The sequence below is a fragment of the Perca fluviatilis genome, chromosome 17, assembly GCF_010015445.1.
Source record: "Perca fluviatilis chromosome 17, GENO_Pfluv_1.0, whole genome shotgun sequence".
Lineage (NCBI taxonomy): Eukaryota > Metazoa > Chordata > Actinopteri > Perciformes > Percidae > Perca > Perca fluviatilis.
Window position 1 is genome coordinate 21,585,711 of NC_053128.1, and position 144,179 is coordinate 21,729,889.

The 144,179-nt window shown below is 40.4% G+C and overlaps 6 protein-coding genes across 12 annotated transcripts in view; 4 read left to right on the top strand and 2 right to left on the bottom strand.

Moving 5' to 3' along the window:
- Positions 1-2,397: 2,397 nt before the first annotated feature.
- fam78ab (family with sequence similarity 78 member Ab) lies at positions 2,398-15,094 on the bottom strand. Of its 3 annotated transcripts, none has more exons than XM_039780606.1 (3): positions 14,584-15,094; positions 13,523-13,826; positions 2,398-7,451 (listed from the first exon to the last, which is right to left on the bottom strand). In XM_039780606.1, the coding sequence occupies exons 2-3, from the start codon at positions 13,783-13,785 to the stop codon at positions 6,926-6,928; spliced, it is 789 nt and encodes a 262-aa protein (XP_039636540.1). In that variant the 5' UTR covers positions 13,786-13,826; positions 14,584-15,094; the 3' UTR covers positions 2,398-6,925. The 3 variants fall into 3 exon arrangements, with proteins under 3 accessions (XP_039636540.1, XP_039636539.1, XP_039636538.1); XM_039780605.1 differs by having other exon boundaries at positions 13,909-15,094; XM_039780604.1 differs by having other exon boundaries at positions 13,523-15,094.
- Positions 15,095-15,631: 537 nt separating this feature from the next.
- LOC120545922 (inactive phospholipid phosphatase 7) lies at positions 15,632-25,128 on the top strand. Of its 2 annotated transcripts, none has more exons than XM_039780603.1 (3): positions 15,632-15,939; positions 16,390-16,898; positions 23,492-25,128. In XM_039780603.1, the coding sequence occupies exons 2-3, from the start codon at positions 16,415-16,417 to the stop codon at positions 23,878-23,880; spliced, it is 873 nt and encodes a 290-aa protein (XP_039636537.1). In that variant the 5' UTR covers positions 15,632-15,939; positions 16,390-16,414; the 3' UTR covers positions 23,881-25,128. The 2 variants fall into 2 exon arrangements, with proteins under 2 accessions (XP_039636537.1, XP_039636536.1); XM_039780602.1 differs by having other exon boundaries at positions 15,634-15,939; positions 16,106-16,898.
- Positions 25,129-28,186: 3,058 nt separating this feature from the next.
- On the top strand, positions 28,187-61,531 carry prrc2b (proline-rich coiled-coil 2B). 4 transcript variants are annotated; one of them, XM_039778941.1, is made up of 31 exons: positions 28,187-28,352; positions 34,494-34,671; positions 34,779-34,956; positions 35,401-35,503; positions 40,879-40,942; positions 41,111-41,254; positions 41,797-42,110; positions 42,294-42,418; positions 42,526-42,689; positions 43,305-43,392; positions 43,863-44,025; positions 45,645-45,984; positions 46,099-46,349; positions 47,918-48,101; positions 48,204-48,411; positions 48,615-50,651; positions 51,565-51,728; positions 52,647-52,762; positions 52,849-52,990; positions 53,386-53,462; positions 54,520-54,807; positions 55,007-55,108; positions 55,282-55,474; positions 55,558-55,652; positions 55,742-55,869; positions 56,015-56,255; positions 56,423-56,590; positions 56,792-56,868; positions 57,030-57,102; positions 57,429-57,638; positions 58,861-61,531. In XM_039778941.1, exons 2-31 carry the CDS (start codon positions 34,557-34,559, stop codon positions 59,026-59,028), a joined length of 6,720 nt encoding a protein of 2,239 aa, XP_039634875.1. In that variant the 5' UTR covers positions 28,187-28,352; positions 34,494-34,556; the 3' UTR covers positions 59,029-61,531. The 4 variants fall into 4 exon arrangements, with proteins under 4 accessions (XP_039634875.1, XP_039634879.1, XP_039634877.1 ...); XM_039778945.1 differs by having other exon boundaries at positions 51,568-51,728; XM_039778943.1 differs by having other exon boundaries at positions 48,207-48,411.
- A 4,613-nt stretch (positions 61,532-66,144) lies between these two features.
- Positions 66,145-69,441, top strand: edf1 (endothelial differentiation-related factor 1). The gene is made up of 5 exons (XM_039778946.1): positions 66,145-66,394; positions 67,371-67,422; positions 67,557-67,717; positions 68,690-68,783; positions 68,870-69,441. Exons 1-5 carry the CDS (start codon positions 66,317-66,319, stop codon positions 68,929-68,931), a joined length of 447 nt encoding a protein of 148 aa, XP_039634880.1. The 5' UTR covers positions 66,145-66,316; the 3' UTR covers positions 68,932-69,441.
- A 4,800-nt stretch (positions 69,442-74,241) lies between these two features.
- Positions 74,242-97,143, bottom strand: LOC120545611 (inactive tyrosine-protein kinase PRAG1). The gene is made up of 6 exons (XM_039780124.1): positions 96,875-97,143; positions 93,004-93,345; positions 91,148-92,901; positions 82,270-82,415; positions 79,716-80,479; positions 74,242-76,902 (listed from the first exon to the last, which is right to left on the bottom strand). Exons 2-6 carry the CDS (start codon positions 93,268-93,270, stop codon positions 75,742-75,744), a joined length of 4,092 nt encoding a protein of 1,363 aa, XP_039636058.1. The 5' UTR covers positions 93,271-93,345; positions 96,875-97,143; the 3' UTR covers positions 74,242-75,741.
- A 46,817-nt stretch (positions 97,144-143,960) lies between these two features.
- The window catches only part of tmem38b (transmembrane protein 38B), a 12,361-nt gene continuing 12,142 nt past the window's right edge, over positions 143,961-144,179 (top strand). Inside the window, exon 1 of the mRNA XM_039780492.1 lies at positions 143,961-144,179. This exon is cut by the window's right edge and continues 237 nt beyond it. The gene's annotated coding sequence lies outside the window, so the exon portion shown is untranslated.

Below are 144,179 nucleotides of genomic sequence, written 5' to 3' on the forward strand. Positions count from 1 at the left end.
CCTATGTGTGTTGACTGAGAATCCAACAGGCTGAACGGGATATTACATCATTGAAAGCGCAGTGATCCGAACATGGTGCAGTTTGTGTTCTCTTTAATCTCTGATCATTTCATAACAGACCTAAACATCACAGTCAGTGCCTTCAGAAAGTATTGATTCTTTGTCAACACTGCATCAACACTTTCAATAGAAGTTGTACATAGTTCTGTACCATTAAATCCAAATCTAACCTGCTTACGCTTTCGACTAAAAGATTCATTTTAAGCCCTTACCTACGTGCTTCGTGTAATATATAACAAGTGATAAACTGAAAATTAGGCAACCCAATAGAGCACTTTGCAATCCTTTGAGAACTCCTTAAAGAGTTATAATGACAGTGCAGTGCAAAAATACTCATGCTATTATTGCTGTTCTGCGTACAGTCTTGCATTTCAATGACTTAATTCAGATTCATACATTTTGATTCATTTGACCCAATGATTGTGTGTTGGTGGGATACAAAGAGTTTCCAAAGCCACTGAGAGTTAGTCATTGCTCCATTGTGCCTCATCTTATATAATGTAGCTCAGAATTTAAGTCAGTTATACTTTTTGATATCCTTTATATCTCCTTTGAAGATAAGAGTAGAAATAGAAATATGACACATAAATATATGATAAATATATGAACGGATAAGGTCAGAGATATTATATATTTTACTTATTGCCATCAAATCCCATTAAAAAATACTTACAATTATTGCCTGCTTTGTTAAAGCCTAATATAGATTATTCTTCTGTGCCATAGACCTCCATTGTTCTCTGAACTCTATTAAAACCACATCAATGAGCCACACAGGGCGCCTGGGTAGCTCACCTGGTAGAGCACAAAAAGGAGGTTTATTCCTTGATGCAGCGATGGCCTAAAAAAATTCAACAACAACCACAACAAAAAAATCAATGAGCCACACTTTTGCACTAGGTGACATGTTCCTTCACTACGACTACGACTATTTTAGGTCAATCCCACATACTGTAATAATCACTAGGACACCAAATGTATTTTAATTTGTGGTTGAAAATAGTCCCAATGCCCAGCTGTTTTTGGAAATTACTGAACCTTTTTTGAAAATGAAATGAAATATTAGTGAGCAGTTTTTAAAGATTGAATGCCACAGGCAGGGTAAGGAAGTCAGAAAGTATTGGTCTTTTAATAGGATTTATTGACAATGAAAAAACATAATATATTGCCAGTCTTATCTTTTAAATAGCAGTATATCTAAAAGTGTAAATGAAAACAAAGTATAAATGAAAATCCAGAAAATAATAGGCTGCTTTAAATTAAATGAAAAGAATTGAAAGAACTTGTGAAGGAGTCAATAATAATAGAGTCACTTCATGAGTAACCATTATCCACACTTCAACAGAGACTGGAGTATTTTTACCAGTACTAGTATTGTTATAATAGTATTATTTAACTTTTTTTTTTACCAGCTTTCACACCGGCTGTAAAGGCAATAGTGTGTATGTTGTTCATCCTCTCCTGATTTTATCCCATCCATTCACTCTACTATATGTCCTTTCTTTACTCTATCTTTTTTTCATTGCTTTGAATCACTGTCGTCAACAAAAAGAGACACATATAGAGCAGTAACATCCTTTCTCATGCTGTAGAAATCTCTTGACTGTCCGAGGCATACAGTGCATCATGTGCTCAGCCATGTATGTGTAGCCTTTGGGTCTTTTGTTCATACGCGTGCAGGCTTGCAAGATTTTTCAATTCAGCACTCAAGACTACGTTTCTGTCGTGACTCAGAGGGTTATCTGGTTTGATTTGTGCAGTAAAGGAAAACACAGCCCAACATGTTTGGTAAGGAATCACGCTGAAGTGACACGTACGGATGTAACTAGTAGAATCATGCAGTATAATTAGTCATTAAGGAAGGCAATGTAGACAGGAAAAAAAAAAAAATTTTTTTTTTTTTTTTTTTATAAAAAAAAAAAAAAAATATTTTTTCCAAAATTAAACAAAACAGGAGAAGCGAGAGAAAGGAAAGGACAACAGATAATAATTGTATGTTTTATTCATTCATGAAAAAAACCTTTTTATGTATTTTTTCAGGGGTTGCATTTTCAGTTTTAAATATTTGCCAGAACTGACCCATTTTCAAGTATCGGTTTAAAAGTCAAAGCTATACAAAAAGAAAAAACACAAACTGCTTTAACTATTCCAGTGATGTATTTCCAGAAAACAAGCCAAACTAAATGAGAAACATACATGGTTGCTCATATTATCGTATGTGCTACATTTGTATTTAAACCATGTTGACTTCATTTTTGAAGTAAGGAGGACAGCAAGATGAACTGAACTTTTCTTTTTCATGGGATAGAACCAAAAGTCAAAGATGAAGGCAGGAGGTCCTGAGTGTGAACTTGGGATGTTTTATTGGTTTAAATAAAAGGATGATGATTCACTGATGTGTCATGGGAGTTAAATAACTGCATAAAGTTCTGAAGCAAAGGTAGCAGCCCTCAAAAGAACTGTAATGGTGTAGATTTAGGTGAGGAGGCTTTCATCCACATGGTACAGTCCTACAAGCAGAAGACACTACAACAAAGAATCTTCCACATGGCTACATTTTGCCTTTGTGATGTTTCTCTGGAAATACAAATATGCTAATGGTTTAATGATCAAAAACAACTGAAAGCAGGCCTGTTATTAAGTGCCAAGAGGTTTTAGAGTTCACGAGTTACTAACAATGTCCTTCTGCATAGTTTTGGCTTTGTCCAATTTTGGCACCGTTTTCCCTCCATAGAGCAAACTAAAATTGTGCGATTTTGTTTTTCTGTGGCTTAGTTAAGGAAGCACATAAAGCATTTATGAAGTTCTTCTGTTGTGTGAACATAAAATACACATCATTAACACATCTTAAACATCTTACTCAGACACACACCGAGAAGACAATTAGTGCCCTTATCCTACAATATAACATGACATGTTGTTGATGTTGACAGGCACCCACTCAGTGCCCTCAATACTTCCATTTCTTTTTCATAACCTACTCGCTCTTATTTAACTAAACAAAAGATACACGTGTCACTTCCTGTTTGTAAGTTAACAGGTGTGTTTGTGAATATGGCTTTGTAGCATGTGTTCAGCCGGTCCACGTGCAGGGCTGATAAATAAGTTCTTACTGCCAATGTGACACTGCTGTGACAATCGGATACCACGCCAGGCCTGCTCCTTTCCCCTCAGGGAGAGAGAGAGAGAGAGAGAGAGAGAGTGTGTGTGTGTGTGTGTGTGTGTGTGTGTGTGTGTGTGTGTGTGTGTGTGTGTGTGTGTGTGTGTGTGTGTGTCAGACAGAGGCAGACAGACACAGAGAGGGGGCAAGCTATTTTCCTGTTTTATGACAAGGACGTAACCTTCCCTGCACTGTTTGTCTGTCTGTGTGTGAGAGAGATTCATGACTCAACAACAGAAACACATCAGTGAAACTCCTCATCCTGCCTAAATCCCTTAAATGGGATTTAACACACACACACACACATACATGATGTGAGTGTGGGACACTTTGCGTGTCAAGGTTTAATTACACAGTGCAGCTTGAGTACTATCCACAGTGTCAATAGGTAATTGCAAGACATTACGAGGCTGATACAAATGCTACGTTAAGTGAAAGGTCATGAGCCGCAGCTTTCTCTGCTCCCCTCAAAACAAACCCCAAATTGAAATAACTTGTGGTTGACATGCAAGTTGCGCTTGGTAAACGTCACTGTTATTTTAAGCTGGTTTTAATGTCTAAATGGGTTCAATTTGTTGTCATCTTCATATTCATTCCCTCACCTACACTCGACTGTCTGCAGTACATTTAAGGACTTACGGCTCCCTCTCACGCAAACACTTTGACCCTGACCTTTGCTATCTGATCTCACTTAAACCTCACCCATGACTCTAGCTGGCCCTTGCATAGTATGGCACGACTTGGCACAGTTCCGTCCATCTAGGGCATGTAAGTGTGTCACAGCAGATCTAATTATGACAGCAGTCCCTCAATAGCCTTTTATTTCTCTTCTCCCTTCATCACAGTGCCATGCGACCCAGCCTACCCAGAGCAGAGGCTATCGTGGTTATACATGAACCAAGCCGAGCAGGGGTTCTATATGTAGCCATGTGTGGGCTTAAAATGTAGTTACTGTATAATGTGAACAAAGGAGTTTATGTGGTGGCATCAAATGGACATTATGAATTGATTGATTGTGCTCTGGTTCAGCTAAATATTACATCATGAATCCATATGGTGCTCTGCAGAGCAGGTTCTCGTTCTACCATTGGATTTACACAGAAAATTATACAATTTATGGTTAAGGAAATATTTAGACATTTTACTTTAGATGAGTTAGATGAGAAGATTGATATCACTCTCGTATCTGTATACTAAACATGAAGCTACTTCTGTTTGGACGCAAACTGCATTTCGCTGTCTTTGTACTTGTACACTGCACAATGACAATAAAGTTGAATCTAATCTAATCTACAAGGAGAAGGTTATCTAGAACCACACCCTGTGAAGCCACAACTTGTAATTTTTACACTTTGGTTTTTGTACGGATAAAACAAGTGGTATATAATGTGTTAATTAGTGAGTTTTAGAGGTGCTGGTAGGTGTATTTTGTTACCTTTGGACAGAGCCAGGCTGTTTCTAGTCTTGCTAAGCTAAGCTACTTGCCGGATGTAGCTTCATATTTAGCGCACAGACATGAGAATATCTATCTATAATCTTATTCTCTGCAACAAAAGTGAATAAGCATATTTCCCAAAATGTTGAACTATTCCTTTACAGTCTTGGTATAAATATTAGCCAAATCAAAGTACTATTGAGTTGAATCATAAAATAGTTATGTTTTGTAATGGTTAAATGGACAGAATATCTTTTTAAAAAAACACAAAGAAATGTGGCTTGAACCATGTTTGATGGATGAATGCTTTGTACAGCCGGAAGTAGGGAGACACTAATACACTGAAATAGCAGCAGCTTACTGATTTTTGTGAAATACATGAGCAGGTCAGACTTGCATGCAAATTATTTCTTTGGTTGGAGGCAATACACAGGAACTTGGTGAGCACAGTGAGAATATGTTTGTAGCATCTGAAAGTGAAAAACTGGCCATTAACAGAATAAACTTACAGAGCTCATTAACACATTTAAAATAGTATGTACATAAATAACTTTTTACCCATATTTTGGCTCCTCATGATGCCAAATGATGTAATTTTTCTCTGCTTTTAAGAGTTTTCAGTTTGCAGCTGAAGCCCTTTTGAAAGCTCAACAGCTAAACTGACATCATCTCATGTTGGTATTTAGCTGACCAGAGCTTTTTGTGTATGCATCTGCTTGTGTCTTACATTTGCTGGCGGTGAAATTAAGGGAGACAAACCCTACATTTCTGCAGCGAGAGCTACCACTGGCAGGGCACAGAAGTGGGTCATCTATATGCCAACCGAGCAGTCAGGATCAAACTTGCATGCCTCCTACTCTGCTTCTCAGCCTCGAAGACGGATCAAAATGGGAGAAAGAATAGTGGAAGGCAAAAACCACTGTTAACATGAGAGACATGTTTTGATCTTTATAACTGGAGAATAAAAAACAGCAGGCTATCTGCTGTGCTGTCAATCTTGACAATCGTATAGACATTTTATTCATTTTTTTTGCCTTCCAATCAATAACGCCCCTTTTCTTTCTATAATATTAAGTCTCCAGTTATTTCCCCTGTCTGTGGCTGCTTATTAATCAAAGCATTGATTGTTCAATGTGAGCAATGCAAACACTTAGTTACTCACTGTGGCAAGAAAGAGTAGGCCAGACAGGATGGATGAAAGAAGGGAAGGAAGTGAAAAGGGGCCCTGAGATGGAGTTATACAGACAAAGGTAAACTTGTGTTCTGATGTTGAATGCTACGGCTGCCTATAAACAGAATAAAGTGAATGAAATAAGGTTAGCTGAGGAGTGCTTTCCTACTTTTTGCTCAAGTTGTTATTGCACATTATTATTGTGTTGAGTGCTATTGACAAGGGTTGGCTTTACTGGTGTTCTCTGTATCAGTACAAAGCGTCTCTTCTGTTGCATAATGCACTTGAAACACAACTAGTTAGCTTGGTTGTATAACTGTGTCTACGCATAATGCTGGTTTTACTCGTGAGACAAAATACATTTGTCAGGTAAATGCAACTGAACATAAAAGCCTTCAGTCCCGGGTCTTCTTCTGTGGTATTGTTCCTGTCCTGAACCTACACATGCCAGCACCAACAGTCTGGAAGAGATGGGACAGTTGAGCAAAATACTGCATTGCACTTTGTTTAAGGCGAAAAAGTTTGCAGTGGAAAGCGATGTAAACTTAAGGCAGCATGGATTGAATGTCTTGCATGTTTTTAAAAAAGTACTAATATCTAGTAATATCACCCAATGCAACAAAAAACTAAATTCAATGCACTCTTTCCCAGCCCATAAATAAAAATTGGTAGCATGTGCACAGACATGTTCATGTAAATACTTAAATACACTCACAAACCCTACAACACTTGGCCCAAACAGCCAAAATATAAAACTGAAATAAAAAACAAAGAAATGCTCTTGTTTTTCATTTTTGCAATGATTTCATTTAGCACAGTGCGACCCGACCCAGTTTGAAGGTAGAATGGTTGCAGTTTGTTCGCTCCAGTTTCAAAAGTGTGTTCAAGCCCCGACCTCTGAGCAGCACCTGGTCTTTTTCTCAGAGCTGGTTTTGTTTGCCTGTTTTTCTTTAAAACGTAAGAGAGAAGTATATAGAGGCATAAAGGAGGGAAAAGGTTAAAGCAGTGGAAGCTGGTGATGAGCAGGAACAAAAGAAAGAAAACAAATAAGAGATGATACTGTTAAGGTATCCAAGGCCAGTCTGGTCAGTGAAACAGGTCAGTATTTGGGTGGGATGACCACCACGGGGTCACCATTCTTTGGCCGCCACATCAGCACCTGGGCGTCATTGGCGTTGGGCTTGACCATGGCGTTAGAGGGGATGGGCTCATTCTTACCCAGGATCTGAGGCTGTTCCTGGGCCACGGGCTCGTTCAGAACCGCCCTATGAGCCAGAGGCTTCTCTGGGTCCACTTGAATGTGAAGCCGCATCCTCCAGCGGATTGTCTGCAGGACAAGTGTCTCTGAGGTGGCCTGGTTAATGGCCACCAGCCAGGTCGTAAAGCTCTGGTCGCGGCGGATGCTGCTAAGCTGAGGCACGTTGCTGTCGCTGACGGGCACTCCCCAGGTCACGCTGGGGTAGAAATTGTCATTCATACTAACAGTGAACTTGCTGTCCTTCTTGGTGGGGCCTACCACAGTGCAGGTCTCCGTGGTGTTGCCGTACCACGGGTAGTTCACCCCATCCGAGTCGCTGATGGCCTGGATTTTGCCATCACGCAGGTCAGGGAGCTCCCAACTCGACCTGGAAGTTGACAGGAGTTACAGATGAGAATTCAACCAGAAATGGACATTAAGTCGCTGTTGAGATTAAAGGATAATCATATTTTATTGCCACTTTGGTTTTTTGATAGTTTTGGTCATCATTTCTATTGGTTATAATAACATTGTATTCGTCATCATCATCGCTACAACTAAGTCTGATGGGGCCGGAAACATAAGCAAACAACAACAATCAAGCCAGTTCTTATTTAAAACTCTTTTGGAAGTTAAACTGGAAGTTAGCTTGGGTGAACTGTAATAATGCCTAATTACACAGGAAAACGGTATGCTTGCACAAGTAAGCCAAAGTTGAACCAGGAAGTTGTCTCTAAACTGAGATGGATGACAGTTTGGGTCATAATTCTACCGTTTGCCTTGCCTCTACCTATGTTTCATGATCCGTCTGACTTCTTCTTTTGTTATATCATAATTTCTATTACTGATATAAATCATGGCCAAAAATAAGACCCAAGTTGTAATAAACTAGAATGATCCATTAGGTTTATCTCTGGTGCACTAAACCAAAGGATTCTTCATGTTAAAAGCTTTCCTGTCTAATCCTTTCTGTATAAATAGGTGAGAACAAGTCTCCCTCTTGATATCACTGTTTATCCAACAACACATGACAGACACAAGGAGTCAAAGCCTGACATTTGGATATTTCTGCCAATTTTTAAACTGCAGAGGAGAAATAAAATACAACAATAAAATATTGTGACATGCACAGCAGGCAACACTGAATGGCTTAAGTGACCTGGCACCTAGGGTCTGTCTCACCTATAGATTTTCTGCCCGCAACAGGAAAAAGATTACCTTTCATTCCCTGAAGCCGTGGATCAGCAGGACAGAGGAGACAACACTGTGATCACCAGCCACATGACTTACTGCCTGCTTATCCTGGCCTCGCATTCAGATTTATGTATTTGCCCAGGGGGTGAGATTAGCATGTCAGGCATGATAACAGCCTGACGTGATTGTGTGTGTGTGTGTGTGTGTGTGTGTGTGTGTGTGTGTGTGTGTGTGTGTGTGTGTGTGTGTGTGTGTGTGTGTGTGTGTGTGTGTGTGTGTGTGTGTGTGTGTGTGTGTGTGTGTGTGTGTGTGTGTGTGTGTGTGTGTGTGTGTGTGTGTGTGTGTGTGTGTGTGTGTGTGTGTGTGTGTGTGTGTGTGTGTGTGTGTGTGTGTGTGTGTGTGCGTGCGTGTGCGTTCGGCGCGTGCGTGCGTGCGTGCGTGCGTGCGTGTGCGTTCTGAAAATGACTTAATCCTCTCAACTGATGCCACCAAAACATTTTGCAGCAATTCTCCATTTTGCCATGAACTTAGATGACATTTTAACAGTGAATATCTGCATCTGATTTTCAGCAGAAAACTTCTCTTATTTATTATTTATGAGCACATGGCTTGATATACATCTCTGGATGTTTAACCGCACAGACAGTATGGCCTCACAAGCACATGAACTTTATCACATGTGCTTGTGAGGCCATATATAACATGTAATGTCCAGCATTTTACTTCATCAGGTGGTACTTTCCTCGAAAGCAATACACTACACTGCCTAAATGCTGGTTTGTTTGACAGGCAAACTGAGACAGTCCAGTAAATGAATTGCTGTGTATTTTTGATGTACATCAAACATACTGTTGCAGCAAGCAGCAATGGCACATTTGGGGCAAGCAAATACACATCAAGCAGAGTAGACCGCACACTGGTACCATGTGGAGTCGTCTACCCGCTGAGGAACTTTGATCATGAGTGGGGAGAACATTGCAGAGATACGCCTCACTTCCTGTTTGTGTCTTTGCTGCCTGCTTTGTCACAGCCAAATGGTCTGCAATAAGTGGTGTAAGTGTTTGTGTTAGAGCCGCAGGGATGTTAAAAAGCATTCACTCAACAAAAAAAGTACTAAACACATTGTAACTCCAGAGCATGATGGTTATGGCCAATGTTGCCAATGCATTATAGCACAGACATTTTCTACTTCTGCTGCTGCCAGGGGGTACTTGGAAAGGATTTGAGTTATGATTTGACGAAAAAATATATATATTATCCACATATGGAGTGAGCTGTAACACCTGAACACCACAGTTTGTGACTGAGAGTGGGTGCAAACAAGTTAGCAAGTGAGCAGAGAAGTCTAAACAGATAGCTAAAAGTAATGGATAAATGGCTGGAGCAAATAGCTAACATTAAAAGGAATAGAAACAGTTTTGACAGTTAGCTACCCTTATTAGATACATATCTGAAACGTCTAACTTCTGCTACTGGTGGTACAAATGTAAACTTGACCAACCAAACTAAACACTGGCAGTTCAATTGTATGAAAATATATTGTAACAAGAGTGTTAAATTACATCCAATTTAAAATCTGTTCAAATGACCACATTTGGAACATGACTGGTGGCGTTGATGAAGCTACTTGAGTTCATGTGATAGGGCTGGGGGGGGGGGGGAAACGAAGTTTGGAAAACACTGCTGTAGTACACTGTTGCAATTTCCTGTTCACCTATGGCATTAAACCTTCAGTGATTATAGGCCCTGTGCTCTACACATCAAAATGGACTGAACCAATATCTTAAACCAATTTCACTGCCACATGTTAGAGAGTATAAGAATTATATTTTATTGATATTATTATAGAATTATTAAATAGCTGCACCAAATGCATCCAAAAGATATCTGCTGTCTTCTGTGAAGATTGCATGTGTTTTACTCTAAATGGAAGTTGATTTCACAGAGCTGTAATTAAGCAGACTAGATTGGTGATATGTAAAAGGTTTATAAGCTTTAGGTCTGATGACAACACGAGGAACGAGGAACGGCTTCATTGAGAAATCGTGTATCTACTGAGTAACGTGGAAACACAGCTCATTTCCTGTTTCTGCAACGTTGTTGAAGAAATAGTGTGCCAATGCAATTCATTAAGTACAACTACAGCATGCTCAAGCCTCATCACCTGTATGTGGCGTGTGTAGACACTTACACACTGCTCCACCAAGAATACTGCCGGCAAGTTCTGGGTGCAATATTAATGTTCATCACAAGGGTTAACCTTCTTTCTTTTTTTTTTAGACACTATAGCCAATGCACATTTTTTACAAAAGATGAATATTCATTTCCGTTTTTTTTAGTTTCACTTCTGCCATAGTTCCTATTTTTTATGGCAGTGCAAGACGCCTTGTGTAATCACCCATCCATATGTGCCTGCCTGTTGATGAATACACACATAAATTACATTTTAAATTACATGTAAAACAAACAGGGAGGTGAGACGATGAATGTGTCTAGAATCCAGAGCACATCATCCAAAGCCAACAGAGAAATCATCCATATTACCGTCCTCAGCTGTTCTCTCCAATTACAGCACGCTGAAGCTTTATTGCCATCAAAGAAACTACTTAGTATTGGAGTCTCAGCAGTGAGAGCAGGCTCATCTCTTGCATCCTAAGAGCAGATTCAAAAATGAACATGAAAAATAAGTGGCCTTAATGTGGTCATGAAGTTTAATGACTTTAATACTGGGGTATAGCATGACATGTAAAGTAGGCTACATTTGTTTAAGTGTGTGAGCTACATGGGGTTGAATAAATAATGTAGACACTGCACAAAGAGGGGATCTGTGGGTGGGTGCATTTAAAAACCCTTATATATAGTGCTATATGCTGTGTCTGTTACATCCATGTTGGTCAGTTGCAGTTTGTGATCACTGATCTTTTTTGTCGATGTGGGTTGTTCATATATAGTCTATATCCACGACGTTCCACTTCCGGAATTGCTCTGATGCTGCAGGAAATTCCGCCGGATGCATGTCTTTTCGCCAATGTCCGTTTCTTTCCGCTTTCTTTGTGTTGGAATTTAAAATTTATGAGGACTATGGTTAACTGCTCCTCAGATCTCTGCATGGTAAATTGAGACAGCTAGGTAGACTATCTGTCCATTCTGAGTTTTCTCTCGCTTGACTAAAACAACTTTTGAGCGTAAACGTTCCACTAAAACAAGTTCCTTCCCAAGGCTTTTTTGCAGTGGCTCCGTGTGGAGCCTAGCTCCGCCCATGGCGATTGTGATTGGTTCAAAGAAATGCCAATAAACCACACCACGTTTTTCTCCCATCCCGGAATGCTGTGTAATCCCTTAATTTGGTGTGGGCACAGATACTTTCCTGCCTTAGGAGTTATGTTCTTAAGCACATATTATATGTTAAAGTGCTGATTAACCATTACTCTTTAATAAGTGAAGTGACATTTGACCCACTTCTGTGACATTGTTTGTAATTTCAGAATTTCAGTCCTTTTCAATGACAAGTTCATGCTATTATGCATCCCGTTTGTTAGACGTTAAGCTATTTTACTTTTTGTCTATGTTGTGTTTCAAAATTGGACATTTTTGAATCTGTCTATGTTCCTTCTATATGAACAGTAAAAAAATAACTTGACAAAAGAGCGTAACAATTTAATTTCATCTAGATAAAAGAGTAAATATTCACAATACAATAGTGTTGCTTGAATGAAAGCACAAATGCAGTTTACAAAAGGCATTAATCACACTGGACTTTTAGAAAGGAGGACTTTCTCACTGTCTCTTTCTTTCTCACACACATATATTCAGGGCCAACCTGGGTTTGGGGTGTTGGGGAGGAGACTGTCTCTAATCTTAGACATGCAGCACTCAAACATCCTTAGCTGCAATATCTACAGATAAAGCATTTTCTGCGTACATGTTTGCTTGTGGTTGCCCAATACAGGATATAAGAATGCTAGTTGTCTAACATTTGTCCCCATATCCTACACACACACACACACACACACACACACACACACACACACACACACAACATTGAGAAAGAAAGGGACAGATAATAAGAAAGAGACCTGTTAACAATCACTCTGTGTCATGAGCATATTTCCTGAAAGCTAAATTTGTAATCGCTAGCTGGTTCTAAATAACTGTGTATTGACAAGTGGAGGGATCTGAAAGGTCATAGCAATTATTTTCCATCCCAATGTCCTGCACTCATATCTGTCAGGTTTTTAAGTACTTTGTAGTCTGCAGGCATGCAGCCCCAAGCCCACATACTGTAGATAGCTGAGCTACTGATTGAACATTAAAGTTCACTTACAGACAAGTCAATTTATTTCCATAAATCGTTTATCTTCCTCAATACAGATGTTATTGTGTAATATTTTGATTGCACAGCACAGACTAATTCTGGTGTTCAACTAGGAAACCCAGATGCAGACTTGACAAGTTTCACTACCCAACAATATTTCCACTAAAGAATAATTTTAGAATTATGTCTAACACAAACACAGGAACGCCAACACTCTCACAATGACATTACACTGAAATTAAAGGTTTTCTTTTGGTGGTTGGTTGACTCTTTTCGTTTCTCTCCTCTGTCTGTCCAGTTTGGCAATGAGTGCCTAATGTAGGCCTACTTGAAATGGCATTATTCTACTGAAGAAAACTTGAAATTCTCTCCATGTAGTTCTCTACTTTGGGTAAAAACACTTATCCAAAGTGTCTCGTGTTTTAATCAGATTTGGATGGTACAAACACAATATATATATAAAAGTGTTGATTAACATAAAATGAATCTGAAACTATTTTCATAATTGATTCGCTTCAGTCATTTTTCAAGCAAAAACTGTGGATATGATAGTAAACTGAATATGGGTTTTGGACAAAACAAAACATTTTTCATGTCATAGATCAATAATATCAATAATAATCAATAATTGGCAAATTAATCGATACTAAAAATTTGTTGTTAACTTGTTTCTGTAACCCATGATCAAAGTTCTGAAGCGGTAAAGAGTAATTGTGATAAAAACAACATTTTCAAAGTAAGCCTGTCAACGTTGATTTAAATTACATAATCTGATTTGTGGCAGTGTCAGTCTGAATAGTGTTGGGATTCAATATTCCAAACATAAAGCATTATACTTTATATTTCCCATTAATCCCTGGTACAACCAAATGCTCAACACATATTCATCACCTAACAATGATGCCCGTCAAAGCCTGACAACACAGTAAAAAAGAGCCCATGATACTCACATCCCTTTGTTTCCATACGTATTGTAGAACTCCATGTGATTACAGGCTTGAATCCAGCCGATGGTCCATGTCTCTTTACCGGCTACTGGCGGCACCAGGACCCGGGCTTGAGCTCTGAAGTGCGGTGTCCGGTAGCGCAGGACCACGCTGGATGACTCGTCGATGCTGGTAGGATTTGGGTCGATGGAAGTGTTCACCTCCTGGACGATGATACTGTCTCGGAAACTCTTAGGCTTACACCTGATACTCTGGATACAGCCCATTGCATTAAATAGCAACACAATCCACAATAACGTCCAGAGGTCTGGAGAAGAAGAAAGACGCATGGAAACAGCAAGAAAATCACCACAGGCGGATCCAAATCATGGTAAAAAAAAATAGCTTACCAGATTAAAAGTGTTTGTTTATAGCAGAAAGGCTCATGAAAAAAGTCATGCATCTTTGATGCAAAACTACTTTCAGAAAAGAAGAAAACATGCCTAAAAAAATCTTCATTGCCTAGTTGTAGAGCGCATGCTTTCCGGTGCGTAAACGCAACTTCATCAAACGTGCAGGTAGAATAACTTTCCATTATCCGTGCACTGATGTTTTCATGCTGTCAAGTTACAAGTCATTGCCTCCTCAATGTGCTTTATCACAAAAGGACTTTTGGCAACATGCATCCATTGCAAAGGTGCGCGTAAAAGGTTCTGGTTAATTCTAAGTTAAATAATTAACGAAAACTATAATGTTACATCTTGGCGTCAAATTATCTTTTGTGTGATTTTTGATGTCATTACCAGCTAATCTCTGGACTATCCACGGGCTAATGCTCTATGTCCAGCTGGTGACAAGAGTCATAATCAAAAATGTGCTGGACAGTGCACGCGGACAGTTAGAAACGACAAATGGCAGCTCAAAGCTGACGCTCACATTATGTGGAGCAGCCTTATGTCCATTTAATCCGCAAGAGCTTCAATTCCTCCAAAAAAGTGCAATTTTTGGAGGAACGGCTCATGCAGTGAAATTGCATGAATTTGATATGTTCAGCCGTCAAAAACAACATGCAAAAAGAAGTCTACCTATAAAACAATTCCCTGGAAAGGCTCCAGTGTCCTCAGCAGGGTGAAATCCTGGAGAAATTCAGAGCGAACGGTGGCTCACACAGTTCTTCGGTCAGAGAGGTAATTCCGTTATCTTCTTCACACCCGCTCCCGTTACTATCCCCCTTACTGCTGCAAATTATTTCACCGTCCCACAGAGAGAGGTAGCATTTCCACAAGCATTGAAACCTAGTCGAGTTGGAGACGGAGCACCGCAACATCCAAAGGACACCGCCGGGTTAACTTTAGCACCCATTTCACCGGATCCATTCTTAGATTTAAAAAATAATAATAAAAAAATATAACGCCTCGAAAGGGAGAAATGCCCGCTGTTACATAGTTCGACCGAGCCGACAGTTGCAGTCCTGTCAGTGATGGGATGCAGTTTAGCCTAAATTCCTGCACAAGCTGTCATTTCTCCGTGCTCGTCCCATCGCCGCCACGGCAGGTTCACCCCCGCTACGCATTGGTCTATGCAGCTGCCTGGGAAGCAGCTTTATAAGTATCTTTGAGACGACACTTCCGCTCTGAGCTGCAAGCATGCTGGGAAATGTAGGCGTAGCGGATTTCAGCCTACAGAAAGATGAAATTCTACATGTTTTAACAGTTCACCTTACATCACCTTCTACGCTGAGCCTTTGTGTATTTTGCCCATAGACCTGTGTCTATAGACTTATACGCATGCGTGTCAAATAGGCCAAGGATAGGCTAATATTACTAATCAACAGCCTATAGCAGCACTATCATGTTTTACTGACTAGATCATATTCCTAACAGTTTTTAACCTTGAGATAAATTAATAGTAACTTAATAATAATAATAATAATAATAGCCTAATAATAACAACGTGTGATAATTTCTCTATTTTGTTTTGTTTAGACTTTTTCGTGATTCATTGTTTATTAGGCTTTTATCCACAAATTATTTATCGTTATATTTATTTAGGCTACTCAATTACTTTTATTTGTATTAGCTTTTTGTTTAGCAGCATGGTACCACTGACAATCCTCCCTCTGTCTCTGTAAAGCTGACATCATGATATGGTGCTCCTCTGTCCTGCCGCTGTCTGTTTAAGCACCTTGGAGAACTCCGCTCCACAGCACAGCGCACTGCAGAGGTTGAATCGGGTTTGTGCGTAAACTACGTCAAATCCCGGGAGTACTGAATGCTGCACTAGCTGGGCTGCCTCGTCTTCACCCTTTGTTGGCGATATTGGCTGACGGTTAACTGTTTCAGGTTTTGCCTGCGTCGCCTTATGCTAAATCCCCCTCTCTTCGCTGCCAGGATACCAGAGGTGTTATCGAGACTGCAGGGCAGAAGGGAAGCCTTCGCTTGGTAAGATGACAACACCGTGTCTTGCGTAGCCTATTCCTTGCACATTTCCTACACTGAGCCTGTTTTTCTCAGCAGCACACGCAGTGAAGCACCTGTTAACTGTGTAGTTGTGCCATGCTGTGGCGTAACAAGATGCTCATGTTGTTATTTTATCTCCATGCTTTAGATCGGGTTTCACTGGATTGGCAGAGGCAAATGCCATTCAATACACTCTCCCAGCGTGCATGGGTATAAACAGCATGGCCATCGCGCATTCCAGTTGGTCTAAATATATCTATTAAGGCCACAGGAGGGGGAGGACTGTTGTAGGGGCTTTATCCTGGGACGTTTCACTGTCGCTGTTGTGTATAATAGGGACGCTGGAGGGGAGGTTTTAAACCGCAGCTCACATAACAGTCGCACCACTTGAATTATCTTCTGGAGACTGACAATTGGTTATTACACCCACAGAGGAGAACTTGGTCCTATCCAAAACATGCCCTCGAGTAACAGTGTGAGATCCAGGGCGAGGGAGAGAAACAGCGTCCTGAGCAGACCTGAGTTCATATCCCTGAACCAGCCCCTTCGCGGCGGCGGCGCTGGCTGCCCCTCTGAGAACCGAGGCAGCGCCAGGCGACCGGGTCAAATCAAGCACCAAACAAGCCAGCCGAGTGAAGAACCTACCGACAGTGGCAGCAAGGATAGGAGAGAGCCCATCAAAATGCCAGAGGAAGACTGTATGCTGCTGAACCCTTCATTTAAGGGAATAGCGAAAAACTCCCTCCTCGCCATTGACATCTGTCTGTCCAAGCGCATGGGGGTGTGCGCCTATACGTCGTCCTCCTGGGGAGGCTGCCGCTCCATGGTCGCCCTTTTAGCGCTCACAGGGCACGGCATCACTTGGATCATTGGCACTATCGTGTGTCTCACAAGGAGTAACACTCTGGCTGGGCAAGAGGTCCTGGTCAACCTGCTGCTTGGTAAATGGCACACCACACTCACCAACCTCTCCAAAACTTCAACAGTAGCTCAGGCAGGGGCGGAGCCAGATGTTGTAAACATCGGGGGTATATGATCCCCTGTGGAGATTTTCCCCACCATGAATGGCAGCGATAGTCCTATATTTTCAAACATCATTTACTCTGTACATCATTTGGGGAAAAACATGATAGTCGTCAAAAAAAATCATCCTGTAGAGCCTACATCCTATTTTGTATATAACTGTTCTGCAACTGTCTTCATCATTCTGAAATATAATAATAATGACTCATTTCACTCCTGCCATCTAAAGAGAGGCAACAATTGATGTTACTATTTTTAAGTTGCATAACATATATAGAGTAGGAATTCGGCATTAACAGCATTACTAATATTGAAACCTAGTTTTGTTATAGAGTGTACAATAGGGCTGCACAATATATTGTTTTTTTTATCGTCATCATGATATCAACTGGCGCAATAAACACATCGCAAAAGGCTGCGAAAAATTGCAAAAGACATATTTTTGTGTTAGTTTAAAGAAAATATCAGCAGAAAAATGCACTAAGTGGTGCCTGTTAGTTTCAATTCAATGTTCATGTTTTGAAAATGATTTTCTTTCGTTACAGCGATATTCGACAACATTATCGCATATTGCATATTTTCCCCAGCTCTAGTTTTCAGAATACATATTTTAGCTGAAAAATCTAATACCTTTGAATCAATCCCATAATAACCTGGGCTGCTCTGACTGCAATACACCTAGGAAAGCGATAAATCATCTGAATGCCTTAGGTCTCTAGTTTGTGGATCTAAAGTTTCATGAGAGTGTGATTATTCTCGAGGTCACAATAGGTCATTGTATACAGTGAAGTCAAGTTTAAAAAAAAAGGTCTCACTACTATGAAATGGTTACTTTGGGGACTAACATAATCACATGAGTCTCAGGTTTCCAATCATATTCAATTTATGCAATTCTAAGACTGTTTATGACCTCATTATTCAGGAATATTGAAATATAACATTTTAGAATAGGCGAACAATTTAAAATAAAAGATGTTTGTTGTTGATTCAGTATTAAATTGTCCATCCGTCTAATGGTAAAAATAGTGTAAAGCACATTTTATGTCAACATATATATATATATATGGCAAGTGCACATGTACTGTACACACACACACACACACACAGTCTGGACCCAAACAAAGATGATTGACCTAAGGGCAGTACAAATCTCCTGGCTGGGCTACCTTGAGCTCTGATTGGAAGAGCCGTAAATCTGTGGATTGAGGACAGTGTTGTACTGTGTTTGGGACATTGTTGGGCCCCAAATGCTGGTTCATTATTTGTCGGCCCAGGATCATTTCTATTGAGGTCTGTCAGGAGAAAATCTCCAAACATGCTGAACAGTGGGTGGGGAATTAATATTTAATGCTGACTAAAATTCTGTTTTGTTTTCACCTAGCAGGAAAGTAATCAACCAAGACTGGCCTGTCAGGTTCAGTTTAATTCATTCCACTGCCATGAGCATATGAACTGTGCAGTGCAGAAATATTTGCCATATAGTGTTTTGAAATGACTGGGACTGTCAACAACACTACTGAGCAAGCCAGAGACTCCCAAAGCAGACCTTGACTGTGCAGAGGATGTTCCCATTCTTATCAACTGAGGTGTAGCTCTGCTTTGGTGTTTTCTTCTTCTTTCTTTACTTAGTTACTCCATTTCTCAAAGAAGCCATGTTTACCTCATATCACCCACACTTCTTTTAAAACATTCATTCAAAGAGGAAATATATAGACAACTGGTAGATGCTTCAGGTATGCAGTTGTGATCACAACAATATCGATAACATCACTATCACCGCTTCTCTTGATAAGATCATTGAGTCTGGTGTAATTGAAATGCCCAGCTCCATGTACAGTATTTAAGGACTGCATGGATGATGACAGTAACAAACACATGACATCACACAGCTGTTGTCTTTAACTGCATTTTCATAATGCTATTTAGCATTATATTTCACCTACCTGTGTGCAGCTCTTGATTTTTTGTTTGCAGAATAATTCATCAATACCACAACGATTGAAGCAGCTATAATTATAGAAAGTAGTAGAGTATTTAGTGTTGAAGAGATAGATATTTTGCTCATTAGTTGGTGGAGACCAAAACAAAGCTAAAAGGAGAGTGAATACTCTACTTAAATTCATTAGCTGAACACACACACACACACACACACACACACACACGACTCCAAATAAATCCTAATGTTATTCCGTATTTGCTGGATGTGTAACTGTTTGCAAACCATTTCGCTGCATCAACATAAAAAGTGGTAATATGTCAGTGTTGTTAACAGATCTGTGGCAGCATGACCAATTATATGCCCACACCTGTTCTGCACTTCTTGGAGATGGAGTTTTCTAGGGTTGCAACTAACTGTTGAATAATCTGTCAATTATTTTCTCGATTAATCGATTAGTTGATTTTTTTTAAAGATAATTTTTGGGGCTTTTCCCTTTATTAGAAAGTGGATAGATATGAAAGGGAAAGAGAGATGGGGGATGACACGCAGCAAAGGGCAGAAGGTCGAATTCGAACTCTGCGCTGCTGCAGGACTCAGCCAACATGGGGCGAACGCTCTTACTGGGTGAGCTAGAGGTCGCCCCAATTAATCGATTAGTTTGGTCTATAAAATGTCAGAAAATGTCGATCAGTATTTTCTAAAGCCCAATATGACGTCTTCAAATTACTTGTTTTTATCCAAGACTTAAAGATATTCAGCTTACTTTCATAGAGGAGTGAAGAAACTAGAAAATATTCACATTTAGGTAGCTGGAATCAGAGAAATTTAACTTTTTATTCATAAACAATTACTGAAATCGATTATCAAAATGGTTGCCGATTAATTTAAAACAACTACTAAGAACTTGACAACTAATTGATTAATCTTCGAAGCTCTAGAGTTTCCATTCTCGATATAGCAGTTTCCTCTTCAAACATGTTACTATACTGTGCTGACTGCAGTTGTGCTGTCTGTTCTGACGATGTTTCATAGTCAAAAACGCTGAAACCGTCTTCACAGTCACAGAACACACTGCAGAAAAGAAATCATGGCAGAAACGAAGAAGTCACAAAATCTGCCAGCAAGTTTTTTTTAGAGAACACAACTGGGATTTTCCAGGGGGAAAGCAAAAACCAGAATTTTGCACAATTATACCCACATTCCTACTAAGACTGAGTCATCACTGTTGCTTTAGTCAGCTGAAGGGCACCACAAACTGGCTTGTCCTTACAGCTGATAATATGATGCCTCATTGCTTGGCTCACCTTCTGCCTCCCCTCAGTGCCTTTGGGATGTGGACTGCCAGAGGGCACCATAGGGCCCTGCACCAAAGTCCTCACTCACATCTTACCAATTTCATTGTCTGCTTAGCTCATGTCCTGAACAGTTTTTACTTTATCCACTAGTCTGCCCACCTCTCTTGGTCCCTTCATCTCTTCCTTTTGGCATTTAGATTTATCTTCCACCTTACTAGCCTGCCTTTAAGGAGCTGGAATAGAATTAAATAATAGCCCTGTTAGTACAGCGAGTGGGCGACTGGAATGAGAAGTAGGGTAGCAAAACCAATATGTCAGACAACTGACAGTTATTTAGCTTGTGGCTGGTTGAGTGTGTGTGAAGATAGCAGACTTGAGCAATGTTGGGGATATTTTTGGGAGTGCTATGAAGCTATAAAGGGCATCTGCAAGTGTCCGGTATGTGAACTCAAAGCAAATGCTTCTCAGTACTGTATGGCTTATCGGTTATTCTTGGTCACCAAGATATCTGTTTACATATGTGCTATAGCTGTTTTCTGCTTTATTTGAAGAATCACTACATTATATAAAAAGTCACGATAGAACCACACTGTCCAGTTTGTCACTCTTAAATGTTAATTGTTCTGTCCAGTATTGTTTTCAGTTTAACAAGACTATGAGTCTGCCATGCTAGCAGCACTGTGAGGCTATACTTGGGGACAAAGTTGCTTTGAGCTAAATGCAAACTTCAACATACTAACATGCTGATGTTTAAAAGGCATAATGTTTACCATGTTCTCCAACTTAGTTTAGCACAGAGATGTTCACAAGTAATTTTTTGGAAGTCCAAGTCAATTCTCAAGTCTTTGAGGGGCAAGTTCAAGTCAAGTCTCAAGTCTTTTGCCATGAGTCCAAGTCAAGTCTCTAGTCTCTGGCTATCTGATCTGTCTCTCTTTTAATTTTTTTATTTTAGTAGTGTTCAGAATCTCACATACACCTATTTCAACCTTTTTGATTCTATGACAAACCATATACTTATTCATTTACTTATTCAAGTATAGAGGTTAAGAGATGAGATAAACAAACATATATACAAATGAACCAACAAAAATAACACCATAATAACAAAACTATAAATAAAACAGGGAGACATCACTTTCAATATAATGAAGAAATACAGTCAGGCCATTTATCTGAGACATAGTTGTACCACTTCTGCCAGTGTTCAAGAAATGTTTCAGTTTTTCAGTTCACATGAGCTGTAATCTGCTCCATTCTGAAGATTTCTGTTACAATATCTCTCCATGAAGTAATTGTTGGACACTCTGTTAGTAGCCATTTTCTCGTAATAGTCTATTTACTGGCCACCAGCATTGCATTTATCAAGTGTTTGTCCCCTTTCAGCCAACTTTGAGGTATATTTCCAAGACACAGAGTCTTAAAATCCAAAGAAATGTCCTCGAGGAATATGACCTGTAAAGCATTGTGTATCGCCTTCCAAAAGTTTTTAATGCTGGGACAGTCCCAGAAGATATGGCAGTGATTTGCGCTTTGATATCCACACTTTCTCCAGCAAACAGGGATGTTATTGCTCTGATCTGTCTCTAACACAGTATTGTTAAATCTTATGAATTCAAAGCATGTCCTGTAGCTACCATCCATACAGTACAGTATCAAAATCAGTTGTAGGATAACTTTATGGGGTCTGCTGCAATGCAATCTGAAGAAACGCAAATTAAGAACTCTGTTTCAATTTCATAACTGTATTTTTCATCATTTTGGTATCTGTACCAAATAATACATGTTTGTCTGTGTTACTAACTGGCTGTAAAGCCCAACCTCATCATGCATTACATTTTTCAGTGTTCAAAGTTTGAGGGAAACATCTGTATTGAAAGTTAATACACCAACCATGGTGCAAACATGTGAGAACTGATATTTTCCTTATTGCTATTTAACAACACCCTGGTGAAATATTAACTTAAGTCTATCACATGATACAACTATAAAGATAAAATGTGCCTGTTCCCAGCATTAGCACAACACTTTGCGATGGTTTGCTTGTTACCTTATGCTAACTGTAAAGTCTCTTTCACTCAAAAAAGTGGAAATCAAGAGAATAGTGGCACCGCCACCACACCAGTTAGAGAACAACATGCATCTCAGTGTCAGTCCAAATTACGCACAATAAGCAGTTTGAACGCTCAGTGAAACTAAGTCCAGCGCGAGGGAGATCCGACTCAGAGGAGGAGAGGTTAGTGAGGCCAGCGTCTCCACGGCAGGTGACAGTGCTCACGCTTCCACTGCGCCACGCATGGATGAAATACTGAAATAGCAAATAGGACTACAGTAACAGAAATATGTACAGAATAAACAGTCAAGACGGCCCAGGTTTTGGTCGACCGGGTACACCTTGTTCACTTAATAGCCTACAAATCATCCACGGGATCAATTACGCATCACATGAGTTTGCCCACCCAGCACAGCGTTTGTTCCTGGGGAGATGGATGCGTCCCGCCTCCTGCGCGCCATGGATGTCTGAGCCTCAGCAACTACTAACGATACAATTTGCCTGTTCCCACAACACTTTGCGATGGTTAGCTTGTTACCTGTGACGATATATGCTAAATGTAACGTCTCTTTCACATTAGCGTGTGAGTGACTGACCTATCTGGGTGCGTTTTGAGATGCCTGATGAAGTTCGACGTTGTTGATCCGGCATATTGGTGCCACACATCTTGCATGTAGCTGTTCGCTTACTGCCACTGTTTACCAGGTTGTTGAAAGCAAATCTAATGACAAAAGGCACAACTCTGAGAGGACTTGGTGTCGCCATCGCCAATGCATTTTTTTATATGTGAGCTAATAAGTGACTCGAATCCCCATCTCTGGTTTTGCATGTTGGCATTGCAACATTTGTTAATTAGCGCTAAACACAAATTACAGCAAAGGCTGATGGGAAACTTTTGTAAGTATTTAGTCCGAAATTAAAGTACTGGACACTTTAAAATCTTGACCTGATGATGAGGATCACAAAGTTATTACAATTCCTCCTGAGGGCAACATGAATGTCTGAATGTCATGACAATCCATCCAATAGTTCTTGAGACATTTCACTCAAAAGCACAAATGTGAACCTTATGGTGTCACTCAGAAAAAGTCTAAGTCTAAAACTATTGGTACAACTCATAGACTGTAAAAAAAATGTAAAGGATCTTAATTACTGGAATAGTCTAGGTTATAGCATGTCAACCAAATTGTTTTGCCTTTATAATCTAACTCCCTTTTTTCGCAACAGCCCTCATTCTTGACGTCATGACTGTGGCTGGAGTACAGAGACTGGTGAAGCGCAGAGGACCCTGGGAGATGATGCCAGGCTTCATGGACTGCGTCGCCATGGACATCTACTCCTTCCCTGCTGCTCATGCCAGCCGGGCCGCTATGGTATCCAAGTTCCTGCTGTCCCACCTGGTCCTGGCTGTGCCGCTCCGCATCCTGTTGGTGCTTTGGGCCCTCCTGGTGGGCATGTCCCGGGTGCTGCTGGGGAAACACCACCTAACTGATATGGTGTGTGGCTTTGCGCTAGGCATGCTCCACTTTAGCTTGATGGAATCAGTGTGGCTCTCATCAAGCACTTGTCAGACTCTTATTTCCATAAGCACGCTCAGCTGGAGCCCCTTTTTCTGAGCTTTTGATATAAGGCTATGCTAGCACACAAAGCATATTTGATACACTAACCTCGCAATGTCAAGGAATTAGGTCTGATGAAGTTATTTTTGAAATGGTCTGAAGTTCTATGTGAATAGAGAAGCATTCATATTTGGAATCAGATGCTGGCTTGCAATTAACAACCACGACAGGCAGGTCACAAGACATTACAAGACCTTCATAATGCATAATGCTCAATTGCATACTAATAATATAAGGAAAATTAAGACAATTGAAAACTGACAATGATTTGGTGAAAATGTACATGATTTTTTTTGTTTTTATATTTTTAATTCTCATGCTGTATTGAAAGCTGGTACCATTTATCCAAACTGAACCACTTTCTATTCAACAAAATCTCTCCTGAGTCTGTGTGCTCCTTTCTCTTTGCCATCTTCTGCTACCTCTTCCTCTTTTCTCCTTTTGTTTTTTTTATATTTGTGCTTTTATTTTGAAATATTGATATACTTAACGTTGGACACTGAATAGTGTGGTGTGAGGCTGTAATATTGGATGTAACACTAAAATATATAAAGTGATTGTTGTATGGATATTCCACACTGTTCCTGATTGGCATGATGTTTGTATATTTCTGATGGAATTCTGTTCTTACTGAATGTTGATCAAATATGAACTTATTTTAATGCCACTCAATTTAGCTGCTTGTGTAAAAGAAATGTCACACAGAATTTAATATTTTTTTTACAGGGTCAAATATAATTTCCTTTCAACATGCCATTTAATTTCTCTTTTTATAGCAGATATTTCTCATTTCAGACTGCTGCAGTCTGCACATCAGCCTAACAGATGCTTATGGTTTGTCAGTGAGGCTGATTATATGCCCCACAAAACAACTGAAGCGTGTGTGTGTGTGTGTGTGTGTGTGTGTGTGTTTCTGACTTAGGCTATACCCTCGGGTACACATTTCAGACTAAAGACCAGTTAATTGGGGTCGGCTTGTCCAAATGGGGACGTGTGGGGTGTTTGTGAATGTTGGTATACAAAGTAAAAAATATCTGTTTGCAATATCAGTTTTGAACAAAGTATAACTTTCTTTTGTGTTTTAATAGACCTTTGAATGAAACCTACTGCTTTTTTGTGGTTTGGTGTGTAAATACAGTTGTGTGTATATTAGTTTGCTTTGTTCTGTACAGGGATCTGTATGTCATGTTTTTACTTTGTTTTTTTTCCATCTCTTTAATAAAGCGTGGTGGGCTGTCAGTAGAACGTGGTTGCCTTTGCGTTTTATTTTTTTACGTGTGAATAAATGCGGTTTTACTGAGGTTTGTCCATACAATATGGCCAACGTCCCCCTCATCACATACTATGTATATGCCAACAACAGTGCAACTACACGTTCACAAGTGTGCTCTGTGCAGTATGCAAAGTAGATGTATACTTGACATGAAGCTTGAGTGGTTTTAACATAGTGTTTCAGTCTTGTGATTGTTTTTTATCTTCAATCATCTCATTTTTGACCAAATAGTCAGAGCCCTTGACCCTAGTTTCCTGTCACATGGCTCTTACCACAGAAAAATCTGACAGGAAACAACACCAGTGCAATGGTGTGTGCTCTGAAACAGTTCAAATAGCAGGAACCGAAACTGTTTTAAAAATACTCTCTGACAGAGAGAGTCAGAAAGGAAAGAGTTTCAGCAGCCTGAGATTCTTATGTGTTACCTGGTTGTGTGTGCATTGTTAGACATCAGAAATAAACGTCAAACATTTAGAGCAAATGGTTGTTGTTGTTGTGACAATTTTGATCGAGCAGTGTAAAGTAGCAAAGAAAGAATTAACGAAGAGACAGACGCATGGGCTTAAAGTTTGAAAAGATATGGAGAAGAAGGGTTTATGTTCTCAGCAGGATCAAACTATACATTTGTGAAGCTTTGACATTAAGTATTGCTGATTGTAATTTAAAAATTGGGTTCAATCAAAGTCAGTCGGCTGGTTGGTACAACACAAGATGCAATGTCATACAACAAAATGAGGATGACTGTTCATGTTAATCAATGCCATCACTGGAACAAAGTTTTCACATAAACACAATTAATATCAATATGTATGCACACAAAGAGATAGGTGGAGATTTACAAAAATAGACAGTGTCATTAAGCTACAGTAACCTATCTTGACACCATGGTATATGACGACTCTTTCTCTACAGTTTCTCAAAGTAAAGGAGTCTTTGCTGTCATGTCATGACCATGCATTAAGTTATAGCTTCATATAGGAGGATTTGCTAGCAAAACATGTGCAACATCACAAAATTAGAGCTTGTTCCAATACAGGTTTGTTTTTTTTTGCGCCAGAATTAAGGCCTCTACAACCCTGCATAGCATGTACCCAAAATATCCCTGTGAGTAAGTGCTGATAGTGCTTACAGGTCTGTTTTTGCAGCGTTCACATGCACTGACTCAACAGACACTACACTTTCTACTGTTGTGTCTTTGTACTCTGTTTGTGTCATGTTCTGGGGAAACATTAGACACCACAACTTTCCAGGTGCCACTGACCTTTGTGTATCATGTAGGTATGTAACTCTGAGCATGTTATAATGCCAAACAGGTATTCTGGTGATTGTCAGTGACATTTGCATTTTCTCATCTTCCTAAGTATTCAGAAATGTTCCTTCATTAGGATAAACAGTATGGTCTAATAATATATCACCATTTAAAGCATTCAGGCTAATAAAAAAATTTGTCACTGCATAAAAATGTAATCAACTCAAAATAAATTGAAATTGGCCAAATTGATGGAGTGAATTATGTGTTTACACTAGAAACATAAATCCTATAGGCTCAGTGTTAACTGCTTTAATAAACATTTGTGTAATTTCATCATTATTTTTGTTTATAGTCCAAATCTGTACAATGTGACTTTTGTGACTTTATTACTGAGAAAACAAAAAACATACAGTAGCTGGTGGATCAGCAGAAGATATTTGCAGCCATTTAAAACGAATGGTTGCAGAAGAGTGAGACAAGTGCTCCCTCTAGAGGGTTCTGCTTGTCTTGGCTATCATGAGCTCTGGCAATATTTTATTTATTCAAAGCAGCAAAACCCTATTTATTTAAAATTATTCAGACTGTGACCTGTGAAAAACAACAAATCAATAAAAAAAATGCATGATACAGAGAGAAAAATTCTTGAATCCATTGGAATTAAATTTCATGATTATCCGTTGTTCCAGATTTGAATGTTTCAGAATGTTTCATTCTCATTGCCTAATTTCATCCCTTTATTTTATTGTATATATTTTAAATAAATCACATCACATTGAAGAGCAAACATGTTCCTATATGTTCCTTTTACAGACAACTTTCTTGTGATCCAGATAAAGCATTAATAAAATAGCACCTACAATTTAGAGTGGATAATAAGTAAATGTGTAAATAAGTAGTGTAAATAAGTAGATAAATGAAAAGCTAGAAGAAAGAACGGATTGTTTTTACTTTTCCATTTTTTGGTGGAAATATTTTAATTGAATAAAAAAATAATTTTCAGTAAGAAATCAGTCATACCAGTAAAGTTAGTAGAGTCAGTCATACCTGGAATAAGATCAAAGCCAGGATATGACTCAAAACATGGACACTGATGTAATTTAACCATACTCACTGACATAGCCGGATACACTGTTTAGATTAATTATGAGAGGGGAAAGTCTTACATTTCAGAGTTCACTTCTCTATACATTTAAAATGTATTCCTCACATATCTTTAAATTTACATGGTATGTTTTGCTGTAGGCTACATATGGCCAGAGAGATTTAGTTGTGAATGGATGAATGAGATGCAAAATATAGAGCTCTTTGGTTAAAAGAAATCGCCATCCAGATGTTAAAAGAACAGTGAATGCATTTCAACATAAGAGGATTTTTTTTTTTTTTGATTACAGTTACTTTGTGGCTGCAACAGACACATTATCTCTGAAGTTGCCTACTTTTATATATTTATAGATAGATAGACGTTAACATTAGAGAAGTTTACTATAATACCCTACCCTGCAGTTGTCTACATCATCAGCTAATCACTGGGTGCAGATCTCATCTTTTCTTGTTATTATGTTTTCATTTAAATGTTAATATGCCTGCCATTTCAGAGTATATTTTTAGTTTTACTTTAGTGACATTTACTGCAGTTTGTAATCTAATGTTCATAAAAGACTAATGAACATTGCTAAAAAAGAAAAGGGTGTTTCTGGAGGTGCTAAAATAAACCAGCAGAGGCGCTTGTTGTGTTTCTCTGCCAACGACGTTCGGTTACGTATGACGCTCTGAACCGAGCCGATCAAGCCTACACAGGCCGGGTAGGACCCCAGCAACAACGCTGCGATCGGTTCAACCTATGAAGATTGGGCTTTTCAATCGCCATCCATCCTTTGAATAGACAACATTTTGTGGAAATATATCACTGTCACTGATCAGAAGATACACTAAGTCGTTCAACCGGTGAGTTATGGATGTAGGTGGTTATTTCAAATCTTCAGTTTTGCTCGTCTTCTCCGCTGGCCAGTTTTATTGTTGCTTTGTTCTGGGCAGCAGCCATTTTTAATCGCCTTGTCCTACATTCCCATCGCAGTCGTGAGACCGTTCTGAAAAAAACACCAAAGATTCAAAATATAAGCATGGGTCTGAGTGTTTTATAGAGATCTCCTAAAAAAACAGTGTGTTTAATAATGTCAAGCATAAATGCAAATGCGGTGAAATCACCGGCCTGCCAGGGTTGTTTTTGAATACTAGCTAGCTAGACTGGAAGTTGAACGGGATTGTTTTCGAACAAGCTTTGACTATCGAAGCTAACTTAGCTAACGTTAATGCTAAGTAAGAACAATATGCGGTGTGTTTATTTCTGCATGCTTGCTTGAAAAAACTAAAACAGTAATTTATCCATATCTACATAGTTTAATATCCCTACAGTACCGTGGCCACTGTTTGCCATGTTTACATAGCCATTTTTCTTGAGCCACCAGCTAGCTAGCTAGCATATTTTACTAGTGATGGCTAGCAACTGCACTTATGGTCCGTTTTGCCGTTCGTGTTATTACGTTACAATTTAAGTAAGGTTAGGTAACTGTTAGTCTATCTGTTTATTTAACCATTACCGGTTTTGTTGTATTGTACTAGTTGAAATGGATTGTTTTTGTTTTCGTGCAGCGAACTGGCTAGCTAGTGTCCGTTTCATGTGCTGGAATTAGCTTTATAAATGAGGTAACGTTAAGGACACCTAGCTACAACTAACATTATTCTGCGGTGGTCAAAAATGATGTCATACTTGTAGCTAGTATAGTATTTTTTAGTATTTATTAATTTCTATTGGTTGTCTGATTGAAATCTCCTTTAAAATTCAAATATCGTTAAGGAATTTGTTAGCTGTCATAACGCTAGCTTCCATTTCTAAACGTCAACTAACGTTACATTTATAATTCTGTGGTCCTTATAGTAATATATTCCGAAATCAAAGTAGAAGGTAATTGCATGGTCTGTTTTGATACTCTGCTAAATCGACATTGATGGATAGATTTTTCCCAGTAGTCCCGGTAAAACGCCTATGCGGAGCTTTAACAGAGCGGCCTTCGATAACCTAGCTACGTTATGGGTTTTCTTGTATTCGACTGAAACGACCATATTTATTCGCAAAGCTACGTTTGTGTATAAAATATTCAAAACATCAGCTGTGGGCTTTTTGGCCGCAGCTAACGTTATATAAAACTCAACACGAAAATGTAGCCCACATTATTAAAGCTTTGTCTCTCCATCTATTCACATTGTTTTGGTAACGTTGTTGGTGTGAAGCAGTCACTTTGAAATGTGAGCGCAAGTAACGTTAGCCATCATACAAATGTTATTTCGCAACATGTTTGGCTATGTATCGCAACATTTAACTCGAGAAAACACAATTTGGAGTGTGCACTATATCTGATTTGTCTTCATCCTCGTCTAAACCACTTCATTTTAAGATAAAATAATTCTGATTTTTGTTATGGAAATGCAGTTGGTAGATCTGGTGTAACTGCTATTCCTAGTAAATGTTTGTTGCCATTTGACTATTGTGGCAGATTCAAGTGTATATAATTTAATATTATATAGAAAATCCCTAGGAGCTATATTTCATTTTTCATAATTTTGTTTATCCACATGTTTTTGTGTACTTCTGCAGTTAGTATTGTTGCGTTACATCTGGTGTATACAAGGAGCCTTGTAGTTAACCATTTCATGTTGTCAAATTATGTAACTTAAGGATTTTGTCAGATGTGAACTACATTACAGGGCTCCAGAAAATTTTTACATTAACTTTTTCATTGGCGCACCAGCACATAATTTTTGTGCATCCAAAAAATTTACCGCGCCTATTCCTGCCGCACTTGTACGTTTAAGCGTTATTAGATAATAGCGTCTCACATGTTATTACCATATGTTTGCTTTTTATACATAATGCTACTTAGTTTAGATAATTAGTTCACAGGCTAATAGACTCTTTCAGAACCACATCTCAACTTCAACTGATCGCATGTATAGCTCTGTTGGGCGGCGTCTGCCTCCTCTCTGAACCCAACAACACACACAGAAACAGAACTGCAGGCGCATTGGTGCGACCAATGAAAATGGTCAGTCGTCGCACTAGACAGATTTTTGGTGCAAACCATATGGATGTTTGCAGTGACTTCAAAGTGGAGTGGAGACTCGATCAAAGCATAGAACAAATATATATGAAAAACTCAAAAGCAATATACCAGAAAACAATGTTCCCGTTTAATCCACTAATCTGAACTGTTCTATCAAACATATAGAGAAGTGAAAAAAGGGTGGTGCTCTGATTGATTGGTGTCTGGCATTAGAGTAAACAGTCAATTTATCTTGTTTAAACTTATTCACGTAACTTTATGGACATGAAGGGCAGCATGTCTTTAGCATTGGTTTTGATCACAGCAACGCAGTGCTGTTTGTAAGTTATGTATTTGTACAAAATGCCAGTAATCCTACACAAGGAACTGTGACACGGCCATAGACAATTTGGACATGTTGGCGTCTCTGCCCTCAGGTCAGGATGTGGAATAAACAAAAGCTGAAGTTGAAGTTTCACAGCAGATGTAGACGAGGAGAAAATCACACTTTTTCATATAAAGTCATGTGCATTTAAGGACAGGACTAGGGATGTCACGTTACCAAAAATCTAGCAGTTGGTACGGATACCACCAAAAGTACATGATACTTGATAACAAAGTCACCACCACGGCGTGTAAAAAACAAAATAAAACAATTCCTTTATTTAAACATTTGAGCATTACGAAAAACACAACAATAGTGGCAACATTCACATAATAAAAAAACAATTAGAAAATAGATGTATAATAATTATATATGCTTCCCCCATCTGTTCTGGAAGAATTGCAACCTCATCTTCATCACCAACGGTACCTATACTGCTGCAGAAAAAAAAGAACTGTCACGTTTTAAGAATGTTGGTACCGAAGTACCAGTTCTCGTGACATCTAGAGATGCAATGATAGACCGGCCGGTGACCGGTTTTCATGTGCTCGGCCATCAGTCTGATATATGCCGATTTCATGCCGGCACAGTCTCTTTTTCCTTTCCCTCAACCTTTCTGCCATGTGTCGCGCGTACCCGCTCGCGGTGTGAAGCGCGTGTCCGCGCTACTCTTGTGACTGACCTAGGACGTCTGATGCGTCACCTCACATTGGCTCACATCTTTATTAAAGTTGCGCATGAACACATTGCGTAAACTATACACATCACCCATCTGACTGCAAATGTGTGAGAAAATAGTCTTTCTCTAATTTTAAAAACTGATCGGAGAGAAACCCCGAACAAACTATCCTTCCAAATTTACATCACTGAATCTGATTCATATGCTCACAATACTAACAAAGTATGTCTGATTTAAAAGTTGGGACTGGCATTATAAAGTTTTGCTTTGCTGTTTCTTTATTTGCACTGACATTTATGGGTAAAATATTGATTCATTGGGTTGGGCTGGAAAGATCAGAAAGCTCTCTCTAATTCACTGCAGATGGATGCTTGACTGTCACTACCAACTATAGTGCCCATCAGTGCTACCCATCGAGCTAAATCTATGGACAGTGGTCGGCCACATAAACTGTGGCACAGTGGTGGCAAACAGCCCACTGTCTACTGGGAATGTCAACGAATATTCTAAATCCAAATATATATTTGATTAGTAAAAAGACATTCAAATATAAAAATGTATATTAGAATAGAGTGGAAAAAACAGCTCTACCGCAGCTATCTGCCTCGCTCAATCGTTTGTGGGCCTGGGTCTAAACGTTCAGCTTCCTGTCTGATTGAGCCCAGCTGCCGGTCGGGAAGACAATTCACAGTGGGCGAGTGGCCGTGTTGATGACGTTTCTATCATGAGACTGCTGCTGCTGGAAGTAAACAAATAACAAGGGCGAAGAAGAAGGCACAAAGATGCTTATGTAAATCTTTAAAGGGGCGCTATGCAGTTTTGGCAGTTTTCTCGCTTTTTGCTCGCAGGTCTCTCTATAGAGCTCCCCCTACAGCTTCGGAATAGATATTTTGGCAACACTCCCATCTTCTCCCTCTGGGGTCCGTTCCAGGTAGGAGGTTTAACAAACTCTGAGTCTAACCCTGATGTCTGAGTTGATTTACCCTGAGATGGGAAACTCTGAGTTTTCGGTTCCAGAATAGCTGATATGAGTTGGTTCAATCAACTCAGAGTATGTTCACTCAGGGTTACGCGCGTGCACAAAAGGCAGTATGAATGGAGCCATGGATTCACCATGGTAACAACCACAAACAAACGGGTCGGCGGAAATACTCATGTGCACAAACAGCGAGTTTGAACATGTGTTTCGTTAAAAAAGCAAGACAGCGGCTGCTGCTGCAAAAGAGAGAGAATTGGTGTGGGAGAAAATTGCTGCTCGAGTCAATGCGTAGCTACACATTCACAGTGTATTAATTTCATATTTAATCACAGTTAACTTATAATATTACTGGTGAAAACTGGAATTGTATTAGGCCTACACCTATAATTTCATTTAGGTGCAATCCCGCGGGCGGAAAAAGTAAACTATACTAATCCCATTCTGAGGCTGCAGCACCATGATCATTAACAGAACTATAATGTATAATGATGTATTTCTTTTTAATGGCTCTACTGTCCAGGGAACACTACAAAAAGTTTAAAAAACGTTTCAGAGCAGAGTCACACTTTTCTGATTGCTCTGCATACAGTGGCTTAGCCTGCTATTAGCCTACAGTATGATCCGCTACACTGTTGTTAAGAAAACTGCGCTTTGAAAAAGAATGTCCGATACAAAGAATCTGCTGGGATGTTAAAGCCTGTCACGATGGTTGATGTTAGTGATATGAGGATGGATAAGGTATCTACATATCTAATGGACTGTGATAAAAATACCTCTCAAATCGGTTATGTGGAAATGAAAATACATCTATGTACGTAGGCAATTCCCAACGTAAACTCTCTGTGAATTAATACAGCTTTTTGTCAATGGGATGCGTCGACAAAAGGGCGTGACATGTTTGAGAAAAAAACGTTTTATAATCTGCCAAATATAAACAAATACGTTTTTTATTCATGCAGATAAAACTGCATTAAAATGCGCCTGATACAGACTGAATGAATGAATAAGAGAATGAGTTTCTCCTCCCTCTCAGTGGGAGGAGACTGAGAGAAACTCGAGGTTTCTTGAAGAAAACCTGCTCCCGACCAGGTTAGGTTCACAGACTCAGTTACCATAGTAACTGACTCCGAGGTTAAGTTACCTCTCTTTCTGGAACGGAAAACCCAGAGTTTCCCTCATCTCAGGGTTAACCAACTCAGAGTTTTCACTAAACCTGCTTTCTGGAACGGGCCTCTGGTCACGTGCATTTGTTTTCAAATAAGCCGACAAACGCACGGAGGCATGTCCACTGAGGTAGACCGCTAATAGTTTGTGGCCAATTTTGACAGCCCTGCTGTCTACTTTTTGTAGCCATAAGCTGGAGAAACATTTCATGCAAAGTTGATTTATTTTATTAAACTTGGAAAACATTAATCCTATATTTACATTTCTCTTGTCTTTTTATGTAACCAAAAGACAAGACAAAACATACAAGTCCTTAATTACAATTTACAGTTTTTTGGAGCAAAGAGCTTCACCTTGCGTCCCTCCTCACCAGCTCAGGACCACCAGAGACCTTAGCGGCTGGAGCAACTCAAATTCAGCCAGCTGAGCACAAACCCCAGCACCAGTTCTGGGATAAGACCCCCGCCGCTGTGGTTTGGGCTGGCTGAACTTGAGTTGCTAGAGCGGCAACCCCCCGGTCTAATTCTGTGGGAAACACTGCATGTTTCATGTACGTCATTATTTATTCACTAAATCGGTTTCCATTGTACTTTGTTGCGTTTTGCTTTTACTGATGCACCAACTTTTCCACCTCGGGCAAGTATTTAAACTTGTTTGCGATGCTAATGCTTTTCCACTTAGGTTTTTATGTGCAAATTAAAAAATGCGCATTAAAAACAGGTGGATGAAAACAGGCTTAGTTAGGTCTGCTTAAGGTTGACATTTCTTCTTCTCTTTGTAGAATCAGAAGGCACTGGGAAGAGGCGCAAAGAAAAATTTCCATACTCGATGACATTACATCGCAATGTCCGATCGTTTGGGGCAAATAACCAAGTCCAAGGATGGGAAAAGCAAGTATTCCTCACTCAGCCTATTTGACAAGTACAAGGGAAAATCAATAGAAACTCAGAAAAACGCAGGTAAGGTTGATTTATTTGATTACAATATTTACATCTCCATTACTATGTGTCAGTCCCGTTGGTGATGTCACTCCTCTTGCTTTATCTTTCTGTGTTTTCTCTCCCAGTAGTTCCGCGACATGGCTTGCAGAGTCTTGGCAAAGTGGCCGCAGCACGGCGCATGCCCCCACCTGCTCACCTGCCGAGCTTGAAGTCTGAAAACAAAGGAAACGATCCCAACGTGATTATTGTGCCGAAAGACGGTACAGGATGGGCGAACAAGCAGGAACAACCCGATCAAAAGAGGTAAGGAGAGAAAGGTTAACACACTGTTGAAACTACTCCCTCATCTGATCATTATAACAAAGTTCAGGTAAATCCACTGTGCTAAAAGTAATTATTTTATATTTTTATGCACTACAGTGTTTGTTGAAAGCCAGGCTGTCGAACATTAAAAGAAAAGTTAGTAAGTTAACTACACTGGCTGCAATAGGAAGGTACATTCTGAAAAACCAGCATCACACTTTTATCCTTCTCAGAAGGCAGCATCATGAAAAAGTACAATAGTTTTGTAAAAGTCAAGCTGTTGTTGCAAAGTTTTTACTATATGATTAGAAATAGTTGTTGTCCAGTCTGTCAGTCTAGATTATTGTGTTTCTGTGCCTTTTTTATCAAGTCATTGTACCTTTTGGCCCGCTTTGACTACATTTTACTAAACTTTTTTTATCTTCTTTTTTTGCTTGTTTGTAGTTCTATTGCATCAATACCACAGCTGCCGGAGTTGCAGCCGCAGCTGGCTTTACAGAAATCTGTCTCCAATCTTCAGAAGCCCTCACCGGTAGCCAACCAGGAGGTGTGTATGTGTAGCTATGGTTATGTTTATCCTGGGATATTTTTTGCAGATTTTAATCTTGATCATAAAGATAGTCTTTAAACTGCTGTCTCTTATTTAATCTTCACAAGCACTCTTAACACAAAACTGCAAGACTAGGGCAGTTTTCACTAGGGATGCACTGATCCGACTTTTTCAGTCCCGATGCCAGGGCTTTGTGTATCTGTCGATACCAGATACCGTTGCTGAATTAATAATAAACTGTATACCTTCCACATCATACCTTCCTTCCACCATGTGGAAGACACTAAAGGCACCAGACCTTCCTAACTAAACGGAGTCAAACCTCTATATTTACCAACTGAGCTATCCGGGCGTCCTCTTTGTCTTTTAATCAGTCTGTTATTGTTGTTGAAGGAGCTTTCTCAGATATATATTTTTTTAATATATCTCCTAGGCTATTTATTTTAGATAACTTTCATTTACATGTGTTGCAGCTGTATATTTTCAAACTGGTAAAGGAAACCCTGTCTTTGATTTTTATTTTAATCACAATCTGTTTTAATAAAAGAGCTTGTGAAAAGTGGCTTTGACTTAAAACTGAACATTTAGCCCACTTTGTAAAAAAATACAGAGCTATATATCGCCGTATCGCCATTCAGCGTTACGGTGATGCGAGGAAAAATTTGGGTGCACCTAAATTTTGTGCTGGTGCACCTAAATAAAAACAGTTAGGCGCACCAGTGCAACCAAGGCAAAAAGTTAGTGTGGAGCCCTGATTGTGCATTCAAATCGAAAATATAATGTAATCAAACTTCTTAAAATAAATTTAAATACATAATAATGGGCCATCAATAATGGGCCACCTTTTATATAGGTTTATAATGGCTTATTCTACTGTCAGGAGTACATAGAATATCACAAAAACATGTTAATGTCATCATGTTTACTTAAAGCTTTGATTAAGGGTTTGCTTGGCTCCACGACATAATACAATAACTTTGTATGAAGGGGAATCCATGAAACAGTTACAGAAGCTAAACTATTTGTATTGTGCAACTGCAAAGTAGTAAAATAAACTCAAATCGAAATGAATAGCCTACACATACAAACAACTTTAACACAGTTTCCCTTTCAAAACTAAATAGTTGTAAGCTAGTACTGTATAACCACTACCTTGGCCACAGGTAGGTTAGGTTGTAGTGGGGGACTGAACGTAGCTCCGCTGTCAGCCTCCTTCGCTGTTTGAATAACGTTAATAGGTTGGCGGACGTATTTCAGCGAGGCAAGACATCTTAAATCCAGAGTTTTAGTCATTGCTCTGAACCCGTCTTTCTCAACGGTCTGTAGCGGGACCGGAGGTGGATTGCGTTCATAACGTTGCTCTGCTGCATGTTTGAAGTGACAGGTCTTTAACGTTAAGCGCAATACGCGTTCACGGCCGAGAACGTTAGCGCGAGGGCGGCAACAACAGTGGCTAAATTCTGTCCGATTTGTTAGAAAGAAAAAACTTGGGAACAACAGACGGCTCCTCTCTTGGGCACACGTTGTTCTGGTGTTTCTCCGGTCTTTCTTCATCTTCTAGCTAACTTTCTTCTCGGTTCTTGTGCAGTAGCGAACGTAGCCTCTCCCAGCTTAAAGGAGTGATAGAATGCAAAACCGATTTTACCCTGTCATAGTTGAATAACGACAGTTCGGTGGGTAAATAGGACATACATAGAAGCTCAAAATCCCATTGACACCCCTTTACTATGAAAATCTCATATTTTGAAACTGCCGCAAAACGGAGGCGAATCCCAACAAAGCTGGAAGTTGACGGTCAACCTCCCAAAAACCGGAACCTTTGTCAGCCCATGGGTGTATTAAGAGAATGGTACGCCCAACATTTACATAGGCTACCAACTGACCTGAGATCAGGTAGTTTTCTGAATCTAGCTAGGTCCGCGCGATCTCTGTTATTCCATTACAAAATTCACTTCTGAAACTTTTTTATGCGAGAAATCAACCATATAAAGCTCAAATATGGGCCGCTTTACGAAAATGGATGGCTATTTGCAAATTTTCTCCGACTGTGTGTCGAATTTAGTGCCGGTGTTGGTGCGCCCTGGGTTGCTATACCGCCCGCCCTGACCGCCAGTGTCAGCGAGCTTTATACGCAACAAATCTTTTACCGCAGCCCGCAGGTTCCAGTTAATCTTATAATGGGTATGTGTGTTGAGTTATTTAAACAATCGGGGAAATAAACGCCTCTTGTCCGCGAGTCTCATTGATAGAGCCACGGTGAGATGGAGTCCATCAATGAGAGCTAGCTAGCCTCCTCCTAACTCTGACATTCACAAAAATACATTCAATTGAAGTGTTAGCTAAGCTTTGTAAGACCTTGAGGAACCTATAATATTCATGCCGTGACAAAATTCAAACTGTAAATATACTTTAGTTATGCGAAAGTGAGCAAGCTGCGATATTTCCCCATTGTAATGAATGGGACATATAGCAAGCAGCTGCTCCACCTACAAAGACGCCTTGCGTTCATAAAAATGCCTTAAAGCGCCCATATTATGCTCATTTTCAGGTTCATAACTGTATTTTAAGATTGTACCAGAATAGGTTTACATGGTTTAATTTTCAAAAAACACCATATTTTTGTTGTACTGCACAGCTCTCTCTCACTGCTGCAGATGCTATTTTCACCTGGTTTCTGTTTTAGCTACAGAGTGAGACCTCTTTTCTTCTTCTTCTTCTTCTGTACTATCTTTGATTGCACTTGCACATGCTCAGTAGCTCAGATGTAGAGCATGTCAGCTAGCTAACTCTAGAGACAGTAAAAGAAAGCTGTTTCTCCAACTTTGGTCAGTTACAAGGCAGGATTAGCTGGGAGACTTCTAAATCAGGGCGCACATGTAAGTAGTTCTTTTGTAGATTATGGTGAACTTGTGTGTGTTGTAGCAGTGCTTTGCTATTGAGGAACGACGTAGCATGCTACCGTTAGCATGCGCTTAGCGCTACGAGCTAACGGTTGTGGTTAGCCAGCTCATTTCGGACTGTGACGTCACAGTCCGAGCCGATTTTGAACAGCTCACTAGGAGACTGAAAGCAGGACACATTCAGAAACCGTATCTCACTCAAAACGGCATGGATGGATTTTTTTCAAAGTTTGTATGTGTGTGGAAGCACCAGAGACACAAAAGAACACCCATAATCCCAGAAAAAGTGATTTTTTCATAATATGGGCACTTTAAAATCAAATCGGACACAACGATTAGCTTTATAAGACATTGGGGAATGATGTTATATAAGTGGCGTGACGAAATTCAAACTGTAAATATAATTTAGTTATGACGAAAGTGTAGCTAGCTAGCTGCGGTATTTCCCCATTGTAATGAATGGGACATATAGCAAGCAGCTGCTGGTCCTACAAAGGGCACGCGTTCATAAAAATGCCTTAAAATCAAATCGGACACGGTTAGCTTTATAATACATTGGGGAATGATGTTATATAGTTGGTGTCGAAATTCAAACTGTAAATATAATTTAGTTATGACGAAAGTGTAGCTAGCTAGCTGCGGTATTTCCCCATTGTAATGAATGGGACATATAGCAAGCGGCGCCGGCTCTACAAAGAGCGCTTGCGTTCATAAAAATGCCTTAAAATCAAATCGCGACACAACGGTTAGCTTTATAAGACATTGGGGAATGATGTTGTATAAGTGCGGGGACAACAAAATTCAAACTGTAAATATAATTTAGTTATGGCAAAAGTGTAGCTAGCTAGCTGCGGTATTTCCCCATTGTAATGAATGGGACATATAGCAAGCAGCTGCTCGTCCTACAAAGACTCCTGCGTTCATAAAAATGCCTTAAAATCAAATCGGACACAACGGTTAGCTTTATAAGACATTGGGGAATGATGTTGTATAAGTGGCGTGACGAAATTCAAACTGTAAATATAATTTAGTTATGACGAAAGTGTAGCTAGCTAGCTGCGGTATTTTCCCATTGTAATGAATGGGACATATAGCAAGCAGCGGCTCGTCCTACAAATACGCCTCGCGTCCGTAAAAATGCCTTAAAATCAAATCGGACACAACGGTTGGCTTTATAAGGCATTGGGGAATGATGTTATATAAGTGGCGTGACGAAATTCAAACCGTAAATATATTAGTTATGCCGGCAGCTGGCCGCGGAGCCCCGTAGTGCAGTATCCACAAAGGGTGACTTTGCGCTGGGTATGGAGCCCAGCAGGCTGCCGCTTTCCGTCAGACTGTGTGGAGCTCCTAAAGTCCGACACGTCTTACCAAATTTGCAATTAGCCATCAATTTTTGTAAAACGGCCCATATTTCAGCTTTATATAGTTGATTTCTCGCTTAAAAAAGTCTCAGAAGTGAATTTGGTAATGAAACATTGCAGTGTCTGGAATATGAGATTCTGTCGCTTCTCTAATGTATGTGTATTGGGGATTCGCTCAACCAATCAGCGCGCGTCTCTAATGTCTGCGTATGGCAAGTCGCTCAAACAATCAGCGCGCAGCTCATCTAAATATTCATGACCATACCATATTTGGAAGAAAAGCTCTTGTTACAAATAGGGCCAAAACACAGGGATGCATAAGGGCCAGTAAAATATCAACCAGGCCATTTTCAGCCCAACCAATGTTACATACCCCATTAGGAGACCATAAGGAACAGTGTGAAATACCCTATATAATCATTCTATCACCCCTTTAACAGACTGTTACGTGGCTAGCTAGGCTAGCAGCTGTAATGTTACCCAGCATGCCATTCGGCGGTGTAGCTACATTTGTAAATGTAAAATTATTAGTGTTAGAAACTGTTTAAGTCTCAAACTGTTATATGCTTTGGTGTTTTATCCTTTTTAAGAGAGTTAGTTGTGGGTTATTAATTGTTGTGTTATAAAGTTACTACCATGAGTGAGAAGGGTACGCAGTTAACAGGGGCCCGGTGCTGCGACGGAGTGTAAAAATAAATAAATAAATAAAATACTGCTATTATTGCAATATCGGGGCCGATATCCGATCCTAATATCGGATCGGTGCACCCCTAGTTTTCACGGTACTTTTCAAAACTCACTGCAGTCTTAAAGGTAAATGTGACTGAACAATTGCAGTACAATTTTACCTTTTTAATAATCAATGTTGGTACTTGGCAAATAAACATTCTCAGTTTGTCCCAGTGTGTATTAAATACTGTGGGCTGGATTAAGGGTCTCAGTTTGACTCAGTGTGTCTGTTCTGTTCCCATGTAGCTAACACAGAGAGAAGATCAAGATGGCCTTGGCTGTTTTTAACCATGTTTTGTCAGGAAAAAAACCCTCAAAGGTCAAAGAGACCTAATCAAAAAATATTTGACTGTGACCTTGGTTTTCTTCATTTCCACAGAACACAAACACAGGTGGACCAAAGCAATGGGCCCAGCTAAATGGAAAGGCAGTAGAGCAAGATGGTGAGTCATTATCTTTTTATGAGAGGAATGGTTGAAATCAAATGGCATTCTAATGGTGAATCATGTTGTCCAGGTTGTGTGTATGTCTATGGCAATTGGCACAGCATTCTTCTGTTTGCATAAGTCAGCCAACAGTTTTCTTTATGCCACTTCTTTTAATGACATCAGGTTCAAGGGCCTCAAACCGACTTCAGCCCTTCTCTCACGAGGAATTTCCCACACTGAAGGCAGCTGGAGAACAGGACAGGGCTGGCAGGGAAAGAAGCGGCTTCGATCCGTCGTATGGGCCCGGACCAAGCCTCCGCCCCCAGAGTAAGTCTTAACGTTTAGGAATTGGCTGACAGTCTCATAGATAACATAATGCCTGCTGAAAAGCAAATTATTAAATTGGTGGCAAGATTTTTGACATTAATGGCATTAACTAAAGGAAAAGACTTCCAACAATGGGAGGAAGAGAGCAGTTTACTGTTTCTACAACCCAATGCTGTGTGTCTGTTGATGTCATCTTGTACTTGAATATTTTTCAAGCAAGTAGAACTCCTCAACAGACATGTTGACATATTCTCACTGATTCACACCTGGGTCGGGCAATTGTCCCTAGTGGCAAATGGGTGAATAGATGTCGTTTTTGAAGTTTCACCGGACAATTTTGGATGTTCTGTATTGGCTGTTTCGGTGATACAGAGAGCACTGATCGACTTAGCACTACGCAATTAACTTCTGTCATTAAAGTCATGGCAATAAGGTTAAAAACAGTGTGGTATTACTTTTAATTTCATATTTTGCCAGGGCAAATCATTCCATGTAGAATTAGTTCATCGATGTTTCTAAAATCTCCCTCTCCCCACTTCAAGATGTGACGAGCTGGAGGGAAGGTGGTGGCAGGAACCTTCAACCCTCAGCCCTGACCCTTGGCCTGCCGGCAGATCCTGAGGGTAAGCTCACTGCCCTGGGTGAGACTGGCTCCCCTCCAGCCTTATCCCACCCCCCTTCTGCCACCGGCACAACCTCTTCTAGTGTAGTGACTGCTCAGTCACCAGTCCTTGACCCCAAGGAGCCTTCCCTGCGACCTGCCCAGCCAGTCCGCAGAACAACCGTCCCCACTGCCCTGCAGTACCAGCTTCACCACACTTCAACTGCTGTCTACCATGACATGTTGCCTGCATTTGTAAGTACTATATGACTCCTTTAGGCCATTTAAAAACAAACAACAATAAAAATGCCTCAAAGACAGTCTACTGGTTTTACTTTACAAAATTAGCTGTTGAATATAGACAGACACAGCTCAAATCCTTTTGGTGGCTCCATGTATTTCTACTACGAACACATTGCTTCATCCTGCTGTTTTCAGATGTGCTCTAAAGAGACACGTGAAGCCCCAGGTACAGACCATGTTCCGACCACCGTAGCTGCCCCAGCCCGATTTGACAGCAAACCCACTTTTAGACAGAACTACGCCAAACCTGAACTTGTTAAGTAAGTACATTCACAATGTGAGCACATTTATCCATTAAGTAGTTTTACCAAGAGGTTTGTGATGTTTGGCAATTGTTAATTTGTCTTTCTGCCATCTCTGATTGCAGTGGTGATGTGAGAAGAGAGAACCGCTTTGTCCGTGCTACACCTCGACCCTCGTCTCAGCCCATCCGCAGGCCTGGTGACAGACCGCAACGCCCAGCCATCATTAATCCAGAGGACTTGAAGGATCTGGATGAGCTTGACAATGACTGCGAGGATGGATGGGCTGGTCAGTATTACTTGTTTAACTGCCGAAAATGGCCAAAATACTTTTATCACCGAAACAATACGGCCGAAATGTTGTGATGACGCAAACAGAAACCGCGAACTGCACGTGTGTCAGTACCCGATCCGTTCCACCTGCAAAGCGTCTCCTAAGCAAAGAGGTTGAGACGGACCACGGAGTGAAAACGATGAAAAGTACGCTCTTAGAGTCTGTCAGCACACGTTTCGGTGAGATCTATTTCGGAACCTCTGAACTTCATCGCGACTGTACTTTATCCGCGTCATAAAGACCATTACTTGGATGCGGAAATAAAGCAGGGTGCACGAGAAATGATCCAGGCCGCGATGGATGCGGGGAACCCGCGTGTAGACGGAGTGCGCATGGAGCAGTGCCCAGCGCAGGAGGAGATCAGAGTGCAGAAAAAAAAGACTTGTCTCTCTCTAGTCATCATAAACCAGCATTTATTACCATTCACTGCTCTGACTTCATTTATGAGATCAGCTTCTGTAATGTGTAAGTTAACCAGCAAAGAGCATGCAGATAGGATATGAAAGCCTGTTCACAATGCTCTATATCCCATCCTACATTACTGCCGCTGACTGTTTGTTGTTTTTTCAGGACTCCATGAGGAAGTTGATTATAGTGAGAAGCTTAAGTTCAGTGATGACGAAGAAGACCACCACCACGGTGAAAAAAACAGGATGTGGTGAGATCTCTTTCCTGGTAGCTTATTATTGCTCTAAATAGGCTCACACTCTTGTTTTGTCATTATTCAAAGTTGGGGTGTGCAAAAAAATCGATTCACATTCGTATCGCGATTCAAGCTCTACAGACTCAAAATGAATTCATAGAATTCTAAAAATCAATTCATATATATATATATATATAAGTATTTGAAAGCTGGCCAAAAGCTTGGCACTTTGCAGTTTTTAGTTGCAAAAGTTTTTATTTTTGTATGAAGACATATAAAGTAATATCAAACTACATTTCATTAGTTTCTTTTCTGTCTACTGCAGTCACATGGGAAAAGTAACTACTGGGAAAAGTTGTTTTTTTTAATCAAGATTTTGAATCGAATCGTGAGCTTAAAAATCGATATTGAATCGTGACATTTTCTGAATCATGCATCCCTAATTTAAAGGGTTCCTGGTTTAATTTTGATCTGTTACTTTTTAGGGCTGAATGGGAGAGGGAGAACCAGCGTGACTGCCAATCCTCCCTAAATTCAGGTGAGGTGTCTTACACCCAGGAGGGCCCTGAGGAGAGCTATTCCTACCAACATCACCACCACGAGCCTCCCCGGAAGACCAACGGCAGATATCTCTCTACAGACACCCCGGTAACAACACACCATGCTGTTTTTTTCCACTTTCATCTTCCTCCTCTGGGATGTCTTGTCTAATGGTGTAGACACATATAGCCGACGGCGACCGCTGACAGAAAACCCCGTCGATATGATCAGTCGCGTCCCCGAGGTCCAAAAAACTGCCACAGAACAGACCAAAAAGACGAGAGGAGACGAGATGTAATACATCTCCATAACGGCAGGCGGCGCTAATCTGTAATGTTGCCCAAGAAATGAAACCCGCCAGCTGATTGGACGAACGCGTCACATGGGTTTATTTTCTCCGGAAAATCAGAGCCAGACTGTCATGGCGGCCGTTCAGAATATGATCTCATATTGTACTAAAATAGTTCACTGAAACGTGTTTCTGAAAACATTTTAAGCGAGTAATAGGCCGTGCAGTTGCTGAATCTGTCTTCATTTCAACTCAACAAAGGTCAGTTTAAAAGATTTTCATCAGATTTTGTAGTAGATAACTTTATTGTCCCCGTGGGGCAATTGGGTTTGCGGCACAATCGCAAGGCACTTTATGACAAGACATCAGACATATGATACAAACAAATACTCCTTGCATCAGACACCGACAGACAAGACATGACAAATATACATCACAAACTACAATACACTATACACCCTTGTGTATGATCAGGCCAGCTGGACGACTAGCTTATTCTGACTGATTTAAAGCTTTTATGGCTTGTGGTACGAAAGAGAATTTGGATCTGTTCTTGGTCAGAAGGGGTAGGCAGAAACGACGCATAGATGGCAGTAGTTTAAAATGTGATGCCAGGGGGTGTGTGTGGTCACATACAATGTTATTGGCCTTTCTCACCAGTCTGTCTTTGTAAATGTGTTCAATGCTTGGTAGCGTTTTTGCGATTTTGAGAGACTGTAGTCACCTCATTCCGCTCGTCATTTCTGGGTGAGTCCCGACTTCCCTGCCGCCGACCGAACATGTCAGGTCGGCCAAAATGAACGCCGACAGCCCCCCAGACGGGACACACCGAACAGATTTGAGTCACTGACCTCGCCAGACTGTCACACGGCCGAATATCGGCCTGATGTGTCCCGGCCTTAAGATTAACTCATTATGATATATACAGTTAAAACACATCTTGTTCTTTAATCCCTCTGTAACTGGGGAGGGTAAGGCAACGCTTCAGAGCATATGAATAGCAGCGTGCCTTCAAACACCCTTGAGTGAGACTCGAGATGACCTTGCAGTCACCATAGAGATGTGTGTCTGACTACTTATTACTTGCCATTCCTTTTGCTAGGCAACTGAAAATGATGTGACATACATAATGGAAATAAGGACTCTTTTTTTTTTTTTGCCAGTTTCAATGTGAAAAATCTGTCTGAATTTTGAAAGTTAAACTATCAGGAATATGTTTTGAAGAAATGGACATGTTTGTTTTGTTACCCGAAATATCAATTCTGGGGAAAAGGCATAACAACCTCTAGCATGCATACTTTAAAAATCAGCAAATCCTTTTGGTCACTAAGAGTAATTTCCCAGTTAAGCCATTTCTCAAAGGACGCATTATAGATTTATGTGCTTTATATACTATACTATTTACCTCCCCCTTGAATTGCCTCTATTCCATCTCTAGACCCAGCAGAAAAACCAAGGTGAGCCACTGGCTGACCAGGAAGATCACCAGCGCCAGTCTCAGGCTCCAGCTAGGGCGAAGTATGTGTCCCCTGAGTTGTCAGAGGCTGTTGAGAGGGCCCGCAGACGCCGGGAGGAGGAAGAGAGGCGTGCCCGTGAGGAACGGCTGGCTGCCTGTGCTGAAAAACTCAAAAAGCTGGATGAAAAGTTTGGGAAGACTGAAAGGCAGACATCAAGGACAGAGGAGGGCCAGAAAGAGGGAGAGGGCAAAGAAGTTCCACTTTCCCCAGACGGGGAACAGAGTAAAGGCCTCCATGAGAACTGGCAGTACAGCACGAAAGGTAAATTACATGTAGACTAGTACATTAAGGCCTATGTATTATATATAAAATGTAAAGATTATTGCAGATTAAACTGCAAATTCTAAGCATGTGTTACGATTAAATAATTTCCAGATGTAACGGAGTGTCCCCCAGACAACTCTCCTGGCCATAGTTACCGTGAGGAACCTGCTTTCTCTAACTACCGTGCCAGTGATGACGATGTCCAGGAGCCCTCCTCCCCCTCAGGAGACTACAGTGGACGTCATCCCTCCAAACCCATCCCACCCCGCTTTCAAAAGCAGCCCCAGCACCATCAGCAGCAGCAGCAACAACAACAACAACAACAACAACAACAACAACAACAACAACAGCAACAGCAGCAGGTGGGCGCCAGGAGCCATAACCCATAAAGTCTTGATCCCAGACTAATGTGTCAATGTATTAGTGGCTGGTTTGTGAGAAGAGGGGTTTAAAAGAGATTGTGGAAGCAAGGATTGTTAAGGTTGCGGTCATCAACATGCAAACAGTCTTGTGAAGGTTAACCCATTTGTCTTTGATTGGATTTTCCGTTAATTCTTGTCAGGGATTTTTTTTTTTTTTGGAGCTGATGTTTGGTTATCTCATGTAAGAAGAACAGAAAATTAAATCTGTAGAGGGTGGATTTATTCATTTAGTGAAATTGCAAAGTTTCACTTCACCTGTCACTGTAGGAAAACACAGTTGTAAATTATAGAATGAATGATGGCTGAATTCCAGTGCCGTGGCTAACTGGGACACATGAATAGAACGGAAACTTTCCTACTATGACAAGTCAAAAAAGGCTGATTGCTAGACTATATGGTAATTTTCTCGTTTCCAGAGAACAGCTGATGAGAGCAGCTTTAACATCTTCTGTGTTGAATCTTAAATGTAGACTTAAAGAATGGGTTCAAATTTTTTTCAGTTCTCTTAAAATACAATGAAACTATCACAAAATCACAAACTGTTACAAAAAACATCAACTTTAACCACTGTACTCTCCTGGAGGACATCCTCCTGTTTGATACTGGCAAAAAAAAGACAAAGAGGGGGTGAGAGAGATATTTTAGTTATCAAACATACTGTCTGACAATGACTAATAAAACTAGTGCTAAGGTGCACTCATAAACACGCACACACACCTTATACTCTGAATGCAAGTATTAGTTTAAATTCACTGACATGGTGGCGGGTCAAAAAGATTTATTAAAACATTAACATTTCAATAGCTGCCTCAAACAAACATATAGGGCCTGTTTCAGGGTAAGGATTAGAAGTTTTACAGTTTGCAATGTACAGTAATGTTAATGACTTGAACCTCACTCATCTTCGTTACCAACGGTACCTACACTACTGCAGAAAACAAGTACTGTCCCATTTTAAGAATGTTGGTAATAGCTGCTTTCCGACTGAAAGGGATTTTTGCAGTTCTTAGAACATGACGTTCCTAGAACCCTTTTTTTCTCCTGTTTCGACTGGACCAATTTGGGGATAATTAAGTTCCTCTGGCCACAGTTCCTGTAACTCTTTCAGCTCCTTCTTCAGGGCAGGGTCTTTTCCCTTTTCTGCATAGTGGTGGTTAGATGGCTGTGATTATAGTAACAAAAGGTCAGTTCCTATGGCCACTTGGCCAGTGTGAATGCAAATGGAAGAAACGGTTTTGGGGGAAGAGTAGTTAGTAGAACTGTTTTAGAAGTGGACTGTTCCTATAACTACGTTCCTGTAACTACTTGGTCGGAAAGAGGCTAATGACTTGGTACTGAAGTACCGGTTCTCAAGACATCCCTACTAAGAAGACGAACACTGGAAGATATCCTCTTGACTTTGCCAACTCTGAATTCTTATATTGGCTTTAGCTGAATGTTAGAATTCATTTTTACACAGAGCAAGGAATCTTAATTTTCTCTTACAAGTTGTTGTATACATTCTACAGGAACAAGTATACAAGATGCAGCACTGGCAGCAGTCAGGTCACCCTGCCCCATCTGGGTCCAGCCATGGCCAGCGAGGCTACTACCCCCCACACGTCCTCGGGTTTGATCCCCGCTGGATGATGATGCCACCTTTCATGGATCCCCGCATGACCCAAGGACGATCTCCTGTGGACTACTACCCTGGTACTGTCCACTCTAACTCAATAAAATGAGTACATACCTTCACATCTGAAATCATTTTTTTTATAGGAAAAACTCCTATTTGAACTCTGTAAATGTTTTCAGCAGGAATGATGAAACCCATGATCCACCAAGACCACCTGAACAGCCCTGGTTCCGATGAGGGATGCCATCCTAACCTGCACCAAGAGAGAAGAGCCCCTTCCACTGAGCCTTACCCTATGTGGAACCAAGATGGTTACCCCTTACGCAGCTTCACTCCACCTTACCAGAGGCAGCATGAAAGCTCAGATAGTGGCCAGCCAGATGACAGGTCAGTATATTGGATCCTGTGAATTTTGCAGTTTTTTTTAATTACGGCCTTTTTTTGTATTTTGATAAAAGAAATCCCTGGAACTGACCTCACAAAGCAATATTGGCGCCTAAAACCCTACTTCGTGACATAGGCTCCCCTTAGTGGGCCTCTGTCTGTTTTGTGATTCTTCATCTTTTTTTTGTATCTTTTTTTTCCCACAGAAGTGATATGGCCTGCCCCCAACAGGACTCCTATGAAGAGAGGGCCAGTGAGTGCTTGACCCACCCCCAAGATGATATCCCCCATCATGCTTACCAGAGCCGAGGCCCAGACAGAGAACACCAACACCATGACCAAGGCTTGCTGACCACTGCTCAGAACCACTCCATGAATCATGCGGATAGTGATTACCCAAAACAAGACTCTAGAGACAAGCATCTGAAAGATGGCTCTGAATCACACGATGAGACCTTAGATGGCTCCAAGGACAATTGGAAGAGAGATGGAGGCCAGAAACAAGACGGAGGCCTCAACAATGCTCAAAGCCAGTGGTCCGAACCCAGTTCCAGTAGTAGTGTTAGCCAGCCATCTGAGACCAGTGGGCGCACCTTGACTCGCAGAACTGGGCCCATCAAGAAACCAGTACTCAAGGCTCTCAAAGTGGAAGACAAGGAGAATGAGAAGCCTAAACCTGAGCCTGAGGAGAAGCCTGTCCCTTATCGCCTGGAGAAAGAAGTCCTTACTAATGTTTACGACTTGAAGAAAGATAACCAGCCTGCCAGCAACAGGCATGCAGCCTCACCTGTTATTGAGAAACACCCCGAAGAGAGGCAGCGTCAGTCACCAGCTCCCACCAAAACAGAGAGGCCTCTGAGCACCCACAGCGACGACTCTCCCAAGGAGAGCACCTGGGACAGTGGCAAGAGCCAGTCACCTAGAGATAGCCAGGAAAATCGGGAGCCCCAGGCACCTCGGCGTAATAACTGGATCTTCATCGATGAAGAACAGGCCTTTGGTGCTGTCAGGGGAACGGGTAGAGGCCGCAGTCGAGGCTTTAGGGAATTTAGCTCAAGAGGTGGAACCCGTGGTGGCCGAGGTGGAGACAATCTCAGAGGGGCTTATAACAACAATAACAACAGCGGCGCTCAGCGGACAGGCAGGGGCAGAGCACCACCAAGGGACCTTGTCAAGGTGGAGGAGTTCCAGAGAGGCAAGCCCCGCAGGCGAAATGTCAGTGAGACCTTGAGTGAAGCCTCGGAGTATGAGGAACTGCCCAAGAGGCGCCGTCAGAAGGGATCTGAAAATGGAGAAGGTTACACAGAGTCTGGAGAAGTCCGTAAGGCTGATAAAGACTCTTGGAGATCCAACAAGGTTTACACAGATGACCAGACGGCCCCAGATTCCAGAGAAAAGGCCAAGGCCAGCAGGGGCTTTGGAGGTCGCATGCTGCCTCCCAGACTGAACACCACTGGAAGTTACAGTCGAGGCTTTGGAGGATCCAGGGACATTTCTACATGGAGGGGCCGTGGGCCCCAACTTAGTAGCACTGGTGGCTCCATGCAAGAAAATGGTTATGGTCCTGGAGCTGAGAGTACTTACTCCCGCAGACCACCTGTTGAACGGGAGACTCTCAAGTACCCCCCTAAATTCACTGGCTCCTTCATGGAAAATGGCACAGAGGACCGTGAAGGAGAATTCTACTTTGACAATGACAACCCTGATAGGCAGATGTTAAGGAGACGGCGTCCACCCCGTCAAGACAAGCCTCCCCGCTTTCGTCGTCTACAACAAGAACGTGAACCTGGCACAAACCAGTGGACAAGTGATGAGTACATAAATGGAGAGTTTGCAAACCCATGGCCTGGTCGCCCCAAAGGCAGTGGGGAAGACAACTGGCCCAGTGGCCACTACTCTGGTGCACGCTCTAACCAGCATGGTCAGGCAGAGGAATGGGAGACGGGATCAGAGAACAGCGACTTTGGTGACTGGAGAGAGAAGCGAGGTGGAAGTGGAGGGGCAGCTCCACAAGGACATGGTGATATTCCTTCAGAGTCTTGCCATAGTGAACCAGGCTCAGGCGAGAAGAGGGAACTTTGCAAGAGAAGCTTCTCCAGCCAGAGACCATTGGTGGAACGGCAGAATAGAAAAGGGGAGCCATCACTGCTGGAAGCGAACAAGATGAGACGTTCACCTGATAACCCCCCTACCTCCTCCAACAGGAGTGACAGTTGGCAGAATGGAGTGACTTCTTGTAAGAGGTGAGGTGAATAATAGAACAAACTTCAAGTTAAAGTAATTGTCCTTATCCTGTACCATCTGAGTGAAGCATCCTCAAAATGTGCTGGTGAATTATTTTAATGCTTTAGTGTCTGCTTGTTATAGTTGCTTGGAAACCAAAAACACAGGGTGTCTCCTTATTGTTTACAGTAAATATACTCTGGCACTCAGCAACAGGACTGAAAACAATTTCTTTGCTCACCTTTATTTGAGCAAACAAACTAATTTGTTGTACAAACAAAGAAACGTTTAAATGTAATATATAAATGTTCAATAAGATACCTAGCTTTCATTTTACCAGGACTGATTATACTGCTGGACATTCTGATTTAGTTAAGTTCTGGATTGCTTAGTGAACAGGTATCTGTTGTTGCGTCTGTTAACTTGTACCAACGCTTAGCTTTTGAGGAGTAATTTTTTCTTGTCTCTTGGCCAAAACTGATTTGTCACTACTCACTAGCCTTAAGATTCAATTCTGCTCCTTTGTTTAAGGAAGTAAAAATTTTTTCCCTTTTATTGAACAAAGGCTAAGATACTGAGAAGTACTCAGCATGCAGTCGGTCCCAGATGAGGGTGTAGCTCAGTTTCATTGGCTAGATGAATGTGGGAAAGGCACCTGTGCCTGACAGGAGGATTGGTTACTAACACTGTAGACAACATCGCTCCTGAGCCTGAATTTTTGTGGTCATTCTGTTTTTGTTTTTTTCTTGTTGTTCCACCTGTCATCTGTAGCCTTTGCTGAACTTAAGTGGCTAACTGAAAGATTTGTTGTAGATATTTGTTTTTAACTGCCAAAATGATACTCAAATTGACCACAAGATTCTCGAGATGTTATTTGGTTGTGTTGCCATATCCAATTAAAACCCATTTGTCTCACTCTTTCCTGTTTTTCAGCAGGAGCCCAGATGAGTCGGGCCCAGTCTACAGCATAGAGCAGCCGGAGGAGAGGGAGCCCAGTGAGCCCTCAGGGAAGAAATTAGACAAGGACATCAAGCAAGGACCTGTCAAGACAGACATAGCCGAACCTCTGTCCCAGTATGAGCTCAGCAGCTACCCAAGTGAGTCCAATCTTTTTGAATTTAACTTTTTGTGTTGTCCGTGTTGATAGAAAATGAAATGAAAAATTCTAAAGGTGAACTGTTGCCATCTACATTGAAAAAAATCCCGGACAATTGGAGCTGCAACATTTCTAGGGTAAATACTGATCTCGTTTAAATGTTCAATATGTAATATTTACTGTATTTAATTACAAAATTACAATTACAGTCATTGTATGACAACAATGCTAAAGTCAGTATTTTCTCCTTTTTAAAATTTCCATTCTGTGGCAGAATGTCTGTCTGTTTTTGTTTTGGCCTGTGTGTCAACTGCCCATTTTGACACCTGGGTTGCCAGACATGAGATGCAAAAACAACGGGCTGCAGTGAGGGTAGCAGCAACCAAACAAACTGGATTAACAGAGATATTTCAATCTTCCCAACCTAAAAAAAAAACTTGCCTTCTAAACAGTTGCATAACCAGAGACATGGTAAAACAGAGGTAAATATTGGAGATGCATTTAAAAGATGGAGACCAGACCAGATTAGATTAGAGCCCAAAAGGACGCAGAGTTGGCTAATTTCCTCCTGCGCTGTGGAGTAATGTCTGGCAATGCGAGACTAGCATCTAGATAACATTGACATTGTGGGACGTTGGGTTTAGCATTTGCAACCTGGCAACCCCCGTGAACTTCGACGCTGGGAAGGAGGGGCCGGGGGAGACGACTCTCCAGTATTTTTAATTTGTACTGCAGTAACCATTTTAAACGCTAGCTGTCAGTATTAAATATTGGACCTTTTTACCTAAAAAAAAGGGAGAAAAAAAAAGACACAAAACAAACCAACCTGATGATGAAACCGAAAAACAGGTAATGTTCAGTACTGCAGTTCCTACCTATCTGCAGATAATTTTGCATTGACCATATACCTGTTTTGTAGTTGAGGGGGACACAGGGGGACCAGTTTCTAATCCAGATGGATACCAGGATGCCCTGTCAAAAAAGCAAAGACGCCCACAGGAAGATGATAGAAGGAGGAAGGAACAGGGAGCTCCAGTAAGTTAACATATGCTCAGTAATTATGCCAAGGATGAACAAAAAAATGTGTAGTTTGTTGAGCTTCTCATTGTTGCCTGTATTAGGTGCCAGTGAAAAACAGGACTATCACATCCAAGATACCGCCACGCTTTGCCAAAAAGCAGGGAAGCTTGGGCATTGAACAACCTGAGGAAGCACTTTCTTCCAACAACTTGGGAACTGAAATCTGGGAGACAAACAGCTCAGGTAGGAGACAGACATACCATTGTGTCAATGCTTTGTTCTTGATGCTTTTGTCTGGGCTATTAAGCAGTAGCCTTAGACAGATTATAGTAACTTGAAATTGTTAAAGCATCTTTGCTTTATTACTACAAATAGCAGAAGTTGGCTTTCTGCAGGTTTTCTAAAATATTAAAATGAGTTTATGATGACATTTCTTAACCTTAAATTTGTTTTTCAAACCGTCAGAAAGAAGAGATGTTTAGATGAAATTATTTAAAACATGCATCCCTAGTTAAAATTACTTTTAGTTTTTCAACATTTATCATTGATGTTTTAGGCTTTTTTTGCGAATGGAAATTGTGTGAAAATAGATAAAATTATTTTATTCTTCACTAATGACATTTATTTATCATTTTTAGCTCTTTCAGTACAGTCTTCAGGGGGAGACTCATGGACTAAACAGGTGTCTTACACTGGGAGCGAGCCCAACTCTGAGGTAGTACAATGCAGTTGCTCATTGGAAGTTATATATTTGACTGTATATATTTTGTGTCTGTGTTGTTTGTCTGCAGTTAAAACTAGTGGTGTAACGGACCATAATTGAGCCGTGGTCTGTACGGTCCTCACGGTTTGGAATGCATGTGAACCACGGATCAATTGCAAAGTTTAACTGTGTGTGTGTGTGTGTGTGTGTGTGTGTGTGTGTGTGTGTGTGTGTGTGTGTGTGTGTGTGTGTGTGTGTGTGTGTGTGTGTGTGTGTGTGTGTGTGTGTGTGTGTGTGTGTGTCTGTGTGTGTGTGTGTGTGTGTGTGTTGCATTTTTACTGTCGCTGTTACTTAAAGTAAGCTGATAAATCTCTATGAAGGGTTGTCGTGAAAAGATGCGGTATATTAACGCGGATTTCGGTGACTTATTTCGGTGCCACTTAAATGTTTGCGCTGCTCTCTGATGCTCCAAAACCGACGTTACAGGCAACCGAAGCATCGCTGAATGTCGCACTAGTAAACACTAGCGTTTAACTTGGCATTGGATAACGTTAGCCTACAGTTAGCAAGTAGCTGGATTAAACACGGTTAAAATGCTGACTGCTAAACGGTGTAAAGTAAATTGTGTCTGTATTTCACTGTAGAGGATTCCAACACCGGGACTTACAACCATAGATATAAAACAGTCTGCCGCTAAAGCTAAGAGCTAAAAGACACAAACTAGCACTTGGTCACTGCTGTGACCCTTTTCTCATCTGTTTTTGTCGTTTAACCGCAGTTTACTCGGGAAAGAAGTAATTATTGTTCAAAGTTAATGTTATTACATTTTTAATAAATCATTTAAATTCACCCTTTTTTGTGCTGATCTGAAAATTGATCCGATCCGTGACTCAAAACCGGGATCTGAACTGTGAGTTTTGTGATCAGTTACACCCCTAGTAAGCTATTTCTGAATCCCTTATTAGTTTTTTTTCAGCCTCATTATTGACATATAACAAATTGGCTACAACGGTATCTGATTCAATTGAGAAACTTAAACAACTTTTTTGCCAATTCTTCTTTTGGCCAGGACTCTGATGCTGGCCCAGAGCAGAATAAAGAACAGCACAAGCCAGGGCCCATCGGAAATGAACGCTCCCTAAAGCACCGTAAGGGATCGGAAGCTGTTGATCGGCTGGAAGGTGGCCCAATTACGCCAGTCAATGGTGTGGACCTCCATGTGGACACTGTGCTGCCTGTGCCTCCTATTGAGTTTGGTGTCAGTGCCAAAGACTCTGATTTCAGCCTACCACCGGGCTCTACCCCAGTGCCCGTGTCCAATTCTGTCAACAAGCTTCAGGAGGCTCTTACCACCAATGTGAGTGATTATATCTGTACTTTTGTGGTGTCTTGTAAATAAAATGACGAGGTCATCCAAATGCATCAAAAGATTGATGTCACATTCCCCACGGTTATGCTTCAAGTTTGTTTTTTATAATAGTCTCTTTTGTTGCTTAAAAATAAGAGCTATTGACATGCAACTGATTGATCCTGATCTTTTGTTTGTTTTTAAACAGACGGCTCTCAATCAGAGTATCCCCATGCTGCGTTCCAACCACCTACAGCCTGGTATTAACCTCAACCCCATCTCCTTTCCCAGTGCTGACCTCACTCTCAAGGTATTTTAACAATCCAATGTATACATAGCTGTATCTTTACATACATACAACAAAGGAATGTCCATTTATGCAACCCATTCTTGAATGGTAAAGAATATAGTGGGAACATACAGGCAAAACAGAGTGTTTTATTTAAACATGCATATCTACCTTAAATGTTTATTTTTCTTCAGATGGAATCAGCACGCAAGGCGTGGGAGAACTCCCAGTCCCTCCCTGAGCAGGGCTCTCCTGGTGGAGGTGCTTCAGGTGCTCAGCCTCCCTGCAGTGTTGGCTCATCCAGTGGTGTTAGCTACAGTTCCTTTGGAGGGGTTTCAATGCCTCCGATGCCTGTGGCATCAGTAGCACCTTCCATGTCCATGCAAGGTAAAACTTATTTTTTCTATTTAATGGGGGCTTAATCTTTGAGGGGAACTAAACTAACAGCATGTTTAATGTCCCTTCTCTAGGTAATCATATTCCCCCATTGTATCTGGATGGTCATGTTTTTCCTAGCCAGCCCCGCCTTGTACCTCCCATGACCCAGCAGCAGACCTACCAACAGGTAGAGAGATAAACACGCACGCACGCACGCACGCACGCACGCGTTTGTCAGCAGAATTGTCATTATCTTACATTTGTTCATCCATTCAGGCGGCCGCAGCACAGCAGATTCCGATCTCTTTGCACACGTCTCTTCAGGCTCAGGCTCAGTTGGGGCTTCGGGGAGGTCTACCTGTCTCTCAGTCCCAAGAGATGTTCAACTCTATTCCTCCCTTCAGGTACTGCCCCCTCAATTTATCATGGGATTTCTACTGTTCCCATTCATTTTCTTCATTAAGTTATCCGTTTCATGTATGTGACACCTCCATGTAGTTTATATTTTCCTTTCACTCATGCTTTTCACTGCTCTCTTGCTCCTTTCAGGTCCCAGGTTTACATGCACCCCAACCTGTCACAGCCCAACCCCATGGTGCTGTCAGGCGGAGCCCCTCTCAAAGGGCCTTACTCTGCTTTCCCTGGTATGCAGCCCTCAGACATGGTCAAGACACAGTCAGGCTCACACTATCAGCCTATGAATGGCAGCCAGCAGCTAGTCTATGACAGCCAGATGAACCAAGGGCCTGGTATGGGTTCCTCCCAGCTAATGGACTCTCAGCTCATCCAGGTTAGTGGATTGCTGAAGCTTAGTTTCATATCAGCTATTTCAAATGGATTTATTAAATGGTACATTGCATTCATGTTAACACAGCAAGTTTAAGCCTTCGTAGCATAAACCAACCATAATTGGACTGTTGGTTTAAATGATAACAGTAAAATCCTTTATTTCACTAGGTGACCATGCCCCTACCTGGCTCTCAGCTCCGCTATGGTTCAGCTCAGCAACATCTCATCCTCCCACAGTCCATCCAGCTGCAGCAGGGACAAAACCTGTCAGTCGGGGGCCCACGCCGAATGCTGCCACCTGGCTCCCAGGCTTCGGTCATGACTGGCAGCCGAGAGGTGTGACTTACTCATGTTTTGTTGCTCAACCAAAAACGGATCTGTTCAGTCATTAGTGCAATAATGGAAGTCAACTCCCATTTTGTCCCACAAAAATATGTAGACAAATCTGTATAATGTTGCATATCTTATCTATAACTAGGCCATCCACAATTGTTTATGTGAATTGACAGTGCGTCTTTGTTATTGCCCTATTCTCAGGGCTCACAGATGGAAATGAAAGGCTTTCAGTTCTCTGAGAAGAATCATTCCCCAGGTATATCTGGGGGGTCCTACAGGTGAGTGGGAATTACTTGTGCAAATAATATAAATTAACTGTCTACAACACACATTCAGCTTTGCTCTGTCAACAAGTGTGACATGGTGTATCACAAATACACATTTTAAGAAATGGATCGTAAAGCTATCTTTTATTTTCTTTCTCCCATCACCTCATCAGGCCTGGGTCTGCCAGCCCCAGTGGGAAACCCTCTGGTCCTGGGGGTCCTCTGCCTACACATTTTGCTCAACAGGTATTTATTTTTCAATTATATACATACTGAGATACATCTTTCAAAATACATTGCCCAGAGTTCACATTGTTAATAACATTATTGGTTTAATGCATTCACATTTGCACCACCTGTCATTATGCAAAGTTGGAATGCCGTATACAAACTATATTTACTATACTACTATTACTATAACACACCGATGGAATGTAATTGAAGAAACAAACCTGCGACTGAATTCAAGTATTTGGACGAAGTCTGAAAATTCCCCTAAGAAATTCAATACTGACATGCTAATTATTTGTGTTTTCATTTATCCCCCTCCCCTTCTTTCCCTGGACCAATAGGTCCCAACTTGCCAGGGCAGCATGGTGATGCACATGCGGCCCCCCACCACTGGCCCTTTCCCCAACCCCATCCAGAGACCAGTCATGCAGGTCAACAAGCCTGTCATCATTCGCCCCCCCCCTTACCCCAATCCTGGCCGCGACCTTTCCCACTCCACCCCTCCCTCGGCCCCTGAGCCCCATGTTAAAGGGCCAGAGGATGGCATGAAGGTGAGCCACCCACTGTAAATATAGGTAATTTAATTTTATCCATTTTCTTTTTCTCTATTTGCATTGCTTGTGTTGTATGTTCCTTTGACTTTAAGTGTTGAGATGTATTTAACATATCTGAGAGGTCTTGACAGGATACATTTGTAGTGCTGTAAGACTTATCTTGGATAGTATAATTCCATACTGGTATAATAGTAATTTTGATGTGTTTGTACAGGGTTTCCGCGGGGTCTTAAAAAGTCTAAAATTTAAAAATCTAACTTTTAGGCCTTAAAGTCTTAAATTCGCTGAAGTATTGTGTTCTAGGTCTTAAATAATTTTAAACTGGTCTTATTTTTCCTACGTCTTTGCAACGCTACTTATAATGCTCTTTTTTTTTTTTATTGATTTTTTTTATTCCGTGGTGTTGTAGTTTTTTCTTTCACTAGTGCAAATACAGAATCAATCGAGAATCAATTACGACTACAAATGAGACCATCATGCAACTTATATTGAAGCCAATCTGCTTTTATGTGATTGGCGCGAGTCTCTTTCGGATTGTACCACTGACATAAATATTTTATTATTCAGCTTTGGGGAAGTGCAAGCTTAGCGTTACTTGCCTTGAAAAAACTGAGTTTAGGGCTCAGTTGATGTTGTGATAAAGGTCTTTAATTTCATTCATAATGGCCTTAAAAAGGTCTGAAAAGTCTTAAATTTGACTTGTTGAAACCTGCAGAAACTCTGTTACAGACTGTACTGTACTAACTCTACTAATGTTTTACAAATGGTTATCTAAAATAGAAAAATAGTCAGCATGGATTCAGCATGATAGTTATGGTAAGAAATGGTCAAGTTAGAATAGCATTTAAAAAGCCTTAAAAATAGGGTCAGAGATGAGACTAAATCATTATATCTGTAGCATCATAAGCATGTTATGGTAAATGAGGTAGAAATATGGTGTTCTGGATAGCTGAGAATCTTTCCTGCCTGACACTGTAAAACTTATTCGTTATAATCAACAATAAGTAATTGCCAATATTGCTTTTCCAGACAAAGCATAAATTGTCCAAGTAACTGCTAAAATTGACAAACTGTGCAGATGTTGAAAATCATCAAAAGATTGTTGGAATCTAGTTTTTTTTTTTTTTTTACCTGACAGCTGAGCATCAGTATGTGCATAAATCTATGATTTTCCAGGCTCTTCTGTAGGTCTTAGTAACTCTGCCTTTTCTTTGTGTAGAATAAAACCATGCGAGAAGTGCGACAGGCAGTGGGTGAGGGCAAGACACCATCTGGGGGCATGACCAGCAAACTCCAGGAGCCCCTACCCTCCACAGGGCAAGCCAAACCAGCACGCACTGGAGCCATCAAACCCCAGGCTGTCAAAGTAGAGGAGGGCAAGGCATAACAATGGACCTTAAATCCTCATCATCACTTAGCCTGCCAACACAAGCCCCTTGACCAATGTCTGAGCCTTCCAAGACCCATGTTATCCAAAGGCACCATGGCAAGGGGCAGACATCATAATGAATTACCCCTCTTGAACTGTCAGAACTGGACACCATTTCACACCACGTATAGAGATATATAAATATATATAAATATATACATAGACACAGTCTTTTAAGCAGATCTCTTCAAGGTCCTCTTTAATTTATTATTAGTCACTTTTAAGGGGAGATTGGTAAAGAGAAAAGATATTTCTGTTTTTTTTTTGTTTCTCTTCAAGGTGGGGAAAATAAAAATGGCCATCTCAGACAGATGGTTCATTTTTCATACCATTTTGCCAAACTGTATTTACTCCCTCTTATGGACTGTTGCCGTTAATATCAGGCAGACACTTGATATAACTCACTATTAGGAAGCAAAGTAATTTTTTTAAACAAATTTGAAATGCAGTGGGGCACTTTTTTTTTTTTTTAATCATTTTTCATTGGCATTTTCGCTGGTAAATTTAATGTTTAAGTCATCACCCATTCCTGCTATTGGTAGGACTTACTTTATTAACCCAGAAAAAAATCCACCAATTTGTGGACATCATTGCATGTCAAGATGTCAAAAGTCAAGTAATGCATCTTCTGGGGTACTTCACCCAGCCTATGAACTGTGGCAAACTGCTTAGTTTGGTAGAAATCATTTCTTTTCTTAATACTCTGTTCTTTGCTTTTACATCCTGTCGCTCGCTCTCTTCCGTATGTAAATTGAAACTAAAAGGTGGACATTTTACCAAAATCATGTTTCTTCCATGGGAACTTCACTGGTATTGATACAGCGTGTGCATGTGATGTGCTGAATGTGTGTAAACTTGCGGGACTCCTACTTAGAACAGAGCAACATTTCACAAAGACTGTACCTGAACTCAGCATTCATAGTGCTGCCATCGACTTGTGTGGATTTTGATCAACCAAGCTGGCAACAATTTTTTGGGCTCATTGTAAAGTTTTTTTGTGTGTGTGGGGGGGCTGCATTCACAATTGCTATAAGGACCCCCCCAAAATAGCTGATTGAAATGTTTGCTTTCTTATCGCTTTGTTTGGGTTGTAATTCATCAAGTTGTCGGTTAATGAACATGTGATGTAAGTGATGATTTTTACATCCCTAAGTCTGGGGCGTTAAGCTTTCTTCTTTAAAGGCTCTTGAAAGACTTTCCTCTCTAATTCCGGTAAAATCCCACTTAACAGTACTGTGGGGGACTTGCGAAGAAACAGACTCATCACCATTTGATTATTCAGCATCTGGTCTCTGAGGTGGCACTAGCAATAAATGCAGCCTAACTATAATCACAATCAGGGTCCAACAAGAAGCTAATGATCACAAACGAGGGGCATATAGCATTGCTTGTTGAATAAAATACGTTATTTGCTTAAGCTTTTTTTGTGAGCACTGCAGTTCCAGTGGACTACGAAGGACTTTTAAAAGTGTTTGTTCTATTTGAAAATGTGAAGCTGTTGGAATCATCTTTTATTCTGTTTTTTTGTAATGGACATTCTATTGAAACTCACAATACCTATGTCCTAACTGGTTAAATGTTACTGCTTACCATAACGCTCCATGACACTACAAAATGTTAAGATTTATCTTTGACAGTGTTTCACTGGTATATATGTATATGCATACTTAACTGTACAGTCGAGCCTTGTCAGCAAGGGGAGGCTTAAACCCACATTTCATTTTAGATATTGTGGCACTATAAAGGATTTAACGTTGGAAAGGTCACTGTGTTCTCAGAATGGACTGCTTTCACTTGTTGATAGGTTTAGTGGGCTTGTTTTTTTTTTGCCTCATCCCTTACTGCAAAAGATCATGATGCTTCTCATCATTGTACCTGCACCAAAATGTTGCCCTGAGTTGTTTTTTTTTGTACTTTTAAGATGCATATTTCATTTTGTCAAAGGACCAGTGCTTTCTACAGCTGATCCGGCATTCTATTTATCCTACCTGATCTTTATCCTTTCAGATATTTGGTCATTACTCTCCCTTGTTTAAAAAAAAAAAAAAAAAAAAAAAAAAAAGAGCTTATTGAAAGAAAAGAAATAAAGCAGTTGTGTTTTCTTAAATGTACTGTTGATTCTGTATTCTCACTTTGTTGTATTAAAATCATGCATCAAATTCTTGTGAAAGCAGAAATGATGGGGAAATGAATTTAGGCTATGTGTCCAGCACAATATCAGATAAACACTGACTGTTCTGTGGTGTTTTTAGCTTTTCACACAGCATTTCCTCCAGGTACCTGAGCATATTTTCTCCCAGTAGCTACACCTTATATGTACCCCATTCTCAATCAAGCATTTCCACTTTAAAATAAGTTGTACCAAAAACATTTGGTTTGGATGGACCGTTTTTGCCATGCATGGTTATGCCATAAAACCATACAACTACAATACACTGTGTGTTCCATTCACACAAAGGTTTGTGGATGTGCTTGGTTACTCTATTGTTTTTTTGTTTTGTTTTTAAAATGTTTTTCCAGTTTAATAACCAGGTTTAAATTAAAAGCTTTTTTTTTTTCTTTTTTTTTCAAGTCAAATAAACAAAAAAAAATACTCTAAATCCAAGACAACTAATGTTTTTGCAGTATAAAGGGCCTTTTGGGTCTGGCTGGACTGTCAACCCTTGTCCAGCAAGCTCTCCCTTTGGACTTGTCTAGTTAGGAGTTGTACTCATTTTTAATTAGAGAGCAAGGAGTCCCAAGATGACTAAGGTGTCCCGAAGGGATATGAGAGAAAATTAGAACAATGTGTCTGTTTATTTCTCTATTTTTTTTTTCTTTCACATTTGGTTTAACTGCTCATAACTATGTCTAATAACTTCATAACTATATACACGAATGACCTGTAAGGGATCACAAATAGTCTACTTATTTTAAAGTAGTCACGATATAAAAGCAGGGGGAAAGCACTGTTCTAGACACTTAAATTTCAGCAATGCATTTTGAATAATTTAGGATTTCATGAGCCAGCACTACTAGATTGACTTTTAAAACACCTGTTATTATTTCATTAATAACAAATACCGTAACATCACAATAATGCGCCTGTAAAAAAACATGCTACATGACGTCAGAAGTGTCACATTCCTGATTTTCGCAGGATAAAAAGAGGCTTGTCTGGACAAAAAGTTTTCCCTTTGTGGTCGCAGAGCGAAATCTCGTACTTCGCCGCAGGATTTGGCGTTTTACCTCCGAGCATTTTGGGTGTTTTCGAGGTAACAAGGTAACTTCACTTCTGTTTTTAACTTTCTGTCGGCCCCGGCCGTAGTAGACATGTTGTACCGTGATGTGTTGCATGCGCGAGTAACCGAATCCTACATTTGATATAGACTACAGTCTATGTTTGATATGCGACCATGATGTGCTGCTAGCTAAAAACATAAAATCCCTGCATACAACGCAAGTCAAACTATTCTACTCAAAGTGTATCGTTAATACTCAAATGAAAGGGGTAAAAATCCATGTCGCTCCAGAGAGGAAACTATGTCAGCCATTTTACGTTACCTGGATCGAGCTCTTGTTTGTAAAACGGACTAGAGAGAGAGAGAGAGAGAGAGAGAGAGAGAGAGAGAGAGAGAGAGAGAGAGAGAGTGTGTGCGCGCGCGTGCGTGCGGTTCTCCAGTTGCAAGTAATATTGAGTTGATGGGAAAACCAATATTTTTTTGTATTTCTTATGATCAGTGACCATTGACTTTTAGGTATAACCACCAGAGGGATACACAGTAAAGTAAAGCTTTTAACACTATTTAACGCTACTATGAAAGGATTCCATCTCTAAAGTGTGCCCACTAAATGGAAAAAAATATATATGAGAATATTAGGATGTGGTTTAAAAAAACATTTTACATTTTTGATTTTAATTTAAAAAAACACCTCATGTCACAGTATGTTGCAGTTTTCTTTGAATAACAAGTGTGTTTCTGTGACCCAGGATGGCGACCCAGAAGGGCGGTGTCAGGCCCGATGAAGGCCTGATGATGATGCAGGAGCTTGACGACCGGCTGAAAGAGCAGATTGACAAACTGGAGCATGTTCGCCTTGCTGCTGTTGAACTGAAGGACAACTTGTCTGGGGTACGTTCAGCATGCAATCCAATCTAGAATAATAAAAACTGTTTAATCAAAATTAATTTCCTGTGTGCTCTCTTCTATTTTGACATTATTTTCTTCTGAAAACAGAGCAACCGTGATCTTACCCAGTCTATCGCTGACCATCTGGAATGGTTGAATCACTTGTCCGAGCGAGTGGAGACTCTTCACATGAACACAACGGTTTTTGTTCAGGTGAGAAACGGATGGCGTTTCAGAGGGGTTCTGGGTAATGTGCATGCAAAAGTTGGCAGTACGCCTCTTCTGTTGTTTTTAAACAGAACTGTGAATATTATACTAGTTATTCGATAATAATAAAAAAGGGTCTTAAATAGGGGTTGGGGAAAAAATTGATACAGCATAGTATCACAGTATTTTCCGTGTCAATACTGTATTGATACACGGACGCCAAGTAGAGAATTCAACTTTTTGGTACAAGAATAGTCTCTCTTTGCCAGACCTTCCTCCACCTCTGCTGCGGAGGGTCTGGCTATTAGTCCACACAGCATTCTGGGATGGGAGAAAAACGTGCTGTGGTTTATTGCCATTTCTTTAAACCAATCGCAATGGTCTTGGGTGGCGCTAAGCACCGGGAAAAGCCACGGTGCCACTGCAAAATAGCCTCAGGAAGGAACTTGTTTTGGTGGAACATGTGTACATTCAAAAGTTGTTTTGTGCAACAGAAAACTCAGATTGGACAGATAGTCTAGCTAGCTGTCTGGATTTACCCTGCAGAGATCTGAGGAACAGTTAACCATAGTCCTCAGAAATCCACCAGAGTTTAGAATTTCAACGCAAACAAAACGGAAGGTAATCCGGCTGAAAAGAGTGAAATCCAGCGGGATTTCCCACGGCAACGGAGCAATCCCGGAAGTGGAATGTCGTGGCTATAGACTCGTACAAGATCTCCACACACACACACACACACACACACACACACACACACACACACACACACACACACACACACACACACACACACACACACACACACACTCCCCCAAAACATTGAGTCTAGAGTTCTAGCAACCAACCAGCAGTGTTGTAGTCAAGACCACCTAAACCGAGACCAAGTCATTACCAAGACCAGAGTGTATCGAGACCGAGACAAGACCAAGACTTTGAGGGGTTGAGACCGAGACAAGACCAAAACCAGACCAAACAACTGAAACATACAGTATATACACAACTAGCTAATATGTATAGCTAATATTCGTTTAATCCCTTTGGGTGAGGGGGTGAAGAGATTTCTGGAGAGTTTTGCTACAGAGGCAGATTGATAACTTTAGCTGGCTAGCTTAGCTAACATCACTTACACTTCCCTTTCTTTATCCTTCATTACTTTGTGCAGATAAAAAATGTAGGTGGTCCCAGCTGTCGGTTAGCGTTACATTGCAGAACTTACACACTGCTGTGTTTTCTTTTAGATAAACTCTTTAAAAAAATATAATAAATAAAATGTAATAAATAAAATGTTATTACTGACGATTTGACTGAGATCTCTGAGACAGCCAGAGCTTCTTCTCCTGTCACCTACATTTACTTTGGGAGTGCGTGTTAAGGGGGGTTAACGGTAACACATTTCAAACTAGAAATGAGTCAAGTTATTGGTTACATTTGAAACAGGATGTTTTACATCCAATCACAGTAAAGATGTTAAAACATAAATCAGATGATACACAGGCAATTTAGTGATATCCCTGCAGTTGTGGTCTTGACCGGTCTTGAAATAAAATCCAGAGTCCTCTTCATTCAAGAAAAAAATGTGGTTGATTCCGAGACGAGACTGAGACCTTCAGAAAGTGAGCCCAAGACCGGTCTCGAGTACTACAATACTGCCAACCAGTATTCCAAAACTGTAATACTACCATGTCCTGGGTCTGCTGTATGCCAGTTAGTTACTGATAATTTGATTAAACCGAAATGTGCTTGAAGATATGCACCTTAAAGCATAATTCCAACTGAAATATGAATTGTATAAAAAGTAGATTTTGATACTGGCCCTCTAGACAACACAACGGGTACCCCAAATTGGGTAAACATACAGTAGCCACCTTAGGGTCCTTGCCATTTCAGTTATTTCTAGACTATTTCTGAAACTTGGAAATACATCGGACAGTGTAAAATGCTCTTCAATTATTTTCTTAATCTATTTCCAGATGAATCCCAAGCCTCGTGCATGGACAGGGAAACAGGGTTCCAAACATGGCTACCGCTTGGGACGTCTCCACCAGGCTGAGGACGTCCATTCAGAGATTGGCTGGTCCCCCATCCGCACACGACGCAACAGTGATGCTGCCTCTGAAATGTCTTGTTACTGGTAGACTGTGGCTTGTAGATCAACAAAGGTATCAATTAGTGCAAAATATTGTACAGCTGGCTTTCACCAAATTGATGGTTGAAAACTAAACTTTTTCCACATTTTCTTATGGGTAAATTTTTACTCATTATGATGCCAAGTTTTACATATTGTGTAATACTTTGCATTTTTCTATGTCCTGTATTGTTGTGTTGTTGAACATGTAAGATTTTTATTAAAATCATGGCTAATTTGATCTCCTTTACTTTTGTGTAAAGTTTGTGAAATCCTCTAAACTGTTATTTTTAAATTTTGTGTAAATAAATAAACACTATTGGTACACTCAGTGATACATTATTCAGAGTAATGTCTAAACTAATTCCTGATAAATAACTATGTAGGCAATTTGTTAATTTTTGTTCTCAATAACAGCCAACTGATACAACAAACTGATGTTTTGTAACAACTGGATAAGAGGCAGTGTGATTGCTCCCCTGTCTGATGTAATGTGCGTTTTAAATGTGCAATCGTCCATTATGTAGCTACCATCACACGGTGGAAAAACCTGGCATGTGGATGTAGGTCAGCGTGCTCCACCAGCAGAGGTCGCTGCTGAAACTCGTCGAATTATGTGACTGTTCATCACTCTGTTGTAAATAAAGCTTTGGCAGAACGCGTGGATGATAATTCTGGAAGGAGTGTCTAGTCCGCTAAAGTAACACTACCTTATTTAAAAAGGGTTAATTTCGAACACTGAGTTGTACTTATTATTATTATTATTTTTTTTATATTACGGGTAACGAGTGAACCCCTGAAAAACATGGCAGAAAGTGACTGGGATACCGTGACTGTCTTGAGGAAGAAGGGGCCGACTGCTGCACAGGCCAAATCCAAGCAGGTTAGCACCTCACTAACGTTGCGTCTGTTTTTCTGAAGCTAACTATTGATCCTCTAAGCTAGCCGAAACTCGGGGTCGGTGTTACAGTGAACACCCGAGTAAACAGCTAGTTCATAGTGTATTAAGTTAGTAAAACGTGGTAACGTTGCACGTGGTTACGGGTTAAATTGACCAGCAAACATTGCTCATGCTCCATGGTTCAGCCATGAAGGGTTTAGCTAATAACAACAGTGGATGTAGCCGTTTGTCTCTTTCTTCAACCCGTTTATAACGGTCGGGATGTAACGTTAACTTAACTAGCTAGCTAGGCGGTGTGATTTAGGGGTGACGTATCATCTGTTTGTTAGTGTCGCTAGTGTTCTTACTGCAATAATGAACGTTAAATATTTGACGGTGACAAAAATAGCAATTAGCATTAACCAGCTAACCGTAAAAGGATACTCGGCTAGCTAAGGTACACTCTAGGCTCCTAACTAGCTAGCTAGCTTTTAAGTGGGATAGGACGTCATGCCCAACCCCCATGCAGATGTCTGGTAACTTGATGATTGTTGGCAAAACATTTAACTTAAGCAAGTTAAACACCGAAGGTCATGCTGTAAAGGTAGACATCCTTAACGTTAAATGACCGAGACAAATGAGCACACATCTAGCGTTAGTTACTGTAACGTTAACAGCTGTTTTAACATTATGTGGGAACATGTTGCTACGGTCCGTAATGGAAAGAGTTACAGCCTAAGCAGCAGTAAAGTTGGCGTGGTTGTGCTAGGACAGGACTGCTCATGTTGTCCTTTTGTTTAACTTATGCGTCATACTTGGATAAGCAGATTCGTTACATATTAGCTAACTACGTGATTTGTAATCAGGGTTAGCTAGCCAAAAGCTGAATACAGCATGTTCTGGTTATTATGCAATTCAGTCAATGAATTTGGAATATATTTTGAAATGTAAGATTTGTACATATCCATCTTTTTTCTAGGCAATCACTGCTGCTCAGAGACGTGGGCAGGACGTTGAGACATCCAAGAAATGTAAATTTATACTTTTTGTAATTCTGCAGGCAAAACATGACTTTAACAGCTTGTGCTGTGATTTTGCTGTTTTTGCACATCTGCCTCCCTGGATGATGCACCATGTTTACTTTGATCAACTGCTTGTCACACAGGGTCTGCAGGGCAGAATAAACAGCATCTTGTGACAAAGAACACAGCCAAACTGGACCGGGAGACAGAGGAGCTTCACCATGACAGAGTTCCCCTGGAGGTGGGCAAGTACATTCAGCAAGGCAGACAGGATAACGGTCTGACCCAGAAAGACCTGGCTACTGTGAGTATACAGACTTCTTGTACATTGAAAATGTGTAACAATTGATAGTACTGCTGGAAGAGATGCCTTTTGTCTGCATTTGTAAAACATTGTTTACCTTGATTATTAGGGTTGGGCATCGTTTGGATTTAAACGATTCGGATTCCAATTTCCAATTCTTCCTTTCGATTCCGGTTCTTATCGATTCCGATTCTTTGAGGGGTACAGTTGAAACGGGTCACATACTTATTTCACAAATAAGAGGCACGTTTTATTTTGATTCAATGGTAGGTTGCAGTTTTACCAGGCTTTTTCAACGTAAAATAAAGCCACACTAGAGCGCCGCTTACTGTGCTCCAAGGCTGCAACACAACAAGCGCCTGGCTGCTACGGAAACCAAAACTTGCGCATGTTAAATTTGGAACCCATGATCTGATTTGAAACCAAATCCTCCACACGATTCCAATAAAGAAACAATTCCACTGGAATCGTTTTTTTTTTTTTTTTTTATAAACGATTCCAAGTAGGAATCGGTTCTCGATGCCCAACCCTAATTGATTATGTATGTTGCTGAATCGGAAGTTAACTTGCACAAAGTGATGTACAGAGGGGGAAATCGCCTAAAAGTAGAAAACTAAGACAAAGCTAACAAAGTAACAGTGAAGCACATTGCATCACATATCGTGATAACCTAACCAATTTGCAGCCACATTTGACATAACACCGCTTAGAGGTTAATGCCAAAATAGTAGGAAGTAGAAAGCCTGATGGGTTCCCTGTATATATCTATGGGTTCTCTGACCAAAAGAGGCTGTAAGATCTGTGAGACACTGCCTCTTATTGAATACAGCCTCTTGGCTAGGATATAGACTTTGGAAGTATCAATCAATTGCAATGCACAGTCCTGTATAAAATAATTACACACAAACTATATTCTCAATAAAAAAAATGTTTTAAACAAAATTATGATATTTGGCAAAATCTTTTTCTCAGAAAATTAACGAGAAGCCTCAAGTCATTGCGGACTACGAGTGTGGGAAAGCAATTCCTAACAACCAGGTCTTGGGCAAGATAGAGAGAGCAATTGGTAAGAATACTCTTAATTAAATGATTGATTATTATGTCTCAATTGCCAGCTTTATAACACGTATATTCATCCTCTGTCATGAACAGGGCTGAAACTGCGTGGGAAGGATATTGGCCTACCACTGGAGGCAAAACCCAAGAAGAAATGAATACAAAGCCTCGAAATCAGCCCTCCCTTCCCATCTTTCCCAGTTTCTAGAAACAGAACCCTTTCCCCACCCTCAAAAATCTCCCCCATCCCTCCCTCCCACTACCTGGGCTGATCTCACCTGTGTCCTGCCTGAGGACCTGGTGCTCCACTGCATTACAGGCTGCATACTGAAACAGTTACTTGACCACATAATCAATGAATGATCGAACATATTTTTCAACGTCACAAGCTCCAAGTTCTGTGAACCTTCTTTTCACCTATGTCTGCTTAGGCTTTGGCATGATAAATTAAACTTTTTGATAGTAATGTAAGCTCATTCAAAAAGTTGACTTATTTTTCATGACCAAACAAACTAGTTTGACATTAATTCTGAGCATGATGTTAAGCCAAAAGTGCTTGATTGCATCTTTTTCACACACTTGAGACAGTGGGTGTATTTACAGTGTTTTTTTTTAATGCTGTGCTTGGTTTTGATCTAAAAAATAAAGTTTGACAGTTCATGACATTACTGGGTGTGCATTTGTAGCCACTTTAGCACAGTATTTCATAACAAAGTCATCTTTGCAGTTTTGTCAAAGCAAACTCGGATATTACGCTGAACTCCATGTTCAAGAAGTGAATGCCTCATAGTAGGAGGCACTAATCGTATCAGAAACTGTTGAGTTGAATGTACAAAACTTAAGGGAAATGCTAGTTTTCATGACTTTAGTTCTATGGCAAGAATTTTAGAAACCAATACATATTCAATCAAAACTACATTTGGATTGCTGTTGGGAGAACAAAGTGCTGCAACAACCTCAAAACTGAATGTAGTAGTAATATTGTTCCACTAGATGTCAGAATAGTACCACAAATATCGGGACTGTTGCGCAAAAAAGTTGTAATGCAGTTAGACTTATTTGTGCAAAACATTTTGACTGCTTTATGTAAAAACACTAACATGGTACATACATTGCAATTTCTTTTTTAAGACTTCCATAAAGTAAATCTTGCTCTATACATTAAAATGTTTACAACTGCTGATAAAGCACAGGTGCATAATTTAAATGGTGTCAATTAAGAATGTAGGCACTTTTTGCAAGGATATTTTAAAATGTTCAGGCATTTGTAATGTATCTTTTAGTGTCTTAAAAGTGAACTTAAAATTAAGACATGCCTGCCCCCTTCAAATGTACAGCACTCTAAAATGACAGGCATTGATGAAGCTTGACTTTAAGTAGCTGCTTCTTTCTCTACAGTGTTCCACTTTCACCATGGGTTATGGAGATTTGCTTTCTTTTGCTAGTGGTAAGGCTGCCTTATGTTTTATTAAAGATTCATGGACCCTATTGTTGCAAAATCACAAACCGCATGGTAAGGGGAAGTACATTCAAGGACTGATGTAAACAAAGAATTGCGCAAGGTTAAAAGCTTCCTCAGGTGAGACTGCCAGAGATGAAAAAAAGAGCATACAGAGGTCAAGCAGTGCAAACGATGAAGTCCTCTGTCCTGATAAACCTCCATCGAGCCCGTGCAATCTGTGGTTTGGTGAGATAAGACCCTGGGGTGCCCCTGGAACATCTGTAAATCAATGTGGCCATTATTAGAAGGATCAAAATTTATAAAAAAAGTAACTGTGTGCACATCCCACCTTCTGGCAGGTGCAGGACAAATGAAAATACTTAAAACGAAAATAATATAATGTCCGCAACACTGCTTTAAACTCCCATATTTAATATAAAAATGCAACGTTTCGACCCAGCTGGGTCTTCTTCAGGCAAATGGTGAACACATTTGATGAAGGGATATATGTAGGGCTCACATTCAGCTGACACACCATCTGGCTTCAATTAGCCTGATTAGGTGTGAGCTACCCAAAAAGGCCCCACCCATGACATTTTCATAGACTTTTTCACCATATACATCCCAAAAGAGAGGGGGGGGGGGTTGCTTTTTAAAATACAATATATCCAAAGAGACACATGATATTACCATGCACAGAACTAGAGAAAAAGGGAAAAAGAAAAAAATGGGAAAAAGAAAAAATATATAGAGATAAACATTCAAGAGGAAAACAATTCCATATAAAGTTACCACAAACAGTTAAGAAATTAATGAACACTACTATTATTAGAAGGAAGCATCAAGGAAATATAATCGTAAGTAGAACACACCTGAAGAACCATGTTGTGACTATACTCATGGGTTTCCTAACAGGCCCTTTTCACAGCTGACCCAGTAGCCTAACATACAGTAGAATCGGTCAAGGAGTAAAGTATGCTGTTCAATTAGCAGTAGTGAGTGCTTTACCTGAGGAGACAAATAGTTGCAAACAGTGGTGTGCAGGAGCCCACAGGCTATGAGGTCAAACATGGAACCAGAACAGCAAGGACACAGTTGGGGGACAATCCTAGCTGCCCCACATCTCCATTGACCATCTGGCAATTCTCCCCAGTGTTACTGTTAGTGAAGTGAGTAGTATGAAGTGTGTAGTAATGTTGAACTGACGGTGAAGGAGCACTTTGGGCTACTGTCAAATCAGCCGCTGGCTGTGCTGTAAGTTAACAATGTGGATGGAAATTTGTCCTGGCTGAGAACTTTCCTAAATAGCTTTCTTAAGGCTAGCTGAGCCAGCCAACAATGAGCGTGACATATCCAAACTGTTTTAGTGGGGTTAATGGATAAGTATGGGTTAAATATAGTTTAAGCACCATTCACAGTCATTTAAGTTAACATACTTGCATGTGGTTTCTGGGGGAGTTAGTGTTTCCAAAGAAGTGCTGACATGCACATATAAATATATGTTGTGTCTTTGTATTGGGGCTATGTGTTGGAGTTTAAGTGTGCAAGAAAAGTAGGTAAATGCACTTTTGGAAAGATGGTATAGAAAGTTGGATGGAATAGAAATAATGACAGTGTAATTACACAGTAATTATGGCTGGATGCACATTAGTGACTTTGTGGTGGGGTGGGGGAACAGTCATTACATTTGTGTACTGGGAATAAGAGTGTAGTTTTCCTTTAACTGTCCTCTATGTTTCACATTACTTTAAATAATGTGTCTTATTTTTTGTCCTCTTAGGTTCTGTGCTGAAGACGGTGTGCTGGGTTGCATATTTGCTCAAATAAAGTATGCAACCTCCTGACCAGTGTTCACTGGACAAACAAAGGAGGGAGCCTTACTGTTGTTACTAGGGGGTTATTTGGATTCTTGCTCAACAGGCTGCTTCACTCGGTGAGTGTGTGAAAGAGAGAGGGAGACAGAGACTGACTGCGTTCCTGGAAATGCCATTCCATTGGTCAAAACACCATAGCAACATAGTTCCACCTATGACAAGGGAGCAGCCAGTGGTTTTGAAGGAGTGATGTGAAGCAGAAAGCTACGTTGGGGGGGGGGGGATTGGAAGTCTGGGGTCTAGTTTTGGCCTGAGGCTCCAAACTCAAATTGAGATTCCACTCCACATACAACCTGTTGTGTTGATCCGTGCAATGCGCTCTCTGTAACAGCAGATGCTTCTCTTTTAGCTGGCTTTCTTTGTCTGTTAGTTTTGTGCCTTTTTATATTTTTTTCAGTTTGAAAATTGCATCAATTGCTTTAATCCCTGCACAAAGAACTACCGTAGTTTATGTACAGTGGGGTTCATAAGTTTAGGAACCCATGCTAAAGTTGACTTAAAAACAGGAATAAAAAAATAATCTTTTGGATATTGATGCCTTAATTAAAAAAATTAGGAAAAATCCAACATTTAAGGACACCAATTTTCTTTGTGAATGAATAATGTATCGTAAATAAATAAATGTTCTTCCTTAAAATACAGGGGGCATAAGTATAGACACCCTATGTTAAATACCCATAGAGGCACGAAGATGTTTATTATTAATGGCCAGTTATTTCATGGATCCAGGATACTATGCATCCTGATAAAGTTCCCTTGGCCTTTGGAATTAAAATAGCCCCACATCATCACATAGCCTTCACCATACCTAGAGATTGGCATGGGGTACTTTCCATAAGATCATCTCCCAATGCAAATCAAACCAGCTATTAGGCTAACTGAAATAAAACCATGCCAATCTCTAGGTATGGTGAAGGCTATGTGATGATGTGAGGCTATTTTAATTCCAAAGGCCAAGGGAACTTTATCAGGATAAATAGTATCCTGGATCCATGAAATAACTGGCCTTTAAAAATAAAAATCTGCCTGCCTCTATGGGAATTTAACATAGGGTTGTCTATACTTATGCCCCCTGTATATTCAGGAAGAACATTTATTTAATTACGATACATTATTCATTCACAAAGAAAATTGGTGTCCTTAAAGGTTGGATTTTTCCTATTTTTTTTAATTATGGCATCAATATCCAAAAGATGATTTTTTTTATTCCTGTTTTTAGTCAACTTTAGCATGGGTTCCTAAACTTATGAACCCCAGTGTATATTCAAACATTTCCCTGGTTGGTACATGGTTAAGGTTTTTCATTCTGCAATTACAAGAGATGCTGCACTGCCTTGCATAAATGTACTTTTGCAGCTGATTCAGAACGCTGCTGCCCGAGTTCTCGCTAAGACCAAGCAAGTGGATCACATCACTCCAGTTCTGAAGTCTTTACACTGGCTTTCTGTGCCTCAAAGAATTGATTTCAAAGTACTTCTGCTGGTTTATAAATCGCTAAACGGTTTAGGGCCAAAATACATTTCGGATCTGCAATTGCACTATGAACCACCCAGACGTCTCAGGTGGTCTGGGACAGGCCTGCTTTCTGTCCCCAGAGTCAGAACTAAACAGGGAGAAGCAGCGTTAAGTTTTTATGCTCCACATATCTGGAACAACCTCCCAGAAAACTGCAGGTCCGCCGCAACTCTCACTTCTTTTAAATCAAGGCTGAAGAACTTTCTTTTTGATATTGCCTTTTCTTAATTTCTTATACTGCACTATGAATTAACTATTTTTATTTATTTTTTATTTGTTTTTCGTTTTATGTAAAGTACTTTGAATTGCCCTGTTGCTGAAATGTGCTATATAAATAAATTGGCCTTGCCTTTAGAGCAAAAGGAATTTTAAGTTGTAAAATAGAGTATGACAATACACATAACAAAGACTAAGTTACTTTGTAAGACCCTGTGTCACAACATGAGGACTGGACTCCAATCGAGCCCTCATTTCCTGTTGAATTTTACCATTTGCAAGGAATGTCTGTCTAAAAGTTGAAATCTTTTGCAGGTGTTCTAGTAGTTTCACAGTAGAGGCAGCTGCTTATGCCAACATAACATTAATAGCCCATTCATTAAAGGGGATGCATCCAAAAAAAAGGTCAAAACACCAGATAATACTGTGAGAAAATATATGCACAGTTTATTGATAGATGCAAATAGTTGAGGCACACACAAAATAATTAAAATCAATAATGTATTAGTTGTGAGTTCTGAGCATGTTTTTTTCTTCTTTCTGCAACATTAGAAACATCAGTCAGTCATGGACTAAAACCAGGTGCAGGCTGTTCAATTCTTGACTTTATTAGGAAATTCTTTGTTGGAGATAAAATACTTATGAACTTGAAGCTTTCTCTGCAGCCTACATGGGACACATGAGGCAAGAAAACAGGCCCAGCTGCTGCTGTGCCAAAGAAACAAATAACTTGATAATCCACATATGAAAATAAACAGAGACATTCCAGTGACTACTACAGGATAACAAATGATAACATAAATATTTTTTAACTGCTGCTGATATTCATGGCTTTTTAAGACCTGCTTGGGCTCATTTTTCTTGTAATATCATCTACAAATTACTGTACAAAGTTGTTCATAGAACATTTGGTGAAAGGCCAGTTTCACAAAGGACGAATGATCAGTAATATTTACATTTGGCTTCTGAGTCACTGTAACGTATACAAAGAACAAAAGGCACTGTGACAAATGTCAAAACATTTAAATATATACTTAAAGTAAGCACAAGGAAAAACTGGGCATCCATTCAGTAGAAGCAATCGGCAATGTTGCCAATTGTTTTTTGTCAATCCAATTAATATTGAGTTGTGTTAGACAGTATGGCTTATGATTAATTCATACTAAGTCTTTATTGTGCAATGTGGGACTAGGACTGTGCAACTAGTACACCAGTATTCACTGAGGAATTTGCATTATCGGTAATGGTAAAGAACAGTTAAATGTGTGTTGTTTACACAGTATACAGTACAGGACTATGTGCCCATGAATAAACGAGACAGAAAAGGTGCTAGTGACCTCATATTTCTATTAAAATTAAAAGTTAGCTGCACATTTACATAGATATCACACAGCATTACTTTGCAAAGCTGGCTGACACAGAATAAGGTTAAGAATTATTAGCCTGTTCTGAGTGGGTAAAAGGTCTTAATTGATATTTAATAAATACACACAATACAGTGTCAAACATGAAACTTTGGTAAATGTATTACAGAATTATGAATACTGTCCATATTCTTCCTTTTTTACAGATGTATTTATCAGCATCACTGGCACAAAGGGATTCTAGTCGGTAAGTGAATGTTTGTGTGATTTTTGTCCATATGTCTGACTGTTAGAAGAACATTTAAAAACAGCTGCATTTTTACTGGTTATTTCTCTGCTAAGTTGACAGTCTGTGTATCAAGATACTGTTTGTGTAAAAGGTAGAGAGTGGACGGTTAGGTTGATGCACCGCTCTCATGCATGCAGCAGTAGCGCAAACACTGGGTAGGTTCACAGTATCTCCCATCCATAGTGTCAGGACATTAACTTTGACATTATTGGTCTTTCTCATACACACATTCACACATTAATTTGGCTCCACTCACACACATTTTAGCGTCACTTTAGCGAGTAGAGCAGTTCAGCAGTATGGCAGAGAGACAGAGGGTGAGCCGAGGAAAAGTACTGACAGCACAACCAGTCCTCCAGTTCGGCGTTCCTCTCGGGCTCCAGTGAACGCTCTGCGAATTTCATCATCAGCAGGGCCCGTTTCACATCCAGCCAGTTCAGGAGGCCCTCATGTCGGGATCCGTCGACAAAGCCGACTCCCTGTCCATGTCTCTCCCGCTGCTGCTCCATCAGGTCCTTCCTGGGGCCCCAGAGAAGGCTCTGCAGTATGCGCTTGGCCTCCTGGATATGGATGCGTTTGATGGGGTCAGGTTGGAGCAAGAGCTGGGCCAGCCTCTGGAGGCCGGCGGAGTAAAGGGAGACGGAGGGGATTGGAGGCAACTCCTCACAGCGGTAGTCTTGTTCCTTCAGAGCTGGACTCACCTCAAATGGGTTGGCTTGGTGGAGGAGCTCGTAGATCAAGATGCCTGTCTGGAACTCGTCAAATTTACGGTACTGGGCCGCTGAGACGATCTCAGGCGCCAATCTGGCGTGGTCACGTTTGATGCGAGGGTCCACACTGGTTGAGGCAGCATCCTCGGAGGAGCGACGCTTAGCCTTAGCAAAGTTGCTGATGAGGAGCCGGGGAAGGTGACGCTGACTGTCTGCACCACTTGAGCCGTTACTGGGGCCGTTATCAGTGGTGGTTTGTTGGGGGAACTGGGAGGGCCTGCGGAGATGAGGCACCAACAACAGGTTTTCGAGGCACAGGTCACGGTGCGTGACCCCGTGCTCCTTCAAGTGCTCCAGACCATGGCAGAGCTGCAGGAGGAGGAAGCATACACGCCGCTCATAGACTTCGGGCTGACTTTTATGGAACGCCGCCCACTCCCTGACAAAGTCAGCTGCCGTCTGCCGAGGGATCTCAGAGGTGATGACCACCACTCGCTCTCGTTCTACCTGTTGTCCAGGCGCAGACACGGAGGGCTGAGGCAGCGATGAAGGAGGTGTGGTGGGCAGAGAGACTTCGTCAGAAGGCAACATGCTCTGGGGGACACAAGCGAGAAAGTGGCCACAGTCCTGCTGGAGGTTGAAGTGGGGAGGCATGCTCTGCTGCACTGACAGACCGTAGAGATGGCCCTGTTTGGCGTCCATGGACGGACTCTTGCAGATCTGGAGAGGTATAAACACAAAGATCGGTGGGAGGAATGGATGAAGCAAAGGAGAAGAATGGGCCCGAGGGGGGAGAGAAGAATTCCCCACACAGAGACGGTTAGGGAGTGGAGCCAAGAAACATAAGAAAGGAACTATTGTTAGCAATGTTCCAAGGTCAATGCCAATTCAGTTCCTGCTCTCATTCAAGTGAAATCAATGTCCTTGATGCAAAAAATGCTTTACAAAACTAAACGTCTTTAAGTTAACTACTAAAGCCCCTCCGTTCCTGTCATTCCCTTGCAAGATGTGGGAAAATGTACACTTCTTCAATTAATAATTCACACACTATCAATACAATCTGAATTCTGGAACAAATGTACAAATGTTACAAATCTCATTTTGTGTTGGGGGTCAGATTTATAAATATAATCTCTTCTTAGTGATCAACTGGACTAAAATCCACATTCATGGGGTTCAAGTTTCAGTCAGCAACACACTGGTCTGAATAACAATCAATAATGTTAAACACATACTGTATAACACTAATCAATGCTAATTTTAGATTATAATATGATCATTCATACTTGTGCTAAATGGCCCTGGTTTTGTGTGTGTGTGTGTGTGTGTGTGTGTGTGTGTGTGTGTGTGTGTGTGTGTATTGTTGCGTGCGTGTGTGTCTGTCTGTAAATCCTGCCTGGAATGGAAAGCTTACTTGGGCCTAGAGATATTAAGCAAGGCTGTGGGCACCCATGCTCTGGCACAACACATACTGTACAAACAGATGCTGCTTTGTTCAGCACTAATGACTTTGGGACAAAGGTTAGTAAGACTGAATCCACACCCTTCTTCCTGGTTGTTTACGCTACATGCCCCGAAGGGTTGTGCTGTAGTGGGGCCATCCCATCTGTAGCCTAAGAACAAACAAGACCACTGCCCGATTTTAATCTCCTCCTTCTATCCTCAAACTGTCAAATCCCTGCTTAAAGGATCAATTTACAACGCCCACTGTGCAAATTATTCCTTAAAAAAACAGTAAAGATGAGCTTGAGTGGGCTGCAAGTTGCTCACTTGACGACAAACTCTGAGTGGAGAGAATAAACACAATCTGTACATTACGAAAACACAACCAACAGCCAAACACAGAACCAACACTTCTGTACAATACTACACATATTGTCTTCTGTATTTCAGGCCATCCATAAAATAATGATAATGTTCATATATCAGCAAATACTTTTCAATCCCTGTAAAAATCAATTAAATAAACATTTAAACTGCATCAGGTCGAGTGATGATGTTGCAAAAATATGGACATAATTCTGTTCATAACTCTTGAGCATTAAAGTTATAATCCCTAAGATTTCCCTCAAATCCTGTTTTTGATAATATTTATGTTTATGTTTTTCTGCAATAATAATCTCTATACGTTAGTTTTCCTTGTTAGTTGTTGTTGTTGTTGCTGTTTCACATTAAAAGTGTCCAAATGGTGTGGTGGCTTTTATTGTTAAACAAGAAACGGAGTGTATTTGTCATCGCAATCATTGTGTAACATGTAGAGATGCACCGATTACAACTTTCTAGGCCGATTCCGACTTCCGATTTTCGGCCGAAATGACAACTGTCGATAGCTGATTTTATCAGCTATAGCTAGCTTGCTAATTAAGCTAATGTACGTGTCTGATGCGTTTTAAAACAAGAACTCTGTGGAAAAATTATCATCATCATCCCCAGTAGTTGATGATCCATGTAGATGACATGCAAATAGAGATGCACCGATTACAACTTTCTAGGCCGATTCCGATTTTCATTGAGTTAGGCCAGCCGATACCGATTTTAGCCGATTCCGATTTAATTTTTTCTAACCACTTTACAGCACACACAAATATTTATTTTCTATCTTTTCTTTAATAGAACATTTTGCAAAACATAGAACATTTTTTGAACAGATAATGGATCACTATAAAATAGAACTATATAAATTACTCCTGGTGTGGGAAATTCACACACATCTAAAGTGCAATGTTAGAACCATTTCCTTCTTTTCACGTCCAATATCCAACAAAAAAACTGTGATTTTGGTTATTGGTGTCGTCCCTCCACGCCCTACTTTTTCCTTGCAGGTGTTGCATATTGCAAACTTGTTATCTGCACACACGCTGAAGAATTTCCTAACAGCTGACCTGTTGCAGGCTAATTCACGAGGTTCCCTACATGTGTGAAAATAGCGCCGACACGCGCTTCACACCGCGTCCGTGTGTGTGTCCTTGAGAACTGTAAATCGTATAACTTATGTTGTCAGTTAATTGTAGCGTTGACCGGCATGAAATCGGCATGTCAGACTGACCTGCCGGTCGCCGGTCATGGCCGAGCACGTGAAAACCGGCCAATTCCGGTCACTGGCCGGTCTATCGATAGTATCTCTAGTAACATGGTCATTTTTGGCATTTTTTGACGGTGGATCAGCAAGGTGACCAACTTCCCTGTGCCCTGCTGTTGTTTGTAAATGATGGGAAAGGGCTTAATATTGACTAATTTCCTAATTCAAGCAAAATAGTTTATTTGGCGACGCTGTAAATAGACTGACCAGCTACACTTTTGTTGTATTTCTGATAAAGTAGCTGGTCATGTTTGCTGCCCTCAGAAGTCTGTGACCTGCAGTATACACTGTACTTTATTGTTACCACCAGCAACCACAGGTATTACCAAATGAATCGGTACTGAATTATTACGGATCATAACTTTAAGGCATTCTGGAAGTGAACATGGTTATTCCAAGCACATATTTGACAAAGTCACTATATAAAATATTAGGCCTAGTATTTAGGGATTACCTTTACAGCATAGGAGTTGCTGGGGTCTGAGGCGCAGGCAGCAGAGTAGTACACAGCGTCCCCTGAGTTGCAGCTTGGCTTGTTGGAGGTGAGCCTGAACAGAGACCAGTTGCTCTCCTCAAACCGTAGTGGGTTCCTCTGGGAGCGAGTGAAGTGATCCTCACATTTGAGAGCCAAGCGCCGCAGAGACTCTGCGTACAGACCTCCCAGTTTGGAATACACTCCCTCCCTACTGTCTATGTTACTCAGAAGGGTCTGGAGCTGCAGGCTGGAGCCCATATTTGGTGCAGAACCTGGTTCTGAGGCTGAGAAGGGCACGCTGAGTTGGGGGGAAGAGGAGCAGGTGACGCTGCTTCGGCAGTGGACACCCAGACGCCCGTGAGTCTTCTGTGGCTCATCCAGTGTCCTGGACCTCGAGGGTCGGCTTTGCGGGGCATGGCAACGCTCCAGAGACTCATTGGAAGAGAAAATGGGTCGTGGGTCAACAGGGCTGGACGGTAAACTGGACCGGGAGCTAACATCAGCAGGTTGACACACGTTGCTCTCTGAGCCAGTGAATGGGAGGCGTGGGTAGGCCCGGACAAAAGGTCTTCCGTTCGCGCTATCGGGAGCTGACACAGTGCGGTTGACCATTTTTTTCTCTGGGAGTGGAGGTGGCTGGTTACTGAAGCTGTTAAAGGAGGGTGGGTGAGGAGAGCCTGGAGCTGAGGCCACTGGACTTCTGGAAAAGGGAGAGGAACAAGACATCCGTGCATCCCGAGAACCTAAGAAGATAAAAGAAATGAAATTATTATAGTCAGCATGTCAGCTTAAGGAATAGGAATAGTTCAACATTTTGGAAAATTATTTACTTACACTTAAACCAGGTATAATTAGTGAGCATTAGAAGTGCTGGTAGGCAGATTTTGACACCTTCGGACAGAGCCAGGCTTAAAGGCCTATTTATAGTTGTGCGTAGAATCGACGGCGCAACAGGTACGCCGTAGCCTGACGTGCACCTCTTGAAAAATTTAACTACACGTTGCGGCGACGCACGTCACTCGGCCGTGGCTTGGTAGCGTTGCATTTCCCCCGACTCATTTCCTGGTTCTCCTTCTCCATAAACAACATGAAATCAAGGAGAGGGTTAACTTTTCCTGCTCCAGATTTCCCACAGTGGTCAGAAAACACAGGGGAGACACTTTGTTTCTCTCACTATAACTGTAGAGTCGGTACTCGCTCCGAAGCTAATCGCCGGCACTCTCTCACTTCTCCCTCTACCACACACTCCCCACACACACATGCAGCTCGACACACACACCAGCGCACAAGTCTAAACATCAGGCCACACATAGGCTACGGCGAAAGCTCTGCGTGGAGCCTCCGCACAACTGTAAAACGGCCTTTACTGTTTCCCCCTCTTCCCAGCCTTTATGCTAAACTAAGCTAAGCGGCCGTGGCTTCATATTGAACAGACAGATGTGAGCGCGGCATTGATATTTTCATCTAAAACAAATAAGCAATTCCCAAACTATTCCTTACACAGAATTAAGCGACAGACGTCAACTTGGAAAATAGGCACACAGATACAAATAGAGACCAACAACCATTGGAGGCTTTTCTCTTCACTGGATTCACACAGTACATCCTTTGCTTTTCAATGTCCTTGTGAGTTAATTTCCCATAACCTCACTGTACTCACAGACTCACATATTCCTTGGTGACAGCTGTGAACTTGATTTATTTACTACACCCCTTCTGTCACTGCCTCCTGCTCAGCCTTAGCACAAACACATACCTCGTTTCCTCAAAAGAGCTGGAAATTTCCACAATCCAGGGTTCAAGCTGACATTTAAAACATCCATCCAATTATGATCCATTTTTCAATTAAAGACTTAAAGTTGGAACTTGACATTACACTAGAGGAGACAGATACTGAGATAATTGTGTGGTGCAGTCTTCAATAACTGCTTTCACAGAGGGGGAAGACTGTAAAGGGGGAAAAAAGTACTCTATAGGATGTAGCCAAGCCCTTTTTCCCTCGTTATCAGAGTCCATAATTATCTCTTCAAACAACATTGCCCAGGAAGTTACAGCAATTACAAGCGTCTGCGCCACAGAGGATATATGAAGGATGACAATAACTTCTAAACCAAGGATTTATGCCACTCATACTGAGACACGTCTCAGGTTTGATGATTGTAGAAATCTTAAACTCACGTTATGAAAATGAACACCCAGTCAATACAAAGTGAATGTGCCCTTCACAAAAGAGGAAGAGAAGAGATAAGCTGACGGACTGCAGTGCTCCCTTTCCTCTTTTCACTGTTGTTGCACAGTTACACTCTGGACAAAGTGAATCTTCCTAGTTGAACATGGTGAACAGTGTCTGAACAGCAAGACAACTAAAGCACATGTCTGTAAAAGCACCTGACTTGCTTAATAAACTACACATTCTTTGCTTTATCAGCTACTCTATCAGACAGATATGATCCTTGGACTCCCTGTGCACGTTTCTACTGCAGCAAATGGACCTGCACAAAAATATAATAATACGAGAGTGAGTGGTACTTACCAGTGTCAGCAGTCAGGTTGTCAGTGGAGGCCGGGGGTAGGCTGGAACTTCCCAGGCCCCGTAGAGATGAAGTATGGCTTTCTACTGACCCTTGTTGGCTGCAGCGGTCCAGCTCCATGTTGCTGCCACTCATCTTACTGCACCCTCTGTAATGGAAAAAAAACAACAGAGTGAATATGTTGGGACAAAAAGATGAAAACAAACATACATTCAAATCATATTTTGTGTATATTCTTTCTGTCTGCATTGCTGACATTGCCAAACATCAGCCAAGTAAAGTGTAGCATCCGCTGGTTAGTCTGTAGGTTTTTTGTTGAAATAGAATATTTTTCTTTTTGTGCATCCGTTCATAAATGTGGAACCACCCCACTTCCCCTCAATGTTTTCTTAATATGTCTAACTAACGAGTGCAAGTAACAGAGCACATTGTTTCATTTAAAATGACCAACAAGTATCGTCAGGAGTAGTTTCACTTCCTTGTTCAAGCCGCACACTTCTTGATTCTGCATTGATTTATAACTGCAACAAACAAAACTCAATAAAAACTAAAAATGTAATCTAAGGGCACGTTATGAGTCTATAAGATAGGGTAGTTTTACTTGTTTCTGGTATTGACTCCCCTTCTTGACGACAGTGAACTGCCTCAGGTACTAAATCACTAGTCATATCTGGGCCTTACAGTGAAACTATGTAACCTTTGCTGAACACTAAACACAGGTAGATTCCCCTATATTTCCCAAGATTCAAAGTCTGTTTACAGGTCTTTGGTAGTATTGCTGCATTTATGAAAGAAGTCGTATAAAGCTTTTTGTGACTCAAAGTCTGATAAATTGTCTCAAGTGGTCTGAAGACTGCAAGTTTGAAAATGAAAAAAATCTGGGGGTGTGGAGTTTAAAGAAGTGAGCTCACCAGACTCCGTAGCACACTCCTCATCTCTGCTTGAGGCTAGCTACATTAGCCACTACTAGCATCACACATCTGAATCTCCGACCAAATGCAAAGCGGTCGAGTTTCATTGTGGGTAGCCTAATGTAGACGCCAATTTTAACAGGGAATAAGAATGTGTGGAAAAATGCATGTCATTTCCCATCTCTCCCCTTGTTTCCTGTTATCGCTCTACTACAGACTATAAATAAAGGCATAGAATAGCACAAAACTATTTTGAAAAAGCTGGGCGTCAATGCTACATCATCTCTGTAGAAAACATCCAGTCTACTCATCCAATCCATGGAACGAAACCCGAGACCAGGTAGGCTAGCTAACGTCTGCTGCTCTTGTCCACCGCGCTGCTTTACACAACTAGCCTACAGCATGCTACTCTGCAAATAGCCATGTTTTACGAACTAGCTAAAACGAAAGCTTCCGGTTTGTATTCTAACAAATGTCTGTAAACTTAGCTGCTGCTGGAGACAAACCAGCCCCTCCCCCTGGAGCGGTTAACCTCATGGGCCCCATAGGCGCCGATACCGTGGGTGCTCCGGAGCTCGAGCACCCACGGAAAATACTGAGCACCCACTTGTACCAGACTGCCAGTTCATTTTTTACTTTAATTTAAAATTAAACATTGCAGTTGTTGGTGCTAAGTGGAGCGTCTGTCATAGTGTGATTGGTTATGTCGATGGCATTGATTCTTAATTTCCCACGAAGCTGATCACGGTTATGTGTCAGTTAAACTTCTCATCTCCAATCCTATCTGTATTTGTGAGAAGTGGCGCTGTCCTGAGTTGAAAGATAGCCTACTTTAGGGCTTTATTATTGCGTGTGTTCGTGTCGGCCGCTGTCCACTCCCTAAGGTTCTGAAATGCAAAAGCATTTTGACTACTTTTTTTTTTTTTTTTTTTTAAAGGGTGTGCGCGTGTGAGCACCGACGGAGGAAAACATGAATCGGCGACTATGCTCATGGCTATTTAATATGCACGTGAATGACATCACCAGACCATGCCGGTGATGTCTGCATTCTTTATTCTTTCTCCTCACTCAGTATTAGCTTTCTTAAAATGTGTCCCCCTGAACAGTGTAGTTGAATAGCCCTGCTGTAAGATTTGTACATTCACATTTACCTGGGCTTACTGAACAGCTCTTTTGCATATCCAGTGCAAAGAGCCAGAGGCAATAAAGAGAAGGGGGTGAAAAAGATTTACATTTGGGCCAACAAAAATGTAGTTTTGCCAACAGAATAAGGGGCTTGGTGGTCCATGTGGCCCGTGCTTAAAAATATTAGCATCTATCCCTGTTATTGTATGCAATTTAGGCAATAAAAATGTTGCTTTGTCTAAAAAAGGAGACCTCTCTTTTGTATATTTGCTATTGCTGTTTACTGTAAAGCAAAAGTATTTCTTATCCAATTACTCAAATAATCAACGAAATAATCAGTAGAATACTCGATTACTAATACAATCAAAAGCTGCAGCCCTATTGTTTAGTAGACTACCATGATGGTCACTTATAATACCAATGAAAACTGCATGAGCAGACTTCCTCATCAAGGCGACCAATTAGGCTGAGTGACAGCCATTCACTTGTCTCATTATACCCGCCAATGGCTCAGGGAAGCATCCCTTCATCTCTCTTGCCTCTCTTCCATCACAAAATTACTCCTCTATCCATTTATCTGCTGGCCCTGACTTCAATTCCACCGTAAATCAGCAGAACAAACCGATGAGGAGGAGAAAAGGAGAGGAGCGCAGGGGGGAGACAAAGGGGTTAGGTATTCTCTGTGGGCAGTTAGCTAAAGGATCCGCTATCATTTTACAAACAAAAGAACGGTGATAAAAGGCAGTGGAAATGCTGAGGCAGCGGAGAAATGATAATGGGCACAGGAATTATGAGTCTGTGCATGTGTGCACCTGTGCATGTCACACTCTAGATCTCTCAGATTTGTATCCAAAACATCAGATTTTCCTTGGTGAAAGAATGTCATTGCTTATGTCCTGCGGGAGGATGTGCATGGCTTAATGAGCCTTCTGAACAAGGGCATGCAAAAAAGACCTTAACTATAAATAAATACACATATGTAGGGATGGGTACCGAAGCCCAGTATTAAATGGGCCCCCGGGAGTAAATTATGAAAGACCGGAGCATCGTTAAGCTCCGACATTATCGGTTTTGCTATAGGTACTGGAGGGGAAAAAAAGAAGCCTATTTGTTGCTACATAAAAGCAATAATAATTTCATCACAACTCCAATTTCTTTTCGATTTACGACGTTCGTCTATGATGCATTTTTTGCTATTCCCAATCCAAAAGAAAGATCTCTCTCTCTCTCTCTCGCTCAGAACCCATGTGCGAGGGGCGGGGGCAGCTGAGCCGTCACTGAGCCCTCATTCACACACGAAAACCTGTTTTAGCGATGGCGGCGAGAACTTAACATTGAAAAGTGTGGTTACACTTTACTATAATTGATGCTGACAAATAATCCTTGTTGCCACAAGTGCAACAAGTATTTTGCAAGGGTGGAAACACAAGTAATCTTTCAAAACATTTAAGTAAAGTGTTCGACCATCTAGCTAGTTGATCTATCGTTGCCCAAGGTATGTTATTAAATTATACGACAACATGAGTTAATGATTACAAGTAACTATTAGCCAGCTGATTGATGTGGGCGCGTTCATAAATTCAATCTGAAATGGTCAAAAAGTGTAATGGTAGTGAGATGCAGGGAACACTACAGTATAAGCTAGGAGAGGTCCCGACTTCTGCCAGAGAAGGCAAACATGTTGATCTTTTCTCCAGAAGAACAGCTAAGAACTGTTAGGCCTTTAGCAGCCTATCTGCATGACTCACCCGAGTCAAATAACGATATGTTTTAAAAGTGTTTTATTTTACATTTCTATAATCTGCTCAAAACAATGCTTTTGTAGTTTGATACTCAAAAATGTTAATTGATATACGTACACTACAAATGAGAAAATAAAGCAGCGTCAGTTCTGTTGTTAATTTTTCTTTTTCCCTTAAAAATAGTACCGTATCGATAAGCAGTATTGATAAGAGTAGTAATACCGTTAAAATCTTAACTATACCCATCCCTACACATATATAAGCATTTAGGAGCTTAAACTAACAATTATTTTGCATAGGAATTAATCTGAGGATTAATATCTTGATTCACCGATTAATTGTTTGGTCTATAAAATGTCAGAAAATAGTCTTCACATCAGTTTTTGACTGAACCCATATATATTCTGTTTATTGTAATTTTATACACGGAATAATGTTGGCAATAATATTCTGATGACTAGCTAATTGTCTAGTGCTATAATCACTTGTTGTCTACAACCTGACAGAGACAGTATCAAAATGAATAATGAATTTTAACTGAATTCAATTTTCCAAAATCATGGCATCATGACAAAAAAAGGCCTTGTTTTAGTCTAAACATCTATTAATAAACATCTTAATTGCTTATTTTCTCAGAATAGATTTAATCACTTCTTTTGCTAAAACAAAAGCTGACGTGAGGTATCGTGATCGCCCCAGTAAACCTGTCACACAAGGTTTGCGTTCTGCAATCAGCCGGCAATGACAGTAACCCAGATTTGGAATGTAAACAATCATGCTACAATAAGTAACACACTGGATCTGTTGACAACCGCGTGTGTGTGTGTGTGTGTGTGTGTGTGTGTGTGTGTGTGTGTGTGTGTGTGTGTGATATTAATAAAACGGTGTGAGAGGAGTTTAAAAGGGGATCGGATTGGGGTTACAGCTAACTAGCTACAGATAGCAGTGTGACAGTGTAAAATAAGACCCAAACTAAACTGCAGTGTTGTTGTTGTGGATCAGGTTCACACAACTGGTTTCACTTCCTGACTCACGATTTAGTGCCTTCTCTGTCATAAATATATTATATAATAATGTAATGTATAAAATAATGACGTAGTAGACAAAATACTGTATCTTTTCGGTGTGCAAATGCGGCCAAACAAAAACGGTCACACACATTCGCTCTCCAGGGCTATTTTATGTAGAGACAATGATATTTTAGTAAAAGCAGAATCTAAGATGGTTATACAGCATTAAGAGTGATGAAATTACATTACTGTATCGCATTCACGTTGATACATAAGTCAGGGTTTTGTTAAAATACGGGGGAGTCAGGTAAGAAAGCTGGCTAACTCATGCACAATGCACTCGGGTGTAGGCGGTATCATTAGCACCTGCACAATGTAATGCCATCCCCTACAACAGCCATGCAACATACACAACCTTTAGGAAGGTTACACTGTTGAGTTTTGATGAGACTAGAGTAACTGATTGTACTGTATTTGTGGTGCTGTTGTATTGGAAAATACTGTTCCAAAAGGTAGCATTTATTGCATTGCTGTTATATTGTGCTTGTGTTTCGGTGTTATTGTGCAACCTGGTATGTTACAACACAGTGCAGAGAAGAATGGCATGCATTTTTTCTTTCCCTTGATAGTTACCATGGCTATATAGCCATATAAACCATGTCTTTGAAACAAAGATCCATTTATGCTTGACACCAATCCTTATCTTATGCAAACTGCTCCAGTCTTGCCTTGTTATCTTCTTCCCTGTCAGCTATGTCTTTCCTTATTCAGTACAAGCCACTTTCATTGATTTTCCCCACATCACATAAAGTAACACTGAATCAATTTCACTTCTCATCCTCTTCATCTTACCCGTATTTTAATCTTACCAACAGGATGGGCTCATATAAAAATAATTAAAGATAATCTAGGAAATGATTAGAAGAGATTAGAAGAAGAGCAACAGACAGGGTGTGAAAGAGGGGGGAAATGAAGAATAAGCAAAAAGTTGACCACATATGTGCTGTTAAAAAAAATAAAAAATTCTTCAGTTTTACAGAGCTCATGATAGAGGTGTGAAAATATGCTCTGTGGTTTCCTTTTGAAATGCTCTCAAAATGCGACCATTTTCCTGCACGAACAAGAACATCACCACTTCGCTTCACAAGTCTAATGATAGATGCGTCGCCAATGCTTACTAAGGGGCATATATGAGAATAAGATGCTATCAGGTGCCTACCTCATGTTGGACAGGCAAAGGTCCTTGTCGGGCTGGCGGGCACAAAATGCCCCTGGATCAGACTGGTGGCTCTCTAAAGCCCCACCATGTGTAGTAACACAACCCTGGCTCCATACGAGTCATATGTGTATTTAAGTCCCTCTCAGCAGGAAAAGCAACAGTAACCATTAGATGTGCAAAATGTTAAGCACCCATATCTCATTTATAGCATTCACTCATTGAGCTAGTAGTTTACTTCAGACAGCAACAAGATGCTATCTATTCTGCTGCACTGAAGGGATCAGGGTGGCTCTGTGGAGGGAGGGGCAGCACGCCTTGGAATGATAGTTTAGAGAGCAAAAGGCAATTCAAACCCAAGTCAAACTCAGTGGACTTGAATCCACATGGCTGATCTATAAAATCTACTTCTATTGGTGGCAACCGACCATAGATATAAAGCAAGGCTGGGACAGTTTGGGAGTTGCCGGGGGCAACAATCTGTTCACTAAAAATCCTCCTTTTGGCAACCTTCACTGACCAGTGGACACGCCTTCCCATTAAAGAGTACTTATGCACACACTCATGCATGACATAGGCACATGCACAAACACACCATTTAGGCTGACCCACTACATGATATGTAGGTTGACCTGTTAGGAGGAAAAAAAGACGGAAACATTGGTGTTTTCCATGTGATCAAAGGCTCTGGGAGGCAGATTTTTCATACCATCTGTGGCTTTTAAATGATTCAGCACTTCAAAATAATGCCTCACAGGGTGCATGTACACGTGAGTCTTTGCATTGTGAATGTTTTTTATTCATGCTACACACAAGATTGCATTTTCTGTCAATAATAAACCTTTCCATTAAGTTTTGATTGCTTTGCAGACAAGATATGGATTATGATTCCCTGCAGGACTTTGTCGTTGAGTTTCCAGTACTGCCTGGTGACTGGGGAGACTTGACTAAATACACGAAACCCACTTTTAAACTTGGAAAGCCACAACTGTCGCTGGCTGGCTCGAGGCGTGTTCCCACATGTGTCACAACAAGGTGTATTTTTATCAGTGCAGAATGTCGGCAATGTCATAACAGGAGAGATGGGTCCTTACTAGAATTACCACAAACATAAGTGCCCTAGAAATGTGATCAGCAATCTGTGTTTTTGACAGCAAAACACACAAATTGTAATAGCTCAAGATGGCAGAACATCTGTTTGTCTTGAGGAAGTCACAGTTGTGTGTTAGACCTCATCACACCGTCCCAGACAAAGCAAAGTTTATTTTGAGGAGATCATTTGATGCTCTACTAACTGCAACACGAGGCTTCTTCTCTGTTTCTTCTTTGGTGTAGCTGACTCAGACAGCGAAGTGTATTCTTAGCCTCACGCAGACTCAGGTTAAAGCATGTTTGCAGATGTTACTGCTAGTAAATGGCTATGTAGGCTAGAAGCCCTGAGCAGAGTAGGTCACAAAAATGTGAGGTGAAAATGTATGTTTCTGCACATCCTGTAAGTGATGCCAACAGTTCAAATATGAACATTCTTTTGCCCAAAGATGCACCTGAACGCCTGCTAACGACAGCTTTGTCCCTGTATGACAACATCAATGGAACAAGGCCTATTATTATTATTTTCAACAGTTCTGTATATTGTGCTGCAGCCAAAACAAATTTACAGCAATGTGACACAGCAGGGAACTATTTAACAGGCCCATTTTGTGTGTTAATTAGAATTGAAAAAGTCACTTTACTGGCATGAATAGAACAAGGCTTGCATTGAGGAATATGCCGGAACAGTTTGAATGATCACAAGCTGCAAGAATGGAGGCTGATTCAAGGCTGAATAATGATGCTATGAAAGGAGAAGGCACAGTAAGATTCACACAGCCGTAAGATGCATGTATGTGCAGTTACAGGCAATATACTTATATTACATAAGTAGCAACAACACTATCTATATATATATATATATATATATATATATATATATATATATATATACTGTCCCATCAGAGAGCAAAACACATTTATGCATTTAGACTAAGTGCATGTTGTAAGTGCTAAATTATGGAATATAACGAAACCATAGTGCCATGGCGGAATTACAGTCCCATTAGTTCTAATGCATGTCACAGGTAAGAGAAGGACAGGCACGCAAATATGTGCTATCATGGGCAGTTTAAGTTTGTTGAATGCACAGCATTCATCTTACAGCAAGTGTTTAGTATACTAGCGTGAAATTAAATCTCTATTAGACTTTTTCTTTTACATAGCTCACTTATTGTAAACAATATTTAAGACCAACTCTTCCTTGGTGCATTTACTGTGCTTTACCCATACTTAACATAAAGATTTTTGTGAGAAATGTATAATAGGTAATTTGTTGGAAATTACATGTGAACAGATGTGACCACTGAGTCTTTTAAGCTGCACTAAAGAGAGTTTAAAAAAAATGGGATAAAAAATAGTTAGTGAATCTGGAACTAATTTATGAAGCGGAATGACGATGGTGAGATTAATAATTAGCTAATCTAAGTCCTTTATCTAGAGAAAATATTCGTCATCTAGTGGTGACAGCTTCCTAATTATCAAGAACGGCTTACTTTCATTGCTTCATATAGTAAACTGAATACCTTGATGATGATTTGTGTCTATTGGTCAATCTGAGTAAGCAATGTTATTGTCTCACACCTCCGCTAACTTCTAATTGGCATTTTGTCATTTCTTCTGTCAACATGATTAACTGAAATAGGTTAATCAATAATGAAAATATATATTTTTTAAATGTATCAAAAATAGTGATACCCAGATACATTACTAGTGTTCTGTCCTATTTGAGGGTTAATAATAGTTATTGTGTAAATGGTAAACAAAAAGTTCTTTTTTATTCTTACCTGTGCAGTTTCTTAGGTGGGGGAGGTGGTGGATTGGGCTCATTGTTGGCAGCTCCCTTCCCTGCTGCCAGCAGCTCTGATGAGCCGCCATGCAACGGTTGCTTGGACGGCATGCTCCCGTTATGCTTGCCCTCCTCCTCTGCACCGGTGCCCTCAGTCTCCTCCTGACAGGCACCATTGTTGGGGGAAGCCGGGGGGGCCGTGCCTGGCTCTGTCATCGAAGGGGGGCTGGTGTGGGCCTTCCAGTCCCTGGCCTCCTTCCAGACAGCGGCACCATTGACCAGGCCTGACACCCGAGAGGTTGTCCCCGGGTTGGCGGCCAACTTCTTCTTCTCCCCCTCTTTCCGCTCTCTCTCATCCTCTTCCTCTTCTTCCTCGATGCAACAGTTCCAGCCAGAACTGTGGTGTGGGGGCTTGTGCCAGCGTTCGGATGCTGCTGAGCTGTGGTTCTCTGCATGGACCTTGAAGTGGCCCTCTCTAGCAGAGACGAGGAACAGCATGGGGAGTTCAGGGAGAGGGACAGGAGACGAAATGGACGGTGAGAGGCTGGAGGTACCCAGTCTGGGGAGATCAGGAAGAGGGACTGGAGAAGACATGGATGGTGAGAGGCTAGATGTGCCCAGTTTGGGGGAACGGGTGGTCCTTTTTGGGGGAATGGGTGGGCTAGACTGAGGCTTGGGGTGGAGAGCGGAGGTAAGGCTGGCTTCTGTGACCAAAGAAGGTAAGCTGTGGCTGGGGCTAGGCCAGCGGAAGGCTGGGCTGCTAGGGTCTTCACGTGCTGTGGGGCTGAAGTGGCATTGGGTGCTGATAGCTGAATCTGGACTGCTCAGGAAGAAAGTCCTGTTCTCCTCTGTGTGAGCGGCCATTACAGTGATGGTGGCCCGTTGACTCTCTCCTAAAAGCTCAGAGCCCTGGGATGAGTTCTTAGTCTGGTTTGGGCACATAAGATGGGATTGCAACCCATTTCCTTGCGGCCTGCGCTTTTTCTTGGTGCTCTCTGCATAAATGGGTTCAGAGTCTGGCTGTCCATTAGGAGAGTTGGGAGATGACTGTGAGCTACCCATGGCTGGTGGGCTTTGGGGGCTCCCTGACCTAACTTGTCTTTCTCCCGACCCCTCTGCCCCAGGAAGTGAATCTGTACTACTATGATAAGAACAAGAGGAGTTCAATAGTCTGTTCTGTTCAGACAGTACGGGAGTAGAGCGGAGCGATGGTGCAGAATTGTGGATAATGGTGTCCACACTTAAGGCTGTGGTGGGAAAAGTGGTAGAAGTGCTGGATGTCTTAGTTGTAACAGTAGCAGGACTCCCACTGCTGATACCATTGCTATGAACTTTGGCAGGACTGGAAGGGACAATATCCACAGAAAAAGGTATCTCCACAGACGCCTGATGGGACTCCTGGCAATTTGCCATGGTAGTCACACTAATTCCATTATAAGTGCTCTTGGTTTTAGTGGTAGTTGTATTCTGTTGTCTACAGGTGTCTTCACTGGCATTTTTCTTTAAACTCTGAGAACCTCTCCCCTCCTCCTGGGTGACGAAGATATTGCCGATGATCATGGAGTCTTTAGGCAGGATGTTGGGGGATAAGGAAGCCAGAGAGAAGCAGTTGTTGTAGTCCAACTTGGTTTCAGGACTCTGAAGAACTGCCTCTCTATGGGCCTTGTTGCAGCCGTTACTGTCAATGTAAAGAGACGACAGGTCCAGGAGCTTCTTCAGGCCCAAACGCTGAACTGGGCTCTTTGTGTTCTCCTGAAACAAAAACAATGGCACACATTAAAGAACAGATACATCATTCTGAACAGTAATAGAGTCTGAGGTTAGTTACAGGAAAGATAAATTTAAGAGAATCACCTGCTCTATGTTCATGTTGACATCAGTCATCGACTCATTGGTATCAAGGCTCATCATAGTGGGTCTGACTGCGATGGTTGGCTTGCTGTAAGGTGAAGGCGCTGTTACTACCGTTTCTTCATCGCCTCCCAGGATGCTCTTCAAACAAGCGGCTTGCACACCATCCAGGCCGCTGACAGTCTTGTGGTGTGCACTAAGCGGGTGGAAGCAGTTCTTACAAGAGCCGGGTTTCCACACGTGTTCTGCAAAGTCGCTGCACGCTGACATCTTTGGTTTGCTAAATAAGGTTCGGTCATTAGTGGCTGTTGAGTGATGTGGCAGATACCGGATGAACCATCATGGCTGACCCACAGAAGGTTGCAACGTCACAAGATGTTGATCAGAAGGCAGTATGTAGAGGAGAGAGAAGAATGAGGTACATTATTAAAAGAATTAAGTCATTATGTCTGTGTAATCACTTTTCTGCCCGTAGGTAGAATCCCACATGTCCATGGGACTAAGTAAAACTGCTTGTATTACATAAGAACTGTCAAAAAACTAATTTTCAACAAACCCATCTTCACTTCCCTTCACTAATTTAACACATAATTTCCTTTTCCACACACGCAACTAACAGAGTTTCAGAACATCAAAATGTTAGAGACTGCTCCTTTTGTCTTGGTACGCACCAATTCAATACACCACCTTATAAAGCAGATTGGGGTTCAGCCATAATATGACTGATCCACATTAAATACAGTGTCTTTGCCAATGTCATATAACATTTGTTTGTTATTTTCGTTAAAATGGGTAGCGGATCTGAACAGATACCCTGAGTTGAGGTATCAGAATCGGAGAGAAAAAGTTAGATAGCTGCATCTCTAATTACTTGTGTTTATTCTTCACCTGAGTTGTATGATTTTGGTAATCAAAAAAGAGAAAGTAAGTTTAAAAAAAGTTCAGACATCTACTTGAAATTGTGAAGACAGTGATGAGGAAGTCCAGGCTGACAAGTATTTCCAAGCTCATAGAAGACCTCCGTGAGGATTTTAGTGTCATCCACAGATGTAACTTAAGAAGACTTGGTGTGTGCTGTGCTACTTGTTCCCATGGCCTCCTAAATTAGAGGGTATGTGGTTTCTGTTCAACCAAAGGGCCTGCTGGTGTGAGCCGAGGGACATAAAAGTCCTCCAGAGTCCTCTGCAGCCCCCGACATGCTAGAAGAAGACGGAGGAGCCTCAAGCATCCCGGAGGTCGGAATGTCAGGAATGTCTAAAGTCTCACCAGGGTGAATCTCACAACCACGACAACATCCCATCCCCCTTCCACACACACACTCCCACTCAACATGTGTGTCCTCCTCTCACAAACAAACTGATCCACACACACCTCCTTCCTCTCCCTCTTCTGTGCTCTGTTTAACTGGTCTGACAGTGAGAAGATCAACACCTTTTCAGAGAGATCATATGTTTCCTTGCATCTGGGTGTCCCTCTTTATGTTCTCTACACAGCTTGAATTGCCTCTCAACAAGGTGCTGATGTGCAATGATAAACATCAACATTAGCCCACCATCGAGACTCATTATCCAGAAAAAAACAGAGGAAGAAAGATGTATACTTACTCCCCTAAGACAATGAAAAGTGGTATATATATATATATTGTATGCACTCAGTTAGCCTAAATATGATATGATTATTGATTTATACAATTGTTTAGTGACAAAAACCACTAGAACAAAAAATAAAGAATGCTTGGACTTCTTATGGCTCCGGTATAAAAACCTTGCCATCTACTAATACTATAGGAATGAAGCGTTTCGTGTTGGTAAAGATAATGCATGTTTACATTTTTCTTTGTTCTGTCTGACTCAGTTTATGGCAGGAAAGCACCCACTAGGTCACTGTTTGTTTAACCGTTCCTGCGACAACAGAGGAAACAGCCTTGCCTAACATCTTTTAGCCTTGTGCATTAGTCATATGAAGCGATGACTGATTATAAGGGTGCTAGGCCTGCTGCTGTAGAGAACAGAATGACTGCCAATCAAGAAGCTGTTTAGGGTTTTTTGTGGGGCAATAACAATGCATAGACAGACGGAACACTGGTGTTCAGTAAGTTAAGACCAAACTGACAGGGACAATTGACTCTATGTTGTTCCACTATCCCTGCAGGGAATTAAAGAAAACAACAGAAGTGTGGGAATTTAATTTGAATTTCAGATGTTGAACATTTTCTGTATTTCCAGAGAAAACAGAAACACATCTCAAACTGCACCTCAGTTTAGGTTATTCTACCTCTTCTTGTTTACGTGCTCATGCCTGCTTGTTTGAACAGAGATAGACCCCGCTGTCTACATTCCCCACACCTTCTCAAGCTCAAGGTCCAATATTTCTCACTTTCTCTTGTAGAAACACACAGAGGGCATAACCGCGAGAAGTCCAGCCAATTGACAAAATTCAAGGCCTGCCTTCAATAAAAAAACAGACTGGAAAATATCTCATGAGCATGTCAGAAGTCGGGGGCTGGACAAATAAGATGAGTGCAAGAAAAAAATGACTTGAGGTCGATGTTGGTCTGGTGTGGAATTCATACATTTGGGCCACCTAATGAAGACATTATGAGCCTTGAAGCCACATGTACCCATGACCTCTGTACATCACACACTGTCGCCTGGCCACTAGATGTCTCAAAAAACACATTCAATTTTGCTGATGAATTAAAACCCACTACCCTTATGTGAGGGACTCTAAACGTTATATCCTTAGTCTACAAGCCAACTGTGTATGTCAGTGTCCCTTTAAAAACACACCATGTATTTGCTTTGAACTAATAGGTAATGCAATGAGGAATGCAGTCAGGATGCAATGTCAGACTGAATGGCAACATTTTAAATAGCCCAGAGATATGGTGAATAAGAGGAGTAATTAAGGTAAAGGTCAGAGGGCTTGTCAACAATCAACAGCTAGTAAAACTACACTTTGTCTGAATCATTCTGCAGCATCAAGCAAGCAAGCACCAGCAGCAGCAGGACCCCCGCAAACATAGCAGCGCGCACGCACATATGCGTGAGCCAGCCTTAATTAAGTATAGGTAATCTGATGGTTGTTACTAGGGGTTCCTGTTACATAATTCACTACATTATCCTACTGACTGTTTTTATGTGAATTGCTGTGCCGTGCCAAAAAAGACCAATACACTTCAATGAATACAATTACTATACAATAACACAGTCCAGTCATTCATAATCAAAATAATTAGACAACCTATAGTCCATATTACGGTCTGATAACCAGGTCACATCAGCGCGTAGTCACCCACTTTGAATACAAATGCTTTCACGAGCAACATTTGTCACGCCTGCCTCACTCACACAGCCCATTCATTCATGGGGAGGGCACAACCTGTTTTTTTTTTCTCGAAACTCGGTAGGGATTTCCGCCAAAACTTGTAAACTTTTGACAAATACCACAAAACTTCCACCTTAAGACCATTGATTTGAATGTTTTGGTAGCACGTTTAGTTAACACACATTCGGCATAGGTTACACACCCGATGTGTTTCGGTTTAAGACTCATTTTTTCGATTTGATAAATGAATATTTGGCTAAACACTTGTCTCGCCTGTAGCCAAGTTTGGTTTACGGTACATTACTGTAGCAGAATAATCCTTTATGTCCTCCCGCACTGAGGGAACTGGCAAAAAAATGGCTGTTTTATTATGCATTAATACAATACTTAATTAGAAAATGTAACAACTTGGCTCAACATATAGGCTATCGCTGTACCAACAAAATAGATGTATACAGGAGAAAAAAAGAATAGCTACAATGTAACCATGCTAAAGTAGCCAAGGTTATCTAGTGCTAGATTGACTGACTAGTGACTGGCTGCTTACCTGTTCGGACTTTCTCTTCCCTGGCAACACAAAAGCTCTCAAAAAAAAAAAAACAGACAAAAAAATCCACAACACAACTGTGTCGTATCTGCTCTTCTAATTCCCGCAGAAGCCGATATCCGTCTGTCTTCAGGTATTCCACATGCGACAGATAATGACCCAGGAATTTGCTTCTGCTGCAGGCTGGTTTCGGCTCCCGCTGCTGCTGCTGCTGCTGCTCTGTGCAGAGGTGGAGTGCTGAGGCGGAGCAGGAGTCCTCTGCAGCAGCGTGGAGAGAGCACAAGGAGGTGGGAGGAGCTCCGAACCAACCGTGCGGTCTGGTCAGTGGCCACTCTCACAGATTTTCATTAAGGCTTTTGTTCTTTTAGCTGTCATAAGGATGTTTTTTTTTTTTTTTTTTTTTTAACAACCCAGCTGTCATTTGATTTGCAGAAAATTACAGGACTGTAAACCTCCCCCCAAATTTAAAGTTGGAGCTTAAGGTAAAGGACTCACAAAAGCAAACAATGTGGGGTTAAAATCCCAATGGGCTGTGCAGGTTTATTCTGCCAGCAATTCATTTGAATCAGAAGCCCTTTGATGTGGTGAAGGTGGATGTGTACAAGGTCCTGCTGCCCCTTCCCTCCTACTACCCCCTGGACTGCTCCTGCTTCTGTTCATCATGCCTGGGGTGACAGCGATAGAAAAACACTGTTACAACTATTACCGAGCCAGGCTGGACCCCTGCTGGTTTCCATTACAGGCAGCAAAAGGAGAAGCAGAACTCACAGAGTGACAAACACAGCCGCTGTGTTGGCTGAAGGCGGTCATCCGTAGAGATTAACCTTTTAACTGAGCATCTCCTGTGATGACTTACTGTGAAATAACACTGCAACAAGGTTCTACCAGTTAGCTTTTTTGACTCATTTAAACAGAACCAGAATCTGCTCTATTTTGTGCTCTTATCATACATTTCCTTATGGTTTTCTTTAGTTTGTCATAAGAAGGCTAAAAAGACAGGCCCTGAAGAGAAAACACAGCACTAGATCTGTTAACCCCCAAATCAAGTAGCCCTTCCCTACTCTCTGAGGACCCCATTGCTCTGGTCTACTTCCTGTGAAAGGACACATCCATGTACATGAATCGATTGGACACAGAACCCACCAGTTTCCTAAACTTCGCACAATGATTTATAGCAGAGCTGAGACAATCAGCATAAGTGGCACAGCAGAGACTGGATCCAGGAAAAGTGATATCTTTTACAAGACCACCTGTTGAATTTGGATAGAGTCACAATCCTCTCAAGAAGATTAAAAGTGTGTTGCATCTATTTTTGGCAGTGCAGAGCATGTAATAATTCTCATAATTTAAAACAACTTGTGCTTTGCATAAAAAAACAGGGAAGCTTCTAGATACATTCTGCTATTTAGATTTGGCCTGCAAATAGCAAATTATTATTTAATCTTACATTAAATTAAATTAATGCAGGAAGTAGTATATCCTCTTCTAGTAGTGTGTATCTGTGCTAAGAATCTTCTTGTTAACTATATGTGGTGTCACTCTGCATGCTCACAGGAAGGGCTGTCATATAAAACCCAAGACACACTGAGATAAATCTTCCATCAAGAGCTAAGATTTTAGTGCTGAGATGTTGTAGGAACATTCAAATTAGAGGAGCATAGCAGGGAGCTGGAATCACTTAGACCTTTTCCCACTTTCTTCAGTAGAAATTGCATAGGGAGAACAATCACAAGGGTGATTAAAAGAAAAAAAGTATAAAGTGTGGGAAAATATATTTCTTTTGCTAGATTCTTTCTTGATTCACATGTTATATCGACCAAACCACTTACCACATATCTATAAATTATTACTGATAAATCAAAGATGCCATTAGTCTAAATGTACTGCATGCCACATGCACAGTGCTTGCTTGTGCTGGCATGAGGCTAAAGTTGTCAGGTTGTGTACAGCGTGTCCCATAAAACATTTGGAGTTGCTCATATTTTATAGCGCTTCCTTAAATTATGAAGGGAATCAGAGCTACTTAATGTTAATCTGGCCATTAGAGACTCTGCCACACTATGCACACTGATCAATTAGCAGTTTGTTGCTGCAGACAGCTGTGAGTTTGTGTGAGAGAGACTGGAATAGGGGCAACCACTCTGTACTCTGTACACTGCAACATGAAGATGCTGTTGGAGAAGAGCCAACCATAATCTGCCCAGGTCCCAGATACAATGTCAGGATGCTGAAATATGAGCAGCACTTTGGCAACTCTATAGGATGTATGTTGTCTCCTGGTGCACCTGTACCTCTGCACCATGACCACTATCACTCAAGTATAGAATATTAAATAAATAATAGAATATTTAATGTTTGAAAACATATTCATCCAATTTGGCATAGAAAGATGGATTAAGGCTCTACAACCCTACATGTCCACTGCTTTGCCAGCATTCAGACTGATGTACCTGCTCGCTTTTTATTCTCAGCATGGATGAATTATTAAAGGGACAATCATTTCAAATTAAATTCAGCGAGGAGAGAAGTGGGTTTTAATGCAAAGTAGCAAGAAATAGACTTCTTGTGATGATTGAAGGCATTACTCAGGTCAGATAGGACCGGATCTCTCCCTCAGAGTCTACTGTCAGTCATGATATGTAGAGTAATATTAAACTGCTGAAAATGGGTCTCTGTTAGGAACAAAAGCTCGGTAGAGTGAATATCAGAGTACGTTTCATTTTTATTTTTTTTTTACAGTAGATTAGGAGGGCTCTTCTGTAGATTTGTATCGGACAGATGCACTTACCTGAACATTCAAAATTTATATATGCAGTCTTTAAAAATGCTGTGTCGTCATCAACCTTCTATAAAACATTTCAACTTTCCGTCACTACCAGAGAGAAAGAGAGAGAGAGAGAGAGAGAGAGACACAGAGAGAGGGGGGGGGGGTATGACGTGCAACAAAAGTCTTTACCACAGAGATTTCCAGGGTTATAGATTTCTCTTTCCCAAAAGGAGAAGTTCAGAGTTTAACCCTCTTACTGTGTTTGTTTGAACTAATTGACAAACCAGGTTTGTGATGCTCAGGTTTCTGCCTGTTTCTGTGTGTCACTTCCCATTACCACAGGAGGCCCCATCAAAGATATCCTGTCACGACACCAAAAGGTCTTTGTTTGCATTTGGCCTGCATGTGAAGAATACGTTTTAGTCAGTCACTTGAGACATTAGATATCCTATTTGAAACACAATGATTTTTCTCAGATTCTCCTCTGCTGAAAAAAACAACTAAAATATCAACTTTTAAAGTTGAAGTGAAATTTGAACATTTTCAACAGGTGTTTGAAATAAAGGATGAAAGAAGGAAGGAACCTCTTTTTGCAGTCAGTCTGTTTACTGCTTGTCGGAAACACTACAAAGAGCGAGAGGGGCTGAATGTACACCAGCTCCCTCAGGACTCACTTTCTTCTCCACAGGTCACCCTCTTAAAACCTGAACAGTCAAACGTAACCCCCTTGTGTAACTGTATGCCTCTGAGAGCTAGGCAGCAGGAATTAATCATGTGTGTGTGTGTGTGTGTGTGTGTGTGTGTGTGTGTGTGTGTGTGTGTGTGTGTGTGTGTGTGTGTGTGTGTGTGTGTGTGTGATGTGTGTGTGTGTGTGTGTGTGTGTTCAAAGGGAGAGATGGGTGTCAGATGTAGTGCCTTTCCCCTTCTAGGTTGCCATGGCAGTTGTGGAGAGGAGTTGGTGTAGAAATCCAAAGATAAGGCAAGACAGAGAACCACACACACACACACACACACACACACACACACACACACACACACACACACACACACACACACACACACACACACACACAATCAAACACATAAACCCACCCTGTATACAGTACCTTCTATCACCTACACAGTCTCCCATGACGATATTTCTCCACTGCCTCCATCGTTGCATTCCTGTACCTGTCCCGACAGGCTCTCTCTCTCTCTGATTACGAAACACACACAAAACACTTCACAATCAATAGGACACATAATTTGTTTATAGAGATTGAGGGATTTTCTTATGGGATCTCACCTTAATTTACCAAGATTACTCATAATAGTATACTATACTGTATGTCTTAAAGTTAGACCATGAGCTATCCCATTTCAAAACTTTACTGAGGTAGAGTCAATTCATTATTTTCTATATAAACCTCGCATCCAGACAGCTCAGAGTGCATTATCACACGCATAACACAAAGCGAGGTTAACTGGTAACACAATGTGAAGAATAAGTATTGTTGCTATAGTTACCTGCCGTTTAATATTATTAGGGGGTTTCAAGTTAAAAGTTCTGTTTCATTTCAAGGCTCGGAAGGAAATGGAAGTACAAAAGACGTTTTAGAAAATAAATGGTTCTTGGATAAGAAGTCAGACGTTCATGCCTGTGTACATAAACATGTAAGGAGAGACACCCAAGGAACATTTTGGTATAAAAACAAACCAACAACATTAAAGCAATAGTTTGAAACTTTGGGAAATACACGTATTTACTCACTTACCGAGTTAGATGAGAATGTTGATACCACTCTCTTGTTACTGCGTTAAGCATGGAGCTATAGAGGCAGGAGGCAATTATCTTAGCATGGCAGACAGCTGCTAGTGGCAGTAACTTCCTGTTCACCAAGAAATACAGAGGCTATTATACAGCCAGGTAATTTACAGTGAAACCACAATTTCTCATTTTTACATTTCTGTTTCTGATTAAATGAGATATGTTTATTAGTGAGCTTAAGGTGTGTTGCTAGGAATATTTTTGAACTTTAGACAGAGCCGGGCTTTTTGTTTCCCTGTGCTACCAGTCTTTTGATTGATTTCTCAAAGTTGAAATAATTGAAACTCATTGCCATAATTTTAACATATAATAATGTAAATTTATTCAGAAGACTTCTGTGTTTCTTCATGAAGGAATACTGAGGATATAATTCAAAGAAAAATGGTAATTTACAGGGAGGAAAACACTTCCTCCTTTTTTGCAATTTTATATAGGCCTACCTGTCATACTGATTTAAAACAGCAGTTAAACTACAGACCAGAGCTTTATTTGAGGTGTCCCACCTGCTATTTTCTGTAGCCATGGTATAACACTTACATTTTTGCTGGATAAATGTACACAGGATCGTAACATGAAACATGAGACATACTTCCAGTCAGAAGGTAAAATCTCATACAGTCTGCAGGGTCAAAGCTGATAGATTTTCAGACAGACATGTCTGTCAGGCAGTGATACAAACACATACCAGCTGGTCAGTTTGTGATTTGCTGCTCATCTGGCTCACACCCAGACTGCGCTAATACCTATTGCACATCATTGACCTGTTTGTGCTGGGATGGGGCTGCTGCTCTGCTTGAATACTTAACACACATAAACACAAACAGATGCACGTGTGCACACACACACACACACACACACACACACACACACACACACACACACACACACACACACACACACAGCCATCTGCCAGATGCATTAGCCATCTACAGATGCCCAGGTCCGACCAGGCCTCAGCTATCATAGCAGGGCACTGGAAGTATGTGAGTTCATGGGGGGCTCAACATTTTTCAGTTGAGCCCCCCATGAACTGGAAGTATACAATCATATATTCCAAAGTCAGCCAAAGCCCTATTTTCTCAGAGGGGGCTCTCTCTCACACACATACAGAGCTCTGGTCATCTGCAAAAATCTAAATCGTTGTCAAATGCCTTTATAAGATCTTTCCCATTGTGGTTACAGGAATCTATTACTTGTTAGAGTTTTGTGCCAAATCAGAGAGCCTGCAGTTTTACCCAAGTCTCCCAAACCAAAGCACAAATCACACAGAGATAGAGAGAGACATACATTATAGTATGATTGTTTTGTCTATGATGCTATAACTGCTGTCTGTGTAACATTTAATATATGATAAGATTTCAAAACCTGCAGAAGAAGCATATTAAGTAAAACAAATCTGACCATGCACCAGATCTACTCTCCAGATGTATGCCTCTCACCAAAATGCGATAAAGTTGTCAAGACCTGGCTGATTTGATGCCTCACTCACTGGTATACGGTAGGAAATGGTTATGGGCTGAAATGGTTCTGATAACTTTTATTATGTAGTGGCACTTTAAAATCACTGATGATGTTTAAAAAAAAGAGCTCATAAATTTCTAAGATGTTCCACATCATTTGTGATGTGATACATAAACGAGATTGTGGAGGTTTACTGTACAGTGCCTTGCGAAAGTATTCGGCCCCCTTGAACGTTTCGACCTTTTGCCACATTTCAGGCCTCAAACATAAAGATATAAAACTGTAATTTTTTGTGAAGAATCAACAACAAGTGGGTCCCAATTATGAAGTGGAACGAAATTCATTGGCTATTTCAAACTTTTTTAACAAATAAAAAACTGAAAAAGTGGGCGTGCAAAATTATTCAGCCCCTTTTTACTTTCAGTGCAGCAAACTCTCCAGAAGTTCAGTGAGGATCTCTGAATGATCCAATGTTGACCTAAATGACTAATGATGATAAATAGAATCCAGCTGTGTGTAATCAAGTCTCCGTATAAATGCACCTGCTCTGTGATAGTCTCAGAGGTCCGTGTAAAGCGCAGAGAGCATCATGAAGAACAAGGAACACACCAGGCAGGTCCGAGATACTGTTGTGGAGAAGTTTAAAGCCGGATTTGGAAACAAAAAGATTTCCCAAGCTTTAAACATCCCAAGGAGCACTGTGCAAGCGATAATATTGAAATGGAAGGAGTATCAGACCACTACAAATCTACGAAGACCCGGCCGTCCCTCTAAACTTTCAGCTCATACAATGAGAAGACTGATCAGAGATGCAGCCAAGAGGCCCATGATCACTCTGGATGAACTGCAGAGATCTACAGCTGAGCTGGGAGACTCTGTCCATAGGACAACAATCAGTCGTATACTGCACAAATCTGGCCTTTATGGAAGAGTGGCAAGAAGAAAGCCATTTCTTAAAGATATCCATAAAAAGTGTCTTTTAAAGTTTGCCAAAAGCCACCTGGGAGACACACCAAACATGGAAGAAGGTGCTGTGGTCAGATGAAATCAAAATCGAACTTTTTGGCAACAATGCAAAACGTTATGTTTGGCGTAAAAGCAACACAGCTCATCACCCTGAACACACCATCCCCACTGTCAAACATGGTGGTGGCAGCATCATGGTTTGGGCCTGCTTTTCTTCAGCAGGGACAGGGAAGATGGTTAAAATTGATGGGAAGATGGATGGAGCCAAATAAAGGACCATTCTGGAAGAAAACCTGATGGAGTCTGCAAAAGACCTGAGACTGGGACGGAGATTTGTCTTCCAACAAGACAATGATCCAAAACATAAAGCAAAATCTACAATAGAATGGTTCACAAATAAACATATCCAGGTGTTAGAATGGCCAAGTCAAAGTCCAGACCTGAATCCAATCGAGAATCTGTGGAAAGAACTGAAAACTGCTGTTCACAAACGCTCTCCATCCAACCTCACTGAGCTCGAGCTGTTTTGCAAGGAGGAATGGGCAAAAATGTCAGTCTCTCGATGTGCAAAACTGATAGAGACATACCCCAAGCGACTTACAGCTGTAATCGCAGCAAAAGGTGGCGCTTACAAAGTATTAACTTAAGGGGCTGAATAATTTTGCACGCCCAATATTTCAGTTTTTTATTTGTTTAAAAGGTTTGAAATATCCAATAAATTTCGTTCCACTTCATGATTGTGTCCCACTTGTTGTTGATTCTTCACAAAAAAATACAGTTTTATATCTTTATGTTTGAGGCCTGAAATGTGGCAAAAGGTCGAAAAGTTCAAGGGGGCCGAATACTTTCGCAAGGCACTGTATATACAATCATATATTCCAAAGTACTACATGATTCCTTATAAATGTCAACATTCTTTAAGTAACCACAAACCACAATACACCAAACCAAGTAGTGAAATGAGGCCAAAGACATAAATGTAAGAAAAAAAATATTCTGTCTTTTAATGAAAGTGCAACTATGTTGACAGATTTCTGCTTGAAATCTGCATCTTCATAAAGTAAAACAAACTATGGATAAATAAATGCACATCAAAATGCTTATTACATTTAATACATTTGCAGAATTTTGAAAACTACAATATAAATAAATAAAACAAACCCGGCAAGTTTTGCACTGTTGTACCTAATAAACTAAAAGAAAGACTTATTGGCTTTTTGCTGTGTTTCTGGAATGACTGCATTTATTTTTTTACGCATATAAGTGACTGAAACACCTGCTTCACAACTGATTTTGATATCATGGTAAGACCACTCCTTTTTCAGTCTCCCTCAGCGAAGGCCAAGTCATAACACCATTTCATTAATATTAAGGACATCAGCAGATCCAGCCTCTGAAAGTCAAGTCAGGTTTATTTTTACAACTTCCTCATAAAATCAAGTGAAATTGACTTTACAGAGACAACAAATAAACCTAAATTAAAAATAACCACTGAAAATAAAGTAATGCAATACAATGTTAACAGAATACAAAAGAAAACAGAAGGAAACAAAGAGAAAACCCAAGTCACAAGAGGTATTTAACACTTTGCTGCTGAGATAATACCTTTACTGTAGGTGATGGGACACACAATTAAAATGGGAAATGATATAGACAATACAGTTCATTAAAACAAATGCAGTAAGTCAAACAATGTGATGCTTAAGGTTTATTTGCCACAATTCTAAGAGAGTGAACCCATAATTACTAAAGAAACCATTTCCCTCAAGGGCAGAAAGATAGTCCATCCCAGTTCCATACAATACACTACTGTAATAATACTCCAAAGTATTCATTATTCATATTGCTTTCTAACAGGAATGCTATGAGGTGTGCGCCAATGGACATTAAGTTGTGACTTCCAATTTCAACATATCACAAACATTGCATCATTGTCTAACCCTGCGGTCTCCTCCTGTCTGCCTCGCAGTGTTTTCCAGAAGATTGATCATCCTCATTGCTGTGATTACAGACTTTGACTGACTGGGTGTGCAGTCTCTTTCTGTCTATCTCACTTTCTCCCTCTCTCACACATACTTATCCATTAAATGGCCTATTATTAAAGAACCGACCTAACTATCTGTGCATTTTGTCTGAATGATGATGAATGAACAAAGGTGCACTCTCATTATGTGGGTCAAAGGCAAAGGGTACATTTTTAATCAGCTTGGGGGGAAACAAAGGGTCCAAAAGAAAAACAAATAGAAAAAAACACGGGGACAAAATGACCACAGAGAAGAGTGAAATCAACCCACCATTCCAGTCTCAATCTGAGCCCTCAGTGCACGACTTATTTCTGTATTTCTAATTTAACACAGCATCTTAAGAAGCTAATTTAAAAGCTTGTTGTTGTTAAAAAAGGCTTACCTGAAACAAGGATTTAGGAAGTGTGAAGGATGTAGTTGGCATGGAGTTGTGAGCTTTGTGACCACTCTGATGTCACTTTCAGGTCCTTAACAAAGGGATTCAGTACGGGCCGTGCTCTAATTGGCTCTTTTGTGGATAATAACAACCCTCTTCAACTTGTTATCCACTTACTGCCACGTGTTTAGCGAAACATCACAAGTGAACAACTTTCTAAATAAGCACTGGCTTCTGTTAAACAAAACAAGTTTGAGAGGGAAAGCTGGAATCATGTAGCATTGTCTTGTCCTGATCGCTTCCTGGGCTGAACAGCTGGCTTTTCTTTGACTTGTTTCTTCCTGCAGGGCATTCTGGGTCTGAGAAACAAATGAGTAAATGAATGAACGATGAACCCATGATTAGTCAGATGGAGACAAATGAAATGTACAGTTGTTGATCCACAGGCGGTTTTTTATAGCTCTCACTCACAAACACTCAGAGGACTCCTAACAAAGCCCCTCTCTCGGTGAAGTGCCTGAGGCTCTGTATAGAACAGAGATGTATGGTGATGAGTAGCGTGTGAATAACACTTGGTTCCCAGACACACGTACGCTCCAGACTTCACCTCCCCCCCCCCTCGTCTCTCCACCCTCTGATGGCCTCCTGGAGGTCACATGTCTTTATATCATGTCAAACACCAAAGACGAGAGCGCTGCTCATTAAAAGAGATGTAACAGCGTTCTTACTTTTCATGTGTGCAATAGATGCAGTGGATTCTTTCAGTGCTGACTGTGCATTTGCTTTACTGTATGTGTGAATATATACATATAGCCTATGGATGTGTATGCATGTGCACACTGATGTGAATTTTTATCAGTATTAATTATGTTTTGAGGGATAGCTCAAAATGCGTACAGATAACACGCCATTTGGCTTTAGGAAAGTGGCGTGTATGTTTACGCAAAGTCATGATGTCATGTTGAAGATTATGTTCAGTTGGAAGGTTCCCCCCCCCCAACTGTTTTATATTCTTGTATCACTTTTATGAAGGTATTACTGAAGTAAACATTTGAGCACTTATAAATGTTGAAACATTTGGTCAGAAAACATTCACAACTGTTCTGCAGTTTTAATGAAATTGTTTGTTAAATGTTTGGTGCAGAAGCCATTTGTACATGTGCCATCCAGACGTGTGCAGAGAAGTAGGGGAGGGGCCATATTTCTGTAGAGATGCAGTGCAAATTATCATCATAATTTGTGATTCTCACGAAGTAAATTTACTTTCACTTACAGTATGTGGTTTTCAAGTCAAGTCAGGTGGGTTTTATTGTCATTTCAACCACATACACTGTATATAGTGAGACAAAATAACTTTTCACCTTCGATCAGGTGGTGTTACACATTTAAAAATATACAAAAATTACATTTGAGACAGGCTACATTTTATTTTACTTCTTGTTTGTTTCGGAGATAGCCCATTGTTAAAGAAAGACTTAACAGGCCTCAGCAAAATGTGGATGGAGAGGCTCATCTCTTCCATTATAAAGCATTTTAAGTTTGGGTTTTCAAGTCCTAAACTGTGAGGTGCACTAGTATATTTATTTTTTAGGATGTGAAAAGACATTTTGCATGCAAATGATTTATAGGATAAGGCAGAAACGATTCTTTGATAATTCGATTACTAAAAATCCTCGATGCAAAATTCTTTGCCTTGAAATTCATATAATCAATGTAACTAACGTTGTACGGCTCACTGTGTTTCCGCACGGATGATTGTTACTAGTGCACAACAGGCTGAGGTTGACAGCGCAGATTACAAAATGAAGGAAGACAGCGAAAATAGTGAGGGGTTAAGAGAGGAGACAGGCAAAATATTTTTGTTGTACTGCACATTGCTGCAGCTCCTCTTTTCACCCTGTGTCAGGTCTCTGTTTTAGCTACAGAGTGAGACCTCTCAACTTCTGTAACATCTTTGTGTGTCCCCCTCCTCCTATTTCTTTGTTATTTTTTTTTTAAGGATTACATGAGCTAGCTAGCTGTTTCTCCAACTTCGGCCTGTACAAGGCAGGATTAGCCGGGAGACTTCTTCTAAACGAGGGCACACTTCCAACTTTGCGTGGAATACCTGCAGAACAGGGACATGTAATTAGTTCTATACAATTTATTTTGTAGATTAGGGTGAATTTGTGTGTGTTTTAGCAGTGTTTTGACATTGAGAATGAGCTAGCATGCTAGCGCTAGCATGCTAACGGTTAGCCCCCTAGCCCCCTCGTTTCGGCTAGTGACGTAGAAAGCCGTGCAGATTTTGAACAGCTCACCCGGAGACTGAAGGCAAGACACATTCAGAAACCGTATCTCACTCAAAACAGCATGGATGTTTTTTTTTCAAAGTTTGTATGTGTGCAGCACCAGAGACACAACATAACACCCTGAATGCTTTTCATAATATGGGCACTTTAACATGCACGTGAATGACGTCACCAGACCATGCCGTTGATGTCTGCATTCTTTATTCTTTCTCCTCACTCAGTATTAGCCTTCTTAAAATGTGTCCCCCTGAACAATGTAGTTGAATAGCCCTGCTGTAAGATTTGTACATTCACATTTACCTGGGCTTAGTGAACAGCTCTTTTGCATATCCAGTTTGTTTGTTTGTTTGTTTATTTAGGATCCTCATTAGCTCCTGCATTGCAGGCGCTATTCTTCCTGAGTGCAAAGAGCCAGAGGCAAAAAGGGGAAGGTGGCGATAAAGATTTACATTGTACATTTGGGCCATCAGAAATGTACTTTTGCCAACAGAATAAGGGGCTTGGTGGCCCATGTGGCCCGTGCTTAAAAATATTAGCATTGTATGCAATTTAGGCAATAAAAATGGTTGCTTTTTCGAAAAAAAGGAAACCTCTTTTGTATTTGCTTCCTAAAATAATCGATAGCTGCAGAACTAATAGGAACTAATAGAACTTCGTCTTTTTTGTATTGGCTTCCTGGCTGTTCCACTGTCTTGTTCCGCCAACAATCATGGTGGATTAAATGGTTGCCAAGTTTATCAGAAGTCCAATTTCACCAGATACATGCACATACAGTGTCTTTGCTGATGAAAGTGTTAAACATTAAACTTATTTTTTTTATTAAATTCTTTGATGTAATGATAAGGTGATGGACAAACAAGAAACAAGTTGGGTGGTTAACACAAAAAAATATTCAAATTGAGGGCAATGAGAAAAAACAGAGAACAGTTGGTGGGAGTAGAGGCAGATTGCTTTATAATTATAACAGCAGATGTGGAAAAGACACATCTTATAAAGTCAGAAACTGGGTGTGATCTGCTTTCTTCTTAATCTTTGCTTGTTAAATCTGTGGTTTAAAGCACACAGACAGAGTGGGATAGAGAACAAGTGAGGAGAGGGTGTGCCGTGAAGTCGGAGAGAGAATCAGTAAACAAGAGGGTGACATTTCCAGCATGTAAAAATAGCCAGTCATGTTTTCAGAAATAACTCCTGTCTGTCTGGGGAACAGAGATGAAAACGGCAGATTTGAACCACTTTACTTCTCATTTTATTTAGAGGCTGTGGTTGACTCCTGTGCCTATATCACAGTTTTATATTTGTATCAGAGTGCATTAAGTTTGGTGGTGGTTGTTCTAAGTTTAGCAGAGACTAAATTGACTTACACGTCAGTGGGAACGTAGTCGACTGTGCAGCATGAAAGGGAACCTCCATTTAGTTATGAATACATTTTGTCTCTGGGTCAAAGATGTTATTGCTAAGTTGCTACAATGATTCTTAAAATGTGAAATGGTTCAACACTCAAATATTATCCTACTTTTGGTTGTTCCATCAGCAATTCTATATAGCTGTGGCTCATCAGATCTCTCATTATGTCTGTGACCAGTTTGAGGAATGCGCAACATTTCATATCTGGTCAGCCTCTTGAATGCAACTTGATCACTAAACCTTGAAATTCCACACAGGTTAAGCCAAAGGCAGCTCCAGTTGCAGGGAACCTGTCAGTCCAGTGATTCCTCACTCACTTACATTTGTGTGTTGAACCAGAACCAGAGACAAAGGGCCTGGGTTTAGTCAAGCATGCATGTGGTCTTTGTTTAGAAGCCTCTTTTTTAAGAACAATAACATCAGTTTTAAAACCATAGACTCAACTACATGGGAAACATTTAGCAAGATCTTAAATCTCAAATGTAGTAAAGATAAAAAATGTCCCTGCATTGCATTGAATAGAAGAATGCAATGGAATATTTTTTTTTTCAAATACATATGCACAAAATATACATAAAATTAGTACAAAAATGGTCTGTACCATCTAACTGCTATAATTTGCCTCATTGCAAAACTTCACTGCTATCTTAAAATACAGCCTATGAGAGAGAAACACAGCCCCAGTGGCATTAATTATAAATACATTTAAAGCAAATCAATATGTGAGGGTTATTACAGTGCAGCAGCGTCGCACAATAAAACATTTTTGACCAGGCACGGATCAAAACAAATACGTTCACAGTGTAAACCAGAATAGACTGCTAATAAAGCGTCAGAGGAACGGAGTCTGTATGCAAGTTATGCTTCCTTCCGGTAATCCTGTCATGATTGGTAAACCAGATTTGCATTTCCAGGTTTCACACAGAGAGAAGCGTCTACAAGCATTACCTCTCCCTCACTAGGTTGTCTCATCTGCATTCAAATCAGCCATCGTATCTTCCTGCATCTTGCTTACGAGCAGCTGTGATAGTAATTTCCTGATTGCTGTAATGATTGTCATTATAATGATTAATATAATCACCATCGTGCATGCACTGTTCTGAAAATATTCTTTAAATTAAATACATTTACATTATTATTATTATTATAATATCTACTGTATTTTCCAATTTCCATTGAAGATTTATCTGGTCCTCTTCTCTATACAGTATTTAAACCATGTGTCAGAGATATGAAATATAATCAGTGTTTTTAAAAAATGTAATAACAGAGGCAGTTGTGGGAAGCTTTAAGCCACACAAACATTTACTCCAGTCACTACAGACCAATAACATCCAGGTAGTAATGATCCTGCTGTCAACTGTTTGTATTTCCCAAAGGTGCAGCTTTGCTCTATTTTAAATGTTTAAACAAGCTGAGCAAATGTGGATGTTATGTGTGATGTTAGTTATGCCAAACAAAATAAGGGATTGGGTGAGGATCTTCTAAAATGTTATCTAAAAACACGTTATGAGTGAAAGAGATCATATTCAATATTGTGAAGGAACTTATTCATCTATTGTTTAATTAAATGTATGTGTATGTGTGTGTGTGTGTGTGTGTGTGTGTGTGTGTGTGTGTGTGTGTATCACAATTACTTTATAATGGTGTGAAACAGGGCTGTGGACACAGGTCTCAGAGGAGATGGAAGAATGATGCATTAACCTCTGGTGCACCCAAACATCTGCCCCACCAAATTAAAAAGAGAGAGGAAAAGAAGAAAGGATAGGATAGGGGAGAGGATAAGAAAACAGGGTCAGCAATTTTTTTGTCTGGTACAGCATATCTACTCTGTAAATCACATGCTACAAACTTTGAACAAAACCCACATTAGCTATCTTTCTCCTTATTATGTAACTTACAAACATGAACACATGCCTTGTCCTCCACCTTAGCTTGTTAGTTTGCAGGCTAGTGGACCAATCACAGTTGTTGCAGTCTGTGTCGCCGCAACGTGTAGTTACATTATTTAAGAGGTGCATGTCAGGCTACGACGAAGGGAATGGCGTAGGGTCCGTATCTATACTTACCTTGTTTGCTTTGTCTGTCATTCCCCTGCCGGGGCTCAGCCTGCCAGCTACTGTCAATCAAGCATCAACACACCCCTCCAGCCGCCGAGACAAAAAAAAGAGTATTTCTGATATTTTCCCAATGATTGTTATAAAACAGCTATTAACAATACATTTAAAAAACCCACTGACATTATTTTTGACTGCGAAAAGAGACGATTAAATGGGATTTTTAGACGCACACCAATATGACAATGACAAATTCAAACCACTTTCACCATGTAGCAGCAGATCTTAGAGACAGACAAAGAAGGGACATTGATGTGGAAACCCCATGCAGACCTTATGTTTGCCACTATCATCTATAATGTAACAGGGGCACATCTGGCACTTAGTGCCATTATACTGCTGATGGTTGACCACACACATGCACACATAATCTTGCAGACTTGGACACAAGTCTGTTTTGTTTCGGCTGGGAGAGAACTAGGAGGCAGGAGGGGGAGTGGTTACTCAACACTGACAGCGGTTTGTGCTTTTTGCATTAAGTCATGTTCTGAATGGGGAGGAAGGTTTATTCTCAGACATAGGAAAAGAAATAAAAAAACACATGTTACAAACAGGTAATGTAAGGTAAAAAGAAAACAAATCACCTGATGATAAGTCATTCAAACGTATGTCCATTTTAATAATTCAGACGAGCATAATTTTTGCCCCATGGGATTTGAAGAGATGACAGAGGAAGAACAGCTCACTTACAACCCGTCTATCCAGGAGATCGCATTACCAGCCAGTGCATTAGGATGATGAGAGCACCTGCTCACTCTCGTAGTTATTATCAGACACAGAAAGGAGGTCAGAGTCTATGGCGCTAAATTAAAATGTGGTGATTAATAAATATATGTGTCGAGGGAGAAAGAGATGAGGAGTGAGATTCAACTCAGTTTGGAATGAGGCATAATTATTATTACAGTTTCATATACTGTGAATAATGACCACAACTGCCACCAATAATACACTGATGATGAATGATGATGATGATGATGATGATGATGATGATGATGATGATGATGATGATAATAATAGTAGTAACAAATCCATGGTATAGAAGAATGGTAAACAGTATTTTGCTGGATGCATTTTGTTAATAGAAAAGTAGTAGGATTTTTTTTATCTGTTTAAAGGAATAGTTTGACATTTTGGGGAATATTTGCTTTCTTGCTGAGAGTTAATCAAAGCTGTAGTGGTGCTGGTAAGTGGATTTTGTAACCTTTGGACAGTTTCCTTGGTTTCCAGTCTTCAAGCTAAGCTAAGCTAATTGGCTGATGTCTGCAGATTCATATTTAGCAGGCACAGACATTAGAGTGGTACTGATCTTCTCATCTAACTCTCAGCAAGAAAGCGAATAACTTTCATTCCCAAAATATCCAACTACTCCTATAAAGTGCAGCACTATAATGGAGCAAAATATATTGTATGAACAACCTTCTGTTCACTGCTCATCCCCTCAGTTGGTGCCGAGTAAATCTTATCCCTCTATGGGTCCATACACACGCACTGGGCCATGCCAAACCAGTCTTTAATGAGTTACAGTAACCATCCAACCAAGCTTAATGAGTGCTGTAAAGTACAGCGGCATATTGTACCAGATACACACAAGCTTTCCTCTGAAGCATGCAAGTCATCAAGCACACACACACACACACACACACACACACACACACACACACACACACACACACACACACACACACACACACACACACACACACACACATGCAATGTAACACACATGCAAAATATAAAAACTGACATAGTTCTGTTTTTTTTTGGCAGCTGTCATGTCTGACCCATCATTGCACAAACTTATGCTGTTTGCGTAAGGAGGGGAAAAAAGGCCACAGAATAAATAACCAGAAACATCCCATCTACCCACAGAGGAAGTGCTGTCTTTGCTCCCACACAATCTCACTGATCCTTCATTCATAAAGAACATACCATTCTCCATCAATAACCACCACAAGAAACCCCAGAGCGCTTTGGCTTCACATATCAAACAACTTCCAGATTAACAACGGGGCGAGGAAAACCACAACAATAGCATGAATATTAAAAGCAGAGTTTGTTTCAGACTGCTGCGCTCAGCAGAACGGAGGGTTGTCCAGAGTTATTATCACTGAGAATGAGAGTCAAATCGCTTGGTAATGAAATGTAATAGTGAGAAACAAACTTAAAAAGGATTTGTAAGGTAAAATGCAGCTTCATCTAAAAGAGGATACAGTAAGAAAACAAAACATTTTTAGATCCTCTAAGCTGGTTTCAAAGGCTTTATGAATGTATATGGATTTCCTTCTATCTGTATGGGAATTCCAAAACAGCTTCCGAGGAAACTTTGAGACTTGACAAAGCCCCAATTTTATCTGCTGTCAGCCAGTAAATAGAAAACGACATTCATTGTGTTATATCAGTCTAGTGTCTTTAGAAGTGGGCGTGGTTAGCTGATGGACAGGGCCAGTACTGACATGACACATGAGGGGTTGTGTTTGTGTGTTGCTGATTTGACCCAGGCCAAATGGCAGAATGGAGATTAATTCAGGAGATTCAGATTGAGATTGTTTATCACAGAAACAGCACGCTGCAGGCTGATGCTGCTAACCACATGCAACCACACAGAGAATACTATTAAAGACAAAGACGCTGAAAGACTATTCTTTTTTTTGCCACAACAAAACTTTTGTAAATACATCTTTTAAAATCCGATGACCGACACTAGCAGTCCTGGCCCCGGAAACTTAGAATGTGAAATGACACGGCGGCTGGGTGAATCAGTTTAACACAGCACAAACCCCTCTATAAGTAGGAAAGACATACACTCATCCAAGCCAGCTTATTCTCATTTTTGTTGTTCGCTAAACGCAACACGCAGGGAGAGGAGACAATATAATGAATCTTACGAGCTAGCTTAGCCTTTAGTAGCTGTGTTTCTTTGTTATACGAGCCCAGGTTAGTAAGCCGTTGCAACAATTGCATATTTATCCCAAACGGAGCTGTACAGCTTTTTCGGTACAATCAGTTGGCACACTGTTGAGACGGGAGAATTTGGCGACATGCTCTCGCTTTTCTGATTTTATACATGAGAGAAAAAGAGGAAGTGGAGATCCTGAGGATGTTGGTGGGTGGTCTAGAATAAATCTTCACCTCTCTCTATCTTGCTTTTTCCTCTCATATTCAGTCTCTTGACCTCAGCTAAGTAGGGTACAAGAAGAATAAAAGAAGGGCTTTGCTGTCTTAATCAGCACCTGTCTGGGGGGGGGGGTGGGGACCAGAAATTCCTGTCTGGTTTTGGGTGTGTTGTTGTGTGTGTCTGGTGAGCCCCATCACAACGGAGATCACTGATTGCTTGTCATTGGTTGACAGAACAGCCACAGGTGCAGGTTTCTCCTGCTCTATTACTCTTTTCCGAAGTGTGCTCAGTTTGGAGTTTCAGCCGTGGTCCGTTTAGAGGCAAATGTTTGGTTACAGTTGAGTCTTTGTGTGTCCCTTCTCAATGTCTTCAATCTTTCTCTCTCCTCTCCTCTCCTCTCCTCTCCTCTCCTCTCCTCTCCTCTCCTCTCCTCTCCTCTCCTCTCCTCTCCTCTCCTCTCCTCACACTCATTTAGTTATTCAAAAATTAGACACGAGAACAAGTTGGAAGCAGTGTAATTTTGAGGATGTAGTCATAAGTGAAACAGTTTAGATAAATACCAGAAATGGACACAAATGGTGATACTGGTGATGTGTTACAAACTGGTCATGGTATGATTCTTAAGGTTGAAGATTGAACTAAAAAGATTCAAAAGTATGAAATATGATGAAACATTTTGGAGACAGGAATGTTATTTTGTTTTAATGAAGACATTCTTGAATTAGATGAAGCATTTGTAGACGTCCCAGGCTCATATGATAAGGAATTACGTTTGAGAACTTTCTGGTAAAAAAACAAATCTGGTAAAACTGTAAGCAACGGTTACACCTGCATTCAAAATGGTGAAATCAATTAATTCAGTATTTTGTATCAAGTTCAACAGTGAAATTTGATGCAATAAGGTGCAGTTGACTAATAGCAAGCCGTCTTGACAGTTATGACCTTTGTGGGAATGGAGAACCAGAGTGTCCAAAATGGCGGGATGCTGTCATAGCTTATTAGCTAAGCTGCACCAACCACTTTAATTGAACTTTCTGCTCCACAAAAGAGGGCATTTAAGACAGGAGTCAATAATAAAAAAGAGCATCAAGTTATGGTTACTAAAGAGGGTTGTGGAATAGATCAAAGGGCAAGTTACCATTTTTATTTTTTTAAGAAAAATGGTTTTATGTTATGTCATTGATTATCACACACTGTAAATGTCTTGTCTTGTCCTGATGTTATGTGTTGAAGACCACAATGGAAATAAGTCCTGGACTTTATTGTGTTTTTATCCTCGATTGTATTTGATGTCTTTTATTTTTTTTTCATGTGTAAGGCATTCTTGATACAATTAAATGAATCAAATCAAACCGAAAATACAAATAAGATCGGAGAAATATTGTGACTGACCAGTGCAAGCCTGGCGGCAAGAATGTTAGTGGTTAGCTAAACAACTAATACAGATACAGATGAATTTTCACTGTGTCACTTTCTGGCCTTTATGCTGATCCGCTGCAGACTTGGGTCACATATTAATAGAAAGCCTTTTAATCAGTCTCTTTGCTTTGGTTGTGAGCTAAAATAGACAAATGGGTCAGATTTGTATTCTGGAGCTGGATTTTCTCTAATGCTCCAGACATAATCAATAAAATGAGCCAACTGTATCAGACATGCCCAATAAATCTCTCAAATGTGATGGAATGCTTTTCTAATTGTTATTTAATCAATGCAATATTGATATATTCACACTATAACGTATTAGTTCTGTTTTGTAACGTTGAACTACAGGACTCAAAAAGCTTAGGCTGAACTATTTTATGGACACTCCATCCTTCCAAGTAATTTCATTTAGCAGGTTTAAATACAAAAAAGAGCGTATGTTTATGATTAAACAACAAATACACAAATAAATGAAAGAATTAAAAAAGCAAGATGGAAAGCAGAGCAGAATGGCGAATTAGAGGAAAAGAAGCAATAGAGGGAGGAAGAGAAAATGAAGAAATATGAATCCTGGGTAATGAGACAATAGACAAGATCTTCCTGTTGTGCAAACCTCAGCAGCGAGGATGTCTGCCTACAGATGGTGAGTTCACATGCACACAAACACAATGATTCGACAAGATGGAGAAAAACTTCCGCCTGATTTGGCCTTAGAGCATAACTGAACATTGTTCTGTGTTTCACTCCACATCATTTGAAAAAAGACGGAGTGAGTGGAGCAATAAAGCGGATCGCTGTGGGACAATCCTGATTGCTTTTCTAACATGTTGGAAGTGCTGAATCAGAAAATGGTGCTCTGTGCAATAACACCGGCCTCCAGCAATAATAGATGATCCAAAGACAAAGAGACTTACTCTGCCGTTTGGAAAAGGGCAAAAAAACCTCTCTCTTTAATTGTTTTAACAACTCATGGATGAAGAAACATATTGACATTTCCATTTTTTATTTCTTAGCAAGGCTGTACTTCATTTATTAGCTGTCCATGACCCTGGGAAATGGCAGAGCAAGTCTTGGCTTAGGTCCCAAATTTGCAATTGATTCCATTTTTTGTTCACTTCCAGCTTGAACAGGGGAACAACACTTTCAATTATTCAGTAGTGTTTTAGTTTTGCAAATTAAAGACTTTGTATCATAAAAATGTTGCTGTACTAAAAAAAATTATTAATGCTCAGCTCAAAACCGACTGTAAACTACTTAACAGATTGATTTGACCCTATGTTATATGCAGTGTATGATGACGACATTAAGAGATATACTACTCAAAATCTTCAGTAACTTTGGAAACAATGGGTCCTTAATTTCAGACACAGGCTGTATTCCAAACCGCCTACTATTCTAGCATTATGTACTTATTTGGCCAAAATGTAGCATGTAGTATTCAGTATGCAGTAGGTAGGCTATAGACCAACCAAGATTGTCATCTGAAATGAAAACTGTCGCTTTCGGACTTTATCAGCTGTAGCTAGCTAATTAAGCTAAAGTTATCTTCACGAGTTGGTTGGAGATTTTATTTAGGCTAATAAAAACAGTCTTATTTTAATAAACTGAAAAAAAATAAATAAAAATAAACTAAACGACTGCTACTAGTTGGATATAATCCTCATCCAAGTATAGTATAAGTAAAGAAGAAAAGCACTGACATGTACCAACAGTGACAGCCACTTTGGAAGAGCAGCATCTTACAATGGTTTAATTATTAAAAGGAAAATCCTCTAACTGTACAACAACACCTAAACCCTCCAGACGGTTATATCTTAATCTTGTAGCCAATTGCTTTATAAGTGGTCTCAGAATAGACTTTTGTCCTGTTGGACTAATGTCTCATTCAAATCCTCAGTTCAGGAGAGAAAAAAAAACACCTGCTGCGTGCACAAACCCACACCAGATACGCGCACATTCTCTCTCACTGTGTCTCTGTCGCTTTGTGGAAACTATTTCAAGCGAGGGAAAGTGGAAAGTGTAATGACTACTTTTTCTGAACAATTTCTCCCAGCGATGATGATTAGATTTGCATTCCACGCTGACGCTGTCACCATCAAAGAAGACAGAAAACGAACAACCGATCCTCAAGGTTACGGCCCTTTCTTCTTTCATCCTGCTCTGAACAGGGAAGGAAAAATCTGATGGCATTCAAAACTCTCTTCTTGTAAATGTCACATAAATCACAGAGGGAATATGAACATGTGCATCCTCCTGTATGTTTTCTTGAACTTTTCACACTGAGTGTTTCACATGGTGTTAGATCAGGAATATGTGCAATGATAGATGCTTCTCTTGTATGTGTGTACTGTGTATTGTTCTTTTAAATTCATTATCACTTCACACACTGAGATCAAGAGTATCTATGTGTATTCACTGATGCTTCATATTAGAAATGCTCTAGTTTGTGTGTGAGAAAACAATCTATAAAGTATAGATTACAAATGAATGACAAATGTAAATCAAACATAAACCTCAGCTCCTCTTTCTTCAACATTTTATGAAACACGCCAAAAGTTAGACAAGAAGATCGATACCACTCTATGCGTGTGTGCGTAAAGATGGAGAAAAGCAACTCTCCCTGCTGACGAATTATTCAAATTCTTACAACCCCATGCAGATTGGAGCATGATATCGATGGAGGTGTGTGAAGAAATCAAATCAACTGTCTTTATGTGCACCCATGTCGGCATCTGTTTGCATTAATGTGTAATTAATGTATTTTGTGAGATGGGATGTATTCAAGATAAAAGATTAAAATAGCTTAATAAGAAACAGTGTGGGTATATATACTTAATACTTAAAAATGAGCTAATTATTCATAGTATAAACAACTGATATTGTCTATTAACTATTTACTTCACATTTATGGCTATATTGACTTTACAAATATTTTTAAATATGCAACACATTTTAATAAAACATGCATACACAACACAGATGCACAATTAAAAAAAATCCAGCCACAATCCTATCTTCGCTTCACACTCGTCTTTTCTGGTTTTCTTTCCCAACAAGAACACAATATGTTGAATTATTACCATAAACACTGTGTCATTCAGTTATTGTCTGTCTGGATGAGTCAAGACATGCCCACTTCTCCGTCCTGTCTCTCTTTTCTTTCTGTTTTCCTTTTCTTTTCCTCTTCTTTGTCTCATTTAATAATGATTCTGTTATGCTTGAACAATGATTTTTTTTTTTTTGTGTGAGGGGTCACTCTTTGTCCAAACCGCTTTCCCTCTATTTCCCCGACGCCACTTAATCGCTTCCATTTTCTCTCCAGCTTTCACTACTTTGCTTTTTAAATGAAGGAAAGAAACATTCAAAATGTTGTCAAATTCAGGCATGTGAACATGGAAACCGGTGTCCTCTGGGGGGGTTTGAGGCACATCTTTTCACATGCTTCAGTTCTCAAAATAATTGGTCTGAGAGACTTTACTGTAAAGCAGTGTGAACATATGGAAAGGAGGCACAATCTGTGTGAATCACACTAGTCTATAATGGTTGCTGGCCACATAGTAATGCATGCATACTTAATCTTTTCCCATACATTCAACCAGTGTGTGTCAGTTTGGGGCAGCTCTACAAAAGCCTTTTGTGTGGTTCCAGTAACCCCAAGCTTTGCTGCTCATCTTACTTAATTGGCTATGCTCCATGTGTGTGTGTGTGTGTGTGTGTGAGAGAGAGAGAGAGAGTGTTTGGGGAGAGGGATGGCTATTTTTTTTAATCATTAGACTAGTCACCACTGCAGAATTCTAGTTGGGGCTGCAGAACTATTTGGATCACTTTGAAATCCTTGAATTTGAGGTGCACTTTTTCACTTGAGTGTTGACAGAAGAGAAATTATTTTTGTGCATACACACACATTTATGCACACACATAATCCTGAGCTGTGTGTTTGAAAACTAGACAGATTTTCAGTTTTTTTGCACAGCATTGCAGTTTACAATAATAACTGGGGCAGATTTACCACTTGAAATCATAGACTGTAAAAAATGAAATGAAATGCTGGAAATTCAGAGTTATTTTTTAAACAGTGTGTCCTTGAATTCAGACAAAAGTGGGCTTCTCATTTGTAGTTGGCAACTCTCAATTTCGTCGGCCGAAATGACAACTGTCGGTAGCTGATTTTATCAGTTATAGCTAGCTTGCTAATTAAGCTAATGTACATGTCTGATGTGTTTTAAAACAAGAACTCTGTGGAAAAATTCTCATCATCATCCCCAGCAGTTGATGATCCATGTAGATGACATGCAAATAAAGACGTAGCATTCTTGTACTGCTTGTAGTATTGTAAGTTAAATGTAACGTGGTTGTAACATAACTCTGTTTGGTTACTTTTCTTATACTTGTTTGAATTTTCAAACACACACGATGCTGACTTCCTGTCTCCGTTGCTCAAAAATACCATCATGTGCTGACCTTTCATCTCCTTTCCTTTAGGAAGGATCGCTAGCAGCAGGACATCCTGAACTGTGTGTCATCCATACCCACAGCTCTGGAATGCAACATAAAGACAGGAAGAGTCTCCCATTGTATACAAATACTCAACTACCAGCCTGCTGGATAAGGTTAGTGCAGGCGACTCACTCTTTTCAACAATTTAGCCCACTGTTTTATCTTTTTTTCAAAGTCACACGTGAGAACTCAAATTAGGCCACTGAGTTTTCTTCTGTAGCAGTTTTCTTGGTGCTTCCTTTTGATTCATCCTGGAATTATCCAAATGTGTGCCAGTATGGATTATTACTCCATACATGCAGAGATGTTGCAATTCAGCTCCAATTGCAAGCACAGAATATAGACCAATTGTTTCCATCGAGCTCTCTTTTTGATGAGAAAACATTTTGTGGGAAATGTGTCATAATGAGGAATCTGCCGAGTGTGTTTTTTTTCTGCAGATAGTGAAACAATAAGCTCATTTAGGGTGCTGCACACAAAAGAAAACAGTGCAAGCATCTTTTTGGTCATAAATCATGTCTCATAATCATGCACACAGTCCCAGGGTAGTCATGGTGTGTATAAGTCTGTGTGGTTCAGTGTGTGGTCCTCTTTACTGATATATTTTAAAGTTGGTCATTGTCTGTGGCTACTCTTGCTTATACCTTTGACTTCCTGCCTTTGAGCTGCTAGGGGAACTGAAACCAGATCAGTGATCTGCTTCCTGTCTGTGTGATGCCAGCAAGTGACAATTACTTCTCTTCAAGGTCCGGTCAGATCATACGCACAGGATCCTATAGTCTGGAGTCAAAACCTATTGTTTTCCCCACACACACACTTCCCTCATTGTTCAAGTGTTTGGTCATGATCAACCATTCAGCAGAATGTGATAATGATGACAAAAAATGCAAATTAATGACACTGCAAACTCAGACACCTTTTGGTTTTATTAGCTGGTGTCTAAGATGACTCACATGAGCACCGACTTGTGTTGCTCATGTGTCAACATGCATGACTAATCAAAGTTAGATGACTGTGAGTTTGCCATTTTAGATGCATAATAAATTATTGCCACTGACATTTGTTTGCGAATACATATCAATCCAACGGACAAAAGCTGTACATGAATTATAACTTTGTCAAATTGGGGAAAAAAAACTCCATAAAAGTGTTATTGTAACTGATCATTTAATCAGACATTATCATTTAATTAATGGGGGAACTCCTTCAATGTTGCCTCAAATGATGTCACTTTATTGTGGGTAATGTAGGCGCCAGGTTATGACAAGAATATGTGGATTTAAAAAGTTAATAACTCTGGTTCGGCTGCATCTATTTTTAACCTTAAAAAAAACAAGTGACAAACAAGTGCAGTTGGAGAAAAGAGTCAAAATCAACAAAATGATCTAAAGATGGACAGTGTTTTAGGGGCGTGTTACTAAAATGAAGCAGCTTAATGTATGAGCTATTGTGAAGTGAACTGCATATTTTAATGCAGCATTTTCTATTAATCAACTTAGCATGCATTTATACTCCTATAAAGTTTTGTAAAGCATTTTTAAAGTGTTTCTTATTTATCACATTATTGATTAGCTTTTTTGTGCATGTCTCACAAACTTTGATCTCAATGGGACTTCCTGAGTATATATGCAAGTAAAAGGTATCTTTCTTTTGTTTAATCTTGGCGTTGGCCAGCTTTTGGTACGAGAGGAATGCACACGTGAGAGCTGCTTCAGCTTAAAGGAAATTCTTTTTGTCTCTATCTCCTTGCCAACTGCTTTGAGGCACAGTGTGAGATTTACTGCGAACACTCGCTTTGACGAAGGCATGACATGACACGTACACGTAGACGATGGCACCGAAACCTGAGTGTAGAAAAACACACACTCATGAAAGCGTTGGTTTCCCCTCAGACAGACGCACATCTAGACAAACACACACTCACAGAAAAATGCAGTACACACTGTGTTCCTCTAAGTGAAGCCCAGGAGGCAAGACCTGGGAAGGTCTACGTCAAACAAGCATGACAGCCACAGCTGTCTTATACGCATACGTATGTACATCCTGCCATCTGTCTCTTCGTATCAGCGGTTTGATAAATAACTGCAGTGGTTTTGTTAGCTGTCTCTTTTTGTCCTGTGGCGCAGTGTGTTGATACAGTCTGTGAGTGCTGTTATGCCTGTTAACACAGTAACACAAGAAATCCAATTGGCTCACATAGTTATGCTTCACTCAGTCACTGCTAGAGTAATCTAGAAAGAACAATGCTTTTGATGGCGTAGAGCAAATGTAGATTGAAAAGTGGTTTGATACGGACACCTTCAGAATAAGGTACCCAAAGTTTAAAAATTAAAGTATTATTGTGATATAGGGGGAATAATGAATGTGAAAATGTTAATTTATAATCTAGGAATTTGATTAGTTTAAGACAAAAACTTTTATTTTTGTTATCTTTATTTCATTTTCTGCTCCTCTGGTATTTCGAATAGTCAGTGAAAACTGCAACACTCTAGCTGTTGCTCTGCTTCCTCTTCCCTGCATCTCCATTGTTCGTTCACTTTTACATGAGATGTAGCCTACAAGAGAAAGTAATACCCTGTGGGAGAGGAATATGAAATGAACACATCTCAAACCTGTAATAAATCATGTGTAGCCTCTATAAGATGGCTGCTCTCTTTCCCCTCTTTTGTAGGGTCAGGGAACCGTGTATGAAAAGCTTTTACCTGTTGTTTCCATATAAGGACGGAGAACGAGATTGAGGAAGAAAGGTGAGGCAGACATGCACACAATGAGAGGCAGAGAAAGGAGATAGAACAGGTGATAGGAGGGAAAGCACAGAGATAAAGGGAGAGTGTGAGAGAAGGAAAACTGAGGTGGAGTGCTGATTGTGAGAAACGTGTTGTGGAGACGTAGACAGTCTTAATAAATGTTTTTTTGATAAATGGATAGTGAAAACACAGCAAAGCACAAAAATGAATACTTGTTTCTTATCTGCTTACTAAAATACACATTTCTTATCGCTCCAGATGTGTTGTGTTTTACTGTACATCCAACATGAGAAAAAATATATAGTGTTTGATAATTTTTTTCAAAACAAGCCTGACTTTGTGCAAGGTGTGTGGGCATTGTTTTTTTAATGTTTTATTTTAAAATTTTATAAAGGTTCCACTTTCACGCTAAGCCAGTTGGTCCCCCCGATGCCTGAATGAAGATTTTGCCCTTGTACACTGCAATACAAGAATCATGCAGTTTTTAAAATTTTCCTTATCTTCTACATAGATCATCAATGTGAGGATGCTGACTTTTTACCTGAGACATGCAGCTTTATAGACTACAATATGTAGTCATCAAGTGAATATTCAAGACCTCACTGACAGGATTCTTATCTTATAACTAGTCAGATGGAAAAATTCAGTTAACCGTCTTTCTAATTGAATTTCTAGTTAATATACTATATCATGCTACATATCGATATCGCAATATGAAAATGAAAAAATAAAAAAACTGATTTATCCATATCAACCACCCGAATATCAGAAAATAATTCATTACAATAGAATAATTAACTGATGTAGTGATCCTCAGATACACATCAGCATATCATGACTTCACACACTATCTTGAGTGACCTCTCCAAAGGGCAGGGCATAATTTGCAGTCACAAGCAGATAAAGGTCTCTCGGTGATTAAACCTAATCAGTGTTGCTAAGCAACAGCAGGCAGACTTGGGCAGACTCAGGGAATGTTTCATGTTTCATTCCGCTAGCAACCAAGGCCACTGCAGCCGTTTGGTCTTTTCAATGAACCTTACTTCCTGGTATTCATCCGTTTCCTTCCTGTCAGCCAATTACAAATGGCTGTATGTGAGCATCAGCTTCTTGGCGGTTTGGTCAGTTCGGCTGACTTTTAAATGATGAGCCTTGACCTACTCCAGGTTTCTCTCTATTGTCGAGATGCACCGAGTGGGCCGAATCTGGGGATAAGCAGAACTATTTTGACAGATATGGAAAGACGTTAAATTATATTTAAGAGTATATGACCTAAGTTCACACTGTCCTTCTGGGACAGATGGAAATAACACTGCATGGTGACACAGCTAAAAACATCATCCCACCAGCCTGCCCTTTTACCTTGCAGGCATTCACATGGAAGCCATAAAAGAGCCATCATTTGCACATTTACCCTCAAGGATGTTCGGATCTTTATATTTAATCACATGGGCTTCGACTTTTCTCATGCTTTGACTCATTTCCACTCTTTGTTACATACATGAGCAGTTACACGAAGCCTTTCTCTCACTTATTTCCCCGTCCCAGTAATGTGATCCCTGTCACTAAGTGCTGTCTGTCCAATGAATGTTCCCGTTATATAGAGCGTGGAGCCTTGAGAACATAACTGCTCCCTGGGGAAACTCTGGAATAGATCGTGTGATGGGTGTTAGGAAGAGCTGATTCAGCACTGACCTGATCCCCCACACACACACACACATACACACACACACACACACACACACACACACACACACACACACACACACACACACAGACACCCCACTGCCTTTCTTTCTTATCACCCCATCACTTTTCTCTCCATCTTTTCTAATAGTATACCCTTTATCAAGACTATCCCTCTGGGAAACTGAAAGAAGAGACGCACTCTGAGGTTGTGTTTGAGGGAGGGCTGATTCAGGCAGAAACCAAGACACAGAGGAGAGAAATGCTGTAAAAAAAACAAGGCGTTGTTGAAAAATAAAAAAACAATGAAATCAATAAATTCTAGGAATATTCCCTAGATTGAAAGTGAAATAGTTCCCTTTGTTGCTTGCTGTTCTCTCTAAATCTGATACTTTTAATCTTGTCAACACCTTACAAAGAAAAGACATACTGTTTATGTTTCTATGTGCAGTCATCTGTGCTTGCATGTGTCAACAGACCCACAGTACACAATCTGTGTTTCCTGTAAACATCACAGACATGCAGGCAAACAGGTACTTCACAGCATCATTGTCTATTACTTTTTCAGCAGACGAGACTCAGGCATGTTTACACACAGGCCAAAATCCTGTTTTTTAATGGTGTGTTGATTTGTGACAAGACCAAACCAACGTGTTGTCCATCTCTCGGCCCATCACTGATGACACACAGAGTAGTACATAAAGGACAATTCACAGATACGGTACAAATATGAATAAATCGATAATTAAATGCTACTCAAACAAGGAGTAAAAAATGCATTTGTTGGGGATTTTCAGCTGCAGGTTCATACACGTGGTGATTTTGCATTTATGGCAGCAAGACAGATTATGTGGGATTGACTCAATATAAACTACAGGGCCAGTGTTTATTTTAATGACAATTCACTCAGTGCAACAATGGCTAATTGATGTCATTGTTTGTTTGTGTCTTTAATGAGATTTATTGATAATAATATCACATCAGTCTTATCCTTTAAACATTTAATATTAGAGCATATTCTTCGATATAAACCAATGGGTAAAGGTACATGAACATATGAGTCAGAGTGCATTGCAGAACAGTTGTTCCCTATATCCCTTTCAGTGTGCAGATGGAGATGGATGGTCCTATCTTGTGATCTAAGAATACATGGCAGGCATATACAGCTGGCATTTGTAGGTTTTGGAGTCCATTGTCATGGATTACACAACAACTCACTGACTGCTGTTTATTTATACCTTTTTACAAGAAAATATTACAAAGCACTTAATTCAGATAAATAAAAGTTGATGTTCATTGGTGTTTTGCCTCTAAAGAAATGTATAATGTGGCATGGCAACGAGCGCATACTAAATCTGATTGCCATTGCACAGCAGAAAGAGTTTTACAGTGCAGAATTAATGAAGCGGGCTCAAAGTGTGAAGCATTCATCTCAGTGTTTCACTTTACTGCCTTATCTAAATAGTAAAATACACTGAAGGGGCCGATTTGTTCTGACATTACACGTGCACGGACACCTGCAGGGTATAAATCAGGGCACAGAGCTGCCCCTCCCTGGCAGCTGGGGGTGAGAAAGAAAGAGGGAGGGTCCTTCTTCTCTGCTTTGCTTCTTTGGCCCTCTGATGTCTTCGGAGTCTGGTTTCACCAAAACACTGCTGACATAGTTGACAATGGGAGCTTTGGGGATGTTACAGTGGGCCTTAACTGTGTGTGTGTGTGTGTGTGTGTGTGTGTGTTTGTGTGTGTGTGTGGGTGGGGTGCGTGCTCATGCATGTCTATGCATAAATAGACAGTAAACCGTTTTCTATCTTCAGTTTTGTCTGGCCACAGGAGCCTTGCTGATAACATCTATTTTGGAGCCACACAGTTCAGGGCAGCTCCACACTTGTGTTTTTCTTTTCTGTTTTAACTGTGTCTCTAATGATAGCCGGATTATCCAGCCCTTTTTTTTTTTTTTTAAAGCTTGGCTGTTGCTGCCCTCTTTTCAAACTCGGCAAAGCTGCATCTTGCATCCGTGTTTAGATGCAGTGGGTTGATTTGAGATCAAAGTTAAAAAACATCAGTAATCCTGCAGTATTAAAATCCCCTCATCCAGGTAGGCACACGTACATGCATGCATATACCCACATTCCCTTTTCCAAAGTGACATCAGTGAGAAAGTGTGTGTGTCCTTGCATAATCCTTTCCAACATGTCTGGACATGTCTCAGAGGAATGTGAGTTATGTATTGTGGTGGACAGACGAGGCTTTTTCGGCCCTTCGTGCACCGACTATACACACAAAATCCAAAAGGCCATTGCCCCAAGCCCATCCACCACCACTACCCTCACCAGCTACCAGCACCACCCTAAGCGTGGGAAAACCACACTGGAATGTCTTTAAGAGACACAGCAGCTCAAATAAACTTCTACAGGTATGTGCTGGAGCAGATAACGGGGTGTGTATTGGCACACATGCGCCTTTGTCTGTACATTGAGTTTTTCTTTTGGGGACAACAAAGTGTGTCTATGTGTTTGTGAGCATCTGTGTGTTTGAGCCTTTCCTCATCAGTGAGCAGTGAGTACACATAGTAAGAGGTGGTAATCAGTACCAATTATCCTCAAACACGTAGAGAGTCAAGAGGAGCATTCCTCCCCAGCACGACAACCGCTCAAGTCAGGCTTGATTAATCTAAATGTCTGTCTGAAGCTGCACGGGAAATTAGTGGGACTTATTGTACAAAGAGTGAATTATGTTTGTTATAAAAGGCAGAACTTTGAATAATGTTGATAAAATGGGGGTGATGTTTGAATTACCTTCAAGAAAATAATGGAACAAGTTGTTTATTGCATGTTTATGCACTCAGGATTAAGGAAACATAATGAATTCAGTCCTTGCTGTCCTTGACAGCAAGCTTTACAATGCTTTAATTGGGACTTGGCCTTGAGTTTAACACAGATAGCCCATATCTTTTCACTAAGTGCAAAACATTGCCAGTTTTCCCACAGTGGATCCTTACACACACTGACACACAAACACTTCTTTTTCCTCACCAGTTAAAAGCAAACAGTGAGTGAGCAGAGCCTTTGGCAGTGTCTCAGTGGGTTTAGCTGTTTTAACTGACCTGCTGTCGGACACCCTGTTAATTGTGATTTTAGGAGAAAGAGGAGAGATTGATCACTGGACTGTGGTCCAAATGAATAGGCCAGATAATCAGAGAGAGATAGAGAAAGAGAAAGAAGCAAACCAGCAGCATTACAAGAAGAGTTGAATAATGTTTTTTTTCCTCACATACTACAACTGAAGGCTAAAACAACCTCTTGTGTGTAGAGTTTTGTTTTGCTCTCATGCTACTGCTCTTACTAAACTTAGATTTAGCCCCTCCGTTTTCTGAAAGTCCATTTTTGTAATGTTAGTTACTGTAGGTTCTGCAGATGCTTTATAATACAAACCTTTCATTTGTGCATTATTGCTTAAAGTGATGGTTCGGAGTAATTTCACCCTAGGGTCCTTTGCACCATGACCTCGAGCCAAACACCCCCCCAGAAGCTTTTTTTCACCTGGGTCTAACATTGGGAGCGTTAGCGTAGAGTAGCATTATCAGCTGAATAGCTTAGCGCAGGGGCTAATGGACCCACGTTTGTATCTCGTAAATGACCCCACTAATAATGCCCGAAATGATACCAAACTTCTACACTAGTACAAATAGGTTATGTACTCATAAAACGATGGATTGGAAAGTTTGTAAGTACACCAGAAGTTTATGAACACTTACCTGCTCTCTTCTGCTCTCTGTTGTTGTTGCTGCTGCTGCTGCTGCTGCTGCTGCTACCTGCAGTTAGACGAGTGCTTAGGGCCGTCTACAAATTACTACACCGAAAGGAGATACAACAAAAATATTTATTAATTTAATGATTAAATAAGGTAATGTCTCCAAAATTACCTCATTTATTAATTGTCTCCTGCTAGTTATACTACAGCACTTACTTAAAAAAAAAAAGTTAAATAAAAAAAATATTTTTGTTGCATCTCTTTTCGGTGTTGTAATTTGTAGACAGCCCTAAGCACTCGTCTTACAGCAGCAACAACAGCAGAGAGCAGAAGCCAGCAGGCAAGTGTTACTTACATAAACTTCTGGTGTACTTACAAACTTTCCAATCCATCGTTTTTATGAGTGCGACGTTTGGTATCATTTCGGGCATATTAGTGGGGTCATTTATGAGATACAAAAGTGGGTCCATTAGCCCCTGCGCTAAGCTATTCAGCTGATAACGCTACTCTACGCTAACACTCCCAGTGTTAGACCCAGGTGAAAAAAGCTTCTGGGGGGATGTTTGGCTCGAGGTCATGGTGCAAAGGACCCTAGGGTGAAATTACTCCGAACCATCACTTTAATGCAGTGGATTAGATTTCAGTAGACAACAGTAAAAACATGTATACATAGTATGCATTCAGTTTATATACTGTAGCAATACATTGTCGGAAAAGTGCTTTGAGTGAGAGATTGGTTAAGGCACTTGTCCTACTCGGGGGCATTTTCTGTGATGCAGTCATAGTAGAGAAATGTCATACAGTAGTATAGTAGCCTATTCTCTAGCTAACTAACTGATCAATACAGCAGTAGACCAGCAACTAACCAATCGAGGCAGCAGTAGAGCAGCAACTCCAGTGTTCTACGAGGTAAAATTACTGTTTTTGTCTGGTGGCTTTGAAAAGAGCATAGATAAGGGCTTTAGTTCCCTGTCGGAAAAGGCTGTCTGACGGCAAGGTAAAGTGGTTAAAATATTCTAAATGTAACGTACACTTAAAGGGATACTTTGACGATTTTAAACCAGCTCTGTGTCATGGCAGTGGGTGCAGATGAACGGCTTCCCTCACTGGCACCAGATGTAAGGTTGTTAGTTTAAACGTTTTTCTTTCTCAGACGCGGAGTGATACTTATTGTGCAAAGGAATTAGACATCATAGCCGTGGTATATATCTATCATATCACGGCTATGAACCAGTCAGATTGCTTGATTTGAGCTACCTGTTTTATAATTTGTCATAAAAAAATCAGTAAAGTATAAAAATGATGCCCTTAAAAAAACTAATCATTTAAAAAAGTTACAATCACATCTCAGTTCTGTCATGGGAACAACATGGCCTACATACCCAGGGTGCAATGTGTGGGTCATCTCCCCTACTGATGGTCGGCAAAAGGTCAATGCTTGCTTGACCTCAACAATGCCAGAGTGGTTTTATGTCTGCTGTCGCTTTCACTCTTATACGTGTCTTCTGGTTAAACCTGCAAGTTTTATTTGTTACCCTGTGATCCACAAGTCCTTGATTTCTAAAGATTAGAGGTGCACACACACACGCGCATGCACGCACACACACACACATGCACACACACACACACACACACACACACAGAGGAGGGTATACAGTACGTCATGTAATTTTGGTGATGCCAATTCTTTCAAATCGCCACTTATCTTTCCACCGAACTCTCTCTGACTAAGATAAACAGTCATAGTTTCTATTAAGGTATTGCCACAGCCATTTCTCTAACCAGCTGTGTGGTGTGGTTTCACCAGAAACAGACAACACCCACATTTGGCCTTCCCAAAATGATATGGTGTAGCCTGGTAGCAAAGAGAAAGTGCACATGTGTTTTTTGAGAGAGAGAGAGAGAGAGAGAGAAGAGAGAGAGAGACAGAGAGAGACAGAGACAGGAGGTTGGTGAGGTCTGTAAAGAGGGTGTAGTTTACCCTCCACCCTTTCCGCCTCTGTGTCTGAGTGTATGATGCATGCAGAGGTGTTTAATTTGTTGTAATGACTGGAAGGGGTTCAACAGAAAAACTGAGCTTGTCCGTGTGTAATTCTTAGCGTTACCCTGGTGTGACATACAGGAGCATTTAACATTCATTTCCTGGTTGTATGCGGAAACAGCGGCTGCATCCGGAGAAAGATGGAGAAGGAAATGGAAAGGGAAACCTGACGGTGCAATCAGAAAGCCATCATAACCACTTGACATATTACTTACATTAGTGCTGGAAGAAGTACATCAGACCCTTTACTTGTACAACGATATACTTCAAGTTTCAAAAGTAAAAGTATTTATTATGTAGTCAAATGTCCCATTTTACTGATATATATGACATTATTATTCTTAATACTGATGCACCAATGTGTAAGCAGTATTTTACTTGGAGCAGGTCGAAGTGGATCTGGTTTTACGTTAACTATACATTTCGGTAGTTTTCTCCTGTGGTTCCCAATCTAAGGGTTGAGCCCCTCCTAAGTGTCTCAAGATAAATCTGAGTTATTAAAATGACCCATGTGAGAAGTTCAGAGGGGGAATGTCTCTTTTGGTGAAACTGCTAAAAACTCAAAGACATCTGAAACATAAAGTGGAGCCCAACAAGTCACTGCTTTAGTAAGGGGTCACAAGCCAAAAAAGTTGGCCACCACTGATTTCATTTTATATTGTATTTTATAAATCATATTGTTCAGGGTTTCTTTATGTAAAATCATAATCTGAAAATGAACTAGTAACTATGGCTGCCAAATTAATGTAGTGGAGTAAAAGGTAAAATATTTCCCTTTGAAATGGAGCAGTATAAAGCCACTCAGGTGGCAAGCAAATTATTTGAGTATATGTAATTAGTTACTTTCCACCAAAAACTCCATCAATAGCAACTGTAATAATCCCAATCAACAAACTTTTCCATTCCACTTATAGAAGATTCAGTAGTAGATGTTTTAGTAATACCTTTAACCTTTTTTGGAAATCATTCTGTGCAACTTTCTTTAGTATAATACATAATTATCATCCAGTCCTCCTCTGTGTAATCAAAGAGCGAACACTTGGGCAGAGTCAGTGGTGTTTAAGCTAAGCCATCATTTGGTATGCACGTAATCAGAGACTAAAATAATCTGTTTATAACATGACTACTAATTTACCACAGAGTGACGCCAGCCACACGACTCCCTGCATCGTTGTGTGGTCAGGCTGACACACACCAGCACACTCGGTTGAAGATGCCATAGATAGAATTCAGTGCATTTATGTGTCTAGGTTATGTGTGTGCGTTTGTGTGTGTGCGTGTGCGCCTATCTGTCTGTCTGTCTGTCTGTGTCTGTCTGTGTGTGTCTGTGTGTGTCTGTGTGTGTGTGGTTGGCAGCTGAGAGGACTGTGGAAAGGTCTTGAGGGTGAGAGGTTTTTCCCTCCAGACCCAGAGGCAGCCAATGTCCCACATACAGTACATCTAGTTTCCTGAGGCGGAGAACAACAATCTGACTCAGTGGCTGACCTTATGATGTGCTGTAGAGACCACATTGTCCTATGCGTCACAGTCACAGGGAACGGTACAATTTAGACTTTTTCACTTTAGAACTTTTCTGGGTAAAACTTGTGTCAGTGAGCGGATTTGCAGCATTGGGAACTGGTATGTCATTCAGACTATCATATTAATACAGCTGATAGCAGATCAATGATGATATACAATCCAACCAGGGCTGGAATGGGACAAAAAATTGGCCCTGGCATTTTTGGCCCAGGCGGCCCACACCCACCGTGATTGGTCAGACACATTCCCTGCAGACAGTCCTCTTAAAATATGCGTGCATTCTATGATAAGAGTTGCCTAGTGTTCAGCGTTCATGTGATCGTTTTGGATCCTTCAAGAGGGGTCTCAAGACTTATCTGTTGCTCTTACATTTAAATAATGATTTCATTCTTAGAGTTATGATTTGTATATTTATGGTATTTTTATTATTGATATTTTATATTGTATTGAAATTATTGTTATTATTACTATTTTGCTTAATATTGGCTTAGTAACTTTAAAAACAGTTTACTGTTAATTTTAACTATTGTAAGATTCATATTTTGTCGCTTTGGACACAAGAGTCTGCTAAATACAATAACCATAACTATAACCCTTCCCAAAAGCTACAATAAAGCTGAGAGTAGTATATGCCCTGGAAAAGAGCACCAATACAAGAGAAGCTAATTAAGCCATTCAAGGAACACTGATGCCCGATTTTATAGATCACACAGACTTTTCAGCTACCCAACAGGCTAACTGCTAGCATTTTCAATGTAAGCTTAAGCAGTTAGGTTACCTGACAGCCACTAACTTTAATGTTACAGCCAAAGCGGCTTGTTATCGTTGTGACATGGCGCGCGCGTGCGCTCACACACACACACACACACACACACACACACACACACACACACACACACACACACACACACACACACACACACACACACACACACACACACACAAAAACACACTTACCACATCGTCATCTACTCTCTCTTCCATCTTGTCCTCACTCGCTCCCATGGCCCTGACACGGTTACTCTCCTCTACTTCAGGTAATGCTGATGTTGAAGCAGCTACTATAGCCCCAAACGTCTGAAAATTTGGCACCTTTTGAGGAATCCGCCTGTAGATTCTTAATCTTTTTCTCCTGTAATTTCTCTGCACCTCCCTTGCGCGTTGGTGGTCGTTTGTCCATTTTAACGTGAATGCTAAACTTCCAGCATAACTACAGTATTACAGCTCGTGTCTCAGGGCCGGGAGGCGTGGCCATAGTGGGATTCTTAAATTTGCGGCCCGGGGTTGCTTGATTTGATTGGGTCAGGCCAGTGCCAATTTAGAAAATTAACCAATGGGCCGCTGTGAGTTCTTTATGGGCCGGCCCTCAATAATTTCAAATATGCTACAATTACAAAACAATTACACAAAGTGGCTTTAAAGCAGCATTCATTTGGTCACTTGACATATTATCACCTAATGAAGTTGTTACTGAAAGTGTCCCTCAACAAATTAAAAAAACGTCTCTGCACACCTACATATGTGACATGTGCGTCGGAGGAAAGCCCAACTTGGATAAAAATTCAGGTACCTGATGAAAGTTAAACAAACCGAAATGTTGTAAATTAATAAATATTCCAACAGTAAGTCAGACAGTTTGTGTGAGTTTTCTAAATGTATTTAAAAAGAAGAGTCTTCAAAGGTTTTTCAGTGATAACAGCTACCTGCTGCGTCTGAAAGCAACGATGATTTGAGCGGTGAAGGTGAACAAACTATTAAAGCTAGGGGCCGTAATACCAAAACAATAAATTGAAAGAAGGTAAAATGCTCTGAACTGATCCATTGTTAATGTACAAATATTGATTGATGCAGCTTTAACCAGAAGCACCAAAACTTGTTTTTCCTAATGTATATTTTGTTGTAGAGAGTCCGATGATTAAACCCTGTCAGGCAAACAGCCCAATCCAGTCTGACAGTTAGTTGGTTAACTATGCAGCACTGTTGTGTGTGCACATGTGATGTTGTTGTCATAAATGAAGTTTTACAATGATTGTAGAAAATAGTTCTGGTTTATCCTGTTGGTCTTCTTCAGGACTGGCCTGCCTTTTGCGTCTTCCTCAGCCTAAAAGCTATGTGGGCTATTTACACGTATATTTACACCGACTGTCCACAGTACACCCTCTAGGTTTTCTCGCACACATATACATAATGCATAGTCAGCCCTTCTGTTCATGCAGTCAGCCCTACAGTGGCTGTTTTCTTCTTTGTCAAAACACTCAGTTAGAGATAAAGCCCGAGTTGAGGCAATGACTGTCGGAAAAGATTGAAATACAGCATTGTGGTATTATCACATTAAACACATTAGCTATAGCTCAGGATTAGCGTTTGCTCATTTACACATTCACTTTAGGTATCCGAAATCAATGTGAATGCAAGCCAGATCAATGCAACTATTGACTGTCTGATGAAACTAGTTGCAGTGGTTTTATTCGGCTGGATGTGGCCAAGAGAGAGGGGGAAGGGGTGGGATAACTTGAAGGAACTGATCCTGAACCCCTTTTGACCTTTGCAGTCATTATGAAGGCAGCACTTCTGTTTTCATATAAACATGGAGTTAAGGATAAAGACAAGTGAGTCTTTGTGTAACCAACTTCTTTGTGTCTGCTGAGGAAGTTTGATCATGAGACTCATGGCAGCGAGAGGAGCCTCAGGAGTTTGTCACACTGCTGAAAATGAACAAAGCTTCATCAAGCTGTGTCTTTGTATTTATAGCTGAAACATTGTTGCTGTTACTGTTATTCTTCTTCTGGGAAGTTGATCCCAACAGGAATTGCTTTTGTGTTTGTGTAAAGAATCTTCAGTAAAAACAAACACAACTAGGTGAAGTCCTTTAAACAGCTGTAACTTTATATGACTGGTTTCACGTTATCGCTTGACATATAAAGCTAACCACACAATTCCACAAGGTTGTTCCAAGGCAATTTAGAGTTAGATTCTGTTTTAAGCACTGTTGCTGGGGATGAACGTTTGAAGGTGACACGTCACCTGGTCTGGAATAGACGTTGATGTAAACAAATCTCTGTGACATTGTTTACCTCACTCTAGCTTTCAGAGCAGATAGGCAGGGCTCTGATGACATTTTTTACTTTATGAAAGTGGTGGATGAAGTACTCACATCTTTCACTTTACTAAAAATACCAATACCACAATGTAAGAACACCTAAATACAACTAAAAGTCCTGCATTCAAATGTTATTTAAGTAAAAGTGTTAAGTAAAATGTACTTTCTGCAGTAAAATGGCCCCTGTAACTGATACATTATTATATTACATTGATGATTGATGCATGAAGGCATAAGCAGTATTTTACTGCTGAAGCTGGTCGACGTGGAGCTAGTTTTAAAGTGGCTATATGTAACTTTCAGTTTGTGTTGATTCTAGCGGCCAAAGCGGTAGTGTTTTTACCACACCTGCTGTCCTAAAGGTCTTTTCTTTACGGTGCTGTATTGCCCACTGTATTACTGAGTTACCGTTACCGGGAGGTTATATAGTCGGGATGAATGTTTTGCTCAGACAGAAAATCATTAATTTACAATAAGAGAATACGTTACAGATGCATTGTTGTATTTCATGCGTTGCATATGGTAACTTCGACTACTTTGGATGTCTCGTGAGCTAAAATGGGTATCACTGTCACTGTGTCACGAGCCAAGTATTAGGAGTTTGTTGTAGCAACAAACGTAATCATAATAATAACTTAGATTTATATAGCGCATTTCATGAAACCCAAGGACACTTTACACAAGTACAGGGGGGACAAAAAGAAAATAGGCCAACACAAACACGGACTGAAAAGAAATAAAAACCGGGCACTAAATGGAAGGGGGACGTAATTTAATATAGACTACTGACATACAACCACATCGCGCATTGTAAAGTTATTTTATAAAATATAAAATAGATGTATAACATACCTGAGGGCCAATTCAAAACATACCTGGGCTAAGGCATTAATAAAACTACATAAAAATATTGTTCTTTTTACTGTTATTCCTTGTTGCTCGTTGCTGTTATATACAGTTAGGTGTTTCCGTCCAGTCGTTCTCAACCTAATTATCGGGCCCTTCCAAAGGGTCAAAAGATAAATCTGACGTCTTGTGAGATAATTAATTCTGCTATTTTTTTGTGGTTTTTAAAATTGTATTCACAAATTCTTTATGAAAGCATTTAAGAAGTTTAGAGTTATAATTGGAGAAACTGCTCAACTCTGAAACATCTGAAACATGACTATAGAAGCCCCAGCTGAGACACTATTTTAAAAGGGTCACGAGCCAAATGGTTGGAACCACTGGTTTAATTAAAACAATGTGTTTTATTTAGGGAGAAAAGTTAAACTATATATATATATATATATTTTATGTTTGTTGTCATGTGCTGTAAATGCAAAAACTCATCCATCATTGACAATAGAAATACACTTTGAAAAAGACTTGTAGTGCATAAGTAAGTAGTTTAGGAAGATTAGGGTTTCACGCTATAATTAAAAGTTGTTTGAATGAATGATTCACAAGAGTCCAAGAATGCATGGAAGACAAAATCAGCTACAGCTGTAAAGCAATCCTGAATAAGGCACTTAAAGCCACATTTTGGTCTGTTTATCTTTTGTCTAGAGATTTGAGATATTTTTTCCCAAACATACTTTCATTGTTCAAATAACTGAATCCATGGCCCTGACCATGACCTTCTGTTTGAGTCGATGGAAAAAATCCTGTCGTAGAAGTTTATATTACTTGGAAAGTAATTTACTGCAGAGCAAAGAGAGAGTCACACACGTACACACAAATAATGGCTCTGCACAGCGGTTCAGTTTGATTAATGGGCTGGTATACTGCATAATGCTCACCATACCAAGGAATTCACTCTGTTACTACACCACAACATGCAGACCAGCAGAGTTCCATGTGCCATTTTCCTCTGTTTCATCTGTCCTGTGTTTTGTGTCAGTTGACCGTTTGTGTGTCATAGCTTACATTTTCAGGGGAATTCCACATGATTTTGGCACTTGAACAACACCTGAACAACAGTGTAATCAGATGTGTAGCGTCTTCATGATTACTCATTCTGTCTTTATGTCATCTTTCATGAGGTGTTGCTTGTGTCCTGCTACCACCTTCTTCTCTTTACGTTTTCTTCAAAATAAAAAAAAACTTTTGTGCAAAAACTTATGTTTCCTTTATATGCATTATGATTCATATTCTATGTCTAGTCTATCACAACCCATTCAATCTAACAGACAGTAAGACACTTCTGACAGCTATAGTCTGGTAAACTATGAACACAATAAGACTTTATTTTACACAATGACATGGTCCTCCTCTGCATTGGGAATGCATACTAAAACATCTAATTTAAAGCTGCCTTAATCAATATTTTGTATCAACAATGGAACAAGACTATTATACAAGTGACTATAAGTAAGTAAAATGGATTTCTTGTAGCGACAAAACCTACAAATAATTATGACCTGACTGTGCAGTTCTTTTTTAGCTCAACGGTTCGTTTTAGCATCTTTCAACTCATTGTTTTACTTTTATGGCCTGCAACCTTACTGTTTTGGTTCACTCTTACCACTCTCATTAGCATCATCGTTTCCAGATGCAGAATTTTTCAGTAAAAAAGCTCAAACAAAATCCACTGTAAGTTTCCATTAGCCCAGGGCCAGAAGGCAGACAGACAAAGTTAGCAACTAGTTGGTGAACACAGCGGAGATTTAGCAACTTAGGAGCCTGATATTTCCATCAAGAGCTGGTGGAGAAGAAAATAGAGCTAAAAGAAAATATACTGGACTTAGATTATATTCATCAGGTGGACAAACACTTTAAATTAATTCTTATGTTGCAACGTGACTGCCAGATGTGTAAATATAGTCAAGGGGTCAAGGCTAACACATGCGCGCGGGCGCACACACACACACACACACACACACACACACACACACACACACACACACACACACACACACACACACACACACACACACACACACACACACACACACACACACACACACACACACACACACACACCTGACCTTCAATTGTTTCACACAAATAACAGGAACTGTTCCAAGACCAGCAAACTCTCCATTAGAAACACCAGCACAACTTAATTTGGCTTCATCCCTGTCTGACTTTCACTGTGAAGACAATAATAAGGTCTGGGTCTTAAAGGTGGGCCCCAGAAAGCCGAAGAATGAGTCGGTGCTGCGGACACAGTTTAATCCTGCACTACTGCAAGAATACTGATGAGAAGTGTGTGTGTGTGTGTGTGTGTGTGTGTGTGTGTGTGTGTGTGTGTGTGTGTGTGTGTGTGTGTGTGTGTGTGTGTGTGTGTGTGTTAGCCTTGACCCTGATGGACCAAACCCCCGGTCCTATAATATATTTATGGGATGTGTCACAATGTAGCTGGGCGATATCTAAAATGATAGCTCTTGTAATAATGTACAGCTTTCAGTGACGACATAGCCTATTTTACAAGTCAGAGGTTTCAACAAGCTGATACACATCTCAGCACTCTGCCGGCTACCAACACAAACACAGGAGTGGTCGCGGGTGGAGTTTTAAATATGTGGTTACATCATCACCTGGCCATGTTAGGTATTGTGCCTCTTCTATGTTATCAGTCCATGTTCATTATGGCTTTAGAATCACATCATCATGGATTGTGTAGTAAAGGTCACAGAAAGGTGAACACCACCATGTTTTCCTATTCCACACCTCAGTTAAGCCCAAAGTTCAATGACTAATTATTTATCAACTTATCACCTCCTTTTCTTTTTGACAATCTTCTGCATGCATTCACTTGCTGATTTATCTTTTTTTAACATGAGAACATGAAATATGAATATGATATAACTGATTATTAGACTTTTGCTGTTGATGGATGGTAATGTTCTTTACATTCAAGATGGCGCCGTGGATGGCAGCCTCTGTACTTTGCTCTTTAGTACTTTGTTTTTGTGCGTTTCAGACTATACTGATATTACACTATTCCTTCCCTCTCTTCACTTGTTATTGTTATTATATATATTTTATAAATTTGTAAATTCTATTGTATGTTATACTATATACTTAACAGTATTTTTTTTATATTTCTTATTGTCCTTTCTGTTTTTATTCTTTATATGTTAAGTGAGTGTTGTACTTTGAGAGCAAAGATTAAATGGAGTCAAGTTCAGTTTGTTTATGCAAACCTGGCCAATGATTCTGATTCTGTTTCATTAAGATTTTATGAGAGCAGAATGCATTGAATTGATGGCTGACTGCTTCCATCTAGTGGATATAACTTCACATTACAGCTTCTCAAAAGCTCTTGAAATACCTTTACACATTGCACTGTTTTGACTCACATATCATTTACTATTATTTAATATTTGAGTGTAAGAGCATTTGATTTCAACTCACAAACATACTGAAATGTTAGATGATATGCAAACAGCAGGTGCTCATTCCAACTTATATATGCGTTAGTTTGATTGTTCTGATTATTTACTCTTGGTGACATCAAATGACATAATTACTGCCTTACATGCCAGAACAAGTTTAGTTTCATATGAAGGATACCACAACTTTTTGTCTGCAGCTGCTTATTAGAAGGTGTATACAATATGTATGAGGGCACTAATTTTAATTTCTGTACAGATTAATGTATTGTATCGATTAAAAGAAAAAGTGTATTTTTCAGTTGCTAAGTCCAGCCATGTAGTAGTGAAAAGGCTTGTCCCAGAAAACAAATGAGGATGGATGTTTCAGTGTCTCAATAGTAGCAGGAGGAGCTACTATGGTGTGAATAGATCCCGCTGTCACAGAAAAATGTATATTAGATCTGATTCAATTGTAGTTAAAGGTCAAATGTTAAAAAAACAAACAAACAAAAAACAGTCAGAGACAAAGAAAAACACTAATGTGAAGCTACCACCAGATGTTATGCTCATGCCGACCAGAAGGTTAGCTGACTGACTTGCACATGTTGGGTGTTTTCATGCTCAAAACCTTTTTTTCGCTATATCAAATTATCCAAACAACCTCGCAGCTTCTGTCAATGTTTCATATTTTTGGTATATTGAAATACATTGTTTGAATTTAATTATTTTATGAAACCACTGATGTTGCAGTGACTCTGATATGATACTGAATAGAGAAATTCAGGAGTTTGAAAAGGATCACTGCAGCTCCACCCTCACTCTTTGTATCGTTTTAATGTTGTTTTTAAAAAAATAGGAAGTGTTTTTTTATTTTTTTTTGTGTTACTGCCAAAGTAAAAATATGACCTAATGTGAGACTACAGACGTATGCTGCGTTCATGCCACCTCGGAATAACAGACACCGCCCCCGTGGTGACGTTGTTTTTCCGACTGGCAGCGTTCACATGGTCGGGATGCGTGTTCTTCTTCTTCTGTTATATTGGCGTTTGGCATAACAACTTTTTGCATGACTGCCACCAACGGTTGGCCGTAGCCTAGAGCATCAGGTGTGTGCAAACATGGAGGCCACAATAACAAAAAGATTTTCTGCTGTTTTCTTATGCGAGCATCCAAACAGCACATCGCCAGGTGTTTTTTTGTGTTATCTGCTGGACAACGAACGGGAAAAGACACGGATAATGTGTTGTTTTTTTATACATAGGCCTATTTATGAATAATTTTAAACATGTTATGTCTGTGAATGTTTCTTGGCAGAGGCATTTGTCCACAATAAACAGTTTATTATCATTGAAATATGTTCAGTGAACCAAAGTCGCCTCCATCAAACGTCAGTTGTCAACAACGCGTCACCAACTGGGGAACTCGGTTATCAAAATCCAGCCCGAGTTTCCCACCTCTGATTCCCACAGGACGTTACGTGAATGGTGACGTTTTCACTCGGAAAAACTTTTTCCGATGTCCATGAACGCACGGTATTGCTGCGTTCATGCCACCTCGGAATAACAGGCACCGCCCCCCTGGTTACGTTGTTTTTCCGACTGGCAGCGTTCACATGGTCGGGATGCGTGTTCTCCTTCTTCTGTTATATTGAGCGTTTGGCATAACAACTTTTTTCATGACTACCATTGCTAAGAAATCTCTAAAAGACGTGTTCGTTTGATTCTGAGGAGAAAGGAGAGGCTGGGGTTGAATTGAAAGTTAAGCAAGAGGTTTAATGAACAACACGATGAAAACAACAGTCAAAACACAATCAAACATAAAACATGAAACACTAGCAGCAGACTGCAAACATGCTTCCCCTGTCGGGTCACAGTTAGCAGCCATGCGACATGACAAAACAATACACTGTAAACAGCGGTCTTCAAAATGCTTCCCCTTGCGGGGTCACAGATTGAAGCCCCGAATCTTCTCAGGATCACAATTATATCCCTTTGGAATTGTGGGTGTTTCCCTTGAATGATAAGTCTCCCAGGTTAAGGACACACCTCTGATTAGATTAACTCCAGGTCACAGACAAAGGTCATTTATCTTGGTAGTGCTGATTATATTCAAGTTTACAGAGTTTGCATTTCCTTTGTTCTAACCCAGACTTGGCACCAGGAGGTTGGAGACTCAAAGAGACGTTTCTCTTCATATGTTAATAGTTGGTTTTAACCTAATCTATCTGCAAGAAACAGGAAGAGAGGGGGAAAGAAATAACCAGCTGTTTTTACCTTAGTAGTTATTCTAGATTCCATTCCTATTTTCATAACCTGACTGCAGCATACAATTTATTATTTAAAACATAAAACATAAGCATGGTTTTAACTTTTTACAACCTAACACCACCAACGGTTGGCCGTAGCCTAGAGAGCATCAGGTGTGTGAAAACATGGAGGCCACAATAACAGATGATTCTCTGCTGTTTTCTTATGCGAGCATCCAAACAGCACATCGCCAGGTGTTTTTTTGTGTTATTTGCAGGACAACGAACGGGAAAAGACACGGATAATGTGTTGTTTTTTTTATACATAGGCCTATTTATGAATAATTTTAAACATGTTATGTCTGTGCATGTTTCTTGGCAGAGGCATTTGTCCACAATAAACAGTTTATTATCATTGAAATATGTTCAGTGAACCAAAGTCGCCTCCATCAAATGTCAGTTGTCAACCACGCGTCACCAACTGGGGAACTCGGTTATCAAAATCCAGCCCGAGTTTCCCACCTCTGAGGACGTTACGTGAATGGTGACGTTTTCACTCGGAAGAACATTTTTTCGATGTCCATGAACGCACGGGTAATTTAATGTCGGCTACTGACTACAACCGCATCACACATTGTAAAGTTATTTTATGAATGAAATAGACATATTACATACCTGAGGGCCAATTCGGGGTCAGTTTTGAATCATTTACAATCCCATAATTGTCTCCATCTGTTGAAAGCCTGACCGAGTGTGACTTGGGTTTCACGTGCGTCTGTCACTTTCCCTTTTAGCTTTCAGTTGTTCTTCATTTATTTCCTTTTTTCGGTGATGGCCCTGCCCCAGTATCAGCCATAAGCCATAGCAGATAACTTCTAAAACATAAATTAAAATACAATTAGGCCTATATAAAGAAATCTCCTGCTACCTTTTACCTGCATAGGCTACTCACTAACACAGGCTTTTCCGGTGTTCCGCCAAAATCTGCGACCCATCAGAATGTGTGCTCTGTAGCGCCGTCTACCTGCCGTAAATCATTTCGTGACTTTGCGGTAAAAATCGGACCTGGGAAACAGCATTAATAAAAACTATATAAAACTAGCGTTCATTTCACTGTTAGTCTCGTTTGCTGTTGCATGTAATTTATGATCATCAGACACAAAATTACACAGTTTCAGAAACATTTAAAAGTTACATATAGTCACTTTAGAGAACATCAACAAAACCATGTTAATCAAAACATTATATTAATTGTATCTCATAATATTTATGTAAAATATAACCATTTGTCATTTCCACATGTAGGCTCCACTTGTTAAAGGTACAGACCTTTAACAATACTTTTTTTGTTGTAATAATACTGACCAGTGATTGGCTGGCTTGCTCTCGCTCCTCCAATCACTAAGCCGCTCTGGCTCCGCCTGCCACATCACTTGCATGGCGGAACACGGAACAGGAATTCCTGCTATGCGGCCGGTGACAGCCATGGGTGACAGCGTCGTCGCAGCCCGTCGTCCGTGGTGACACCGGTGGTGACCACCGTCTGGTGTTCCAGATCTGTTGCCTGGCGACGAGCGGCGATCAACTAACCAGCTGTGAGCAACTTGGCAGCAGTTTATCCGAAGACACACAGCTGTTTGGGCCACTGTCAGACTTTACAGGCG

Bases quoted from the DNA above. Each gene is read 5' to 3' on its own strand.
- edf1 (XM_039778946.1), top strand. From the start codon at position 66,317: ATGGCAGAAAGTGACTGGGATACCGTGACTGTCTTGAGGAAGAAGGGG. The intron at 66,395-67,370 runs GTTAGCACCTCA...TCTTTTTTCTAG, and splicing joins CACAGGCCAAATCCAAGCAG to GCAATCACTGCTGCTCAGAG. The intron at 67,718-68,689 runs GTGAGTATACAG...TCTTTTTCTCAG, and splicing joins CCCAGAAAGACCTGGCTACT to AAAATTAACGAGAAGCCTCA.
- LOC120545611 (XM_039780124.1), bottom strand. From the start codon at position 93,270: ATGTCAGCGTGCAGCGACTTTGCAGAACACGTGTGGAAACCCGGCTCT. The intron at 92,902-93,003 runs GTGATTCTCTTA...TTTTTGTTTCAG, and splicing joins TCAACATGAACATAGAGCAG to GAGAACACAAAGAGCCCAGT. The intron at 76,903-79,715 runs GTAATCCCTAAA...ATACCTCTCCAG, and splicing joins GCAACTCCTATGCTGTAAAG to ATCTGCAAGAGTCCGTCCAT.
- LOC120545922 (XM_039780603.1), top strand. From the start codon at position 16,415: ATGCCCTCGAGTAACAGTGTGAGATCCAGGGCGAGGGAGAGAAACAGC. The intron at 16,899-23,491 runs GTAAATGGCACA...TTTTCGCAACAG, and splicing joins CCTGGTCAACCTGCTGCTTG to CCCTCATTCTTGACGTCATG.
- fam78ab (XM_039780604.1), bottom strand. From the start codon at position 13,848: ATGCGTCTTTCTTCTTCTCCAGACCTCTGGACGTTATTGTGGATTGTG. The intron at 7,452-13,522 runs GTGAGTATCATG...GTCAACTTCCAG, and splicing joins ACGTATGGAAACAAAGGGAT to GTCGAGTTGGGAGCTCCCTG.
- prrc2b (XM_039778941.1), top strand. From the start codon at position 34,557: ATGTCCGATCGTTTGGGGCAAATAACCAAGTCCAAGGATGGGAAAAGC. The intron at 51,729-52,646 runs GTGAGTCCAATC...CCTGTTTTGTAG, and splicing joins TGAGCTCAGCAGCTACCCAA to TTGAGGGGGACACAGGGGGA. The intron at 56,591-56,791 runs GTGTGACTTACT...CCCTATTCTCAG, and splicing joins TCATGACTGGCAGCCGAGAG to GGCTCACAGATGGAAATGAA.